The sequence below is a fragment of the Mauremys reevesii genome, linkage group 8, assembly GCF_016161935.1.
Source record: "Mauremys reevesii isolate NIE-2019 linkage group 8, ASM1616193v1, whole genome shotgun sequence".
Taxonomy (NCBI): Eukaryota; Metazoa; Chordata; order Testudines; family Geoemydidae; genus Mauremys; species Mauremys reevesii.
In genome coordinates, this window is record NC_052630.1 from 62,926,684 (window position 1) to 63,070,862 (window position 144,179).

Below are 144,179 nucleotides of genomic sequence, written 5' to 3' on the forward strand. Positions count from 1 at the left end.
TGGTGTGATAGAAGATGAGGCATTGAACAGAGCACTGTGGATGGAGAGGACTCATAAAGCAGACCCCGCTTGATGGGATTAACACAATGGAGAAGAAAATATTATGGTAGCATCTAGAGGCCTCAACAAATATCAGAGTCCTGTTGTGCTGAGCTCTGTACAAACACACAGGGAGAGACATCCACCGCCCCAAAGACAGTACAGAGATGAACTGACTTGTTCAATACCCCAAAGCAGGTGTTATCAGAGCCAATAATAGAAGCCAGATATCCTGAGTCCCAGTCCATTGCTAGACCCACTAGACTGTATTGCTTCTATTCCCATTAGAGGCATTCTTCACAATTTGTCTCTGCTTTTTGACATGTGTGGAGGGTAGTTAGAAAAGGAGGGTGTGAAATCAAAGGGTGACTTTGGCAGGGTATTTTTTCTTGGTTTGGGAAGAGGAAAATCCTTCATAATGGTAACAATCAGAAATGTACCAATGAGACTATTCTAATTGAAGAGGAGTGTGTCTGCAGCCGTGCCACTTTGTGTTGTGATCCTATTACATTTTACAAGCTAACCAGGGGCCAGGATGTCTCAATGTTTGGATGGGGAAACTCCTAGGTGATTACCCTCAGTCATTCACCTAATGTCTCAGCCTGGAGTTAGAGAGCATTGAGCTACTGCCAGAGATGTCTTTTGGATGAGCTGTAATTCCAATAGGGTATAACACATGTAAACTGTAAACGCTTCCATTACACCTTTTGTAAATTAGGGGCACTAACCCCAATATGCCGACCAAATAACAAATTTTGATAACATTTGGCCAAGCCAAGTTCCTCCTGCAGTTTAAATCAGATATGCTGTTCTTCACTGACTGCCCTAAACTGTTGTGTAGTTTTGCTGTTTAATAGCTGAAGCAGCAGGAGGGGAGTATGTGGAAAAAAGGCAACAAATCAAACAGCCTACAATAGGCAGAATATTTAGCCCCAAAAGGGAGCATTACCAGAGTCAATGAAGTCCACTGTGGATTTTGGTGTTGCTATGGATTTTAGGTGGAAGATGTTCAGATACAATGCTGAAGGGCAGTAGTAAAAAGATCTGAAGGCCACATCTAGCCTACAAAGTTAGGTCGATACAAGTTATGTCATCGTACAGCTGCCAAAGTCTGTATAGTGCTTGGGGCACATGCATACTTGTCTGCTTGCCCTGGCACTGAGCTTATTTCCCATGAGTGCTTGTGTTGATATAAAGTGCATTGCACAATGGGTAGGGATTCCAGTGTGTTATGTGCTGTCATAGTCACTGACTCTGTGGGTGCTCCTGGGCTGGAGCACCCACAGAAAAAAAATTAGCAGGTGCTTAGCATCCACTGGCAGCCAGCTCTCGACCTCCCCCCAGCACATCCCATCCACCAGAGGCCCTGCCAATCAACTCCTCTCCCCCTCTCTCCCAGCACCTACCTCCTGCTATGATCAGCTGTTTTGCATCATGCAGGAGGCTCTCGGAGGAAGGAGGAGGAGCAGGGGCGGGGCGTGCTTGGGAAAGAGGGTGGAGGTGGGCGTGAAGACGTGGGGCAGGGTCTTGGTGGTAGGGGATGGGTGGGGGTGGGACCTGGGGTGAAGTGGAGTGGGCCTGGAGGAACACTGCGCCTATCTGTGCTGCTCCTAAAGCAGCTGAAGGTGGTGGTGTGCTGCTTCTGGTGCTGAGAAACTAGCCCTGGCTGGTGGGCTAGGATCATAATGCAGGTTTGGAATGATGAGCAGTCACTGCAGAACTTTTGGATGTCAAAGACCACATTCCTGGATCTGTGAGATAAGCTCGTCCTAGCCCCCAGCACAGGGTCACCAGAATGAGACTTACATTGACAATGGAGAAGCAAACGGTGGAATCACACTCTGGAATCATGCAATGTCAGATTTCTCCTGGTCAGTGGGAAATCATTTGAGTTAAACTCCACAGGAGGTGGCTTTCAAGTGTGTAGGACCATTGTCTCCTTCCATGCAGGACTGTTACTCTCAACAATGTGCAAAAACTAGTGGATGGATTTGCAGCAATGGGATTCCCTACCGGCAGCTGGGCAATAGATGGAACTCATATCCTATTTTGGTGCTAGCCCATCTTGCTACTGAGTACCTCAAAATAAAGGGCTATTTTTCTGTGGTTAAGCCAGTGCTTATGGATCACTGGGAGTGCTTCCAAAAAGGTGCATGACACTCGCATCTTTAAGAACACAGGATTTTTCAGAAAGCTGCATGCAGGGACATTCTTTTCTGAGTAGTGGATTGCCATTGGCAATGTGAAAATGCCAATAGTGATTTTTGGTGACCCAACTTACCCTTTGTTCCCCTGGCTCATGAAGCTGTACACTAACCATCCTGACAGCACCAAGGAAAGATTAATCTGCCAGCTCAGCATGTACAGAATGACTGTGGAATGTACTTTTTGGTAGATTTAAGAGTCGCTGGTGGTATTTACTCACTAGATTAGATCTCAATGAGAAAAATATCCCAATGGTTGTAGCTGCATGTTGTGTACATTATAAAATTTGTGAGGCAAAGGGGGAATACTGTCACCATGGTGGAGGTGCTAAGTGGATCGGCTGTTTGATGAATTTGAATGGCCAGGCACAGGGCTATTACAAGACCTATGCATCTGTGGGAGGCTATAAAGATTCCTTTTTTTCACAGTCAGCCAGAGTAGTGTTCTGTCTGGCTGTCTTGGGACAAAGTCTCTAGTGTAATTTAACCTATGTGACTTTTGTTTATTTCTGCTGGTATCTATTCCGTTGTGCTGGTTACAAATTATAAATACTGCTGGCCCTAGAGCTTTGCTTGCTGCTATGAATTGTGTGGTGCCTGCCATACATTTATAAATATGGCTGGGTGTCTTCCTGAGGCTATGATACCGTGATACGTGATGTGCATAGATAAATATTTGATGTCTTGGCTACTGCTACATATTCTGTAATATTTGTTAATTCTATGATTCTATGATTAATAAATATGGCAACAAATGCTTTCTCAGATCATTTAGATTGTCAAAAGAACTCAACTCCTATTTAGGCACCAAAATTGGAATCTCCTTTGAAAATCTGGCCTTAAATGTAACAAAGTGATCTGCTGAGTGCTAAGCTCTTTGAAAATCTGGCTTTTTATGAAGGTGTCTAAATGGGAACTGAGCGCTGTAGAAAATCAGATCCTAACATGGGTGCAGAGCTCTTGAAATTCTAGTGCCTCATATGCAGAACCTAAATCCTGAATCAACAAGTGTTTTGGCAGGCACTCTAACATGAACAGATTGAGGCTTAATTCATAACAAGTAATTCTAAAAATATTTCAGATTCAGAGTCTCCTTGGCAAGGAAGAGGTCTCAGTTGTATGATACCATTGGGGTGCTTTTTTTTTCTTGGATCTCTCTTCTACATCACCACTCTTTCTTCTTTTAGTATGTTGTAATCTACTTCTGCCACAACCTTCATGTAGCTTTCCAGCATGCTTTGATAAATCAAAATTCAGGAAAGAATTTACACATTTAATCGGAAGTATGCAAGTAGTCCCATTGGCTATTTGTTGTCTTAAAATTAATCACATGCTTAAATCCTTTGTTAGGAAGAGGCCATGGTCTCTGAATTAAATCCACCATATCTCTTCTCTCTCTCTCTCTCTCTCTCTCATTCTAGAACCCCTAAACTTTTTTTTTCTCTGCTGTCGGGAGCCCTGTAACTACGCAAGATCTGGATTTACAGAATCTTTCAAAAGTACAGGGTGCCACCTGAACTCATGATCTCTAACTGGATAGAGAAGCTTTCTGGGTTTGTTGACTGATAAAGTATGTCTTTGCCCTTCCAAAGTAAGCTTTGAGAATTTCTCAATAAATCAGCTAAAGGATCTTTTCCCTTCCAAGAATGCAGTAATGCATTCCTGCCTGAAGGATTAACAGGGATGGAGTGTTCATAATGCACAATTCTGTCCTCTTTTTGGATGATACATTTTTATTTTGTTTGTCTGAATTTTTTCTTCACTAGGAATGTGACTGATGGTATTTTCTCAGACTTGATTTAGCAGCCTCTCTTTTTGGTTCTTGTTATGTTTGTTTAATGCAGACTGTATGAATTATTTAACTATAATGTAAAAATCGTATAATATTTGCTTGTTTGATATTTGTTTATGCCTTATATCTGTACTTTTAGCAAACAAAAGGCAGTTGCATTCCAGTTCATTGTATTACATCAGATTTAATTAGCACTTTTCCCCTTTACATTTGTTCTTCATTATGTATTTTAATCACTAAACTTCACAGTCCTGATTTGTCACGAAAAGCAAAGTGACTTTTAAAATGCTGTCATGTTGTTAGTGCGTGGGGTATTCAATAACTATTCATGAAATACATAAATGTTTGTTAAAGGAAATGCAATGTCCCAGTCTAAACAAATATGAAAGTCTGAAGAATTATAAAAATAGAACAGTAACATTTCCCACTACATTGTGTGGACAATTCAAGGGCCATTCAACAGTTTTCTAGCATACACATACAATTCCATTACTCTATTGTTAAAATCTGATACACAGAGGTATGGTATTTTTTTGTCTTTTAAAATGTGGGAGATAATTCAGAAACTAATTAAAAGAAGGTTCTACCTAAATAAATCTAAAACAGTGAATAATAGTCTATTATCATTAAAACCTATATTAGTTGAACTATAAACTAATGAGAGTATCAGCTAGTAAGCCTGGGACTGGGAATCAGAAATCTTGAGTGCTACTCTCATTTCAGGTCCTGAACTCTGATCTCAGTCAAGTTACTTAAATTCACCTCAGTTTATCCATTTGTAAAAATGGTATAATGATTACATCAGAAGTACTGTAAGGTTTAATTTTGGTAATGCTGTTTCAGGTTGTACAATGAAAGGCACTGTAACATTCCAAAACAAGGTGAAGGACAGAGACCAGGGTTTTGAAATGTGATTATTGATTTCGGGTGCCCAATTTGAGACAAAAGGACATAATTTTTGGAAAGAGTTGAGCAATAGTCCTGTGAAAACCAGTCCCCTTTAACATCTATCACTTAATCAATAGGAGGGGTTTTTTTAAGTGTTTATTTTGGGTCCAATATAATTGTATTGCAAAGCTTATCGACAAGACACATTAAGAATATATGTGCCTCTAACACAACATAAACCAGTAACCAATTTAAGAGAAAGTGGATACAATAACCAATATAAAAGAACAAATTCCAGTAGCAAGAATTACGAGTTGTATTTACATGGAGGTACACTAGGAGTCTCAAACAATCCAAAAACTTAATATATCATTAGATTTAAACTGTCCTGCAGGCTTATTTCAAAGCTTCAAGACCGTATATTATGCAAATAAAAAAATTAATGAAGAATGCATTTCCCCTTTACTCTTCTATTCTTGTTTTGTGCTTTTACTATAGCTTTCAAATCATTTGCATTCCATAATAGAGGCTAAAACAGACAAAAAAATAGATTATTCTCTCTCCTTTAAATAAATAATACAAAAGTTCATATATATGAATATTTGTACATATATTTGTGCTAATTAGAAAACACTTTGGTGGAGATCGTTATTCACAGAGGAGGGGAGTGACTGTTGGGAGCTCAGGTCTCTGTGTTTTGATATAGAAGCCCTTTACATACTCTACCTACTTAATATGAAAATATTGTCCTGTCCCTCTCCACAGCAGTATTTGTCATTTTACACTGGTTAAGTAAAGTATCAGTGATCTCCCAAGCAAGATTCAGCTGTAGCTACTTCAATCAAAACCAGACAAATAAAAGCGGCAATGCTAAAGTTTGGTTTAATTGTACAGATGATCATTTCTTTTCCTGCAGTTACTCTTACTTATTCAGCTGACATTAGCAACTGCAAAAGTGGCTCTTGATGCATTGTATGTATCCTCCAGGGACATGGAAGGGGTAAAATGGCAAAAGGGGTGAATGAAAGAACAGAAGAAAAAGAAATCCAATGGTGATAAATGGGTATCTGATGCACTAAGACACAATTGGCAGTAAGAAAAAGTTATTCATAGATTCAAAGGCCAAAAGGGGCCACTGTGATCATCTAGTCTGACCTCCTGTAATAATATGCCATAGAACTTCTCCAAAAGAATCCTTAGAGCATAGCTTTCAGAAAAAAAAATCCAATCTTGATTTTAAAATGATCAGACACAGAGAATCCACCACAACATTTGGCAAGTTGTTCTCGGGGTTAATTACTCTGACTGTCAAAAATGTGCATCTTATTTCCAGTCTGAATTTGTCTAGCTTCAACTTCTAGCCATTCAGTCATAGTCTACCTTTCTCTGTTAGATTGAAGAGCCCATTATTAAATATTTGTTTGTTATATGTGTATACATAAATCACCCCTTAACCTTCTCTTTAAGCAAAATAGATTGAGCTCCTTGAGTCTAGCAATATGTTTTCTAACCCTTTAATCATTCACATGTTTCTTCTCTGAACCCTCTCCAATTTATCAACATTCTTCTTAAATCGTGGGCATCAGAACTGAATACAGTATTCCAGCAGTGATCTCACCAGTGCCAAACGTAAAAGAAAACAACCTTTCTACTTCCACTCAAGATTCCCCTGTTTATGCATCCAAAGTTCACATTAGCTCTTTTGGCCACAGTATCATACCAGGAGCTCATGTTCCATTGATTATCCACCATGACCACCAAATCTTTTCTTCAGACTCACTGCTTCCCAGGATAGAACCCCTGACCCTGTAAGTGTGTGTTTATTGTTCCTAGATGTCTACATTTGCATTTAATTATATTAAAACACCCACATCGTTTGCTTGCTCCCAGTTTACCAAGTGATCCAGATGGCTCTGATTCAGTCACCTGTCCTCTTCGTTATTTACCACTCCACCAATTTTTGTCTCATCTGCAAACTTTATCATTGAAAAAAAGGTTAATTAGTGCAAGACCAAAAACTGATTCCTGTGGGACCACACTGGAAACACATACATTCAGTGGTTGCCTGTTTAGAATTACATATTGAGGCCTACCAGGTAGCCAATTTTAATTAATTTAATGTGTGGCATTTTAATTTTATATCACTCTAGGTTTTTAATCAAAACATCATGCAATACCAAATCAGATGCTTTACAGTAGTCTAAGTATATTATGTCACCATTACCTTTATCAACTAAACTTGAAATCTCATCAAAAATATCAAGTTAGTTTGACAGGGTCTATTTTCCATAAACCAACATTGATTTGCATTAATTGAGTCCTGTATCAGCTGCTCCATTATATTCCCCAGGATTGATGTCTGGCTGACAGGCCTATAATTTACCTGGGTCATCCCATTTATCCTTTTTAAAATATAGTACAACATTGGTTTTCTCGAACTTTCCCAAGATTTACTGAAAATCAACATTAATGGTCCTGCAAACTTCTCAGCCAGCTCTTATAAAGTTCTTGGATGGAAGTTATATCAACCTGCTGATTTTTAAAAAGGTCTAACTTTAGTGGTGTTTGTTTAACATCATCCAGAGATACTAGTGGAATGAAAAGAGTGTTATAACCACATGATGAGACAATCTCATCTGCTTTGTCAAAAAATACAGAATAGAAATATTTATTGAATACTTACGTTTGTTCTTCATTATTATTGCTAATTCTACCATTTTCATCTTGTAATGGGCTAATACCATTGTCAGGATTTGTTTGTTCCCAATATATTTAAATAGCTCCTGCTTATTGTCCTTAACTCTGCTGGCCAGAGATTTCTCCTTTGCTTCCCGGGGAAGGTGGCTTCTCTTGGATGATGCGAAGGAGTCTCAGAGCACAAATGTATTGAGCCCAGTAGCTCATTGTATCTCTTAGGCCAGATTTACCAATCTCTCTGCTAGATATAGACTACACAACTTTCACCAAGATAATTCTTAATAGACTAAACAAGGTATTTTTTAAAATTAATAATGGATGTGCATGTATGTTTTATATCTGTTAGACAGGCAAGAGATAATTTACATTTTCTGGGAATCTAAAAATACTCTGGGACCAATTGCAGCCATTGCACTGCTTTCATTAAAAAATTGTTTGTTTGGCAGGATAGAATGGGGCTGTTTTCACTTTGGACTCTGTTAAGAAAATGGTCAATGAATGTAGAGGAATCCTGCAATAATAGTCACATATGTGATCAAATTACCTTAACTGGACCAGTGTCCTGATCCAGCATGGTAATTCTTATGTTACATGGTGGAACCAGAAGAGACTGTCCTGTTTCATCGCTATGAATTCTGCTGGCTGTAGAGTTTGGAGTATGCAAGGGATACAAGATCAAGTCCTTTGTTCTCTAATTCATAAGTTAATTTTTCATAGGAGACACTACTAGAAATGCAGGAGCACTCATTTATGCTCATTTTCTACAAGCTTTATGCTTTTAATATTTTGCTATCTTCTGACGGCTGGGGCTCTGAAGTTAAATTTGCCATGAGTAAAACAGGCATTCTTTTCTGGTTCATTGGTATGAGTCTGATCCTACAAGGTGCTGAGCACCCACAGAAGTGATTATCCCCTTCAACACCCACTGAAACCCATGAAAGTGGAGTGTACCGAGCACTTTGCAAAAGAGGTTAAGGGCCTAACACAATTGGGTCTCTTACTCATAGGGGTAATTCTTTCAACAAGAACAATGGGTTATAATTGCAGAAGTACTGTAGAATGCACTGACCATTTTCTCAAATGATTTATAGGATCTCTCTAGCCCTTTGTATTTATATAAGTGTATCTCCCGATATAAATATAGTTCTCTGTGCCAAAACAAGGGGCCAAATTCTCAGAGGATGTAACTCAGTATTGCCCCATTACTAATTTACACAAACTGAGATGCACACATGCGCACACACTCATTTTGTTTCTCCATACAGAATGTACACACATTTTGTCACTGTATATCATTCCCTAATACATAAATATTACTCAGAGTGGATCTCTGTGCTGTATATGCCAGTACAGACATTTGTAGGTTTGGATGTGAAACTATTAGTTTTCTGTACTGCATAGATTTTTGAACTGGCATATTTATGTGTTTCAATCTTTTTCACCGGGTAAAATTAGGTTATACAATTTCAATTTCATTGTAATTTTATTTGTTTTGTAAACAAAAAAGTAGTAAAATCTTACATCAGTCCATGACAATTCTTCTGCAGCTTCAAGAGAAGGACTATCTTATTATGCCATCTGAACATGAGTTATGCAGACTACCTTTGTTTTCATTCCCTAACTTCTACGAGTTGCTTTTGGAAATGATGCTCATATTAAATATCTAATCCATCAGCAGCATAACTTGTGGCATAAACAATTTCCAACAAGAACCTTTTTTTCTTAATAAGGCTGATGTAATATGTATAATATACCTTATAAGAGATCCTTTTACATCAAAATATTTCATACTCTTGCACCTCAGAAAAATAGTGATTTTTTTTCCTGTATGCCGTCTAGTGGCTATCTTGTTTGTTTCATGTTCTCTAACAGTAAACACCAAGTGAAGCACAGAAGAACAGAAAATCTCCAATGAATATCAAACCTGCCATTCTGTGGATCATGTATCATAATACAGTAGCATATACAACTGTTTTTTATTTGACAAGAATGACATGGTATAATAATGATATCTGATCATCTGTAGGTATTACGGCACCTATACAGACAAAAAGGGGTATAACTTGGGATTTTAGTAAAAAGGACATTGTTTTTTGAATTGGGAAATAGAAAACTTGCACTTTCACAATTGTTATATACCATTTATATGCCAAAGGATTTTGATACTTTCATAAATTGCCCAACGATCCTGAACTTTTTCTTGTTTCTATGGCAACCATGCTGCTGCATAGTGCTAGGCCGGTGATCCACTGAAGCTGTCAGTTATTTTATTAAACATTTTATTTTAAACATGCAGAGCCACACTGATTTATACCAACTGGGGCACTGTTTTTTAGCTTCAAATTTAAATACGCTACTTTGTGGTATTCCTTCAATTAAATATCAAAATTTTGAGGGGGAAAATGAAAAATAAACAACCTTAAGCTCATAATCTTTATGCTCATAAATAACATGTATATCAGTCTTATAACAACACTAAAGCTATAGGTGAGACGTTAATAGCAGTGAAGTCTTTCCCACTGGTAAAACTGCTCATCTATTAATTGATGGGATGCATAGCTTATTCAGTGGGGGATGGACAACAGGATAGGAAACGTGGCAATAAGGGCTTTTCCCCTGATATGATGGCCTTATACTGACTTTCTTTTAAACTGAAATCATGGCTCAGTTAAATAGACTTGTGTTACTATGCAACACTGAATCTGCAGTCTGCATGGAGATGTAGCAAAACAAGAAACATTTGGAGGCAGTGCAGCTGCCTAGAAGTTCATGATGGCATGACTTATGTCAGTGTAGTAGCATGATTTTAGAGGACAGGACTGGCAGAAAACAGCAGAGTGCTGTGCCCAGCAACACTGCAGCCAATCATTAGTATTTTATATGGCATGCTGTAGAATGGCAGAGGGGAGATCGGGACGGAGGATTGATAGTGACATATGCTAAGTGCAGGAAATAAGTCTGTTCCAGAAATAGCAAGTAAAGGTCAGTCTTTGCCTTCCTGGAATGTTAAAAAGTCACAAATACATTGGTTAATTTCACTGGATAGTTACTGTCCCTACCACCGATCTTTAAAAAAGGACTCTGACAGTAGCCATCTCTCAAACTTCTCCCCAAATGATGTTTTGTGGGTGTAACAGATTATTGTGGGAGAGTTTCCCTCTCCAATCTTTCCAGCTATTAAAACATCACCAGTGGTGTCACTTACGTTTCTTCCACTTTGTGGCATAATATCAATTCTAGTGGCATATTCCATTATGACTGCAGGGGGGCAGATCATCAGCTGGTTTAAATCAGTATAACTTCATTGAAGTCACCCCTGAGGATCTGACCCCAGGAGAGAGATTCTCTTTTAAAACAGTAAAGTTTTCCAGAACTGAATAAACTTTGTGTAATCACTGTGATTGTTTCCTTAACAGGTAAGAAAGGTTTACTTTTGTTTTGTCTAGATCACCTTGGGTCAATTTACTCTCAGACTAGACCACTACATACTGAACTTCACGTCAATAATCAATCTCTCTTGCAAATCACTGGAGATTTCTGCTGTCAGGTCAACACTTCTGACATTTCTGGTAATCAGAATTTACATTTGAGAAGAGAGTTTAAATGCTTATTCCTAAAGGGATAGCCATACCACTTGTATATATGATAGATAATTAAAATGTAGTAATGTTTGCTGGAGCTTAGGAATATCACATGAAGCAAATAGGTTTATAATTTGTTTTGTAATAGTTCGATGGGCAACTTCAATATTCCCAGTTCATAAACAGCTAATTAGTTCTAAAAATGTGAAGTGTGTTGTAAGAGTAGAATTAAAGTGATCACTTTTACATGAAGCTGTATGATCTGTGTAAATTCCTCTTTTAGCACAGCTGTTGACACCATTTTGCACTGACCTTGTTTAAGCATGAATCAACAACTGCACATCTGGAAGCTCATAGACTTTAAGGTCAGAAGGGACCATTATGATCATCTAGTCTGACCTCCTGCACAACGCAGGCCACAGAATCTCACCCACCCACTCCTGTAACAACCCCCTAACCTATGTCTGAGTTATTGAAGTCCTCAAATCGTGGTTTAAAGACCTCAAGGTACAGAGAATCCTCCAGCAAGTGACCCATACCCCATGCTGCAGAGGACGGCGAAAAACCTCCAGGGTCTCTGCCAATCTGCCCTGGAGGAAAATTCCTTCCTGACCCCAAATATGGAGATCAGTTAAACTCTGAGCATGTGGGCAAGACACCAGCCAGCACCCAGGAAAGAATTCTCTGTAGTAACTCAGATCCCACCCCATCTAACATCCCATCACAGACCACTGGGCATACTTACCTGCTGAAAATCAAAGATCTGTTGCCAAATTAATTGCCAAAATTAGGCTATCCCATCATACCATCCCCTCCATAAACTTATCAAGCTTAATTTTGAAGCCAGATATGTCTTCTGCCCCCCACTACTCCCCTTGGAAGGCTGTTCCAGAATTTCATTCCTGTAATGGTTAGAAACCTTTATCTAATTTCAAGTCTAAACTTCCTAGTGTCCAGTTTATATCCATTTGTTCTTGTGTCCACATTGGTACTAAGCTTAAATAATTCCTCTCCCTCCCTGATATTTATCCCTCTGATATATTTATAAAGAGCAATCATATCTCCCCTCAGCCTTCTTTTGGTTAGGCTAAACAAGCCAAGCTCTTTGAGTCTCCTTTCATAAGACAGGCTTTCCATTCCTCGGATCATCCTAGTAGCTCTTCTCTGTACCTGTTTCAGTTTGAATTCATCCTTCTTAAACATGAGAGACCAGAACTGCATACATTATTCCAGATGAGGTCTCACCAGTGCCTTCTCTACTCGTACTAACACCTCCTTAGCTTTACTGGAAATACCTCGCCTGATGCATCCCAAGACCTCATTAGCTTTTTTAATAGCCATATCACATTGGCAGTTCATAGTCATAGTCATCCTGTGATCAACCAATACTCCGATCAACTTCTGTGATCAACTTCTCTTCCTCTGTTACTTCCAACTGATGTGTCCCTGTTGCAGGGTGGACCCCTGCTCCTGCCCTGAAGGTCTTAAAAACAGCCCTGGGAGGGGGCTGTGGCTGGAGAAAGCAGCTTTAGGCTGGGGCAAGAAGCCTGGGCTGATTGGGGAAAGTAGGCTCAGCTGTGGCCATGCTCCAATCAGGCCCAGCTGGCCCCTATAAAAGGCTGCGAGACAGAAGCCCAACAGTGAGTCTCTCTCTAGCTATAGCGGGATATGGGCCTGGCTGCAGGGAGCTGGACATAAGGTACCTGAGTGAAGCAGGGCTGGGGAAAGGCAGAGGAGCTGGGGAGCTCTAGCCTCGAAAGCCCCAGGCTGCGGCCTAGCATTGGGCTAATAGGTACTGGGGTTGCAGAGGGCAGCCCAGGGGTAGGACAAGGCAGCAGGCCCAAACCCAACCTTGCCAGTGATGAGTAGGCTGATACTGCAGTCTGCCCCAGGGAGTGGGGCTAGACAATAACTGGCAGTAGCCATATACTGAGGTAAGATGGGGATAGAGGGTGGGGGTTCCCTGGGGAGGGGAGACCCAGAGAGAAAGGGGTTACTGCCAGGGGCCAGCACCCCATGTAAAAGCGCACCGAGTCCAGGGAGGGACACGGGGGCCAGAGGACAGGCAGATCACCGGCCTGCAGAGGGCGCTCCTGAGCTGAAACGGAGCTAATTCCCAGGAGTCACCAGCAGGAGGCGCCGCAGGGGTGAGTCCGCTCCTCTACGGTCCCCAATTTATAACTAAAATTCTTGTTATTAATCCCTAAATGCATGACCTTGCGCTTTTCACTATTAAATTTCATCCTATTACTATTACTCCAGTTTACAAGGTCATCCAGATCTTCCTGTATGATATCCTGGTCCTTCTCTGTATTAGCAATACCTCCCAACTTATGTCATTCGCAAACTTTATTAGCACATTCCCACTTTTTGTGCCAAGGTCAGTAATAAAAAGATTAAATAAGATTGGTCCCAAAACAGATCCTTGAGGAACTCCAGTAGTAACCACCTTCCAGCCTGACAGTTCACCTTTCAGTATGACCTGTTGTAGTCTCCCCTTTAACCAGTTCCTTATCCACCTTTCAGTTTTCATACTGATCCCTATCTTTTCCAATTTAGCTAATAATTCCCCATATCAAATGCCTTACTGAAATCGAGTTAAATTAGACCCACTGTGTTTCCTTTGTCTAAAATATCTGTTACCTTCTCAAAGAAGGAAATCAGGTTGCTTTGGCACAATCTACCTTTTGTAAAACCATGTTGTATTTTGTCCCAATTACCATTGACCTCAATGTCCTTAACTACTTTCTCCTTCAAAATTTTTTCCAAGACCTTACATACTACAGATGTCAAACTAACAGGCCTATAGTTACTTGGATCACTTTCCCCCCAATTTTATTAAAATAGGAACTATGTTAGAAATTCTCCAGTCGTACGGTACAACCCCTGAGTTTACTGATTCATTAAAAATTCTTGTTAATGGGCTTGCAATTTCATGTGCCAGTTCCTTTAATATTCTTGGATGAAGATTATCTGGGCCCCCTGATTGTCCCATTAGGCTGTTTGAGTTTGGCTTCTACCTCACATGTGGTAATATCTACCTCCATATCCTCATTCCCATTTGTCATCCTACCATTATTCCTAAGCTTCTCATAATGACTGAGGCAAAGTATTTGTTTAGGTATTGGGCCTGCCTAGATTATCCTTAACCTTCACTCCATCCTCAGTGTTTAACGTTCCCACTTCTTCTTTGTTTTCTTTTTATTTATATAGCTATAGAACCTTCTACTATTGGTTTTAATTCCCTTTGCAAGGTCCAACTCTACATGGCTTTTGGCCTTTCTCACTTTATCCCTACATGTTCTGATCTCAATAAGGTAGCTTTCCTTCCTAATCCTCCCATCTACCACTCCTTGTAGGCTTTCTGCTTTTTCTTAATCACCTCTGTCAAGGTGTCACCCCCACTCTGAGCTTTAGGGTACAGATGTGGGGACGTGCATGAGGTAACCCCTAAGCTTATTTACCAGCTTAGATCTAGTAGTTGCCACCACCAAGTAGATTAAACAACCATTTATGGGAGAGTCATTTGGAAACTCTGACTTCCCTCCAAATATTTCCCTAGTCTTTATCCCCCTTTTCCTGGCAGGATTGAGACTGATTCACCTCTCACCAATTCCTGGTGAGCCCAGATCCAAAAAATCCTTTGAGTTTTCCTTGTTTTAAGATCCATCAGGTTCTTAAAAGAAGACTTCTAATTAAAGAAAAAAGGGTGAAAGGAATACTTCTGTGAGATTAGCATGCAAGCTACTCACAGACAACAGATTCAAAACACAGAGGATGTCTCTCTGGGCAAAAACCTTAGTTACACAAAGAAACCCAATTTGATTCTCCCTATATGCAAAATGAAGTCAAAAAAGAAAAACAATCTAATACATTTCTTCTCTAAACACTTACTACTTTTAAGAAATGTTAGATGGCTGATTCCTGGATCCTTCACTCCAGCACAAACTTTTCTGAACAGACAAAAGACTGATTTCACTCCTCCCTCTTTGAAAACATCTTGTCCCCCCATTGGTTCCTCTGGTCAGGTGTTAGCTAGGCTATGTGAACTTCTTAACCCTTTACAGGTAAAAGAGGAATTAATCCTTAACGGTCTGTTAATGACAACCTCTCTGAGATGCTTGCTCATCCAGCTTGGTCTACAACTACTGGCTATGAATTTTTTCCCCTTTCTTGGGATGCAGGCTTCTGATAGTTTCTGCAACTTTGACTTGAAGTAATTCCAGGCCTCCTCCGCCTTTAGATCCACAAGTTTAAGCACAGACATTCTACTACCAGTATCACCTATTAGACTGGTATCTACACTACCCTTCCTCCTTATGTCCATTCTCCTACCCACGGCTGTATCCTTTCTTACTTTGTTTTCTTCCCTCTCAATGTTAAATTCTGGAGTGAAGATTACCTGGACATCTCCCAACCATCTTCCCGAAATTCCTAGTTTAAAGCTCTCTTAATCAGTTGTGCCAGCCTTCATCCTAGAAGTCTATTTCCCTCCTTACTCAGGTGAAGTCCATCCCGAGAGAACAGTCCTCTGTCCATGAATGCTTCCCAGTGGCCATACATCCCAAAGCCCTCCTTATAGCACCACTGCCTGAGTCATCTGCTGATCGCCATAATCTTGTCACACCTTTGTTGCCCTTCTCTAGGAACAAGCAGAATCCCACTGAAGATCACCTGAGCCTCGATTTCTTAAGCATCTTCCCCAGCCGGGAATAGTCTTCCTTGATATGTTCCAGTGAGAATCTAGCTGTATCATTTTTTTTCCCACATGAAGGACAATCAGCGGATTCTTTCCCACTCCTATTAGGATCCTTTTCAGCCTCAGGTCCACATCCTGTATCTTAGCACCCAGCAGACAACACACCCTTCTGTTCTCCGGATCAGCTCTAGTTAGGAGTCCCCGATCACATAAACCTGCCTTTTTCTGGTGATGGTGCAATTCTCTCGTCTATCCCGTTCCCTCTGGGTGCAAGTCCTCTTCATTTCTATTATCCCTTGCAATCCTCCACAACCCATCCCATATCCTCCTGGGACTCATATTTGGTGGTGTTATCTCCATTGACTCTTCTCCTCTTCCTATAGGGCTAGCTGCTCTTCTCTTCTTCCTTACCCTCTCACCTTCAGCAACCACCTGCTGTGCCCCTTCATTTTCCAACTCTGCAAACCTGTTCCTGAGCTCTATTTCTCCTTCACTAGGTTGTTTTTTCCTCTGCCTGGTTCTCTTAGTCATGTGCTTTCACTGTCCACTTTCCTGACCAGCAGTATCCCCTTAGAATTCTTTGGACCTGCTTCCATCTGTAAGTCTGAGCTTTTCCTTTCAGCCTCCTCATGTCTTTGCTCCACCATCTGCTCAAACCCCCTTCTAAACTCAACCAGAGTTTCCACCTGCATCTCCAGTCCTCGGATCTTTTCTTCCATCAGCTCTATCAGGCAGCACTTCATGCAGATGAAATTCTTTTCAGGTACCCCCTCCAGGATCATGTACGTGCCACAGCTTCCACCTCCAGTCATTCTCATTGTGTCTTCCACTGCTGCCTCTGTATCGGTCATAGCCTTCCCACCTAAAACCTGTTAGTCCAGGAAACACAAACCAAACCACCACCACCCACAGCAAAACAAACCCCCAATGGGTACCAGAACACCATCCACTCCCTTCACTAGCTTGTCTATTCCTCTGCCTAGCTCTTAGTCTCCTCCACAAACTCCCCCTGTAAAATCCCACTGAAACTCCCCTGTTTCCAGGTCTGTTTGCTGGCTCCTGTGCTGCTGCAGCTGTCTATGCCCCTGCCTGACTGGCTGGCTACCTTTATAGGACCCCTAAGCAGAGAAACCCCACCCCCTAAGCAGGGCTCAGCTTCTCTCCCAGCACACTGCCACTACCAGCCTCCACATATATAACTACAAAATACAAGACACAAAATACAAAAACCTTTCTCCTCCAACAGAACTCCCACTGCACATCTGGAAGCTGCTTGCCTTTGTGCCTGTGGAAAGTATGTTTGTATGAGTGAAAATTTGCATGTTCTTGCTCACAGTTCATTGTGAAGGGTCTTGTCTGCGAGTTCGTGGGAGGCTGTCATTGTTAATGTGTTGTGAAAGCTTTACTGAATTCAACCTGTAGACTGCACTTAGATACAGGAATGAAGATGAATTAAATCAAAGTTCAGTGAGGTAATATTTAGACAATGATAGAAGCAGAATGTTTAAAGCCCTGGCTTGGTCCCCAAAACAGAATCCTACTGTTAATATGTTGCTATAGCACTAATGAGTCTCAATGTTACCATCATTAGGAACGGAAATCAAAAGGAAAATGGGATCAACTTCACCTCTTAGCCAAAGAAGATTTTAAAACCTGTACCAAAGAGTAACCTAATATAAATGTTGTTGACAGTGAAATAAACAAAAATAAAATGGTGCGAGAGAGAATCCATGGATTTGTAGATTTAGAACTATTTAAATTAACCAGGTGAGACCACATTGTTTTAAAATCCAATAATCTTTGAATGCAACCAGAACCCTCACCTTACACAAGTGCCAGAGGAAGCTACAAGATGCACCTGTCAAGAACATTACTTTCATTTTCTGTTTTCCCTTTGACTTTTTTATGACTTTCTGCTTTCTGACTCTGACAGTAGGCTAAGACCAAACATTTAAATAGTGTGAGCACCACCTGGGAAAGAACAGTGCATATAGACATCTGCCATATTTGTAAAATGAAAACTTAGAAAAACACTTTGGGTGAAATCCTACTCCACCGAAGTCAATGGCAATACACCCATTGACTTAAACAGAGTGATAACTGTACACTTTGCATTTCTAAATCAAAATTCAACATACTTTTTGTATCCTAAAAAACAAACAGTGAACTTTCACACTTGACTTTGTTTCCTGCAGAGGCAAAGTTGTGGATTCTGCTACATTTGAAAAGTTTTACTTTTATCCAAATAGAAGTGAAAGTTTTCAAGTAGCAAAAATTATCAATGAATGTCTCAGCACACAGCAGATGAAGTAAGAGTCACTTTTCAAGTTCTCTGTTTTTCTTCTTCTGAGGTCATAATCATGCTGAGATCACAGAAAATAAACTAGATTGAATTTTTATAGCCACAGATGATAAACACAACTCCACTAGCCTATGAATTGTAATATAACTGTTGAATTCAGATCTTTTCTGTTTCATGCGATAAATACCAATATAGAGATACAGGACTGGACTACACTGAGAAGGAATTTATGCTGGCATAGCTACTTCGCTCAGAGGTGTGAAAAATCCACACCCCTTGAATAACATAGGTATACCAACCTAATCTGTGGTGTAGACCATGCTAGGTTGATGGAAGAATTCCTCCATCGAGGAGGTGGATTACTTGCACCAGTGGGAGAACCCCTATGGTTGGGGTAGATAGTGTCTACACTGAAGCACTGCAGCAGTGCACCTGTGCCACTTTAGTGGTTTAAGCATAGATATACCTAAATAATAATTTTAAATGGCTGAAAAGATGAAATATGGATAATTGAAGCTAAGAATAGATTTTTCCCCAGCAAAACCTGACTTATTTCTGATTATTCAGCTGCCAATATAATATTTACCTCACAATATTTTACCCAAGTACAACAGTTTCATTGTAAAGGAATTTCAGGAGGAGTTGAAGCTGTCAAATCTGCAATCTTGGAGCCTGAAAAGCCCCTATTCATCAGGTCTGGCCTGCAGTGGGCATCACCAATCTTGCCTGCCAGTATTTCTCAGGCCTATTGTAGGCAGTACATATTGTAGGCAGTACACAATGTATTGTAGGCAGTGCACAGGCACATATTCAGCAAAACTCATGCTTTATTTATTTGGTCACTTCAATGGGACTTAAGAGTGTGCTTAAAGCTAAACACATTTAAGTGCTTTGCTAAATAGAGAGAGGCTTAAGTGTTTTGTTGAAATGGGCCCTAGAGAAACCAAACCCATCTTGAGAAGGTGTTCAGTCTTCATGCTCATTCAACCCAGGCTCTTTATGCTGAAACCACCAGCAGTCCATGCCAAGGTTGATGGTATTTTTTTGTGCAATGTGAACATTTGTACTCTAAGCATTGGAATTGGGACTACAAAGTCATTTCAAACAGGATATCAAGTGACTTTCAGATAGTAATGACTTTCAGTTATTACTTAACTACTGATGTGAACTGGATTTGTATCAGGGTCCTAAAGGTGAAAGATGCCTTAAATATCTTGCACCATTGCCAAAAATAGCAATGTTAATCTGCTTTTGGATGTTTCAGATGATATAAACTTAAAATCAGATACAGGTGTACTTTTGTTTTTCTTTCTTTACTTACTTACTTACTGTTAGAAATAACCCCTAATACAACCGTGGCTGAAAGAGTTCAGAGAAAAATATTAGTTTATGAGATGCATTTTAAAAGCATTTTGTGTATAATCTATCTCTTCCTGTTTGTGGGTCTTTTACACAGTGGTTGAGACACAAAAATATTTTAAAGAAACAAGAAAATGTCACTGTAAAACCACAGAAATTATCTGAGGAAATGATGGGCATTTATACCACCTCAAAATACTTTAAAGTCTTCTTCCCCCCGCCCCCCTAAATTTATGCCATTTTCTTAAGTCACAATTAATAGTATAATCTCCCTATGAAGAATGTAGGCTAGGACAAGAAATGATTGGCTTAGTTTTGCAGCAAAGGAGATTTAGGTAAGATAGTAGGGAAAAAAATTCTAACTATACGGATAGTTAAGCACTGGAACAGGTTACCAAAAGAGGCCGCATAATCCCTGTCCACTGGAGGTTTTTGAGATTAGGTCAAACAAACACTTCTCAGGGATCGTCTATGTATTCTTGGTCTATTCTCAGAACATGTGGCTGGACTAGATGATCTCTTGAGATCCCTTCCAGACCCAGATTTCTATGATTCTATATAAAAAAAGAATACAAGAAATGTGACTGAAATGTAAGAGCTTTTCCATGAATCATTAGCTGCATCTGAGGTAAATTCATCCCTGGTGTAACTCTTGACTTTAATTGACTCTGTTTTGTACCCCTTTAAGAGTACTCCTTAACATGTTTTAGTAGGACAAACTATATAAAAATTAAACATAACACAAGTATGTATGTGCATCTTGGAATGAGTTTATTATTGATAATAGCATAGTACAAATGGCTTGGACTTCCTGATGAGCCTAATGGTGTCCAATTCTCATTGAAATTCATCAGGGAAATCAATGAGAATTGGGCACAACACTTCCTTTTGTCTCCTTTGAAATTCCCAGCATATATGTTTATGTAGGTCACATAAAGCATCACAAAACACAATAGGTGAAATCCTGGTTCCACTGAAGCCCATTCAAAACTGCCATTGACTTCAAGAAGGGCAGGATTTTACCCACTGAAAGAGAGAATGCTTTACAGAGTTAAGCCTCTGCCATGGGGCTGGTCTACGAGGTGGTCAAACAGGCTCTGCTAAGGAGAATGAGCTAACCCAGATTAGTTAATTGTGTCAGTAGCTGGGTGCCAGTTAATTAGGTAAGGAGCACCTGGTGCTAATAAACACTTATGAGGGCTCAGTCAGGAAGCCCCAGAATAAAGGAAGGAGAAAGGGTCCTCAGGGTAGCTGGGTAAGAGGCTACTTCTAGTGGTTTCTTCTTAGAGAATAGAGTCTCACAGAGAGGAACAGGCCTAGACTGAAAGTACTCCTTAGATAAAGGACTGGAGTAGACCAGGAGAAGGAACTGAGTGTAGGCCCTTCTGGAGAGCTACAAGGGTGATACATTGGTATCTGGGTGAATATCCAGCAAAAACCTACGTTTCAGGTAGGGAATTCATCCTGACACTGCTCTGGAGCTAGAGGGGTGAAACTTAAGAATGATTATCCTTGGGGAGGTGAGTTTCTGGTCGATTCGCTGAGTAAAGCTTTTGTTTCTTTTTGGTGTCCTTTTCTGTTAAAGAAATGTGACCCTGTGAGGAGGGTGTTCTTTAGTACTGTAAAGGCTGTTTGGACTTGTCTATATTCTGGATGAGTGGAAACTGAGTTAGGGGCTCACATACAGTACTTTCTGACTGCAGTGCATGTGCCAGCATGATTTTTATTTCGTGCTAGCCTTGTTTCTGTAAGCAGTTTACACAGGTGGATCCCATCTTTGTGCAGAGTCCCACTGAATTCAATGGGGCTCCCATGTTGGTTTTTAGGCAGCATTTTCATGTCTGATGATTTTTAGCATTAAGCCTATGACATTTAGAGTCTCTTTAAAAAGTCTCAATTTTAAAAGTTTCTAGCCCTGATGGCTGTGGAGGAAAAAATTGAAAATGTGACCAAGTTCCCACTAAAGGGTCATAAACAAGAAAGCAAAGAAAGAGACTCCCAACATTATTATGGCTTTAAAGATAGTTAAGCCAATATAATGGGTTTTGGCAGCTTGATTCATGATTTTTGAACAGTTGGAGATGACAGTACTAGGTAGGTCTATCCCAGTGGTACATGTTGCCTGTTTAGGTGCTTAAATCCAGCAGTTTCTATAGGAAAGTGCAAGTGACCAACATGAAGTAAAGTCAAAGAAGAGAGGTGAAATCTACAAAGAGTAAAGATTCCAGGAAGCAATCTTACAGGACAGTTACACAAAGTAATAACTGTCATCATAGCCCCACCAATAACACTTCATTTTTAGTGTACCCCCCACCAGCCCTCGTTTGGTGGTCCCCTGTGGCTTTTAATGCACTTGCAGTATGGGAAGTCAAAGCTTGCTTTGTAGCTTAATTTCCTCATGCAAGCCAATATTAGATTTTGTCCTTATATTTACATAGCTCTTGTGAGCTTTTATAATTGTCTGAGGTTTTAAAATATCCCCTCTTTTCCCACCTTTCCACCCACACATCCATCCACCAAAAAAACCACCCACAACAACAAAAAATTAGGGGAATCTGCAAAATAATTTACTGAGGCTGATGTGAATACATACAAAAAATTATTCCAAATCAACAGGCTCTCTAATGGGCACTCATCGGTTGTGGTTCAAAACCAAACAACTTGTGATTGAGATCACATGCAAAAGCAGTTGAGATAATAAAGTAAGCAGAGATGAGAAGCTGAAAAATACACTGAAAGAAAAACTGGACAGTAAGCAAATGATAATAGATTGTCTGTCTATCCCTCTCATGTACTATCCAAAGTACATGAGTACAAAACAGTCAAGGAATTGAAAATAAACACATTTGGAAGAAAGAATCCAGTTGGGATATTATAATGTAAAAGGGAATTAATGGACTGGCAGAAAGTGTAGGCCCTGATTTTTCAAACACTTACAAACGCACTTAACTTTAAGAAAATGAGTAGTCCCATTGATTTCAATGTCTGTTGAACTTATGTCTGGATCCAAAATTAACTGAGAAGCCTTCCATTAACTTAATTTGGCTTTGCAAAAGGCCACTAGGACCTGATCCAATTCCTAGTGAATTCACTGGGAATCTTTCCTGTGTTAGATCAGGCCTTGAACTTTTCTGAATCTGTTTCTTAACCTATAAAACAGGAATAATAAATATTATGTATTTGCTTACATGCAATAGTCAACCTCTTAAATCCTATTTACAGGTTTGTTTACGTATGGTAGATAGTGGTGTTTCCTTTCACACTGAGAGATTTGTTTTTAGTTACTCTTTTGGGGGCGAGAGGCACTGAGATCTAATGGATTAGTTGCGTTCATAGTCAAATTTAAATGCAACCTCTGTTTATGTATAAACAGAAATAATGTATAAACCATTTCAGTTTTCTATCATCTAGGCATTTATATCAATCTGTATGTGAGCATTTCAATGCAGTGAGATTCTGGCATATGACCTTTGATTCTCCATAGAATTTTTTTATATGCACAGTTGTCACTTTTAGTCTATCTGGTATTTTACACTGGGTCACATAATCTTTTAACATATGCTTTAAAATAAGTTATCGCTTTGGTATATACATTGCAAATAAACAGGTACTGTGTATGTGTTTATATTTTTTATAAACATAAGCCAAATTTAAAAAAACCCACCATTTTGTTCAAACTGCTAATGTGCTGAAATAGATTTAGAGGCACACACATTACTAGCAAGAATACAATCCTTTAAGCAACCAAGACACAAAGTTAATTAAAATCAGTTATCACTAACAAAGAGATAATTGAGTCACACAGGTAAAATCAGAATCAATCAAGTTATCAGTCCAATAAGTCAAGACTCTTATCTAAATATAAACATGCATAGCTCAGTACAGGACATTCCCACTATCCCTTTCTTTCCAATGAAGCTACTGTACTAAAGACAAGGAAAAGAACATGGAACAAATCCAGAAGTCTAGTTGTTTTTCTTGTTTGTTTGTTTGTTTGTTTAGTCTTTTACCCTATGCATAACTTACCTCTGAGACTCATTGCTACAAAACAAAACTGAGCCTGAGAGTTTGCCTGGGGGTCATGGATGAGATCTTCCACAGTTATGTTAGATAGCATAACAAATAAGACCTTCATGCTCTAACATGTACACCAACCATTACTGCCGGAAGTTAGGAATAAACTTTCCTTGTGAATTGGCTGTTCCATAAGTGACCATTATGAAGGTTTTACATTTTATGAAGTGGCTGGTACTGTCTACTTTTAGGCACAGTATGTTAAACTACTAGTCTTTCTGATCTAAATGTGTATGGCCCTTCTTACAGTCACTCATCAAAAACTATTTGAAGTCAGTGGCAATTTTACATGAGTGAGGGCTCACTTGAAGCCCAAACCTCACTCATTAGATCTGGATACAAATGTGGGGTGAAATCTTGACTGGCTCCACTGAAGTCAATGGAAATTCCCTTCCCCCCCCTCACCCACCCCCAACACATACTTCAGTAGCACCAGCATTTCATCGCTGGACTTTCTGGTTTGACTCATAATAAAATGAGGGATCAATCACTTGCAGATCTCAAAGTATTTTACAAGATAAGATACAATATCACCCCTGGTATGGGGATAAGTGGGGAATTGAGACATAAATTAGTGACTTGCCAAAGATCAAACAGCATTCCCATTGCAGAGCTTGTACAAGAACATGGACCTCCTAGCTCCCAGGCTAGTTGATCCAATCACATTGCTGATTTACCCAAGGTGGGAGGAGTCTGTGAGATCCAAGTAATAATTTAAGGATGGATGGGGAGAAAAATGTAGCTGTGGCTGCAAAGGAAGTTTTTGTATTTGAACAATCTTAAGAGGCTGAAACCCTAGACACCTTACTCATGAGGCTTTGGTTTCTGACACAGTAATTATGACACTTCTATAATCTGTCTACTTTTGAATGATAAGAAATAGAAACACTGTTAGGAGAAAGGGGGAACAATATAGATCATCCTTTGAACTGATTCAACACATAGTTTGCCAGTTTGCCAGGAGGGCCATGTTCAGTGTTAATTTTAAGCACAGCATAAGCTCCTGTAAAATGCAGCCTTCTAGAGAAATAGGTATTTATAGTGGCATTATGAGGTGCTACTGAATGAACACATAATTATAAAAGCTGTGAACAAGCCTTACCTATGTAACAAGAAATATAACACTACTCTCAGCATTCTAGCTGCCATAACTAAGCAGGACAAGGTCAACTTCTGCATTGTCAGTTGAAAGGTTATCATCTGCATGGTAGTTTGAGTTGTAGTGGTTTTGCATACTTTGCATTAATTATAGTAATTAATGCAATGTCACTTGGCTAAGCATATCTGTTATGTCATGTAGCCAAAAACAGAGCTAGCTGCAAATCTTTGGAAGTATTAAGCAAGATAGATAATGTAAAAGGAATTACATATGGATTATGTGCCCTTAAGATGATCAGTGATAAATTTTAATGGTGACATAATTAGGGTTGTTATTGCAGCAAAAGTGGTTGTCAAATACATATACATTTGCTTCTGTATTCCACACTGAAAAAAATAATTTTTTCTGACCATTAAATATTCCTCTATCCAAGATCCGCATGAGGGCTGAGCCTAGATGAGTGGAACCAAAACTGGAGAGAGGTTTTTTCTCTTCAAAGAAACTTTCTTATCTTAGATGAGTGGATTATGCTGTTGTCTTGCCAGATATAAATGGGGTGACTCCAACATAGTGTTGCATGGGTATATCAGAATGAAGGAGCTGAGATTCCATTAGCCATGTCTATGCTGCGCTTACATGTACTGAGCCTACTGTGACTCAGAGTAAGTGAACCTGTGGAAGTGGGGTGAGTTCACATGCAGTGAGGTGGATGATGGTTCTTAAATCCTGCTATCATTCTTAATGCAGCCAGATCGCTCCTTGTGCCGCAGCAGAGCCTTCCTTCCTAGAACTGGCTGCTACCAGCAGCATCCCCACTCCCCAAACTACTTTCACTTTCTATTGCCACTAGCTTATTTTAAACTACACTCATCTGCAATCCAGTGGTGAGGAAATAGGGCCCTATTGCAATTTACTGGTGTTGGGGAGGAAGGAGGACTGAAATAGGGTACTGACTGAGGGCAAGAGGATTGCTGGGACTGGGACCACCACTGCTGACCATAGCGAAGAAGCTGGGAATGGAGGGCAGGAGCAGGGAGGTGGAGAAGTGACGAGGGAAGGTGTATATGTGTCGTGAATAGCAGCAGAAGCTGGATCTAATGATGGTGAAGGAGAGAGACATAGGGATGTTTAAGTTGGTTGGAGGAGGATGAGAAGTCTAAGCATGGTTTTCAGGGAGTGGAAAGGAGAGGGGAAGAAATGTGAGTTTACTGAAAGTGATCAAGAGACAGGTACAGTGAATTTGCTTCTCTGCTTCAGTCTCCTCTCCACTGTCTCCTCTGAACTCAGCAACGGGGAGTAGGGAGGGCTGGCCATGGTCACAAAGCTGGTGTAACATGACAGGAGATCAAGTAAGCTATAGTCTGTCTAATAAACAATGATCAAGTATCAGAGGGGTAGCCGTGTTAGTCTGTGTTCACTAAAACAACGAGGAGTGCGGTAGTACCTTAAAGACTAACAGATTTATTTGGGCATAAGCTTCCGTGGGTAAAAAAAAACACATTTCTTCAGATGCATGGAGTGAAATTACAGATACAGGCATAAATATATTGGCACATGAAGAGAAGGGAGTTACCTTACAAGTGGAGAACCAGTGTTGACAAGGCTAATTCAGTCCGAAGTGCCATATACCCACACTCAGTCTCCGGCCTTCTAGTAAGAATGTCCTTAGTCCTTGAAAATAAAGAGCAATGGATGAAATAAAACTTTCTCTCTCCTTACCTCCTATTCTTGATAACTTTGGAGAGCAGAGATTAGTTCTTCAAAAACTGGACCCACTTTCATCTTCCATACTACTTGTTTAAGAAAACAGCCTACAATCTCTTATACCAGCTATCCCAGATGGAAATTTTTCAATTAACATGGAAAAGATGCTTCCAAACTCAAGTGTTCAGAAGTATGCTATTCAGAGTCTGACAGGTGTTCATTCCAGTAGGTTTCCTAGTGATATTTTTAAACTAGATTCTCTAAACCGTATCTTGAAATATCTTACTATTGCGAGCTTGCTTTTTCACAGCATAATTTATCCTAGTTCACATAAGCCAATGCCAAAAGTAGATATAATTTCATAGTCTCTTTTTCTCTTAAAAATAAGGTTTTGTATTTTTATTCATTTTTTTATTTGATTACAGTGCCAGGTTGACTTCAATGGGATTCTGGACAGGCACAGTGGTTCAGCCACATGGAGTCCGTTCCAGGGTCAGGGCTTTAAGAATAAGTTGAAGACAGACCTTTATGGTTAATATACAAAAACTAAAGGGTAAATTTTAAAAAATGTTAAAATAGAATGGCAGGTTACTGTCATAGGAGCAAGTGTGTGTTTGTCTTTTTCCCTATGTCAGTAAGAGTTAAAAATAGCTTGGGCTGTGGACAGGCAATGAATAAGGGCTTATCTATACTGGGGATATTTGTACCCAGTGTCACTACAACATAGAAAACTCCAGTGTTTTGCAGTGGTGTGATGGAGGGCTTGCAGTTGTGCAGGGCATCGTCTCTACCTTAGAACTTGGCACAAGTACATCTACATCACGTATCTGTAATGGTAGAAATTTCCCTGATATAGACAGGCCATATGTGTAATAATCAAAATAAATAAAATATCATAACATGTTGCTACAGACACTTTATCCATACCTAAGAAGGCGCTCACTATATGTCAGTCACACTCTCAGTTCACAGCTCTTTAGTTCAAGTTCCAATAACAAGGTTGCAGCTGGTTCAGGAAGCTTTCCCCAAGAATTATTTCATCTAAGCCATTAGTTAGAGTTCTACTGTGATGGAACTAGAATTGATGCTCCAGAGGTTTCTATAATGCAAATAAAAAAAGCTGTTCATAGCCAAATGTGGCAAGCTCAAGAAAAAAATAAATAGTTTGCCTTCCCCTTAACTTAACTGACAGACGCCCATAAGCATATCATCCTGCACCTGCTGAATTGGCTGCTCAAGAAGTTCAGGATAATATAATGTGAATATAAGCCTTGTACTGCCACTTATCTGGCACCTGCCTCTCCTGCTGGAAGAAAATGAAAAGTAAATTTGAAACCTCAAGAGACTTTGCTGAAGGCACAGTAGCAGCAAGCCTAGCTTTTAAAAGTCTCTGCAGAGTTCAGTGGAATATTTGAAAGGAAAGTACATTGTATGTGTTTGCAATGTCCCTTGATCTATGTTTCAAGGGAAGAACTGCCTAGCATCTGGTGTTTACATTCTGAGCAGATCTTCAGTGTGCTGGTGACATTGTGATAGGCAAAGACACTCTGTTTAGTGCTGAGTGCATGTTACTTCAAAAATAGTCTGGAAAATGGGAGAGGGGTGGACAAGAGAGGATGAGGAGACAACTATACAGATTACATTAATCGGTTTAGCCCCAATATCTTCTTTTGCTAACAAAACCCCCAACTGGCTGGCTAATGCAAGCTGAAATCTTAGCAGGTATGGACAGCTGTCCTCAATACATCCTGCTGTTCAGCCTTCCGTAGAACATACCACATTCCAGTTCAGGTGTTTATTCAGAGTGCTGGAAGTTAGATACAATACAGAAATCAATGCACTGAAACATAAAGACTTTTTTTAGTTCTCCTGGTTTTATGGTCTCAGATCTCATATTTTCATCTCCTTCATTCTATCACAATGGTATTGAAAATTAATACAGCACTTCTTAGTGTTGTTCCAGAGGTGCTGATTTAGGGCTTACTTGCTCAGATTCCAACCACTGAACTAAATATTTGCACATTATTATAAAATATTGTTTAATCTACATAATGGGTGCTCAATCAGATACTTTATGCTGAGATTTTCAAGGGGGCCTATGGGAGCTAAGCATCCACCTCCTGCTGAAAATCAAAGGGAATTGGGTGCCTAAATCTCTTAAGCTTCTTGAAAATTCCACCTTAATGCTTGTCTGATAGCGATAGATGTTTTTCTCTCTCTCTTTACTGGCCTAAAGTTTTATTGATATCTCTAAAATCTTCAAAACTTAAATGACTTCTTTCTGAGTTACTGGCTCAAAACTTGGAAAAGGAAGGATGTCATGTTGCCCACAGTCAGCCTGTGGTATTTACTGTTGTAATATAGGCCGCAATGACTATTGCATCTGGCTTTTTTTTTAATTAATATCAATCATTAGTATCATATTTAATTCTGCAAGTTAAAATAAAGGTAGAGTGATCGAATCCTATGCCCCAGGGTATAATCCAATTGCCAGTGAGAATCAGGTAATTCTGCCCTCCTCCATCTATAATACTTCATAACTGCTTGGGATTATATGGGCTATCCCTTCCCTTCTCTTAAACTTCAGGTATTGGCCATTGTTAGAGGAAACTAAGACAGACTAGATGGACACATGCTCTGATTCTACATGATCACTCCATTGCCGCTAGTCATTACAGGAAGGCAAAATGTAAATGTTGCTTTCTAGCAACTGGGGAATTTTGAGGGCATTCAAGGCCTTCTGTTTCAGAAAATGAGATGCTGAGCTGCCATTTCTAACAGGATTCTCTTGCAAAATAAAGTAGCAAGATAAATTCCTATCATAGCAATAAATAAAATTAGTAATTATAAAATTGAGGAAGCTTTCTATTTTGGGGAAGTATGCTAACTATTTGAATTTTTTAATGAGCCGCGTTAAAAGAAAAAGCCTGTAATTTATGTTCCTTTTTCTCTGATGCTCCTGGGTCACTTTTTCCTATCCATTTAGGCACTAATGGGAAGTTAGTCCTATTCATTCTCTCTGGGAGTTGAAGAACCCATCTGCCATTTGTCTTTGAAAATCTCAAGACCTTGCCTCATATCCTACACTTTCAGAGGCCTTGGGTGGCAGGCCAGTCCTCGCCCACAGACAACCTGCCAACCTGAAGCATATTCTCACCAACAACTGCACACTGCATCATAATAACTCTAGCTCAGGAACCAACCCATGCAACAAACCTCGATGCCAACTCTGCCCACATATCTACACCAGCAACACCATCACAGGACCTAACCAGATCAGCCACACCATCACCGGTTCATTCACCTGCACGTCCACCAATGTAATATATGCCATCATATGCCAGCAATGCCCCTCTGCTATGTACATCGGCCAAACTGGACAGTCTCTAAGGAAAAGGATAAATGGACACAAATCAGACATTAGGAATGGCAATATACAAAAACCTGTAGGAGAACACTTCAACCTCCCTGGCCACACAATAGCAGATTTTAAGGTGGCCATCCTACAACAAAAAAACTTTAGGACCAGACTTCAAAGAGAAACTGCTGAGCTCCAGTTCATCAGCAAATTTAACACCATCAGTTTAGGACTAAACAAAGACTGTGAATGGCTTGCCAATTACAGAACCAGTTTCTCCTCCCTTGGTTTTCACACCTCAGCTGCTGGAACAGGGCCCCATCCTCCCTGATTGATCTAACCTCATTATCTCTAGCTTGCTTCTTGCTTGCTTATATATACACTCCTGCCCCTGGAAATTTCCACTGCTTGCATCCGAAGAAGTGGGTATTCACCCACGAAAGCTCATGCTGCAAAACTTCTGTTAGTCTATAAGGTGCCACAGGATTCTTTGCTGCTTCCTCATATCCTAGTTGCTCTCCTAATCAAACCTCTTTTGGACACAGTTTGAGACCCGTGTAAGCAATCTGTATCCAATCCTTGTCCTAAATCTCAGGAACTCTTATTTCCAAGTCAGAGTTGTCAAAAAGGCTCTAGTATTTTGGACCGAACAAAGAGCCCAATCCTGCCAGCTCTCTGTGTGCTGAACTCACAGCAGGCCAGAAGAACAGCTCACACAAATTTCAAGGGTTGCCTCATGAAGTTCCATGTAAAGCATTGCCACAAGAGGGTGGGAATTAAAAGGGCATTTAGTTTGTAGAGGAGAAGCCCTAAAATTTTAAGGATCCAAGAGGAAGTGCCCCTGCACCCTACTAGATCCATGGAAACCAAAATGGGTTTATATGGAGAGTGCCATCTTAGAATTCCTTGGCCTTGACAGCAATTATTCTGGCGGCAGCAGCAGTGCTGCCATTTGCTGTTTCCCCTTCCAGCTGTCCAAAAGATCATTCATTCCTGGATTTTATGCGGAAAGCTGGGGGTTCTGCATGGGAGATTGCCATAAAGAGTGAGCAGTCCACTTCCCTCTCCCTTTCAACCCCATTCCCAAACCCAGCAGGGCCCTATCCATGCACAGCCTCATTGGAAATTCTTCTACAAGGGGAAAGTTCGCAATGTGGACATCTCAGTCCTTCCTTGTTCTTGGACTGGAGCACCAGAATTTACCTTGTAGGCCATAGAAGTTGTGCATAGAGCAGGCTTGAAAGATAATGCCACAAATGAGCGAACCACAAATGATATGGCCCTAAACAGCTTATTAGAGCCTCTGCCTTAAAGCTGGCTGAAGTAATTCTTCTAAAAGTTTAATGTGGTGCTGGTGATGATTTTTCCTTTAAAGAAATATCTACAGAAAAAAGATGAGAGGAAAAAGAGCTCTATAACAAAACTAGTGGCCAGATTGAATCCTGGGGAATCTTCAGACATGGATCTTCCTCCCGCCACATGGAAAGGAGGATAAGTAATTTCTTCACAACATCCCCTCTTTCCTGGCTCTCTAGAACACATTTTTTTCATAGTCCCAGTGATCTGAATGTGGGAAATGGATGGGTCAGAGGTAGAGCATAAATCATCTTCCCCACTCCTTAGTAAGTGGAACAACCCAGCCTCATCTGTGCTGAGCAAGCCAAGTCCCAGAAGTGGATACTAGCTGTGAGGTCCCTTACAGTATAGCTTCTTGTGTAATTGTGTTGTTTTGGAGGGGGAGGCAAAATTGAAGGGGGGTCCATATTCAATGTTAAACTCTGGGTGTAAGGGCCAAACTCCTTGATTCTTTCACAAGCAAAGGGGAGTGAGAGGCAAAGCCTGCCCACAGAAGAATTCAGGGGAAAATCAGCAAGCGGAATTTAATGGAGTTTCCTAGCTCCTACTCTTTTGTATTTGTGTTTTAGGGGCATGATCTAACTCTAGTAATTGGCTAGGATCTAGCAAGACACTATCTTCTAAGCATGTGTGGTTATTAATTAGTTTTGTACTAAGATTCCTAGAATACAGGAAGTTGCATGAGCAATCAAAAATAAAGTAAAAAGTCAGATTCAGCCCATTAAACTCTCAGTGTATGAGAAGAGAGACAAGATCATGGCAAGTAAGTAGAAGAAGCTTGTTAGGGGTTCACAGCAATTTTTCCCTGCTCCCTGCAGGCTTTCTAATAATTGAAATTCTCATTTTAAAACTTGATTCAGAATTCATTCCCTTTAGTTTAAAACTTAAGCCCATGCTTTCCCTTCATATTACTTGTTAATTATGCATGGTTAAATATACTTAATGAAATAGGAAACTGAATTATAGAGGCATTGGTCATGACTCATAGGTAAGTTTAGAGCTTTCTTTCTAAGCTCAAAGCAATAACAATCCCTCCTGGATGTTTTTGTGATTAATCCTTCCCCCCCAATAAAAGGTATAATTTCAACCACATAGAAGAAATACTTCTCAGGTTATAAGAAGTTAAATGTGAAGCCCTTTAAAATGAATTTGTGCAGCCCCATCTCACTGAGGAATGCAATTCTTTAAATGTTCATTGCCTGAAACAAGAGATCCTAATAGCTAAAACTAGAATCTGGTGCTGGAATGTGAGACCCATATGGGACACTTTAACTACTTCACTCAGTTTCAGAAGTGATTCAGTTAATTATTACTAAATCTTGGAATGAGTGAAATGAGATGGACTGGGTATGGAAGAATCCATTCAGATGGTATCAAGTGCTATATTCAGGAAGGCAAGATGACACTCTGAGTACTCTTTAATAAAAAGGCAATACAATATCTAATGGTGTGGGAACCAGTTAACTCAAGAATTATAAGAGCATGTTTTGTTACAAATCATGGTAAAGTAATTCTCATCCAGTGTTCCACTCCCAGTGACCATAATGAACAAGTAAAAGAGGCATTCTGCAGTGAGTTTCAAGATATATGTAAATATGAAATACATAATTTTTTTTTGTAATATAGTCTGGGAGAAAAAAATTCTGCCTGGAAGAGAGGAAGAAAGGTTTGATCTGCAAACTACCAAAGAAAGGAAACCAAATGGTGAAGAATAATACCATTTTTAGTATCTGGAAAAGTGTTCTGTAGTGTACTATTGAACAGACTCAAACTCGTCATTGATAAAAAACTGCATACTGAGCAATAAGGTTCTAGACTGAAAAGATTGATTTAGAAAGCAGTTTCTCTTCAAGGTCTTGCTTATCAGAAAAGAGTTACTCTTGAACTTTATAGATTTCACCAAAGCATTTTGACTGCATTAATAGTCACTATGGAAGATCTTGCAACAATATGGACTTCCTAGGAAGATCATGTTACTGGTTAAGATGCTATATGAAGTTCCAAAATGCTGTGTAAGGACAAAGTAGGGAGATTGACTGACTGGTTTAATATTATCACTGGAATGAGACAGGGATGCATTTTATCACCTCTTCTCTTCTACATTGTGATTACATCATGTGAAAAGTAACATCAAAGGGAGACTACAGGCATTCAGGACACCTTCAAGATCTCAACTTTTCAGATGTTTTTGTTTTAGACACAGCTGCTGTTTCTATGTGAAGAACTTCTACCAAATATCAATGTGAATTAAGAATCAAAGTAGAATTAAGAATCAGCTAAAAATAGAAGTCATGGTTGTTGAAGTGAGCAGTGATTGTGCATATGTGATGGATAATGAAGAATACAGCATGGGTTAATGAGTTTATATGCCCTGGAAATACAGTTAGTGGTGAGAGCCAGCTCCATAAAGAGATGAAAGCAAGAATCAGGAAGGCAAGTGAAACCTTTTCGAAGCTGGCAAATGTCTGGAAAAATCAGGGGATTCACACAAAAACCCGTATACAATGCCATTTTGAGTCCAATATTGTTGAATGCTTCCCAAAAGGTTTCAAATGCTAGAAATCCACAATAGAAACCTTATTCACTCCATCAAAGATGCTTGTAAAAAATACATAGTGTCCGCTGATGGGATAAAGTAGCCAACATTGATGTATTACACAGGACTGGCCACCAGACTGCAGAGACAATCTTTTGAGAAAGAAGGCTGAAGTGGTTTGGATATGTTGTACAGATATCACAACTATTCCTAGGCATGCACTTGACTGGATACCATGTGGTGAAAGATGGAAAAGAGGACAACAGATGACACATGAACCATTGTGAAGATTTCACTGTCATGGAAACAGACTATAACAGAGCAAGAAATATGACATTGGACAGATGGAGATGGAAAGACTAAGTTGCCTTATGTCAAAAGGCATGAAACCATCTAATAAAGAATAAAATCAGCACTCATGCGTAGCAGTTAAGAAGGAAACCAGGCTTGACAATAAAGTTACTAACAATCTTGTCACTGACTGGATCAAAAAGCTGCTTTTGTCAAGATTCACATATCACACAGCAGCAACAGGCAATGAAAGCAAACAGACCCTTCAGATTACATGGAACTAGAAGTAGTGCCTGACCCTAGTGAACTGACTCAGGTTTTATGTACTGTTGACAGCAGAAGTGAAACTGATCAGATTGATAGAGCCAATAGTAAAAAGTAGTATTCCCTGAATTTCTCATGGTTATTGTCACCTGTGTGAATGTATTTTTAACCCTAGTATATAATTTTAATTTGGCAAGGTCCGTGTTCAATGCAGTAACAGCTACAGATGTCAAATGTATGAGAGGTATTACACAGTTACTTCATGAGTAATAAAGAATGCATATCATATTCTGAACAGCTCTTCTTTCAGCATGAGGTATGATAAATACTAAATACGAATTTGCAATTGTGTAACAAATGATTAAATTTTGAATTTTGGTTCCTATGGCACTTAAGACATGGGCTCAAATTTTTATTGCAATCTGACCTCTCTCCTACACTCCACTGCCCTACAGAAGATCTAAAGCAGAGGTCAGCAACCTTTCAGAAGTGGTGTGCCGAGTCTTCATTTATTCACTCTAATTTTAGGTATCGCATGCCACTGAAAATCAGCTCACGTGCCACCTTCGGCACATGTGCCATATGTTGCCTACCGCTGATCAAAAGCAAATGACTCAACCCCTTGTGTACGAGGATCCCTGGTGGCAGAGAGCCACTCTTTAGAGACCTATATCAATCATCCTCCATCTAGCCAACATAGATGTGGCTAGGAGAATGAAGGCACGACTGGGTTTTTCCTACTCCATACTGCCCATATGAGCCCCTGGGGGTATTGGCAGCTGGCTTACTTTAGATATACTGTCAAACTGCTGTAGCTTATATTGGAATACAGCTGTTCCTGGATCAAGGCAGGGTGTCAAAGGTGGCTTAAAGCCACCTCTATATCTCCCCCTCCTAAGTTGCAGTGCACACTTATCTGCATTCAATGACTGAGGTCCTAATTTTGGGGTCATTATATGGAAAATGGAATTTGGTGGAAATAAGTACAGAATGAGCTTTTTAGCAAATATTAAAGAAAAAGTGCTAGAGCACACGGACCAGATACTAGTATTGGGAACACTTAAGAAAGGATGTTTTAAGATGTTGGCTGCTTCTCCGAAGGAACAGGATGCTAACATGAATCCCAGATGAATAAAAACAAAATTAAAGGATTCTAAAGTATTGGTTAGATCTCAGCAAGAGTCTTTCATGCAGTAATAGCCATGTGAGAAAAGCTATAATTGCTCCTGGCGGGATAAAAAACAGATTCAACCAACATGTTACTTGGACTCAAAGATTTAAATTATGAAGGGAAAGTTTGAGCTTCTTAGATGGAGGGCAGCGGAGGCGAGAGATGGAACTTGGTAACCTAACTGAAGTGTTAAAATCAGCAGGAGTTCAATAATATTGCTCCAGGTAAACATCCTGTTTACAAAGGACAAACAAACAAGATCCAAAAATTGGAAACTGCACACATTTTATCACAGTCCTTTCGCCATATAACAATGCTGCCTCTGGCGGGACAAACTGAGAGTATCAGTTCAGGACAAATTGCTTAGAGCAGGGAAGTCACAGCCCAAGGCTGGGGTTTCTCGCTACTAAGGCACACCAAACCAGCCAAACAGAAGGGACTTTTGTTTTACCCCACTGGCTAACCATAGGTCATGCAAGCAATTCCCTTAGACACTCCAGTTTCCCAGTATCACCACCAGCAGCCACTTCTTATGGGGATGAATGGTTATGAAAACCAACACCCCAGTAAAAGAAAAGAAGGTTCTCACAATCCCAAAGGACCAAGCCCCAGACCCAGGTCAATATACAAGTCAGATCTTACCCACAAATCACACTGTTGCCAATCCTTTAGAAGCTAAAATCTAAAGGTTAATTCATAAAAAGAAAGAAATATAGATGAGTGCTAGAATTGGTTAAATGGAATCAATTACATACAGTAATAGCAAAGTTCTTGGTTCAGGCTTGTAGCAGTGATGGAATAAACTGCAGGCTCAAATCAAGTCTCGGTAGTACATCCACAGCTTGAATGGGTCATTCAGTCCTTTGTTCAGACCTTCAGTTTGTAGCAAAGTTTCTCCAGAGGTAAAAAGCAAGATTGGAGACAAAATGGAGGGGTTTCCAGAGCTTTTTATAGTCTTTCTCTTGTGGGTGGAAACCCATTTGTTCTCCTGTGCAAAATCACAGCAACAAGATGGAGTTTGTAGCCACCTGGGCAAGTCATGTGTCCATGCATGACTCAGTTTGCAGGTGGCAGCCATTGCTCATATGCTATCTTGAATGTCCCAGGAAGACTTCTCATATGTGGATTGGAGTCTCCCAAGGTTCATTTTCAGTTAAGTGTTTCTTGATTGGTCAGTTAATCTGCAAATCTCTTTCTCAAGAAGCTGACCAAATACTTCACTAATGCTACTTAGAATCAAACACATTGAGATACAAGTACATAGCCAATATTCATAATTTCAACTACAAAAATGGTACATGCATACAGATAGCATAATTGTAACCAGCAAATAATAACCTTTTTATAGACGACAACGTTTGTACAATATTTCCTGCAAATATATAACAGTGGTTGCAACAATGATCTATACTGTCACAGTTTGTCAATAACATTACACACCGGTATTGTAAACAAAAGTAGTGTGAGGACAAATCAGTTTTTTACTAACGCAAAAAGTTACACTCTGTGGGTATGTCTACACTGCAACTGGATACCCGTGGCTGGCCCATGCCAGCTGTGTCAAGGTGGGAAGTTCCCAGAGCTTGGGCTGCAGCCCAAGCCCAGAAGTCTGCATTCCAATTAAACAGTGCCACAAGCTTGCGTCAGCTGGCTTGGGCCAAACATGGGTGTCTCATTGCAATGTAGACATATGCTATGTGCTTAAGTTTCAGAAGAGCTTAGTGCCCACAATTGAGGGCAGAGTTTTGAATGATCCGCACTCCCTTTTAGACACTAAAATAAACAGAATTGTGAAAATCTGCACAATATTTTAGAGAAAGGGTTGGGATTTTCAAAAATGTCTAAATGAATTAGGAGCCCAAGTCCCATCAACTTCCAGTGTGACTTGTGTCCCTAAATCATGTAGGTGCTTTTGAAAATCCTACCCAAAATGCCTTAGATGTCTTAATTAGATGGTACAGTATTTCACAGTTTAGGATGTAAAGGGTGAGAGAACATGAGCATCTATTGATGGATTCACATGAGTTTTTTTTATTTCACAGCAAAGGTTCTTATGATTCTCTTTCAGCCAATTGCAGGACTCAGTAGTGATATTGTAGCAGTGTTAATTGCTAATACATGTTTTCCTCAATATTCATAATTTTGGTCCCTCACTGTCACTTAAAAAATCACTTTTAACACAAGCATTCCCATGCTCTGAGGAAAGTAATGAGAAGCTTGATTCTTGTGCCCACAGCTGGTCTGCTGTCAGTTCCTTGTAGCACAGCAGTTCTCAGAACATGTTTGCCAAAAAGCTCTCAGAGGTAATTGGGTTCTCCCAGATTCAACATCTAAGTCTCTTTTTGACATTGCTTCATAAACTGCTTTGATGCAATAGTTGCTCCAAGTGATACTTGCACTTACTGAGAGCAGCTCAAAATCTGGTAGCCCGCATATGGGAGTTAATCAGGCCCAACTGTGTTTGAGTACTCATAGACAGTTTAGGAGGTAATGGCAATTGAAAAGCTCCATAGCAGCTGTCCCGAATAAGCAGCATGTGTTCTGTCATAGAAGTACAGACTGTTTCATGCTGAGCATTTATCAACATCACCTCTTCTGTATTCTTGTTATTTTATATGTATCTCCTTCACCCTGAGGGTTTGATCTTGCAGGCCATACGCAAATATCAACCCTGATGGAACCGACCTCTGCCCATGGAAGCTGTTGGGGTTCATCTGTGGAGGAGGGCTGTGGTTTTGGCAGGGGATGCCCTAGGGAAGAACAGTATAACCTTTAGGGTTCAAAAGAAGCCCCAGCAGCGGACATTGCCTGTGCAATGTGCTGAATCGGGGCATCTGTAATCAATTCCATTCATGTTTCAGGCTACAGTGGATGGCTGCTGATCACCTGGTGAAGAGAGGTTGTGAGTAGGACTTGTCTAGAAATGGCTTTCCCATCTTGAAAAATATTTCAAGATGCCCCTTTTCTTGTTCCACATGGGAATGAAATCAAGCCCTTCCTTTTTTTTTTCCAAACGAGAATGATACTTCTCCATCTCAGAATAGGCAATAGCCTCATTATGAGGGTTTTCATAATGTGAGCGATGTCCAGTCTTATTCACTAGACTAATGGCTATTCTATGGTAACAGTGGTGGTGGGGACAGGTCTAACTCTTCTTGGTCCAGCATGGAATTTCGGGACCCTCAAAACTTACCCTTTCCCATAATAAGCTTCAATCCAAAAGAATTTTTCTGATCAAAATAAACTTAGTCAAATTCCTCCTCAATTCTAGTTGTGCATTTGTTGAAATGTTGCAACTTCTCATTCCTGTCACCTCCTGGAGTATCTGAATCTCCATTTTTTATGGCAGAAGACAGTGTTACTTAGGGCTGAATGTGTTTTACAATGCAGACAAAGCTCATATTGAAGTCAATGGGACGTTTGGCTGTATGGGGACCACAGTAGTAAGCTCTGAGTGTACAACAGCTGTGCAAGTACCAGTTAGCCCCCAATTATATAAAGAGAGACATGACATCTCTAATGCTACTCTAGCTCTTGGTTCTGAAGCTACAATGACTGATCTACATTATGGCATAATTAACATTTTACAGTGGCTGCTACATTTTCATTTACATATACCAATAAAATGTATGAGTATAGCAATTTCTATTTAAAACAATTTGGGAGATGGCACCTCTTGGTGTCTGGGGTAAATGTTTTTATTTACTTTTTGCATGATTTTATTCTGAATCTTATTTCCAAATACATGTCTGACAACTCTAAGAAGCAGTGTGTTGCTTGTTACTAGATTCAAGTCTCCCCTTGATACACTTGTAGGCATCCTTTAATCTAAATGGAAGGTACATACATGCATCAGTGCAAAAACAAGTATTGGGGAATGGTTTTAGTTGACTCATATAGAGCATCTTTTTGTTAACAAATGTTCAACTTTTTCTTCATATATTGAGCCTACTTTTATTATTATTATTATTTATTAAAGAAAACAGTTGCATTTATCTCAACCAATAGTTCAAAATATATTGACCATCTAGGAACAATAATAAGTAATTCTAGACCACATGAGCAAATCTCAGCCAAATAAATTATACTGACCTATCCATGGGTATAACAAATATAAGGTAACTTTAAATATCATTAATGGCTAGAGTTGGCTGAATATTTTATGGCAAGCAATATTCATTATAAATGTAGTCCTCTTTCTATTTGCAAATAATTCCCATAAGTCTTGATCTCCTAATATATTGATAAGAATCTGGTGAATGGTTTTAGACAAATAGCCTTCACTCTAGGGATTGTTTGCAAATTCTTGCTTTGACTAGTCACTAGTCATATTGCATAGTTGGCTACCTGTCACATAATATTGTCATTGCTAGATGACAAACATTTTAAACAGGATAAAAATAACTGGGGAATGATCAACTCCTGATGAGACGTTTGAGATGAATAGTCATTGATGTCAAAAATCATGAAAACGTTGGAATTTCTGCTTTGCTTTTTTTTAATGCCCAATGTTTGGAGAAACACCTGTAAATAATTAAGAGGATCTCATCAACAGTTTCAAAATGGACTCTGCTTGAGTTCACAGACAAGATTTACACTACTTAGCCAATTCTGCTACTGTTTTACAGATCATTTACTTAGTACCTTGCTTAATCAAAGTTAACTTGAAACAAAAAACATAGGAAGATAAAAGCCTTCATTACCGTTGACCTTTTGAATTTCACTTCACTATGACTTGTGTGCAATTAATAGTAAAGGGAGATAAAGGGCAATCTGTTTCCTGCCAATAACCTGGGGTCAACATTTTAAGGCAAATTGGATAACGAACAAAGATAAAAACCTGAAATGCCCATAAGCAGATCCACAGTGGAATGAAACTTAAGAACTAATAAAAGGCATTCATAAAAATATGCACAAGAACTGCAGGTGCTTTGAAAAAATGCCAGTCTTTCAGACAAAGGCACTGATTACCATTTGTGTCTTCTAATGTACAATGTAAGGTCAGTTTCACAGGAACACAGCCTGTAGTCAGAAAGTCCTTGATTGTAACTTTCAGATTCATTCTAACTTAGAATGTTACCCATGTAGAGAGTTAACCTTTTCAGATTAGATTTTAGAAAACCACAATCAGAAACTAAAAAGACTCACTGTGACAAATCAGAGAGAACAGTCTTTTGAGACAAATCACATTTAATGTGGTTGCCTGTAAAATCAATATTTTTAGTGTTGTTCTCATCAGGGTCTATGATGAATTTATTATACGGCAGCTGCAAGCCTGGTGTGTTGAGATTTTTTGCTTAGCCAGAGTGTCTAGGGGGATGTGCTGATTAATCACAACTTCTACCCATGCAGTTCCTATGGAACCATGACCTACATTTAGTGACTGTCTCCTCTGGTGGGAGATCTACAGAGGGCAGTAATGCAAACACCACCTGCTTTCTCTAGGGATGTGCCCCAGGAGTACAACTGCTTTTGCTGTCTCAGATTTCGGAAGTTAGCACACTCCTATGCCAACCAGGATAAATCAAGCCCATGGAATCCATTAACAGATGTGGAAATGAAAGTAGGTCTTACAAATTAATAAACATGGCAAGGGATAAGAGGCAATAAGAGATTCCTGAACCCTTTCCAGGTTAAAAAAAATCATAAACAAAGCTGCAAGAAGAAGCTGTAGATCTTAAGGACCAGATCATGAGCAGGTAGAAATCAGTATAGTTCTACTGACTTACGCCAGCTAAAGATCTGGTCCTATACTTTTACCTCTAGTACACACTAGCAGATCCATATGGGGCAGTTAGTGCACAATATGCTAGAGTGCATACCCCTCTGGTTTGGACTGTGTAGATAAACTCAAAGAGTTTGTTCTGGCACAGGCCTAATTTACACTTTCACAAAGTGAGCGAAAATTGACTAATTCATAGAGTGAGTATGGAAAACAGGGACAATTGAACTCTTTCAGGGATTAATTCTACAGGCAGCTTGCTACTGTTTGTCACCGGATGAAAATGAATGTTTTGTTTACAGAAGTGTCCATTGACAGTGATTAGAGCAGGCTTAATAGAAATTGAATCCAGTTTCTTTGAACAATAATATGATATTTAGAATCATCAAAGAGAGAGGACCAAACCAATGTCTAGTATAAATCTGAATAACTCCATTCCTTGATACCAGCTGAGGATCTAGCTGTAGGAATTGGTTTGTTATAAAATGATATGGCATGAGATCTTAAATAAACGTAACCCTCTGTCACTATGGTGAGTATGATTTAAGTGGAGAGCATGCTACTGGACATAGCAGAGAGGAAGGGGCAGCACAAAGCCTCTCAGAACTGGGAGGATGAAATCTTCATTCAACTACCTGGCATATGGTGGGAGTTTGCCCTCTGTTACTTCCCTTTACTGAGTGCTAAATGTTCCCTGGTATGCCAGTACAGCTCCAGGGCAGTGAAAAATAAAGTCATGGCCCAGGCTGCTGCAACTTGGTGCTGGGTGACTCTAGAAAGAGGAACAGGGATAGTCTCTATGCTGTCCTGAGGTAGAGGCTGCAATTCTGCTTGGCCCTTATGCCATCCTGGCAATGGAGATGGAAGGCAGCATGCACCTACATCCAGCCCTAGCAATTTCATGTACTACTTGAGCTCAGTACTAAGCATCATAGAAATTAGCATAGCCACTGAGTTTAACAAACAAAGAGATATATACAAAAAATGGGCAAAGCAATTACCTTGTAATTTACTTTAGAATGCATTGTAAATAAATTAAAGCCATATTGGCTAATTTAAATCTAAATAATTTAATACCATTGAAAACCCATATTGTACACCTTTTGAAACATGCATTACAACCAGTTGTTTAGGCTAAGTAATAATTGATCATTGCATAGAAATACTAGTTGCCCTGTTCCTCAGAGAAATTAGACAATGATTAGAACTGATGACTTTGGATGTAATATTGAAATGGGATTTTTTTTTAAATTTCATTTGTATTTCTGTAAAATGATATAAATTAGGATCAATGAATTACAAAATATTATATACAAGATAAACAGTTTCTCTAAGTTAATTAAACTCACAAAGTCAAGCACAGTAATCTGCTATAGTATCTGGTTTTCTGGATCAGAAACTGGTAAAAATTCTTCTTCCATTTTTTTTTTCATTCAAACATTGATGCTGAGCAATAGCAAAATAGTGCCCTCCAGGTAACACTAGGGAAAAGTAGGATCTCTTTAAAGGGGAGAATGAGCAAAAATGCTTTTTCTGTTAAGGTCCTAGGCTGGCAGATGTGTGTTCAAATCCTGTGGATTTCCGGTGTGACCACAGCCCTTAATTTCTCTTGCCTCAGTTGCCAGCTGTAAAATAGGCAGAAGAATCATTTTACTCATCTTGTCTATTCAGAATATAAGCTATGTGGGGAAGGGAATGTCTCTTATTCTGTATTTGAGCCACATTGTGCAAGGGGCTCAATCTAACCTGGGCTACCCCATTACAAAAATATACACGTTCTCCAAATTTTATATTCAAATTAGAATGGAAACTGGTTTCTAAAGAGGCTTGGAAGTGAGCACAGAATAAGACATAATCTGTATCTCCTACACTGAAGTGTCCATTGAGTAACATTTTTTCAAAGGTGCTTAAGTTATGTAGAAGGCTAAGTAGGGTAACCATACATCCCATTTTGGCTGGGACAATCCCCTTCGTAAGCCCTGTCAAAGGCATCCTGTCTTTCTTTAACAAAAATAGGCATATGTCCTGTTTACTATTGCAACTGATTATCATCAAAATGCCCAGTTTTGCCAAAGGGACATTTAGGGCAAGTGGCATCATGAGCCGCAGGGCAGTACGGGGCTCTGGCATTGTCCTGTTTTTAATTTGGGAAATATGGCCACCCTACGGTTATGTCTCATTGACTTCCAGTATATTAGGCCTGTAAGTCATTTAGTTTCTTTTAAATGTTACCCATTATGTGTAGTTCTGTATTGATAATGCATACAAAGAAATGTGTGCCGCTTTCTGACATTTGATAGCACAGCTTGAGTTGTCTTTTCACAATAGCCTGCTGAACTCCATTGTGCACAAGTAAATGCTCCAGCTTCCTTTTCTTTGGAGAGTAACCATAACTTATGTTTGATCTAGGTCTTCTCTTTGTACATTATTAACATAGCAAAGTGCATAACATATCCATTGTCCTGAAATCTTAAAAGAAGGTTGGAATCTCTCGACGACACAGCTGTTAGTGACCCCATTGTGCTAGTTACTGTGCCAACACACAAGCAGCATAGGAGAAAAGATGTACTATTGCCCCCATCTTACAGATGGGGAATGAAGTAACAGGAAAACCAAGTGACTTGCCCAAAGTAGCATAGGATGCCTATGAAAGGGACAGGAGTTGATGAATGTAGATTTCCCGAGTTCCATTCCAGTGCCTTCAGTCTCTGTTCCTCATGCCTTTAGAACCTGATTGGACTAAAATATACATTGTGCAAATGGAGATGAAACCTGTGCAATAAAACCTAGAATTTTCTTCCAAAGTGTGAATACAAGTGGCCTATGGCACATTACTTCTAAATGTGAAAATATCTCAGGGAAGGCCAGTCTCAGGCTGACCTGTAGACTGCAATCGAGTCATAGAAAACAATTTTAAAAAAACAAGTATTTCCCAGAGCAGTTTGAATGCTGAAGCTAGAATATAAATAGTTGTCTTTCCAAAAGGACTACTAGCATTTTAATGAGCTCCCAGAACTCTGCCATAATGTAAGATCAAGATAAGAATTGCAGAAATGCAACTGTGTTATGTAAACTGGATGTTACCACTAAGAATCAAAGTGGTTTTGGTTTTTTGGTTTAAAAAAAAAAGGCATTTAGAACTCTTTTTATTTGTCTTCTGGCTCTTGTATCTTTTAAGGGTAACATTTTCAAGCTTACATCTGAATGAATGGAGTACTAGAAACTTACTATTTTTAAAAAAGAGAGAAAAGCTGAGATTCTAGTGCGTTCAGATGACTGCAGGGTCTTTGGATTTTTTTAAATACACTAAATATCATGAGACTTGCAATAAAATCATGAATTGGTAACACTACCTGCAGCCAGTTGCAGCAGCCAGTTGCAGCCCCCTGGACTTTAGGGCTACAACTGTTTTTTGGTCAGACTTAAAGTTCCAGACCACACCACTTTTCAAAGGCAGGCTAGGGGGAAAAAAATCATATAAAAGTGCAATTATATGTTGGGGAGTGTCAGTTGAAAGAAGGCAGTCAATCACTTCTGAAGGTGTGGTTGCTCCTTTTTCTGGCAATATAGTGTTCTGCCCCCCCCCCCCCCCCACACACACACACTCTTTTCCATAACATAACTTACTCCTATCAAGTTGACACAAGTGAGCCATGTTTGTTTGGATACTACATTCTAAAAAAATTCTCTGTTCACACACCTAAGAGCTGACATGAAAGTAAGAGGATATGATGGTTTAGTGGGACTAGAATGCAGGACAGCAGGGGTGCTGGAACAATTTTTACAGTGGCGGTGCTGATGACGGAAGCCATGTATTTGGTGGGTTGTTACTGCTTCAAGCTAGAGGGTGCAGCAGTATCCCTAGTTCCAGTACCACTGCAAGACAATGATCTATCTTTTTCTGTCAGCTATTGTGATGACAAAAAAAAAAACTCATGCTGGAAGGGTTCCACTCCTACTTATTCAATTGCCTCTTAAGCCTTTGGTTGCTGATGCTTATTACCTAACAAAAGATTAACATTGCTTCTGGTATATTCAGCATTATTATGTTAATTGTTGGTAAGTGTTGATGGTAAAGCAGAAAAGTGTGAGTAGATTTTCATAGTCTAAGCTGACTATATGTTATGAGAAACAAAGAATTATTTTAATGGCAAAGTCAGCAGATATGACATTGCAGTCAAGGAGTAAAGGTATTTATGCACTATCAAGCTGTCATTTTGACAAAGTGAATTTTTCTACCAGAGAGACACTTAAATGTCATGGCAAGGAAATATATGAAACGCCCATAATGTACTGTAAGTTGTTTTGCATGATGGCATTTTCAAATGAAGGCACCTAAAAGACCAATCAGAATTTACAGAGACACAGAGTTCTTTGTATGAGTCTGGAGGATGGCAGGAAAAAATGTTATAATTCAGATGAAGGATATTTAAACCTGGAGGACAGCCTTTATTATCCAAGTTAGGGTTTGTAGGTGTGTGTGTGTGTTTTAACTGATGACTCAGATATTTTCAGCCCCCGGTAATAGGACTCATTTATATTTTATGTGTAAGACTCTATTAGTTGCCGTTGAAGAATAATGACAAATAGCTTATTTTACATAAAACCTCTGTAAAAAGCATAGCAATGTTTTGATATTTATGATGGAAATACAATTCATATACAGTAGTAACACATGATTCCATTTCCTTTATTATTTAGCTATTAATTCTTTAAATCCCTCTAAAGAACAAAATTGTTCATGAACACGTGCACACAAATCCAATACTGCTATAGATCATAGTCAAACTTTTTTTTTAATTAAAAGCAAGGATACAGAACACATCTGGTAGGAAACAGTGGCCAAAGGCAAGAAACAAAAGAATAATGGCCTAGACAGTAAAAGCTACCACCTGCTTATGACTTCTGCCTTATTCTAGAAAAATAACCATAGTAGGTGCCAATCTGTCTAAAATGTGCCAGGTGCTTTTGATAACTGGAGGAAATAGAAACAGTTAGTTAAACATAGGAGCCACAGTTTTAATGTAAGTATTTTTTTTATCTGCACATATGAAAACGTTAGGTGCATAATGAGTGCTGGCCTAAGGGCAGGGTGGGAGTGGTGAGAAGGTATAGATATCTCTGAAAGGGCACTTACTGCATATGTTTCTAACTGTGAAGATTCTTCTTAAAAGAAAATATATTAGCCTTCAAATTTGCATAAACTTTCATTTACTTGCATAAATTCAAGGTTTAAACCATTAGAAGCAAGTGCTTTTCATGTTCAAATTCTTCTGTAAAAGTCTATGCGGGAAATGGCATATGTTAATGGGGCACCGACAGAGGGTGTGTGATTTATTATTATTATTTCTATATTTATTATTTGTATTGTAGGAACATCTAGGAGCCCCAGTCATGGGCCATGGCCCAATTGTGCTAGGAAATATACAAAGACCAAAAAGACAATCCCTAACCCAAAGAATTTTCAATCAAGCATTGCACCCAGATCCAACTGGCTGGATTGTTCTGCAGACTGTGCAAACAAATGGCAAGAGATAATCCCAGGCCCTTAGAGTTTACCATCCAAACAGACAATGGGTAGGAGAGGAAACAGAATGGAAGTGACTTGCCCAAGGTCACACAGCAGGTCAGTGGCAGAGCTAGGAATGATCTCCTGATCCAGTACCCTATCCACCAGCTCATGCTATCTTATAGGACAAATATTGCTTATGTTCTTTTCATTATAACACATTGTAAGAAGATGTGGGCACAGGAAAGGAATGCCTGTTAATAACATGCCTGTGAAATTATTTTCATGCTACAGTATGATCATTTTGGCAGAGAAACACTGCCTCGAGCTGTACAATACACAACTACCACTGTTCTTGCCCTGAATTTCATAGTCGGAGACCATTATCTCCTACTCTTTCTTCCTGCATAATACTGGCTATTGAACTTCACCCAGTGATTCCTGCAACTAGCCTAGCAGCATGTAGTTGAAATATAATATGTTTTAGAAATGGGACATTTATCCTAGATGGGGCTAGAACCCACTATTCTTGGTGTAAGATGCTTATGGCTTGGCCATTAGACCTATGGAGCAGTGCGAGAGTTAACCAAACTTCTTACAGCCTAAAGAAATGAATCTCCACGCTGTTGGACGTTGCACAGATATAAATTTGTTTGAGTTGAAGGTGGACTTCATTTGTGTTATGGGACACACACAAAGTGGTGTAAAATAGAACATATGGCACTTGCTTATTCATTAAAGCATCTATGAGTTCCTTCAGTGTCTTGCTTATTTTTGTCCATGAAAGGCAATTTCATCCTGAAAATGAGTTTGGTAAAATAAAATCTCCTCAAGCACAAATAATGTTAAACTAAATCTGAGTGCAATTTGATTAACACTTGTCAGACGGGGAAATGGAAAAGAGAGAAAAAAAAACTGTTCATTTGGGAGAAATACTAAACATATGAACAATGAGACAATTCCAGTAAATTACTGGCCTGGTTAATTCATAGGGAAGAGGTCTCTTGGGTAATTGTTCAAATTGAAAATGTTGACAGCTTATTACTGAAGTCTCTAAAGGATGCTAATGCAGACTTGAGGAATTTTAGCTTGAGCTGAATGACCCTCTAGAGTTGGGGAAGGGAAGAATGCCAACGATCATGCTACAGGATGTTCACTTTTGCAGAGAAACACTGCACCATTGAATTATAAGAATGCAGGGAAGAAGCCCTCTGGTAGGAGCGTTTAATTTAGAAAAAGTTATGTTAGCATTAGCCTGAGATCCAACAAGGCTCTAAGGGTAAGCAGCTGACTGCTAGAAATCTATAAAAGTTATTAAAAATGTTAGCCTGCTGGGGGTGTACTTATCTGACCCACTCCATTAGGTATATTGCTAAGAACAGTGATGTGTGGTTAATTTCCTAATATAGATTTATCTTAGGGTCATTCAGAAAGTGCACCCTCTGAAAGGTAGCAGGTGGTGAGGCCTTACAGGTTGGCTTCCTGGTGGAAAAATCAGAAAGAGTCTGGGTCTATGCCTAGTGCAACTGGTTGATTTTATTACTATTATTATTTATATTGTATCATACAAGCCCTAGTGTTGGGCCAGGATCCCCTTGTATTAAACTCTGTGTATAAAAACAGAAAGACAGTTCCTTCACCAACGAGTTCACAGTCTAATTATAAAAGAAGAAAACAGGTACAGAGAGGGAGCACAAAGAAACAATGAGATAATATTGGTCAGTATGATAAAGCAGCAGCCTAAACTCTGTCAAGTTTGTAGATGTGACGGATCATTTTGCATTAAGAGTATGAAAGGTTTATGTATCACTGTAGGCCAGGAATTGTATGTAATTCAACATAGGGAGGGTTGACAAAACTCCCACCAGGATTAAGGTTGAATTGCTTAGGTTATAAACACCTCCAGAGAAGTTCCATCCCTTGCGATGCTTGCATATGCTGGTTCATACTGGCTCTTCCAGAAACCAACAATCAAAGAAGAGGGCTTTTTGATTTTTTTTTTAAACACTTGATTTAAACGGACTTGGGATGTTCTTTCTGATCCAGCAAATAGACAGGACTGGGGCCTGCACCCCTGAGCCTCCCGCCATGCCCCAAGCTCCTGCCCCAGCCCTGATCCCCCTCCCACCCTCCAAACCCCTCGATCCCAGACCAGAGCAACTAGAGAATATTTAAACTTTTTAAAGTCTATGATTAACATGGCCATTTAGGGAATTATTCTACAATCATTTTACATTCCTATTTATCCGTTTCCTTGCATCTCATTCATATTATTTTTCTTAGCAGTAGTTTTTATTGCTTTTCTTTTTCAAAATACTCACGGGGGGAAGAGGGGGAGAAATTTTTTAAATAAAATTATTCCTAGTGCAGCAGTATTGGCCTTAACAAGAGGTCTTTGCAGTCAAAAGAACCCATTTAAGATTTTAAATCTGTGAATTCAGTAATCCTCAGAACAGAAAGTTACTAAATTAATATTTTTTATATAAATAAATTTCGATATGACAACTAAATCCCTTCCATAATGGGGATGCAGTTGATCGTCAGAGATTTACATCTGTCTCTTGAGCTTTGTCTAGTCAGGAGAAAAAACAATTTAAATAAAAACACTTGCTAATAGCTTCAATTTCCTACTCTTTTTACTCCTGCCAAACAGCTTTATTATCTAGGAAGACAATTAGCGGAAGGAAACAATAGTTAATTGAAATATATCCAGCACTGAAGACCAGCATTTCTTACGTATTTGAGTTACAGATTGACCAGATTTCAGGGACTCTTAGAAATAGATTAAGATTTACTTTATTTTTTTCCCTTCTAAAGTTATTCAGTCCACTGGAAAGTAATCTCCCAAAAAGATCAATATTCTCCTTCATTGCTGATTGAGTTAGCCTTCTAAACACAAACAGGAGGAAATAAAAAACACACACAGATAGCAAATGTAATCAAGCCATAAATGATCCAGCATGTCCATTAAGATGTATTGAATTTCCATCCATTTACATTTATGGGTAAGTACTTGTTGGAAACTGGAAATTCTTATACAATGATGACACTTCTTAATATACTCTACACCGCCATAAGATAATGCAGTCAGTCTTTCTTTCATGCTACTGCATGAGGTCTTAAATCCAGATGGCATTGTTCATTGTGAAAATACAATTGCATGACATATAGTGTTGACCAAGATGATTGTTCGTGGGTTAAGTGTTTAAAGAACAAGTAAGGAAAAGGCATACATGAGATCTGAGTTGTCAGGGGAAAAAGTGTATTGTCTAGCAGTCATGTAATAGTTATGTATGTATGTCTCTCCCCACATACATTTATGTGAGTAGTCATACTAGCAAACAGGCTTTTAAATGAATTCTGAAGAGTTGTAGTGGATGACTTTATGCATCTTTTCAGTTATTCTGTCCTTAATACCAATTTGATATCAAATGAAACTTCTGTCATGGTTATGCATTCTATAGGTAGAGATGACTTCTCTTTTCCACCTCTGTTATCCCATAGCCTTAAAACCCAAATTCATCAAGAAATCTTTATTGTCATATGGTTAAAATTAGGCATGCGTTTAAATTTCTAGCTAAATTGGGGAGAAAAGCATAATCTGTGCTCCTTTTTTTTTTTTTTAAATTGGGTTTTACCATGTGTTCTCATTGTACTCATATAAAGAGTAGCATAGTAAACTGTAACCTTAATGTGCCAACAAACAATCATATATCGGCTGAAATCTGTCGCAACCTGATACGCAGTTATGGCTCTGTATGGCCAATTGTCGGTCCACGGCCATCTTGTCCTGTTAAAAGGACAAGGCAGCCTCCATCTTGGACCAGGTTCTTGTTGCATAGGAAAGGGCAGAGACCTAATCCTGCCCAGCAACACTAAAGTGCTGTGTGTACTTTCCTGCTTTTTTTTTCTGTTGGGCCGTCTAAAGGTCAGGCTAGTGCAGTGTGCAAAGACCTGATGCTGCCCAGCAACTCCGTAGTATGCATTTTCCCTCTCTTTTTGGGCCCGGTCATCTGGAGGTCAGGCTAGTTCTGCCCAGCAACTCCAGAGTACTGTATACAGAGACCTAATTCTGCCCAGATACCCCATTGTGCCGTGTGCAAATCCTGCCGGCGTGGGGGGCAACAGCTCGAAGCCTGGAGGGAGGGGGAACCAGAGACCAATCAGATGTTGACATGAGTGAGTGAGACCCTTTCTATAAAACTAGATTTCCCCCCAAAATCTGTGTGGAGTGTCCGCGTGTCAGCTGAAGGGCCTGATCAACCTTTTGGCCAGGGTCTCCTCCCGGTCTAGCTCGTAGTGTGGAGTATCCGCGTGTCAGCTGAAGGACCTGATCAACCTTTCAGCCAGGGTCTCCTCCCGGTATAGCTAGCTCATGTCGTGTCGTTTGGATCCATTCTATCAGCTTGTCATGCTTCTGGTGTCTGCTCTGCTGGTCAGCTGCGCCTGGAGTGCAGTATTTGTTTTCTAATTTCTGGCAGTTTGCTTATCTAGCCTCCTATTTTTCCCCTCCCTAACCCAGTACTAAGTGTGTACACAGTGTTAAGGATTAAAGTATTGAGCTCATAATTGCACAATTGCCTAGGTGTATAGTTGTTCTAAGGTTTTAATAAATTGTTTATTGTAAACTGTTTTAAGTGTGTGAGTCACTGCTCTGTCTTTGTCTGGAGTGCTTGGTGCTAAGTGCTGTCTCCACCTGGGGATTAGCTGACCAAGGGGTTCCTGTCCCCAAGGTCTGTGTGAGTGGAATCTGCCCAACTGCAGCCACACCACACTCTGGGTTTACCCTTAGTGTGAAAGCAAGGGCGGTTGAGGCAGTGGCCTGTGGGTCTCTTTCCTGTGTTGCACCGGGCACCGCCCTGACGAACCCGATTCCCATCTTGTGTGATTGGTGTGTCTGCCTATCCAGTGTGATGCAGTGAGCAGTATAGGATTGTACTGTTAATGATTTTTGGGTTGTTTATATTGCCTAACAACATCCCAGCTAAAAATTGCCTCTCTCCCTTGGCCCAAGTTGTAACTTTCCCCCAAATAAACGCAGCCACTTGGCTTTGCACCTTATTCTGGTCCTGCCTGATTTTCCTCTCCCAATATAAAGCTGATCGAACCGCAATCTATTTCGGACAAAATCCTGATTCCAATGAAGTCAATATAAGAATTTACATTGTATTCTGCTTTACTTTTATTCTATGAGAGCCAGCTTTTTACCCATTATGTAATAAAGAAATCTTTTAACAAGAATGATGGTACATCATTTTAGCTCGATTGCCTTCAATTTGTTCTTAGATTGTGTATTTTCATTTATCTTGGATTATTTATTACAATAATTTTCAGATAGTATCTCCAATTACATCTTTAGTTTTTAACTAAATACGTTTTCATATCTGCCATCTTGAGGCTGAGTCACTTTTCCACATGAGATAATTCTATTGCTACATAAACTTAACAACTTTGAATTTAATATAGATTGTAGGTAGGTTACTAAGGGCAGGAAGCTAGATCCAGATTTTCAAGTGACTAGTCGTTTTTGGGTGCCCAGCCTGAAATGCCTTTAGGTGCCTTTAGATTGTCAGAAATGGCTATCTTCTGCAAAAACAAGTCCCTTTATAGTGTCTCAGAAATGAAGCATCCCAAATCACTAGTCATTCTTGAAATGTTGGCCTTTTGTCTTTTTTAAATATTTTTGTAATGCACTGTGTACACACATTGTACTGTGTACATAAGTAAAGAAGAACAATCCATAAAATAATGATAGATTATCATGTCCTGTGGAGATCATGCATAGGTTGCTCTTGAAGTTGTAGGTCGAAAGGAAAACAAGAACAGAAACTGGGGCTCCTTATTGGTGTTACTATGCAAGGTGTATTCAAGGTGATAAGCATTTTTTGGAGGCTCTGCTAATGTAAGAGAGCTTGGCTTAGCAAACACTGAACAACTCTGGGAGAACTTTTTGAACTCAATGGGAATTGCAAGGTGTTCTGCGCCTTGCAGGATCAAGCCCTAGTGGATTAATACCTATGAATATTTGTGTTCCGTAAACCTGCTGCAGAAGTGGTTGCAAGTGATGAGATACTTCTTATTTACATCACTTATAATGTTTTTCTACTGAGATTAAATAATGACTTGGCTGTGTCTGTTTGCCTAAACCTGGTTGCTATTCAAGATCCAAAAATTCAGAATAGAGTACTGCCAACTAACAACCCTATTGAGCAAATTACCACAGTATGTGATCAACTTCCCTAAGTCGCATTGTCTTTAAGCTTGTGCTTAGGTACTTTGCTGAATGGGGATCGGCTTACACACACTCATTGCTGTATCAATGCCTACATTAAGGAGAGGGAACATGGGGGTACTTATTTTAATTGACCTACTCACATGACTGAAGTAATGAGGGTTGTATTAGTACAAGTGGTAAGATAGCTTCATTATTAGGGAACATGTCATGTCCTGTGATTGTTGGGTGTTGAATGGAGTCCCTTTATGTTCCACCAGATAGTGGTTTGGTTCAACCCCTATAATGAATTAACCTGGCAATTTACAGGGGTTTCACTTAAATATTTTATACTGGTTTGAGAGATATTACTAGTTCGGGCTGTTGTATTAAATAGGCTACAGATGTTTAATATAACCCACTCACTATACAACATTAAACAGTGTTAAATAAGGTCCTGGAATGGCTTATAGAGAAATCAGCCTGCCTAGTACCATGGCAAACACACCATTAAAAATCTTAAACCTTTCATTAAAGATACAGAGAGGGAGACAATGGCTAAAGCATTTGAAATGTAAACTATTAAATATGGCTTTCATTTTAACAAAATCCTTTGTTTCCTTTCCCTTTAGCTGTAGACAGTATTTAATTATTTGTCCTCTTTTTGACAGTATTACATGGTAACTCTCCTTTTGGGGGAAAAAAAGCAAAGTTAGTCAAGATGGGCCAGAGATGTTGCTGCTGCTGTTAAAGTCTAGTCTTAGGGTATGTCTACACTACAAGACTATTTCGAATCAACTTAAGTCGAATTTGTGGAATCGACCTTATGAAGTCGAATTTGTGTATCCACACTAAATACACTAATTCGACTGTGTGAGTCCACAGTAATGGGGCAAGCGTCGACTTTGAAAGCGGTGCACCGTGGGAAGCTATCGCACAGTTCCCGCACTCCCCGCTGCCCATTGGAATTCTGGGATTTCCCCCCAATGCCTGCTGGGGGAAAAAATGTGTCGAGGGTGGTTTTGGGTAACTGTCATCATTGAACCGTCAATCACGCCCTCCCTTCCTCCCTCCCCGAAAGTGCCTGCAGGCAATCTGTTCGTGCACTTTTCTGCTCAGTGACAGCGCGGGCGCCACAGCACTGCGAGCACGGAGCCCGCTGCAGTTATGGCCGTTGTCAACTCCTCGCACCTTATCGTCCACCTCTTCCACAGTCAGCTGCTGAGAAATCAGGCTACTTTTCAATGGTGCTGCGAGCACTGGTGGACCATGGGGGACGTTTTACCAACATCAACGTCGGGTGGCCAGACAAGGTTCATGACGCACGTGTTTTCAGGAAATCTCGTCTGTTTAGACGCCTGCAGGAAGGTAGTTTCTTCCCAGACCACAAAATAACTCTTGGGAATGTGCAGATGCCTATAGTGATCCTCGGGGACCCAGCCTACCCGCTAATGCCCTGGCTCGTGAAGCTCTGTGCAGGCACCTTGCACAGCGACAAGGAAATCTTCAAGTACCAGCGAGCAGCGTGACCTGTGACTGTTCAGTTTCTTTACAGAGAAGCTGAACCTGCCCCTGTTTCTTTACCAAGTTACTGTTGACTAGCATCTGCAGTTACATACCCCGTCCACCCTGCTTCCCCCACTTCCAACACACGTTTAAAAATAAAACAGATGGTCCACTGTGACTTTACAAAGGTTTCTTTATTAATGACTTTGCGTTAAAGGGTTGAAACTGGGACGCAGACTGTGCTGGGTAGGGTGTGCGGTGATGTAAAGACCGCCTCTAAACTTGAGGACTGACAGGCTCCTGCTCCCAGAGCGGTCCGCAGTGCTGGACTGGTTGTTTCAACGGAGTCCTTTTTGGGACTCTGTGTGCGGGGGCTATGTGGCCTTGTGGCGTGGGAGGACGGATACAGATTCCTCTGCTGCGTGGCTCTGTGGTCCAGGATAGGGACCGCTGCATGAGATCTGTAACCCCCCCCCCCGCTACAAAGTCACGTACCCCCCCCCACCCACACAGAACCTGCAAACCACCTCCCATACCGACCAGGGTGCCTACTGACTGCACTGTGTGTGTGACCTGCTGCTGATCCTGCCCCCGTCTCTGTACCCTGCTAAAGGTGACTGTCCTATGCAATACCCTACCCCCTTCCCCACCCACCCACCCACCCCTTCAAACACAGCATTGTGTAAAAAAGCATGACGGAAACAGTAATTAACAGCAAAGTATTTTTAATAATTAACCAGTCAGGGGATGAAACTGGGATTGGGGCCTGGGTGAGTCAGGAAGGGAAGGAATTCTCAAAAATTAGGGTATGAGAGCTTTTGGGTACTTGAGCACTCTGCTGGGGTGCAGTGACAGTTTTCACGGCCCCTGGCAAAACTCCTTCTGGTTACTTTGGGTGACGGGAGGTATGGGACTTTGTGGCGGGGGAGGGCGGTTGCAGATAGACTGCGGGGGGGCTCTGTCCTCCTGGCTGCGGTCCTGCTGAACATCCACAAGGCGCCGGAGCGTGTCCGTTTGCTCCCTCATTAGTCCAAGCAGTGTTTTTGAGTCGCCTGCTTGTCTTCCTCATGCCACCTCTTCTCCCGTTCGTTGTGTGAGAGCTGGTACAGAGAGAGGGTCTCCCTCCACTGGTTCTGCTGGTCCGCCTCGGCTCGGGAGCACCCCATAACTTCAGCGATCATCTCATCCTGTGTCTTTTTCTTTCGCCGCCTAATCTTTGCCAGCCTCTGTGAGGGGGATGCTGTGGCAGGTCTGGAGACAGTCGAAGCTGTGTGATGGGAGAAAGGGAGTGAATTCCTTGCAAAGATACATTTTTCCGAACAATGAACACAGTCTAGTCTGTGTCTGTGAACAACACCATGCACAGCACCTATCTCGTGCGCACTCCTGCTGCAGGCAATCCTGAAAGCATAAACTCTGCCCCTGTTCTACCCCATCGCAGTGTCCCCCGACCCTTGCACTTCTGGGTTGAGATCCCAGTGCCGGATGGTGCAAATTTCATTGTCGCGGGTGGTTCTGGGTAAATGTAGTCAGTCATTCCTTCCTCCGGGAAAGCAACGCCAGACAATCATTTCGAGCCCGTTTTCCCTGGATTGCCCTGGCAGACGCCATAGCGTGGCAACCATGGAGCCTGTTTTGCCTTTTGTCGCTGTACCAGCAGCATTCAGTACACATAGGGTGACATTTAAAAGAGTCAAGAGACTTTTTTTTTCTTTTCCTTCTGGGGATGGGGGGTGGTTGTACATTGACGAGCTATACCCTTAACCGCTGCGGACAATGTGTTTGACCGTACAGGTATTGGGAGCTCAGCCAAGAATGCAAATGCTTTTCGGAGACTGCAGGAACTGTGGGATACCTTGCGTCCTCAGTCCCCCCTCCCTCAATGAGCGTCCATTTGATTCTTTGGCTTTCCGTTACGCTTGTCACGCAGCAGCGTGCTGAGTCTCTGCTACGCCGTCTGTCCGGAGATTTTTTAAAAATACTTTGGACCAGGCGTAACATTACAGTAATTCCCCTAATTAGATGCAGGAGTCTCCGAGCGAGATCACCCTGAGGACGGTCACTGAAGGAGATAGAGAGCGCATGCTGCGTGAAAGTCAGCACAAACCAGGGCCCTATGCAGCCGTGCTCGGGGAGGCAATGCTCCCTGAGTACCTCATGAAAGCCTGGCGCGGAAAAGTGTGCTACCACGGAGCACCCAATAAGGCAGCTCTCCCCAGGAACCTCCTGCAGAGGCTTTTCGATTACCTCCAGGAGAGCTTCATGGAGATCTCCCAGGAGGATTTCTGTTCTATCCCCATATATAGAGAGAGACCTCCTTTTCACATACTTCAGATTCCTGTTATATTAAGAATAAAAGTTTACATGTTTAAAGCACTTACCGACTGCTCCTTCCCCTGATTCAGGGTCTGGGTTAACGGCCGGGGAGGGTTGGTAGGGGATCTCCGTGACGGTGATGAAGAGATCCTGGCTGTCAGGGAAACCAGCGTTGTAAGCGCTGTCGCCTGCCTCGTCCTCCACAAACTCTTCCTCATCTTCCCCGTCCATGAACATCGCCGAGGAACTGTCCGTTGACACTGTCCCATCGTCAGAGTCCATGGTCACTGGTGGGGCAGTGGTGGCAAGCTCCGTAGTGTCTGTTTGCCGCTTTGATTTTTTGGTAGCCTTGTCTGGGGTCCTTGATTTTCACGCGGCGCTGCATTGCATCCCGCCTGTATCCTCTGTCTCTCATGGCTTTGGAGACCTTCTCGTAGGTCTTTGCATTCCATTTTTTGGAGCGCAGCTCCGAAAGCACAGACTCCTCGCTCCACACACCGATCAGATCCAAGACTTCGCGGTCAGTCTATGCTGGGGCCCTCTTTCTATTCAGAGATTACATGAACTCCTCTGCTGGAGAGCTCTGCATTGCTGCTGGTGCTGTTGAGCTCGCCCCGATGTCCAACCACGAAATGATGTCCAACCACTGTCCAGACAGGAAAAGGAATTCAAATTTTCCCGCAACTTTTCCTGTGTGGCTGGTCAGAGCATCCAAGCTCGGACTGCTGTCCAGAGTGTCAACAGAGTGGTGCAGTGTGGGATAGCTCCCGGAGCTACTAAGTTTGATTTGCATCCACACCTAGCCTAATTCGACATAGCCATGTCGAATTTAGCGCTACTCCCCTCGTCGGGGTGGAGTACCGAATTCGAACTAAAGAGCCCTCTATGTCGAATTGAATGGCTTTCTGGTGTGGACGGGTGCGCGGTTAATTTGAATTAACGCTGCTAAATTCGAATTAAAGTCCTAGTGTAGACCAGGCCTTAGAAGGAAAGCCACCTTGTTTGACAGTCTCTTACACGGTAACTGTCATAGCAAGGTGGTGGTTGGGATTCAACTGGATCTGGTAGAGGTGGCAATGCTATCTGAGTCACTATCCCTCCCTGGCCCCTTTCTGGCCAGGACACCTCTCAGGATCAGGGTGTTGAAAGTCCAGGGTCCTAAGTGGCAGCCATGATGGTGAAGCTTGCTCCAGTAACCTCTGTCTATTCTTTCTGTCTGTTTTCTTCTTTTGAACTCCCCCTCTTCTTTAGGGACCCCAAAAGAGAGTTATTCAGTCTCCCTTTCATACCTTTTCCATAATCATTTGTTATAGGCTATTTTAACATGTTATGAACTTCAACATAATGTTTACAGTTGAGCTCACAATTCAGGTTAATTTGTAGGCTCAATTGTCACAACAGGGTGAAATCATCATTTTAAGACTAGAGAATATTTCTTCAATTTTGGGACTCTTTCTCAAAGCACAATATACTTTTCTAAATTCAATCCTGGGTCTTTAAAATTCTTTCTGCCTTATAGAGTGAATTTCCCCAAGTAACACTGAGTAAAAAAGACACTCCTTTCCTGAAGGACAAATAGGTTATCCAGTCCTTGGCATATAATCTTTAATGATCTGGAGTCCTATATTTCATTAGGTCTGAATAATCTAAATTATCAAATATCCTCATAAATGTTGTGAATTCTGCTAGAAATGGAATTTCTACTGCCTGATTTCAATAAGCTGGCATCCTAATGCCCTCTTGATGTAGATATAGCATTCAAAAAGAGAAAAGCAGCACAGCTTAAATTGGGAGGCAATGTAATGTGCATTCCCTAGAAGAGAGTGATGGGGTGTAAGAATGTCACTCCGTGCTTGAATGGAATCTAACACACACAAACACAAACCCTTATTGCACAATGCTGGTTGTTGTCTCCCTTTCTATTAAAGATAAAGAGAGCTGGTTAAAATTAGAAAAAGTAACCATAGATATTCATGAATAATTTATCCTAAGAAAAATGCTAAAATTTAGTTGATAAATTCATAGTAACTCAAGCAAACCTAAATGTAACTAATTAGGGCCTCATTCGTGTCCCCATTCAAGCATTCTGTGCTCTCCGCTATAGCTGGGGATTTCTCCAATTATATCTCCCAGGGGTACACATTGACCTGCCCAATAAATAAAAAGCATTGCAATATATCCTTCCATCAGCGTTGTATTCTGGAATCTAATTGTTCTGCCTAGGTCCTTAGGACAGAGAAGATGAGAACTGCTTTCATTCATGTATATATGTCTTTTCTGTGCTCTCTGCTATAGCTGGGGATTTCTCCAATTATATCTCCCAGGGGTACACATTGACCTGCCCAATAAATAAAAAGCATTGCAATATATCCACCCTAGGAAAAGGTCATGGTTAGGTGATGTATGTTAGTATACCCCAAACTATCTCTAACCATATTTAGACAGCCCCAAAGCAGTAGAATTAATGACCTCATTTAAAGGTTCAATCCTTATTTTGAGCTGGAGCAGAATTGAGAGATTTAACACATAATACCTATAAGTACTCCACCAGTGCCAGATTTAAAAAGCACTTCTTTCAAACTTCTTTCTCCAATTCAGAATCACAACACATTGAATATTGCATTACACAGGCTTGTGTGGCAATTATTGGTGAATAGTAACGTCTGGTTATGTTCTAACCAAGTAGCTCTGCTTGGCAGAATGCTTAATAGATATATATCACTGAAACAGCGCTAACTGCCTTAGTTAACAGCACACAAAAAGAGGCACTTTAGCAACACAAATGAGGGCTAGATCTTAAGCTGGTGAAAATGAGTATAAATCTACAATCCATATAATTTCTGTTCACCAGAAACCTAGCCAAAGTTCTGCAAATTTCCTTTCCTCTCCATTCCAGTGCAATATATACATTCAAACTTTTGGTACAAAGTAATTTGTTCTGGTGGAAATTTCCTTTCATCTCTGGTGAAATTAGCAAACAGCACAGTGTGAATGGTGCACAACTCTTTAGAAACCTGTCAAAAATGCAGTCTTGCTCTATTCATGATATTTGAACAGTTCTATATCCCTGTTTTGCAGCAAACTTCAAAGAATACTCATAATTAAAAAACACCAACAACCCCCCAACATATTGCCAATGCAAAGCTTTGCTCCACAAAATGGAGATGGGTACAAGGTAGTTTGTTCACCTGATATTGAGTAACATTTCAAACAGCCCCTGGCATTTCATGGCAAACAATGATAAACATTCCAATTAGAAAGAATTGATCTTTTTTAGTAATGTTGGAGTTATTTCAATTCCTCCCTCTCAGCCCTTATTTTTGAAAAAATATTAAGGATGTTATCCTCAACACAGGATTTTTGTTGGTTAGCAACTTATTTTTGCTTATTTCTTTCTTTTACTCAACCTTAGGAATGGGTAAGCCATTTCTTTATATCACAAAGTGGAAGTGAATAGGTTTCTAACTCTATTGCCAATCCCTCTGAGAATCGCTATCAGAAGGTAGTCAGATAAATGAACATTTATTATTGTACTGTTGACCCTAAAGTTGAAGCATGTCACTTCTCAGATACAAGAGTTTGAGAAATGAGAGATTTTGAACACTGGCCTCACAGCCTATCAAGAGTGCAAGCAATTGGAGCAAAAATGGTCTTTTTCTTTGTCAGTAAAGAGCCAAATACAATGGCACCTGGATCCATAACTAGGGCTTTTGGGAACTATGATAATACAACGAACTCGGTGATGATGATGAAAAGTGCTTCTGTCAAGCCACTAGACCAATTAATGCAGAATGGGTTTTGTTATAATTCACCACACATCTTTCACAACAGGCACAATTTCAAAGAGTCCTCAGCCCAGCATCTAATATTGTGCCCATAATTTTGCATGTTTACTTACACAGTTATTTTGAACATACAAGTCTGAATGTACATATTTGCAAAAAGTTGGAAAAGAAAAACTAGCACAAGAGACTAGACTTAGACCCTGATCCAGCTAACTATCTAAGCACATGATAAACTTCTAGCATGTGAATAGTTATTTTAGCCAAAGGGACTATTCATGGGTGTAAAGTTAAGCACATGCTGAAGTGTGTTGATGCATTGGAATTGTATTGTATTTCATGCATTAGTTCTAATCTGAATTCTTAACATATCCTTCACAGTTTCTCTCCAACACCACTTTCACTTTCTTTCCTCCTGAATATGCCAATGTTGCCACATTACTGTGTTCATTCTCCTTTTTACTGCCTATTAATGTATAGTGAAATATCCGAGACTATAGGGCCTAACTCAAAGCTCATTGAAGCCAGTAAGAGTCTTTCCATTGACTGTGATTGGCTTTAGATCAGGCTCATATAAAGTACAAGCCACTTCAGAGAATCACTTGCAAGACCTTAGTTCCTCCTGTGATTCTGACCCATCGGGCAGTGCAGTTGCTCCAGTGATTATGGCTGCTCACTAGTTGTGGTACATCTTCCCAGGTGATGCCAGCACATGCAATATCCTCTGTCACTGTCTTCTGCCAGTTCTTCTTTGGCCTTTCTTGCTTCCTCTTTCCTCTCTCAGATACCCAAAGGCAATTCTTGCCAGCATGTTTCCCAACTTCCATACAGTGTACATGTCCCAGCCACCTGAGCCTTGCATCTTTGATGTTAGAAAATACCATGTCCTGCTCTGTCAGGTCCCTTACTACATGGTTGATAGTCACATTAGTGTTGATCTCCATTCAAGCTTGTGAAACTTCTTGGGTTGGAAAAGAATGCCTTCTATCTTTAGGGTGTTTATGCCAGAAAGATTCAAAAGCTATTCACTATTATCAGTTCAGATGCCTTCTGCCGCTGTGCCCATGACTTTTCCCAAGCCAGCAGGGTTGTTGCCAATTTGTTGCCTATGATCTAGTCGATGTCATGGTTAGGTCATCCAATACTTGCCTACAAGAACAAAAAAATAGTCCCAATGGTATGGCAACCATATACTTTTCTATATAATCTGTTCAATTTTTGAACAGATATATCATCATCTTGATCATGTAAATATTGATAGCTTATGTATATTTATGCAAATAGATGTATTGTCATATATTCATATGTGTTATTCTTTTTACTGTGTCCTTTAAATACTAGTGTGGATGTGTGTAGATAGTGATACATACAAACTTATACTGTAAAGGACTTTGATAGGGAAGATAACAATATAATCTAAATGATAAACAGTGAGTTTCATCTAATCTTGCCATCACATTGTACTTAATATCTGCAATTTAAATCAACATACAATTTCTAGTGCTCCTACAGTAACTTCAGTTTATTGGTATAAAATAATTTTGTTAAATACCTTCCAAGCTAGAACCATGAACAAATTTCTTTCACTCAAGGGGAAAATATGACTGTTTCTATACATCTTTTTTTCTGTGGATGTTTTGACCAGCCCACTCTGAGTACAGCAACTCATGAATAGCATTCTGTCGGTCCAGTAAATATGGGGTTTTCTATTTTCAGCCAGCGAGAAATTAATCCACTAAAACTCCTCTAAGACAAAGTAATTGAGCCAATATACTCATTTTCCTATTCTGCTGTTACTGTGTCTTCCATGTAATTCAATTAGGGAATTAATGTAGTACTTTGCTTACAATTAGGAGACAGGTAGAGTAAAAATCATTGACTATGTGCAAGACCCCAAATATTGCATAGCTACAGAATTTCCCATGGATTCACTGCCTCCTATGGAACTGTGCTCCAAAATCTCAACTTTGTCTTTTAAAATCATGTTTCTAGCTCCTATGGTTATAGAGATGCACTGAATTAACATTTTCAAGTTCTCTGTGTAGCCACTCTAAGTCAATGGGAGAGAGATCTCCCATCTGCTTAATTACTCCACCTCCCGTGAGCAGTAGTAGCTATGTCAGCAGGAGAAGTGAAACGTGTTCACCCCGGGTGATAAGGTGTTTTGTCTCTTAGCACTTTCCTTTGTGAATTCATTCAAGAGCGTAGTGATTGTCTGGTTTCACCCACATAGTTGCTGATGCACTGGATGAGATAAATCACACATTGTGTAGGAATGTGTAAATACATGAATCTTGAAAGGTGTAAATCAGTGGCTCGCCAACTTTTTTACTGGTGACCCCTTTCACATAGCAAGTCTCTGAGTGTGACCCCTTCCCCAAATTAAAAACACTTTTTTTATATCTTTAACACTATTATCAATGCTGGAGGCAAAGCGTGGTTGGGGTCGAGGATGATAGCTCGCAACCCCCCAAGAAATAACCTCGTTACCCCCTGAGGGGTCCCGACCCCCAGTTTGAGAACCCCTGGTGTAGATCATTGTAGCAACGTAGATAAGACTACAGGTTTTGCATCTGTCTGGCAGGATCTGGTGCCACTTTGAATTGGTATGTCCTATGTCCTGGTCTGTGGGGAGCTTGCTACTGATGAGCTTGGAGGGGGTGGGGGGGGTGTTTGAATGCCAGGAATGGGGGCTCAGGAATGATTTCTTTCAGGAGGAGGGTCTCCCTCAAGTTTGGGTTGTAGTCTGATGACAGCTCATATTGTTACCTGGGGTTCTGTCAACGCAAAGCTCTTAGTAACTTTTACTCTGTGCAAGGTGGTGTCAGGAAATAAATTAGGGGGGGCATGGCCATCCAACCGATAGATGGCTGGCACAAACCAGACAACTTTCACTTAAAGCTAAAGCTTTATTTAGTCTCAAACACTTACACACATCCGCAACCGGTTAGTAAAACACCCCCAGCCCTTGATAATTACCAAAGCTGAGTGTGGCTCTCGAGTGACTCAGCGGCAGGCTTCTGGTGGCAAAATCTTCTGTTTGCTGGTGGTGACCGCAAGATGTATCCAAAAGAGTCCAAACGAGTCCAACTACCTGAAACTTTTCCTCCTTATTTATATATCAGTAATAGAATGACATGTCCCTTAAAGAAAGCTTGTTAAGTAAGCAGTTTCAATGGTCAAGCAAGAGGTTCCTTCTGATTATTGATTAACCAGGTGTGGGTTTTTCCAGAGTTTGCAGCTTGAGGCCCCAGTAGATATTCCTGGGGCACATCCTGCTCTTCTAAAATGCATGTATCAGCAACTTCAACGCAATTCTTATCAGGAAGGACACGGGGTCAAGCTGCCCTTTCTGTGGCACCCAACCCCCCCACCCCTCCTGTCTTGTCAAGCTGCATGGCCACTTTACAGCCTGCTGACTAGGCTGCTTTTAGAAGTAAGCAATAGTGGTTTCAAGCACTTTACTGGTTTTCCAAAATCTCCCCGGACAATATAGATTCAGTGTGGGGTGGGAGTTGATAACTAGAAGGGTATACTGTCGGAACTGAGGCCTAGTCTGTGTAACTGCTTTTCCTTTAGGGTTTCCAGCAAGAGCGAGGAGGAAGCAACACCCTTTCATTCTCATTCATCAATGGTAAAAGAACTGAGTCCTCAGAGGACAGAAACAATTGTTTAACACAGAAAGGGCAAAACACTGTGCTAAGCCCCTAACCTGAGGAATGAAAAACTGTGGTTTAGAGAGGCGAAAAAAAACCCCAACCAAACAAAAACAAAAAAACCTTCCAAAAATAAAAAAGAACCCTTGTATTAAACTGCAAATATTCCCTTTCACTTTGATTTTTGTGTTGCCCTTGAAGGGAAAGACTTTTTGATTTGGCTGGAGGAACACATTACTCTACCACCCCGTGGAAGGGAATCTTTAGGAAACTGAGACATGGACCTCACATCAGAGAGGTAAGCTGCATTCTCACACATAAACAAAAGAAATTTTGGATCTGAATCTGGTCTAGGATTCAAAACATAGGATTCAAAACACCAGCTTGGGAGACCTATCTCTAATGTGAATGGATTTGGAAAACCAACCAAAACCCATGTGCATCTTGGGATGTGTCTGTCAGAGGGGATGTTTTGTCTACACCCCAGACTTTGGAAACTGATCGGGTGCTGACATGTGTATGTTAGTCCCAGAAATGTCACCCTTAATGTTGCATTGCCAAAAGTGTGAATTGACTATATGATGGCCTACTCAAGGAAGTGCCAACTTCTGGCATTGGTTCCTCCTGGGAGTTTTGTCCACTAGTGCCCTTTAGGCATAACCACCTGTTGGTATTTTGTTTAGTATACTGGCAGTGACACCTACCTTCAGTTTGGTCCAACTCTAACAAGAATAAACAAAAGTGTATGGCACAAGCCATGAGGTTTTGTCAGAGGAACATTCTGCATCTCTGTGTAAATTCCTTTTAAGCAATGGATATTTTTTCTCCAAGACCTTTCATGGATTTTTGCACAGAAGTTGTCAGATATTACATATGCAAGTAAGTTTGTTGTTTTCACAGCAGTTATTTCAACCACAATTCATTTGGATATCTTCCTAAAATATACTTGTTAATCCTTGGAGATTTAAAAACACAAAAAACCCCACCAAACCTTTGAAGACAGATATCATGTTTCATTGGGTCTCCTAGCAGGAACAACACTTCCAAATTAATTGAAAATGAATTCCTGAAATCACTGTAACAGTTCTACCAATTAAAATATGTCTTGATTGGAAAGTTGGGTGCTATTGAATCATTTTTACAGTACTTTGCAAACTTATTAAATTAACTTTTAATTAAGCCACTTAATATCAAACCACTTTATATCACAGACAAATGCAAATTTACTTCAAAGAGTTCATGCTGAATGTGAAAAGCATTAACATTTAAATAAAGAGATGCCATGTGGTTTGGCAGAAATTGGAATACTCTCAGACATAAGGCCCTCTGCTTGCAGCTTCAGAATTTCAAAGTCTAGTACAGTTTGGAGGGAGAAAAGGACTTATAAATAAGGATTTACACTTTGACTATTCAAGTTTCCCACCGCACATTAAATGTTAAGAATGAGGGGGCAAGACAGCTGGGTACTTTACACTGTATGCCGCTAATTGTGTCTATAAGGAGAATAGGAAACTATGGAAACTTGATTTATTTTTTATTTTCTTAGAGCCTCACTGTGTTTCTTTTCGTGTATGTTTGGAAGGGAAGGGGAAAGGAGTAGTCAGGGTGGCGAAAGACTTGCTCTGAAAGATGTTCTGTCTATTATGGAGAATTTCATGTCTTTTACTGATTACTTTTAAATTCTGGGATGTTCTCATATGGCATGACTATGACTGCAGCCAAATAAAGATGGGTTCACATTGCAAAGGTCAAATTCAGACTTTGAACACCTTCGAAAATTCATGGCAGCCAGGAGGATCCAGGGTTTTGTTTGGGATTAAAAAAATAAACAAGTACTACTTTCAAACAGAGCAATGCAACATCCACTCTAGTGTCTCCTCAAATCCAAGTGATATTTTCTGTGAATGGAAAGTAGTGGTGTGGCTTCAGAGAATAGGAAAGTTCTAAATAAAGAGAGGAAAAATTATTAGTAAAATGCAGTCAAACACCTGCCAAATATGACTTCTGGAAACCCAACATGCAGCAGAATCCACTTAAACCTAACAGATGGATCTGGTGTGAGAGATTGTTGAGAGATACTAAGCAAAGAGGCTTTGCCCCATCTGCTCAGACAAACAGAAATGGTGCTGTAGTACAGTGGATAGTCTGGCTTGGACATCTCTTTAAAAGGTAATGTCCACTTTTCACCCATATGCTTATGTTCCATGTTTGAGGGCTTAAGTGATAAATACCTCTTGTGCTAACACTCTGGACAAGGCTGAATTTCACTAATCCAGCACACAACCCAGACATATTGCTTTATTTCGTCTCTTTCCAGATTTCTTGGGGTGGCATAGGGTAACATAGTTTTTTCAATTTGCATATTCCTCTGTTGGTGTAGGCATCTTCTCCTAGAGGACACAGGCTGGAATAATAGGGCAATTAGGTTAAAAGTGCTCAATAAGGCCCTGATTCTTTCCACTTAAGTCAATGGCAAAGCTCTTATTGACTTAAATAGTTCAGAATCAGACACAGAGGTCTGGGTGAGGGCTAGCCTACCTGAGCTAGCTTGAATCCATGGGTATCAATGGCAGCGAAGATGGTACAGACTTAAGTGTGGATAGCATAAGCCCTGCATTGACCCGGGGTACATATGGGGCTCACTAGCCTGCTTTGAAGCCCATGCTGCCATGCCTTCACTGCTATCAATCTCTGCTCTGGCTGGATTCAAGCTAGTAGGCTAGTCTATGCATTGCTTTTTCTGGGTAGACTTGCACTGGGCGGGATCCACACACATACATTGCTTTTTGGTGCAGATCACTAAGTTTTCATTCCTAGTGAATTGTCTTTCTAAACCCAGTGCATTTATCTGTCAGGGAGATATAAGCATGCACTGCAGATTAATGCTTGTCCTGCCCATAGTCAGGGGTCAACCAAACAGCTGACTTCATTCCTTGCAACACTTCAGCATGCCTTGGTAGAACAAGAAGCCTCATTCTAAACACAAGTGCTTCCTTTTAATTTCAGTGTGTGATAGTGTCTAACAAAGTTAAAATCCTAAATTTGATTAGTAACACAGTCATTCATTCATCATTCATGCCCGTCACCCCAACCGGGGTATGGGCCGCCAACCACAGATCTCCATAGTCTTCTATCCTGGGCCATTCGCTCTAGCTGGTTCCAGGTATAGCCCATTTTTTTGCTATCAACCTGAAGGTCGCGTCGCCAGGTATTTCTTGGGCGGCCTCTTTTCCGCTTGCCTTGGGGGTTCCACTGCAGTGCCTGTCTGGTGATGTTGGTTGGCTGCTTGCGTAGTGTATGTCCTATCCAGCCCCACCTTCTCCTTCTAATGTCTTCCTCTGCTGGGAGTTGATGGGTCCTCTCCAAGAGGTGGATGTTACTGATGGTGTCTGGCCAGCGGATCTGGAGAATCCTTCTGAGGCAGCTATTAATGAAGGTCTGGATCTTCCTGGTGGTTGTTTTGGTTGTCCTCCAGGTTTCAGCTCCATACAGTAAGACTGATTTCACGTTGGAGTTGAACAGTCGTAACTATTAGTAACACAGTAGTACACTAATATTTCCTTTCTAACTACCAATTCTTTGGCTGCCTAGGGGCTGCTCTGATATTTAGACTGTAAGCTCTTTAAATCAGGGACTGTATACTAATGTGTTTGTACAGTGCTTAGGACAATGGTGCCCCATTCTTGGTTTGCCCTTACAAATTTTTGATCATGCTTTATACGTTCCTTTGATTCAGGGCCGGCTCTAGGATTTTTGCTGCCCCAAGCAAATATTTTTTTGGCTGCCCCCCCTTTTTTCATGCCCCCTTGCCCCTCACCAACTCCACCCCTTCTGAACTCCTTCCCCAAATCCCCAGCCCCGCCTCCTGCCCCAGGCATGCAGCATTTCCCTCCCCATTGCTTCCTGGGGGCCCCCACGACCTCCCACCCTAGCTCACCTCCGCTCCGCCTGCTCCCCCCCACGGTGTGCTGCCGCTCCACTTCTCCCCACTCCCTCACAGGCAAGGGTTTGCGGAGAAGCGGAGCAGCAGCGCATTCAGAGGAGCAGGCGGAGCAGAGGTGAGCTAGGGTGGGGGGGCGCAGGAAGTAACGGGGGATAGAGGAACCACTCCCCGCTCCAGCTCACCTCTGCTCCACCACTACTGCCTCCCCCAAGCTCCCGCAGCTCGGCTTCTCCTCCCTCCCTCCCAGCCTTGCTGCACAAAACAGCTGTTCCGGGCTCTGCAAGCCTGGGAGGGAAGGGGGAGAAGCGGTGCAGCGGCACGTTCAGGGGAGCATGCGAAGCAGAGGTGATCTAGGGTGGTGGGGTGCAGGAAGTAAGGAGGGGTAGAGGAACCGTTCCCAACTCCAGCTCACCTCCACTCCGCCGCCGCCGCCGCCTCCCTGAGAGCCCATTCGGCTTCTCCTCCCTCCCAGACTTGCTGCGCAAAACAGCTGTTTCCCGCACAGCAAGCCTGGGAGGGAGGGGAGAGAAGAGAAGTGGCGGCTTGGCACTCAGGGGAACTGGGGCGGCAAGTGGGGGCAGCAGGGGCACTTTTTCCCCATGATCCAGAGTCAGCACCTATGATAGCTGGTGCCAGAATGCTGCCCCTAGAAACGTGCCACCCCAAGCACCTGCTTGTTTTGCTGGTGCCTGGAGCCGGCCCTGCTTTTATTGTTGGGTAACTCAGCTGATGCCTGGAAAATATTTGTATCCACTAATTCAATCTTTTCTATTTTGTCTTATTAATTCCTAGTAACTTGTGAACAGAAAGTTCTTGTTAAGGAAGGCTGGGACAAGTCTAAACATTCCATAGGCTACTAAGCAGGACCACTCAGTTTAGAGAAGTAGTTTAGGAAGTTTAGACCTTCCTTTAACAGGCTGGTTGAGAGGGGAGAGCTGTAGTTTACTTGTCACATTCCAATGGTGTCAGTAGATTTCTCCAAAATGCAGCCAGTCTCCCCAGAGTCAAGCTTACTTTCCCATACAGCAACTACTTCTGTGGAATCAAACCACTCCAGTGACTATGTGCACTTCATATGGGTTTTATTGAATAGTAAGTGACCCACCTGAGAAAATGGGGAGGAGTGCGGAAAAGAGGAGTGTCCATTACAATTTGCATTATGATAGTGATTAGAGGCCCCAATGAAGATGGGGTCCCATTGTGCTATGTACCATATACACACATAGTGAGACACAGTCCCTGCCATGGAGAGATTACAATTAGAGTTGGTTGGAAATCTTCTGACTTTTTTTAAAAATGGAAATTTGTCAAAAATGAAACATTTTTTGTGAAAATGTTTCTATTTGGATTTAATTTTGATCTGGGTGGAGGAACCCCACATAACGGAGCATTCTGATGAAGTCAAAATTGAACACATGGATTTTCCGTTTCAAAATGACTTTACATTATAGAATATAAAATTTAAAAAATTGAAATGAAATGGTCAACATGAATGGAAACCGTTTTCATATTTTTTTCCAGAATTTCATTTCTTGGGAAATTTCCAATATATATATTTTTGTTTTATTCCATTTTGGGATGGAAGAAAGTTTGAAATTGTGGAATTTCCCACAAAAATCTGCTTCCCATACAGCTTTACTAACAATAAAAATGCACAATTCTAACAAAGGTAGGAGGGGAAAACAGTCACACAGGTAAATGACCTGCTGTGTTACCTTGGACAAATCACATGCAGAGCTGGGATTTGAACCTGGGTCTCCTGAATCCCACTTGAGCCTCTTTCATAAACCATGCAGTTTCCAAAGATAGATGAAGAACTTCAATAAAATAAGAATCCCATCCAAATTAAGGCTAGTTTAACACTAAAAATGCTAGAGCGACAGAGCTAGAGATGTGCTGCTGTAATATTGTAGCATAAAGACATTTACTAGAACCACTTCTTTTGTTAAGTATCAGAGGGGTAGCCGTGTTAGTCTGGTTCTGTAGAAGCAGCAAAGAATCCTGTGGCACCTTATAGACTAACAGATGTTTTGCAGCATGAGCTTTCGTGGGTGAATACCCACTTCTTCGGATGCAAGCAGTGGAAATTTCCAGGGGCAGGTGTGTATATATAAGCAAGCAAGAAGCAAGCTAGAGATAACGAGGTTAGATCAATCAGGGAGGATGGGGCCCTGTTCCTGTTTCTCCTCCCTTGGTTTTCACACCTCAGCTGCTGGAACAGGGCCCCATCCTCCCTGATTGATCTAACCTCATTATCTCTAGCTTGCTTCTTGCTTGCTTATACATACACACCTGCCCCTGGAAATTTCCACTGCTTGCATCCGAAGAAGTGGGTATTCACCCACGAAAGCTCATGCTGCAAAACATCTGTTAGTCTATAAGGTGCCACAGGATTCTTTGCTACTTCTTTTGTTGTAATAAATCCACCTCTTTGAGAGGTGGTACCTAGTTGTCTAGACCAGGACCACAGTCCTGAGTAATGTAGTTAAGCCAACCTAATCTTGTAGCGTATGCCAGCCCTAAATAAATGAACCATTTTTTGGAGGACTGATCATGATCTGTCAGTCGCTGTTTTTCTTTCTTTCTTTGCTGCACCATGCTGCATTTAAGACACAGCAGGAATCAGCAGAGGCAGAAGTGCCAGTTTAATGAGATTAAAAGAAGTTCTCATGGTATTTTTGGACTGTCTAAAACAGGATCAACAGTAAACCTTATGAGACACTGTCCTCATGAGACCAGGAGGAATGGACAGTTCAGATAAGCTCTGAATAAGCATCAAACATTCAGCTGATTACTGCTTATCTCTAAACTCAAACATTGAGACTTAAGGTTTACCCATGAAAAAGAAAAAGGAAAGAGGCCAGGAGCCATCACAATCAAACTGTCATCAGTAATGAGGAGATTTCACAGCTCCTCTACACATTTCTTGGTACCTTAATTCTAAAAAGAAAACGAACAAAGAAGGGTGTTTACTTTGGCTTAATTTAATGAAAGCTAGTGAAACATATCAACTCTTGTCCACATAAATGTCAGTCAGTGAAACAGTGAGAGAAGAAAAGGTGAACATCTGGGTAATTTAGAAGGGGAAGCAGAAGTACAGAATTTTTCTGCTCTTCTTGCTGTTCTCTTCCTGTTCTTGGCACATTTTCAGCTACTGAGCACATTTGAATAGTAGTTAAACCAGCATTAAAAACAATTGTTTAAATGTTCTCCTAAATTTTCAAATATCTTGCCAAGAGCTCTGCTACAAGCATTTTACATCAGGTATTAAGCATTTGACATTTTGTAGTCTAGTATTGAGCTGAATTACCTGTCAAAGACAAGTGTTGTATGTTTTAGTTCTCATGGATAAAAGTAGGTTGTATATATAATGTTCTCAGGACATATTTCTTTGTTTTAACCTCTTATGAAACTAAATAATAAATAAAAGTTGTTGTTTCTCAGATTAGGCTAAAGGCAAAAACTAGATTCCAGCCTAAGTAATATCTTTTATTTTTCTGAGGAAAGTAGCCTAAAGAGGGAATTAGTGAATTTTGGATACAGTTGTGCTGTTAACCCATTTTTCCCAGGGAAGGGTCCTTTCTTAAGCAGGGCGCCTAGAGGATTCAGGGGGCCTGGGGTCTTCAGCAGCGGGGGCCCCCCACCACGGGTCTTCAGGGCACTTCAGCGGCGGGTCCCAGAGTGGAAGGACCCTCCGCCGCCGAATTACCGCCGAAGACCCAGAGCGGAAGTAGCTCTGGGGGCCCGGGCCCCGCAAGAGTTTTCCAGGGCCCTCAGAGCAAATGAAGGACCCCGCGCCAGGGCCCCCGAAAAACTCTCGTGAGGGCCCCTGCAGGGCCCAGGGCCTGGGGCAAATTGCCCCACTTGCCTCCTCCTCTGGGCGGCCCTGTTCTTAAGTGGTAAAATGGCATTTGAACCTTCAGTTTTTATTCATACTGCTGCTTTTCAATGCGACTATTACCTGCACAACTTACCATGCTTGGATACTCCACCGCACTGGGACCTGAATAATGCTTATAGAAATGATGGCTTTATTGGGTGCAATGATCTGCCAAAGTATGTACTTTGATTAAAACTGAGGAGTAACTTGATTTTCAGATGTGGCTCTTTCATCGTTCATTCATGTCTAGAGGTATCATGTGCTGATCTCCACTGTAGGTCTCAATGTAGCTTTTCATGTGCACAGTTTAGAATCAAAACTTTTATGTGGATAACATGGTGCATTTTATTAGCTTCTACTTTTAAAAAGAGATTAATTGCATAGAAGCCAACACAAATTTTTTCAAAACAAATCCATTTGCTTTACAGGTTAACTCCTCTTGCCTATTTGTCAACCATCACATTTTATGATTTGGTAAGAGAGACCCTCTTAATGAGTGAATACACAGCATTTATTTCCTCTTTTACTATGAATTATAGCTGATGTGTTTTCATTTGATTTTTTTAAACGAATATAGCGTTGCATCCTAAATGAGCCATAAAAAATGACTAAAAATACCATTTCACACAACACTTGGGGTAGGTATATGACAAGAATTGTATAATATGAGCAGAATGAATTAAGCTGGAAGTGGAAAGAGGAAGATGAGATCTATGTGAGAAGCTGGACTTATCCTAATTAAACTCCTATGATAGAAGTTAAGGATATGATGCAGACAGTGAAAAGCAATAAAGTCCTTAGAGTGGATAACGTACCAGCAGAACTAATTAAAAGTGGTGAAGTGGCTCTCTTCTAAGCATCCCAGAAGCTTACCAATGTGACTTGAGAGTCTGGAAGATGGCCCAGCACTTGAACATAGTTCTTGATGGTGCCTATTTCTAAAAAGGAAGACTCAACTGTTTGTGGAAATTACCACACAATATCACTTTGACACACCTATCAAAATATTGCTGTGCATCATGCTGAAGAAAATTGGAGAACAAGCTCAGTTTAGACCCAAAGGTTATACAAAGGAGCAAATATTCAATCTGCATATGCTATTGAAGAAAGTGCTGGAGAATGATGGGAAGATGATCCATGTTTTTGTGGATTTTGCCAAGGTATTTGGCAGCATCTCACACAAATCTCTCTGGGCATTCCTGTGGCTGGCCAGAGTAGTTGAAAATGTAATAAAGCTGGTATACTTTCACAGAGATTTTGTAATGACTTCAGTGTTTGTGGGACATGAGGAAATTGTCTGTCTGACTTGAGGATAGGTATCAGGGCTGTTTGCTATCACTAGCCCTCTTTAACTGTTACAGTGAAGAAATATTAAGAACCACCACTGATGGAAATGTACAGCAGGGAATTCATCTGTGGATGAAAAATTAGTCATCTGTGCTGCACTTAGGATATTGACCTGACTAGATTATCAGAGAAAGAGGTATAAAAATTGCTAGAAAGAGTAGCAGTGGAAGCAGAAAAGTTAGGTCTAAAGATGTCACACAAAAAGATAATGCTGACCTCTAAGTCTGTTGAAAAGATGAAGATGATTCTACCCAAATCTGAGGAGGCATTGGAAGGAGTTGAGCATTTCAATTGTAACTACCAGGGACATCAAATATCATTTAGAGATCTGACACAGAACTGGACTCTCAACTGAGTCATTCACATTGAGAGAAGCAAAGGTATGACCATGAATTGTAAAGTGAAATTTCTGAAGTCTCTTATCTTTAACATCTTGCTATGAGAGGCATGAGCGTTAAAGAGACAGAACTTTAAGAGGCTTTCTGCCTTTGGACTGAAATGCTACAGACAATTGATACACATTAGCTAATCTTGACACATGACCACCAAGGAAGTAATTGCCCAGATATACCACATAGTAGAAGTGATACCTAATTTAATCTAGAGGATGAGGCAAAGAAAACTTGAGTTTGCAAGACATGTGGATCAGAGAAGCTGAAGAAGATTGCTCAAATACGTTTTTCAGGGGCTGGGGCAGGAGGTGCCGTGTGAGTGTGGTTCAGCTCGGTGTCTGACTGGATAGGCTGTGGTATGGCATGATTATGAAGGCTATGTTAAGACTGTGAAATGCAGGTGAAGATTGCTGGCTAAGGGCTGTGTGTGCATGTGCATTGTGATGTAACTCTCTATGGTGCTTTTCACTATGAGGGAAGGTAAGTATATAGTATATATAACTAACTGATTCCCGCTTCCCCACTCTGCCCCATCTGTCTGCCATATATTGGTCTGGAGACCAGGCCAGCAATAGGACTATGAAGCCATGATTTAAAGCCATGGTTTAAAACCATCTTTTACCAAATGAAATATGTAGACCCAGTTCATCTTCATAAAACAGGCAGAAATTTACTATAAAAGCTATAAAATCTGGTATTACCATTCTAAATCTCAAAATAGAGACAGAAATTGCATATCTATAACTACAGACAAGGTGGCATTGTTTGTTCAATTTTTTGTTAGAACAACCATAAAATTGAAAACATTTATTTTACTCCAGAATTCCAAATCCTTAGCCTTTTTGTCACTGAATATGACCAATCACCTACTATATTTTCGTGTAAATATGTCACGGGTGTGTGTGTGTGTGTAAATTACAATAGATAACCCTCAGAGCATCTATGCTTCCTCTCATTTCTTTACTCTGCTCTCTCACATCAGAGGAAGTCTTTGTATAATATGTGCTTAGACATTATTTTGTGTAGATGTTTATACCATGCTTACTGTAAGTGACATCTGTGTACTATAATTTTAAATGTCAAAATAACTCTGCTCTTTCATGGAGACTTTGCTTTTGTTTATCCTTATTTCCTTAATATGAAATCAAAGTTGTCTTAAACTGAAAATACATGGGTTTTCTTTAGGTATTTATTTATATTTTTCATCTATCATCTAGTCTCAATATCCCTCTGTTTTGATGAGGTGTAGAAACCCCACACTGATTGACAAAGGATTAAAAGGAGCTTGAGGGCCTAGTTAGCTCAATGGTTGCACTTGGAGGGTGTGTCAATTCAATAAATTCAGACCCAGCTAGAGAGGAACTCTGTGGTGGGCCCAGACACACAGAAAAGACTCCAGCAAAGTAGGCAGGGAGGTCGGTGTAATGGAAGAGGAAAAGAGAGCTGAGGTGAACCCAGAGCCCTAAAAGCTCAAGCCCAGGGCAGACACAATGGCTTAAATGGGTTTTTCTTTGTTTGGAGTTCATGAATTGTGCTAGAGAGAACCTTGGGAACCCACTACTCTGAATAAGTGGGATTGAAGAGGAGCCTCGGTGTTACCAGATTTGCCATTACTTTGGAGTATGCTCATTTCTTAGGGTTACTCTTCTGTGCGGGAGGGGGTTCTGTAATTCTATCAATGTACTGCTTGTGTCACTTGTGTTTTCATATGGAGCTCTACTTCTCCCTTCTGCAAGTCCCCTCCCAATGGAGCTATCCTGCAGGACCTACGTTCCCCAGGACTGGATTCCTCCAGCCCCAGAACTGGATGAACACACACACATGCACACACATTAATAGAGCAATCTGAGTGGACCGGGTCAATCGGCACTCTCAAGCTGACCCCTTCTATGTCCCTGGAATGGACTCAGTAGTGTGGGTCGAGCAGCACTTCCAAGCTACCACCCTCGTATGCCACAGGTTCAGCATGTCCCTATCCCCGCTTTCACATCATAATTGTTCTGGTGGTAACCCACTTGATGAGCAAACCCCACAGTATTTTTGGGTGCTACAGGGATCTTTAGCTTAGGTAAGAGAAGCGTTGCTGCAGAGTAAATGGGGAAGCTAAAAACACAAAAGAGTAAAGTTCAGAGAGAGAGGGAAGCAACCAGCTTAACCATAGAAGGTATTTATTGAATAATAGTGATAACCACACAAGAAGAGCCTAAACAAACAACAGTTACATTATTAAAGGTTACGAAAGTCATATATAGAAAGTTATACCTGAAGTAGAAAAGAAAAGAGAGAGAGAGAGAGAGGGTTGGGATCTCACCACTCCATGAAAGCTTAAACTGGTCGGGGTTCCCAGGTGATGGTGGTAGCTCAGGGTCCTGAATGCTGGAGACAGGCAGAACCCCCAGCATGATCAGTCAGGAGAAGATGAAATCCCAGTGGGACTTATGCAGAGTTTGGATCCATGCATCAGAACACACTTGAGCATGGGTAGGGGTTTGTTATAGCAAAACAATAATGGTTCAAGGGTCAATGCTAGATTTGTGTATGTTTATGATGACTCAAGGTTTTCTTTAGGCTAGACTATAGGGGCTGATCACTCCTAGCTATGGGTGGTGTTTCTTCCAGGGAGCTCACAATACAAATAGGCTGCTTCAGTATTTTGGATATCAATCAAAGATTCATTACTAGAATTGGTGTGATAACTGCTGAGCTGGGTGTGTGCAGGTGTAAGTTCATTAACATCTGGAGCAGAGATTCCCCATGATGCAGTGCTTCCCTGCTTTTCAGGTCCCAGAGTTCAGTGTGGTTATGCCTTGGAATCTCTGTTCTCCATTCTGTATGCTAATGGAGATGCCTCTCTGTCCCATCTTTGATGCAGATGAGGCTAGGGGAGTTGCCTTAATCCTATCACCCTTTTCAGGAGGGGGCTAGGTGTGTCTCCCACCATCCTTCACTGCTCTCTGCAAGTCTTTTCTCTGATTGGTTTTGGTTCAAATAGAGGCTGGGGAAAGGGTGTCTTTCATGAGTCAGACAGGCTGGATACTGTGCCCTGGTACCCCAAGAACACAGAGCTGACTGGTATCATAGGAGGTGTGGAAGGTGCCATATGGATAACTAGTATTGTGCTGGGCACCGTTCATTTATTTGGAACATTGAAACCTTGGAAGGCTTAACTCTATATGTAACCTGGCTGGAGGGCTGAAGCATTAGAAAGTCCAGACCTCCACAGGGCCTGAACAGCTGTAAGATGGAGCTGTAAGAAGGGGTATGGGAGAAGGTCATGCAACACTGTATCCAGCCACATGGGGGTATTCCAAGCAATTAGTCCCTCTTCTGTAGAAGCATTTGACTTTTCTCTTTCTAACTTCCATTGGAATGGAGAAAGCAGAATCTAGACACATCTGTCTAACTTCTTTTATTTCCTTTATTTGGGCTCTAGAATTAGTCAATTGAAAAATGGCTGTTACCATTTATGACCCACCTATCCTGCCAACCAAGTGCTGAGAATGGCCCCTCCCCACTTTAAGGTATGTCTACACTGCAGCCTTCTTAGAATCTTGTAGATGTAGTCATATATGGTTTGCACCCTAGCACGAGTATAAATAGTAGCATAGGTGGTGAGGCATGGCGTAGGTGAGTAAAGACAGCCCTGATGCCTGTGGGAACATACCCATGTATATACCCACATGGTTCTACTTGCCCAAGAAGTACCTCTCTTCAACACTGCTATTTTTATTCCACCACAGGGAAAGACTCCAGCAGTGGAAAGACTTTCCACTGACACTTGTAGTTATGCATTGCAGTGTGAATACAGCTTGCTTTTTGCTGTGGTGTGTAGCTCAGCATATCCTACATGCCGCCACCACTGGTGTGCAATGTAGACGTAGCCTTAGAGTTCAGAACTTAGGTGGACCCATCTGATAGGCACCACCCACTGTCCCCAGTTGTTTGCCCATTTATGAGGGTATCCTTTCAGCCTGGTTAGGGTTGCCAATTTTCTAACTGAACACCCTTGCCCCGCCCCTTCTCCAAGGACCCACCCCACTCATTCCATCCCCCCTTCCCTCCATCACTCACTCTCCCACACCCTCACTCACTCATTTTTACCAGGCTGAGGAGGGTCCCTTTTGGACCGGGTTTCCTGGTGTATGTGGGCTCTGCATCTTGACCACCCAACCAACCAAGATTTCTGCTCCTCGTGGATGGTGGAACATGAATAGGTATGTGAGTTATGGCTTGTAATAAACAGATAGTTAAGGGTTAAGGTCTCTTTTACCTGTAAAGGGTTAACAAGCTCAGTAACCTGACGGACACCTGACCAGAGGACCAATCAAAGGACAAGATAATTTCAAATCTCTGTGGAGGGAAGTCTTTGTTTGTGTTCTTTGTTTGGGGGGTGTTCTCTCTTTGGATCTAAGAGGGGCCAGACATATCTTCAAGCTCTCCCAGTTTTCCTGAAGTATTTTCTACTATTCAGTATAGTAAGTATTAGAAAGGCGGATTAGTCTTATAATTAATTTCTGCATTTGCAATGGTGTGTTTGCTGGAGTAATATCTTTATTTCTGTTTGCTGGCTGAAAGATAAAAAAAAAACTGGTTTGTCCTGTTTCTAGCAACTGCTAATGCTCTCTCAGTGGGAATCTCTTTCTAACAAAGCTAGCCTCTGGTCAGGTGTCCCTCAGGTTACTGAGCTTGTTAACCCTTTACAGGTAAAAGAGACCTTAACCCTTAACTATCTGTTTATGACATGGCTATAGGCAAGCTCCATACCAGTTGTGCTTGGCTGAGTGCACCCTCACTTCCTGGGGTGCGGGGGTTGGGGAGGAACGGTGAAGTCCAAGGCCAGCCACCCGGGGAGGAGACCATTCTCTTCTCCTAGAAGCTAGTAGCAGGCAACCTCCTGTGCCTTGTCCACCTGCATCTTTATCACCATGTTAAACTACTTTTTTTTTAAAGATCCTTTTCTGCACTAGTCTCCCATCAGTATTTAAACTGGTAGAAATTGGCTCAAAGTCAGTGGAGTTATTCTTTGCTGGAATAACACTCTAGCTAGTCTAAATCTAGCTTCAGAGAACTATTGTATAGACTCTATCTTCAACAAACAGATTTTTTATATTGACTATAAGTTCTGTCTCCTCCCCACCAAGCAGCTTATGCACTATTTTGCTTGTGCCTACTGTAGTAGAACAATTTAACTCTTCATCACAAAGATCAAATGCAGTGAAACTGTAAAGTATTATTACCTAACTGTGGAGTACAGTGATGGCTCTGAATGTATGAATTTCAGTACTAGATTTAATATACTCTTCCCTTTTGTCCCATTAAAAAGGAAAGTACTAATATGATTAAGTAGTTTAATTTAAAATAAAATGAAATGAACCCTCAAAGAATAAACATGGTATTTTCATTTATGGAGGGTGATTTCCTTCACCTGTGGAGAACAAACTTCTAATTCACTTGCTTTTGCAGTGAGTTGTCTTCTATCCAACACTTACAAAAGAAACACAGTAAAGGTCTTTCATTCGTGAGAGAGAGTTTTAATCACAAAATATGGTAGTCAGGAATCTTATGCTTAGACTAAATGTTTTTTACTAAACATCTTTTTTTCCCTTCCATTTCAGACAAACTTGGTCATAACTTCCTGAATAATGGCTATATTACACAATATGTTTCCTTAGTTTTGTTTTACAAAGTAAAAAAAAAAGTGTTTGAATTTGGTATGGTACATCACAGTAATACAAATGATAAACATTAACACCATGGAAGTGGATAAGCAAATACCGTTTTACGTTTCCAAGGTGTTGCTTTAATTTGTTTTAAAATTTGCATAAGACATTTTCATATCTGTGGTCTGTACATGGTTAATTCCCAAAAACAGTTCCTCAGGTTATGCAGAATATGTTTGATCACCATCTTCTTTGTACAATTCCAGAATGGTATTCCAACTTCATTAAGGGACATTTTCAGAGAGATGGAAGCAAAGATGGCATACAAAAGTGTGTACACAACTGCATACCTTTTTGTGTGTGCAGTAGTAAATCTGCAAAAGCCTATATTGAGTTAACTGCATGCATGAATTCTGTGCACCACTGCAATATTTTTCTGCATTATCACTAGCCTTTTGTCATTTTGAGAATCAGGTTTGAAATGTCTAAAAACAGTTAGAAATTAAGGTAATGTAAATTAATGCACCTTTCTTGAATTCAAGCTGTGTCATTTTATGCTCGCTCAGGATCTGACCCATTAAAGGTCTCTGTGTGAATACACCCATTCTCCTTTCTCAGCTGGTCAGAAAATGGTAAATATTTCACACTTTTTAAAAAGAAATCAATTGTTGAAAAAACACTGCAAAATTTAGGTGTTTGAGCTTCATTTTTGTAGCTAGAATCAGAACTGAATTTTCACTTCCAGAAAAGGAAATCTTTATCAGATTTTTTTAAAAAACAAAAACTTGTGACCAGCTCTGTACCTTTTAAAAAAAGAATATTTTATTAATAAGATGGATATAAAAATGAGTCATCTTTTGTATATAGCAGAAATAGACTTCTAGGGCGTATTCTTCACTTGAAATACTAGGTATTGGAATGCTAGGTACTTACCCTCAGGCCCGCTGACGGGGAGGGGGGCAAAGGTGGCAATTGCCTGGGGGGGCAGGTGATTTAAAAGGGGAGTCCCAGGCCCTTTTAAATCACCCGGGCATGGGTGGCACACGTTTCATCCGCTGCACAGCTCAACCACCCTCCGACTCAGCTGCACCGGAGTTGGCTGAGCAGAGGCCCAGGGGAAGAGACATCTCCCAGCCACTGGCTCGCTGGGCCCCACTGCAGCCTGCCCTAGCTCAAGCCCCGGGCATGCTGGAGAAAGGAGCAGTGCTCCTGCCCATGTGTCCAAGATGGTGTGGCCAGTCCTAGGGCCTTGATGGCATGGCTGATGGGGAACTGTGAGTCTCTGCTCTCTAAGAGCATAACTGCGCCACATGCGCTCAGGGAGCTCTGGAGGCAGAGTCAGTCAGGGGAGGTTGGTGCTGTGAGTGGTGGCGGCAGCAACAGGATATTGGTGGATGCAGGGGGCACGCAGACTGGCATCTCTTAATGTAGAGCAACAGAGCCATCCCAGACACTTGCCACTGGCAGCCCGGGTTTAGAGGGACAGCAGAGAGTGGGGGTGGGGAGAAAAGGAGGAAATACAAGGCAACCGGGTGGGCATGTGGAAGCCCTGGCCATGCCAGAAAAGTGTGCCCAGCAGTGTAGCTGGCAGCTCACTGGGCACCATCAGTGCAAGTGCAACACCACCCTAATGTGCATGTGTGAACCAGCTGCTGCACCTGGCCCATCCCTTTCTAGGGGGCCCATTGACTGTTCTGCCCTGGGGCCTGGAATTGCTGTCAGTGGGCCTGCTTATCCTGTTCTGCTCCCTCAGGAACAAATGTAGGAGTAAATGCCTCACGTTGTACAACACAGTACATCTGCAGATGAGAGGTCAAAATGCTACCTTGGCACATGTGCAAAAACTGAAGATGGAATATTTGACATTCTTTTTGGTAACTAGCCGCTGGGAGGCTGCTGTTTCGTTGACAAAGTGCTATTTGACTTACATGGCAGAAACGTGTCTCCTGTGACGCCTGCTGTAATTGCCTTAGCCTGTGGGATAACACTGACTTGTAAGCACACAAACTATTCCTATCTTAAATTATATTACATCTCAAGCTTTGTTTCATACTACTTATAATTATTTAAATTGTTAGATGATTTAGACAATAGAGTCTTAATTCTTAAGAAGATAGCCAATTCACTGGAGTTCTTTATTAGTTTCTGACTTTATCTACTAAATAAGCAGTTGTTAATAGAATATTAAAAATTCACTGCTCCACAGGAAGCTGTGTGATGGGATTATTCTGATTTTTTTTCCTACTTGTAGTAGTGCCCAAACCACAAAGGGGCTAACTGATAGTGTTTCATGTCATTCCATTAATGCTAGCCTGCCTGATCCATGCTGTGGTGACTTTCACCTCTTAGAAGACTTTCCTCTGCAATGTACTGTGAGACCCCAGAAGTGATCATTTATTATGACAGATCAAAAGCATGGCAGTAGTAGAAGGACTTAAAATCCTTCAGTTCAGTATACTCAAATGACATTTTTTCTAAAGGTTCCTCCCCCTCTCCCCCCACTCTAGTGCAAAAGCCTTTTATTGAGCCTTTTTACTTTCCCTCAGATCTCTCTAGCAACCAAGTATCCATCCAAACATAATTCAAAGCGAAAGATATCCCTCTACCCACGACTGTGCGGTGTAGCCCCTGAACGGGCTGAGACAAACTAGATGTTTAAATGACAGTTTTAATAAGAGGCTTTTGAACTAGCAGGGAGCCCTGTCCAGTTACTCCTAATACTATGCGCTTCATCTTCTCACTCCTGCACTTTGCATACTCTAAATTCCTCAGTGCTCACCATCCATATGCCCAGAACAAACATGGCTGCCTTTGCCTTTTGGTACTTTCCTGCCTGCTTTCTCACCCAGAAAGTGCCAGTCCTCTCACTATCTCTTCCTCACACACATACACCCTGGCTCTCTGGTTGAAGCTTAGCCTTGGTCTACACTATGAGTTTAGGTCGAATTTAGCAGCATTAGATCAATTTTACCCTGCACCCGTCCACACGACACAGCCATTTCTATCGACTTAAAGGGCTCTTAAAATCAATTTCGATACTCTTACCCGATGAGGGGATTAGCACTGAAAACAACCTTGATGGGTCGAATTTGGGGTAGTGAGGATGCAATTCGATGGTATTGGCCTTCAGGAGCTATCCAAGAGTGCTCCATTGTGACCACTCTGGACAGCACTCTCATCTCCAATGCACTGGCCAGGTAGAGAGGAAAAGCCCTGCAAACTTTAGAATTTCATTTCCTGTTTGCACAGCGTGGAGAGCTCATCAGCACAGGTGACCATGGAGTCCCAGAATCGCAAAAGAGCTCCATCATGGACCAAACAGGAAGTATTGGATCTGATCACTGTATGAAGAGACGAATCCATGCTATCGGAACTCCATTCCAAAAGACAAAATGCCAGAATATTTGAAAAAATCTCAAAGGGCATGAAGGACAGAGGCCATAACAGGAACCCACAGCAGTGCCACGTGAAACTTAAGGAGCTGAGGCAAGCCTACCAAAAAAACAGAGGCAAATGGCTGCTCTGGGTCAGAGCCCCAGACATGCCACTTCTATGATGAGCTGCATGCCATTCTAGGAGGTGCCCTTACAACTACCCCACCCCTGTGCTTTGACTCAGTCAATGGACTCTCATGCAACAGGGATGTAGATTTAGGAGGAGGAGGAGGAGGAGGAAGACGTTGAAGTTAGCACACAGCAAGGAAGTGGAGAAAACATTTTCCTCAACAGCCAGGAACTGTTTATCATACTGGACCCAGTACCCTCCCAACACACTCAAGGCGGGCTCACGACCTTGAAGGCAGCGAAGACACCTCTGGTGAGTGTGCCCTTGCAAATATTGTATATGGTTTACAAGCAAGCGTATTTAATGATTAATTTGCCCTGAAGACTTGGGATGCATTCACGGCCAGTACAGCTACTGGAAAAGTCCATTAATGTGTATGGGGATGGAGCAGAAATCCTCCAGGGACATCTCAGTGAAGCTCTCCCGGATGTACTCCCAAAGCCTTTGCAAAAGGTTTCTGGGGAGGGCAGCCTTATTCCGTCGTCCATTACCACACCAGGCCAGTAGTATGTAGTCTGGAATCATTGCATAACAAAGCATGGCAGCATATGATCCCGGTGTTTGCTGGCATTCAAGCAACATCAATTCTTTATCTCTCTGTGCTCTTCTCATGAGAGTGATATCATTCATGGTCACCTGATTGAAATAGGGGAATTTTATTAAGGGGACATTCAGAGGTGGCCGTTCCCACTGGACCGTTTGCCTGTGGCTGAACAGAAATAAACCCCAATGTTAGCCATGCGATGGGGGGAGGGGTGAAGCGATCATCCTAGACAATAGGGTGGGGGTGGAGGGCTTTAGTTGGGTTTGTGCTGCACGTTAACCTGAAAACCGCAGCCTCTCCTTTTAAATGGCCAACCCATTTTAAATGGCCAACCCAACGGGTGCTTGGTATGGGACATGAGGGCGCTGCTGCTTGAAACCATTCCCACACGTTATGAAGGTTAAAGAAGCCAAAAGACTGTAGTTTACCATGGCTGCCTGCAAGCCGAATTCTGTTGCCCGCCGGCACTGCGTGTGTGATCTTTCAATATAAGAGTCAAAATGCAACCTTGTAAAGAAAGCACACGCTATGTAATGTTAACAGCTTGGCTCACCGTGGAAGAGTGTACCCATTGTTCTTTAAAATGTGTCTTTTTAAAATACTACTCTCCCTTTTTTTTCCACCTGCAGCTGCAAATGTTTCAATGCTCCCCCTATCATCTCCATCCCATAAGCTAGAGAAGATTAGAAGGTGAAAAAAACCACACTCAGTGACATGTTCTCTGAGCTCATGCAGTCCTCCCACACTGAAAGAGCCCAGCAGAATGCGTGGAGGCAGACAAAGCACAAAATAAACGTGAGGACAGGAGGGACGTGCGAGAGGACAGGAGGGACCAGCGAGAGGAGATGTGGTGTCAGCGTGATGAAAGGAGGCATGAAGCAATGCTCAGGCTACTCAGGGATCAAACTCATATTCTCTGGCATATTGTTGAGCAGGACAGGCAGCAGGAGGAAAACAGATCGCCGCTGCAGCCCCTGTGTGACCAACTGCCCTCCTCCCCAAGTTCCATTGCCTCCTCACCCAGACGCTCAAGAACACGGTGGGAGGGCCTCCGGCCACCCAACCACTCCACTCCAGAGGACTGCCCAAGCAACAGAAAGCTGGCATTCAATAAGCTTTGAAGTGCAGTGTGGCCTTGTCCTTCCCTCCTCTCCTCCTCCATCACCCCACCTGGTGCTTCCCTCCTCCTGCACCCCTCCCGGGCTACCCTGGCAGTTATCCCCCCATTTGTGTGACAAAGTAATAAAGAATGCATGAATTCTGAACAACAATGACTTTCTTGCCTCTGCAAGCGGTGATCAAAGGGCGGAGGGGAGGGTGGTTTATTTACAGGGAGGTGGAGTGAACCAAGGAGGCAGGTTTTTATCAAGGAGAAACAAACAGAACTTTCACACCGTAGCCCCCTAACCAGTCATGAAACTGGTATTCAAAGCTTCTCTGATGTGCACTGCGCACTGCTATGCTTTTCTAATTGCCCTGGTGTCTGGATGTACGTAATCAATGGCCAGGCAATTTGCCTCAACCTCCCATCCCACCATTAACGTCTCCCCCTTACTCTCACAGATATTGTGGAGCACACAGCAAGCACTAATAACGATGGGAATATTGGTTTCACTGAGGTCTAACTGAGTCAGTAAACTGTGCCAGCACACTTTTAAATGTCCAAAGGCACATTCTACCACCATTCTGCACTTGCTCAGCCTATAGTTGAACAGCTCCTGACTACTGTCCAGGCTGCCTGTGTATGGCTTCATGAGCCATGGCATTAAGGGGTAGGCTGGGTCCCCAAGGATAACTATAGGCATTTCAACATCCTCAGTGGTTATTTTCTGGTCTGGAACGTAAGTCCCTTGCTCCAGCCATTGACACAGACCAGAGTTCCTAAAGACATGAGCGTCATGTTCCTTTCCCGGCCATCCCACGTTGATGTTGGTGAAACGTCCCTTGTGATCCACCAGTGCTTGCAGCACCATTGAAAAGTACCCATTTCAGTTTATGTACTTGCTGCCTTGGTGCTCCAGTGCCAAGATAGGTATATGTGTTCCATCTATCGCCCCACCACAGTTAGGGAATCCCATTGCAGCAAAGCCATCCGCTATGGCCTGCACATTTCCCAGAGTCACTACCGTTGATAGCAGCAGGTCAAAGATCGCTTTGGCTACTTGGATCACAGCAGCCCCCACAGTAGATTTGCCCACTCCAAATTGATTCCCGACTGACCGGTAGCTGTCTGGTGTTGCAAGCTTCCAGAGGGCTATCACCACTTGCTTGTGAACTGTAAGGGCAGCTTTCATCTTGGTATTCTTGTGCTTCAGGGCAGAGGAAAGCAAGTCACAAAGTTCCATGAAAGTTCCCTTACACATGCAAAAGTTTTGCAGCCACTGGGAATCGTCCCACACCTGCAATACGATGCGGTCCCACCAGTCTGTGCTTGTTTCCCAGGCCCAGAATCGTAGTTCCACAGCATGAACCTGACCCATTGTCACTAGGATGGACAAATTGCCAAGGCCCGTGCTTTCAGAGAAGTCTGTGTCAATGTCCTCATCACTCTTGTGACCGCCCTGCTGTCACTGCCGTCGCCTCCTCGCCTGCCTTTGCAGGTTCTGGTGCTGCATTTACTGCAGGATAATGCGCGTGCTGTTTACAGTGCTCATAACTGCTGCAGTGATCTGAGTGGGCTCCATGCTTGCCGTGCTATGGCGTCTGCTCAGAAAAAAGGCATGAAATGATTCTCAGATGTTGCTCTCAGTGAGGGAGGGGTGACTGACAACTGTAGTTATCCCACAGTTCCCGCAGTCTCTGCAAACCATTTGAATTCTGGGTTGAGCTGCCAATGCCTAATGGGGCAAAAACTTTATTGCAGGTGCTTCTGGGTACATGTCGTCAGGCCCCCCTCCTGCCAAGAAAGCAACGGGAAAAAATCGTTTCTCGCCTTTTTTTTTTGCTGTCACCGTATGTCTCCTGGGTGCTATTGGCAGATGCGGTACTGCAGTGCTACACAGCAGCATCTCCTTGCCTTGCCTTGTGGATGGCAGATGGTACAGTATGACATAGCCGTCATTGTCGTCCCGTGGGTGCTCCTGGCTGGCCTCGGTGAGGTCGGTCGGGGGCGCCTGGACATAAATGGGAGTGACTTCAGGTCATTCTCTCTTTAAGTTTTGTCTAATGGAGATTCACTCCTGCCTGGAATATCATGCCAGCTGGAGGCTTCTGCCTCAGGCTGCTCTCCCAGTCGGCAGCACCACGCAGTCACACCTACCCCAGCCTACCCCTTGCTCCCATGGCTCATGAAGCCTGGACAGTATTAAGGAGCAGTCGAACTGCAGGCTGAGCAAGTCAGAATGGTGGTTCACTCTGCTTCCCTGTAAGCCAACTGCCCTCCCCTCCCCGCTTTGATCTCTACTTGCAGAGGCAATAAAGTCAGTGTTGTTTCAAATTCATGCATTCTTTATTACTTCATCACACAAATGGGGGGATAACTGCCATGGTAGCCCGGGAGAGGTGAAGGAGGAGGGAAGCAATGGGTGGCGTAGTTGTAGGGGCACCCCCTAGAATGGTATGCAGCTCATCATTTCTGTGGGATGTCTGGGGCTCTGACCAGGAGCGGCTATTTGTCTCTCTAGTTCTTTAGTAGGCTTGCCTGATATTCTAGGCAGGACTGAATCTCCATTAGACAAAACTTAGAGGAGAATGACCTGGGGAGTCATTCCCATTTTTGTCCAGGTGCACCGGACTGACCTCACCCAGGCCGCCCAGCAGCACCTATGACAGCAGCAGATGGTACAGTATGACTGGTAACCATCTTTGCCAACTTGCAAAGGCAAGGAGCTGCTGCTGTGTAGCATTGCAATAATGTGTCTGTTAGCAGCACCCAGGAGACATAAGGTGACAGTGAGCTGAGTGTGCTCCATGCTTGCTGTGGTATGTCATCTGCACAGGTAACCCAGGACAAAAGGAGAGAAACAATATTTTGCCATTGCTTTCATGGAGGGAGGGAGGAGGAGGGGCCTGACGACATGTACCCAGAACCACCTGCGACAATGTTTTTGCCCTATCATGCACTGGGAGCGCAACCCAGAATTCCAATGGGGGGCGGAGACTATGGGAACTGTGGGATAGCTACCACAGTGCAACACTCTGAAAGTCGACGCTAGCCTCGGTACGGTGGATGCACGCCGCCAACTTAATGCGCTTATTGGGGACACACACAAATGACAGTATCAAATCGATTTCTAAAAAATCAACTTCTATTAAATTGAACTAATTTCATAGTGTAGACATACCCTTATTTCTTCTCTCAGCCCTGCTATTACTCACATTAAGACACATAAAATAAGCACATAGAGTCCCCAGTCAGGATTTGGACCCCATATGAAGACACAGTCCATTCTAAACATCAGTGAGACTGTGCACAATATCTATGCTGTTCCCAGAAATTTAATAGAGGACTCTTCAATCTAAGGCTTTGGCTACACTTACACTTCAAAGCGCTGCCACGGCAGCGCTGCCGCGGCAGCACTTTGAAGTGCTAAGTGTAGTCAAAGCACCAGCGCTGGGAGAAAGCTCTCCCAGCGCTGTCCGTACTCCACCTCCCTGTGGGGAATAACGTACAGCGCTGGGAGCCAAGCCCTAACATACGTTTGAACTTCTAGACAGTGCTGGAGAAATTCAGATTAAAAATAGCTAATTCTCACAGTTTACTAAGGGTAGGTCTATACTTACTGCGCGGGTCGACGCGGAGAGTTCAACTTCTCGGAGTTCGAACTATCGCGTCTAATCAAGATGCGATAGTTCGAACTCCCCACGCGCTCCGGTTGACTCCGGAACTCCACCACCATGAACGGCGGTGGCAGAGTCAACCTTGGAGCCGCGGACTTCGATCCCGCGGCGTCTGGACGGGTGAGTAGTTCGAACAAGGGTACTTCGAGTTCAGCTACGCTATTTGCGTAGCTGAAGTCGCGTACCTTAGTTCGACCCCCCCCCCGCTTAGTGTAGACCAGGCCTTAGAGTTGTGATAGATTCTCTAGAACTGGAATTTTTAAAAATCAAGGGGAAAAATCAACTTAAGAGACACTGTCTAGTTTAGTATCAGAGGGGTAGCCGTTTTAGTCTGGATCTGTAAAAGCAGCAAAGACTCCTGTGGGACCTTATAGACTAACAGACGTTTTGGAGCATGAGCTTTCGTGGGTGAATACCCACTTTGCCGGATGCACGTCTAGTTTAAACAACATTAATTCAGGGAAGTCCTATGACCTGTTATACAGGAAATCAGGCTAGATGATCACAGTGGTTCCTTCTGGTTTATAATCAGTACTCTGGATGGGTTTCCTGTATTAATACTCATATGGATATGCAAATAAATAAAATATATAAATAATAAATAAATAATCCTTGGACTCTGGCTACAGTTCTAAGCAATCTCCCTCTGTAGGACAATCACAAACATGAACATCTTGGTCAGCTCCCCGCCATCTTGTTAACCCACCATACCACAGCAGGTGGAAGCTTTCTTCCAGTCACTGACAAAAAATGACCTAGGGCCAAAAACGAATCCCTGTGGGTCCCCACTTGAAAACACCTACTCAACGATGATTTCCCATTTATAATGACATTTTGAGGTCTATCAATCAGTTTTTAATCCATTTAATGTCTTTTTTATTCTAGCTTCTTAATCAAAATGCTATGCAGTACCAGCTCACATGCCTTGAGAAGTCTATTACATCAATACTAGATCACTACATTTGTAATCTCATCAAAGATATCAAGTTAGTTTGATAGGATCTGTTTCCTATAAACCCATGCTAATTGGTATTAATATTACCCTTCTTTGAGTCCCATATGAGCCATTCCATTATTTTCCCTAAGACTGATGTTAGACTGATAGGCCTGCAATTACCAGTGGTGTTCTGTTTCTAAATATTGCCACATCATTTGCTTTCTTCTAGCCCTCTTAATTTCCCAGTTGGTCCAAGACTTCTTGGAAATGAACATTAGGGTTCAGAGAGCTCATCAACCAGCTCTTTAAAGAGTCTTGGATGCAACTTATCTGGACATGTTCATTTAAAGATGTCTGACTTCAGTAGCTGCTGTTTAACATCCTCCTGGGTTCGAGTTGGAATGGACAGTGTTTTGCAATGTGATTTAACTTCATTATTTGTTTTTTCTGAATATAGAAGAGAAATATTTGAACACTCCTACCTCTTCTGCATTATTATTATTATTATTTATTATTGACAATTCTACCATTTTCCATTCAGTAATGAGCCAATACTGCTGTTAGGATTATTTTTGTTCCAAACATATTGAAACTCCTTTTTATTGTCTTTCACTCTGCAGGCGAGACATTGAGAAATGTAGCTTTATCCTGAGCTGTTACAGTAACAAACAGCACCCTTGCTCTGTGTTTGTCAGATAGTAATCTGTATTACTCTCAATGTTTGTATGGACAATACCTGATGGTATCTGAAATGGAAACTTAGATTTTAGGTTCTGTAAATGTAGTCCTAGACTTTCTTTTGATGCCTTTGCAAGAGGGTGTTCAATCTTCTAGGTCTTTATGCTGATAGGTGTGTAAGAAAAGTGTTGGTTTGTTTTTTGTTCTTTTTTAAATTTTGTCTGAACTGCTCCATCTTGTTTAGCTCAGAGTACTGTGGCAGCAGCGTACCTCATTACGGCTCCAATTCAGCAGTGTAAAAAGTACATTCTTAACTTTTAGCCAGTGGTCTCAAATGTGAGCTTTGCTGGATGAGATTAATCGCAAACATTCCCTTCTGAGAAGTCCAGACAAAAATGGTTTAGGATCTAAATCAGTTTTTGCCAACCCCAAGTTTCTGAAGATCTTAAGTCTGGCTTAAAAATCAGGCAACCTTCATAAAATAACTTTTTGTTTTGTTTTTTGGGGGAGAGGAGGTGATGGAGGGGGGAGGCATGGTTTTTTGCTTCTGATGTCATAGCCTTTAAGAATGAGATTTTTTTTCAACCTTTTGTGAGAGCTGGAAGGGTTATTTGATGTAAATCTCAGATGCTCATGTAATCATTAATCTAGTCTGACAGTAAGCATGGCAAGAGACCCCAGAAGTTAGTGTTGAGGCAGGATTTACTAGATGAAAATCTATGGCCTTTGTCATGCAGGTGGTTGGATGAGATTATTAATTTGTACTATGGTAGTCCCTAGAAGCCCTAGTCGTGGACCAGGTCCCCATTGTGCTAAGCACTTTAGAAACCAAGGTTCCCCGTCCCAAAAAGAGCTTACAACATATGTATATAACAAGAGACCACAGATAAATACAGACAGATGGGAGAGTATAAGGAAACAATAAAACAATATTGTTCAGCATGATAGGCCGTTGTCTCAGTATACTAATAGCCTAACCATTGCCAAGGAAAATCATCATAATGGTCCCTTCTGGTCTTAAAGTATGCATCTAACACTATTTTCCTTCCCATATTATTTGCTGGTGTTTCTATCTTGAGATAGAGCTGAGGATATTTTCAAGTCTAATTGTATTTAAAATATTACAAGGTTTAAATATGCAGTGTTTATTAAGTTAATAAAATTTTCATGAAATGTTGGAAATAGGATGAAATCTGTTCAAGATTTATTAAATAATGGAGAAATGTAATTCAAACAAATAGACCCAGTCTGTTTAATATTTCATTGTTATTTAATGTAGGAATTGTTAATTTTGTTGAACTTGCAAAATGTAACCAGCGTTATATCAATTATTAAGACTTCTGTTTATTAAGTCCGTATGTGATTTGTTAGTCCTTTCCCGAAGGTTGTTAAATTTAAGTGCTCCACTAAATCTGGACAGCTCTTGATTATTTTGTACAGAGGAAATAAATAACTTATGGCACCCTGTGGCTACAAATTCCATGCAACAGCAAGCACGATGTACAAAGAACAGCTGGGTACGAAACCTTCTCTAATGAGGGGATCCAGCTATAGAATGATGCCTCAGAAGTTAGGGAAATGCAGAGCCTGAGTTGTCAGAAAATGCTGCAAAAGTTTTTCTACCATAGCAAGAATGACACCCATGGCAGTGATCTTCCCACCTCCCTTCTCCAAATAAAGAGATATTTTTACCAAAATAAAGAACAATGCCACTTTTTTAACTTAGAAAGGGACAGTGACTCCCTAAAGTCCACTTCACATTTCACTACTGTCTAGGGATTTTTTTGAGGCAAATTGTGGCATTATATTCATTTTTTTTTCTTCCTCTGGAATGAGACAACTTGAATTTGGTATTGTCAAAGGGAGTCTCAAATCCCTCCCCCCCTTTTTAAATGTGTTCTTGCTCAGTGTAGAACACCATAGTAAGATGAATTGCTATAGTCTTCATCTTATTTCCATTTCTAGTAACAGTCAGGGCTTCAGCAATCCAACTCACTTTCCCCCAAAACTTCATCTCATGTGTAAATTAATAAAACACACACAAATCTTGAATACTATTCCTATCCTATTATTTAAATGGAATTATTTTATTAACAAAAGTAAAATGTTTATTGCACTAAATCATATGAAAAAACAAACATATCATTTTACTCATCAGTTATATAGGGGGTGAATACACACAAGCACATACATGAAAAATAATAAACACTGTCTTTGCCACTGTCAGGTTCCTCTCTTTTTCTCTTACAACTCTGCCATCAAAACACCACCAAATGTTTATTCCCAGAGGTCAACTGATCCATGAGGAATGACATGATTATCAACCCCCCCCCCCCCGGTAAAAGAAAGGGGAATCGTGAAGTCGTCTTCTACAAACCCTTTATCTTATCTAACTTCATAAGTGCTCCATGTGCAGATGAATAATTATGTAAAGTGTCAAACATACATTGCTATCTTCTGTGGCCTGCCAACCATATTTCACTGCCTGATTTAAAGTCCTTTAAGCTGTTTATTTAAGCACTTGTTTCCATTCACTGCCACCAATAATAGGTCTACAGAAAAATAGACTGAATGTAGCTTTGCAATCCTTTAAATGAGCGGCAGTGACAAAGTGCATGAGCATATAAGGTCAGTAGCCACTTAATAATAAACTGGTCTTGCTATACTCTTCCTCCACAGCAAGCACAGATGTTGTACATTATTTAACAAAATACTTTGGCCTGATCCATTGCCAAAACAAAACTCTCTTCTTCATCCTCCTTTCAAACACCTTCTGCAAACTATATAGGATACAGCCACTGGGGCTGCATTGTACTAACTGAAACTTAACGCTTTCCCAGTTAATAGCCTGGGACTGTGAGCTCAACTGGAGACAATCTTATTCCAAAAAGCAGTAGTCTTCTAGTTTATAATATTCCCCTTTTTGCTGAAAAATATCAGGGCTTCATAAAAAGATCAGAATATGCCACTGCTCAAGGCATCATTAAAAGCCTGGGGAAAAACCTTAGAGAGGGAAGCTATGAACTCTTGCTAAAATTCAGCTGTTAACTAATATGCACCAAGGGAAGCTCCTTTCTTCATTGATAAAATGTGTTTCAACTTTCTTCTTTTCTACTGGTTCTGTTAGATCTTTCTGTCAAATCTCGGGGAGGGGAACCCTGCACTGCTATTAAACTGATTCTGTGTGCAAGGGAGGATCTGTCTGTGAAAGAGCTCTGTATAATATTCCCTTAACTATTTGGATTATACCCCTGCAGACCATCCCTATACCATTAGTCTTATAACTCTGTCATATCTTCCTGCATTATCTTTTTCTTGTATTCTACAAATATAGCATGAGAGACTGCCCATCACTTGCTGGCTTCAACTGTATTGTCTGGTGTTAAATTGTCCCCTTCTTTACCTCCTCAAAAACTCTGTGTCATAGAGTTTAAACCCAGCAGGGACCACCAGATAATTCATTCTGACCTTCTGAATTTCACAGGCTACCAGTACCAACCACACACTAAACCCAGCATCCAAAGTTAGACTCATCATATGTCCACTCCCTTCCCAGAGGTCAATCTGCTGTGAAGATCCTTCAACTCACTGTTTTGCCTCAAAGGTGTCAGGCGATCACCAGGCTCCATTGGGTCAATTACCACACTTAGAATATGGAATATGCCTGGACTGTTTCCTGTTACCAAACCCCTTGCTTTTTCCTGTTACTAACTCAGTAGGACACAAACAAGCATTCTTCAATTTCCAGTGCCCCTGTCAAAAAACATTGCCCCATTAAGGTAAACTTGAAACAAATGCTGGCCAGAGATCACTGTAGGCTGCATTCCACGAGGTCCAGTCAACACTGTAACATTTCACTATCCTTCAGAATGATAACAGGAGAGGAGGGAGATTATGTAATGAGAAGATGCCCCAAAACATGTAATAGCCTTTCAAATTGTTCATAAATACATTTCATCTCACACTAATCCTTTGGCTATGTCCCCCTGTTGCATCTAAATAACGAAAACTAGCCATTTTAAAATTATCTAACCATAAAAGGAGCTATTTCTGTAAATGTTCTGGTGCGACACAACATCTTGTGACCTAAATCATGAAAATAACCTGCTTCTTGGCCAAAATTCTAATGCACTCAGTTCTAGAGCTAGTCAAAGGGGAAAACATTTTTCACACACATCAAAATGTTCAAGTAATCTTCATTCCATGGGCTTCAAAAAGGAAACATTTTCCATGTACTTGAACATTTTCACAATTTTAAAATTTTTGTTCTTCATTTTATACTTAATTTCCCCTTCGCTCCTTTTTTTTCCTTCATCCATTTTTTTCATGCCAAAATAGGAAGAGAGATGAGATGAGAAGGAAAAATGAACTTTGAAATCAAAAAGGACTTATGTTCCAGTATTTTGTTGGGAGGTGAGGAAGAGAGGAAATAATGAAAAAAAATGGAATATATTTGTTTTCTCTCAATTTCAGCCAATGCTAATCAGTGTTGATACTGTATAACTAGAAAACAATATCCATGCTCCATCTTAAGTATCTGGCTTTATGGATCAGTAAGGTGGATTCCCTCCTCCAATCTCATGAAGCTATCAAAATATGCTGCTTGGAACTTCAACCCACCCCTACTCAGTAGTAAAAATGTCACTGTAACTTTAGTATTCTTTTCTCACCATCTATGGAAAAATATAGTAAATATATACCGTAACTTAATAAATTCAAATAAATTTTAAAATGGAGCCTGCAATGTTATGTATGGAAGTCAAGCTGGGGTGAGAAAATTCAGTGTTAAAAGTTTTCAGCTAAAGGTAGCTTACAATTGAAGTTACTGTCAGGAAAGGATACATATTCTGGCTATTAAACTGTAGAATGTCAAACTTTCAGTGTCAATACTAAATCTTTCTACACTGCAGTAGCAGACAGCAGCAGTAGTAGCCCTGTGGGTGTCTGCCTCAAAAAGCTTAGCAGCCTCACTGCTTGAAAAGTTAAATGGAGATAATAGTAACTGCACAAGTTGAAGCGTGTCTCCATCCCAGAAAATGACAATGAACTGGGCTGTATCCAAGCATGGCTCCCAAAGTATGTGTGTTTGCAGGGAGGGACTGGGAGAAGACTGGGGCTGAGTGGGTAGAGACTGTTAGGGATGCTGTTATGCAGAACATGAGGAAGGAAGGAAATGTTCCCCCAGCTCATGACTCATTGCAATGGATGATATCACATGGTGTGCATGTCTCCTAGAAGGTATGCAGTTTTGCTTTTGCAGATAGTGCTATGTAGATCCCAGTTCTATAACTAATAGCAAACATGCAGACTCCTGCTGCCATCCAGAGCCCCACTGACTTCAGTGGGGCTTGTAGTGATGCAGCAACTTGCCTGCATGCTGTTAGTTGCAGGATTAGTATTAGTTAAAAACAAGATGCAATAGGTGGGTGAAACAAACTGGAAGGAGTGGAATGGGAGTGTTTGTGGAAGCGGTGGGAGCAGGTAACAGTAACAGTAACAAGTTTTATGTACAGTTGCTTGTTTTTCCTACAATATCTGTAACACAACCTCCTGTATGTTTCAGGATCTCTCTGTTGCTTAGATTATCCTTCAGGTGAATGTTTATGAGTAGCAAATATTAATCTTCGATATTGTGGTGCCATAGTTTTAAAAACTATCTCAACTATAAAACTTATAAGGTGTGGCTAATTCTATTAAAAAATTCCATTTCATTAAGAAAATATTTTTGCCCAGTGCTGTTCTACTTTCCACTGCAAGTAATGAACTGGTTGTGAAGATGTCAATTTCCTGCCACATTCTTGGGAAAACTTATTGAATTAAGTTTTAAGTATCTTTGGGGTCCATTGTATTAAATGAACAGTTAATATATTATTGTGTGTCAGGATTATATGTAATCTCTTGAGGGGGAGATATGAACAGTCTGAGCACTGGGAATTCAAAGGACTATATATTGAACACTGGGCCAAGTAAAAATGAACTTTTAGAATGAGAAGTGTTGAGTGACTTTCCTAGGGAATATCTAGGGAGAGGTGAATGCAAATTTCCCACTTTTGGTTATGCAATAACCCAGCCTTTAGAAGCTATGCCCTGAGCAGTGGGCCTTTGTTTGCTGATTACTGGTTATATAAAGCCAGGATCAAAGGCCCAAGCTGTGAAGGAAAGACTGAACTATTCATTGTTGTTCTAGTTCTGAATCTGAGACAGTTAGGGACTTACAACCACATAGAAAGAACAGTTGTGGGTTTTGAAGGACTGACACTTACCAGACCCTGTGCTGGAGTTGAGGTGATCTCCAGTAAGCCTCTTACCATGTGTGTAGATTCTTGTATTGCTTGTAATATTTTTTAATGCTTTCACCTCAAGAGTAAATGTGCTTGCCTAGAAAGAGCTGTGTGGTAAATTATAACTGCAGGAAATAGTGCCCATAACCTCTGGAGAGAAAGCAAAAGAATAGATGCTGACCTTTTTAGGCAGTCTGTCTTGTTGGGGAATAACACAGTATAGGCAGGGAACTGCAGCCTGGAAAATGCTTGGTCAAGAGGGAGAGATGGGGTCTCTGCCCAAGAAAGGTAATGTCTGGGAGTGAGAAGCCTAACCGTGGGTGCCTTTGGTGGACCACAGAAGGGGAATACAGGTGTACAGTTGCCCTGAGTTGTGACACTAGGGTTTATCACTTTAATATAATACAATGAAGATTATACATTTCTAGATTGTTGAATAAGCTACAAAGTCACTAACAAATACTCTATCATCATATTTTGTCCAGTACAAGTTGTGTTATCTAAACAGCATAATCATGTTAGGGCTAGTTAGGCTGTAGAAAATACAAAGCTGTGTGTCTTTTCATCTTCCAGAGTGTAGTAAGCAGTTGACCTTTACTACATCAAAAGACAAACTCTTTTTGTCTATTGTCTGTATTAAATCATGACTCCTAGTGGCTAACATATTCTGGCTTCATACCAAGAACAAGCTACACCATTCTACAGTACTATTCCAAAGCAGTCAGACTTTTCAATAAAGGAATGTCTCTAGACATGTCCTGACAGCAGTAATGAAAAAGTCATACCATATTTAATGCAGTATTTTTCTTGTGTTTTGTAGTGGCTGTGTATTGAAAATTAGAATTAATTATATCTAATTAGAAACACAAAGTTCTGAAATGGAAATCAGGAAGCCATTAAACATTAATATCAAAATTATTACACATTATCTCAAAACTGTTAAATGTCACCCCATCAATATTACTATTTAGATCTAGTCTTTTTGCCCTTTTTTTCTAAAGATCAAGGTCATGGAGCTCAGCAGTTCCTGTTTTATAGGGCCTTGGGGCCATTTTGAACTATTATTACTTTACAAATGTTGATTATGATTGAATGCTGGAACAAAAGCACATCACATGCATTGCAGAGCAAGACTGCACTGGAATACATAGGCAGCCTGGTACAGCATTCAGAGCAGAGTAGCAAAAACCCAGTATCTAATGATTATTTCTTTAATCACTTAGCTTTTTTATTCCTTCACTAAACAGTAAATGATGAGAAACAAACTGTAAAACATTGCCTAAGATTGAGACTAAAGAATATTGCATATTTCTATATTGCTCATATTTGTTTCTCTGAACAGTGTGTTAATTTTAATATATAACTGGCAAAATAGCTGATATTGCAATGGGATTGTCCTAGGCAGAAGCCTATTTTGAATAGAGATTTGCCATAGTCAGTAATAATGATATAGGTATGTTTGAACATTGCAGTACAGAGACACTTTTTACCAAAGCCCAGTGGAGTCAATGGAAGTCTTTCAACTGACAGCAATGGCCTTTGGATCATGCCTGTAGGAGGTAAGTTACCTTGGTAACTGTCATTTACTATCTGTGCTTTTTGAAAGTAAGGTAGGAGTGTATGTGCGTTTTAAATACTCATTAAAAATATCTCACTTATTATTCTGACTGGGTCAGATCTAATAGTTTCATGTGACTCATGAGAAATTCCAATACATATGGGTCACTTTTTACCTATTGGTAACAGATGCATTATTACATACCAGCCAAGCATGTGCTTTAAGAATGTCTAGTCTAGAAAATCTGAACCTTTATTCACACAGGAATTATAAATCATTTACACTTGTTTCTATGGCATTTTCACTTACATGTATAATCTAGGGACTCAACCAAGTGTATTTACGGATAGCTAGGGATCAGTCGGGTGTGCAGTGTTTCAGCTCTAAAGTGTGGTTGAAGTAACTTTTACTCCACCTCTGATAGCAGAGGCGTGATTGTCCGATTCCAGGGCCCTGCAATGTGAGAAACTCCACTCCGTGGGTGCACAACGGTGGCTTATTTATGGCCCTCTAGTTACTGTTTGATAAATATTCCACTTCTTTCTTTCTTTGTAGCTGCAGATGTGTAAATCATTCTGAATGACTCCTATTGGCTTCAGTGGATGCTGGATCAGGCCCAGAGTCCAAAACTGAGAAAGGAAGAAAGTCCAATGGAGGTGGGTCTTTGACAGACCTTTCATTTGATATGGTTCTTATTTCCTCCTTTGTAAATAAGAACAAAATAGTCTTTCAAAGTATTTCTGCTTCTAATTCTAAATTTTCTTGGGAGTTTTGTTACAGATCAGTACTGCTAAGGGCTATGTTAAGCCATTAATAAGTGATGATGTGACACAAGTTCAGCACTGAACAGTTCAACAGTGCTTAGAGGCATAAAGGGTTAGTTTCCTATGTCCATGTTTCTTCCCCCTCCACAATTTTTCCTCTTGCACTGCACATGCACCCCTTGGCTTGATCTGCACAGCCTTTGGAAGCTCTCTTTTCTCAAACCAAGTGCTTCAACAACAATTCATTTACCTTAGTCAATTGGTGCTCCAACATGCAATGAGACTCTCTGACAAATCGAGAGAGAGAGAGAGAGAGAGAGAAACTGCAAGCTCCATCCTATTAAAAAAAACTAATGAAAAGTTTCAAACCGTTTCCCCACTTCTCCCAAACATTAGATTTTTTTAAAAAATGCTTCTCAGGAGGCATCCAATTCTTGTCACTACAATTGCTACAAAATCTACACTCAGAAATCTCTCAAATTACACAAGTATCAGAGGGGTAGCCGTGTTAGTCTGGATCTGTAAAAGCAACAAAGAATCCTGTGGCATCTTATAGACTAACAGACGTTTTGCAGCATGAGCTTTCGTGGGTGAATACCCACTTCTTTGGATGCAAGTGGTGGAAATTTCCAGGGGCAGGTTTATATATGCAAGCAAGAAGCAAGCTAGAGATAACGAGGTTAGTTCAATCAAGGAGGATGAGGCCCTGTTCTAGCAGTTGAGGTGTGAAAACCAAGGGAGGAGAAACTGGTTCTGTAATTGGCAAGCCATTCATAGTCTTTGTTTAATCCTGAGCTGATGGTGTCAAATTTGCAGATGAACTGGAGCTCAGCAGTTTCTCTTTGAAGTCTGGTCCTGAAGTTTTTTTGCTGCAGGATGGCCACCTTAAGATCTGCTATTGTGTAGCCAGGGAGGTTGAAGTGTTCTCCTACAGGTTTTTGTATATTGCCATTCCTAATATCTGATTTGTGTCCATTTATCCTTTTCCTTAGAGACTGTCCAGTTTGGCCGATGTACATAGCAGAGGGGCATTGCTGGCATATGATGGCGTATATTACATTGGTGGACGTGCAGGTGAATGAACCGGTGATGGTGTGGCTGATCTGGTTAGGTCCTGTGATGGTGTTGCTGGTGTAGATATGTGGGCAGAGTTGGCATCCAGGTTTGTTACATGGGTTGGTTCCAGAGCTAGAGTTACTATGGTGCGATGTGCAGTTACTGGTGAGAATATGCTTCAGGTTGGCAGGTTGTCTGTGGGCGAGGACTGGCCTGCCACCCAAGGCCTGTGAAAGTGTGGGATCATTCTCCAGGATGGGTTGTAGATCCCTGATGATGCGCTGGAGGGGTTTTAGCTGGGGACTGTATGTGATGGCCAGTGGAGTCCTGTTGGTTTCTTTCTTGGGTTTGTCTTGCAGTAGGAGGCTTCTGGTACCAGTGCAAATTCTGGACCCAGTTCTCAGCTGGTGTATGTTGATGGGGCTATGCCAGTTTAGGATCAGGCTTTATTTGTTCAAATTCTGGTATTATGACCCTAAAAATTAATTCAGAATATCTTCATCTTATGTACAAGGCTTCAGCTATCCTCCAGTGATGTTCGAACAAATGAACCAGCTTAAACAAAACAAAACATATATGTGGTATATAAGCCTAATATAAGGCAAGATGGATGGCAAGCGACACTATGGGACCAAAATAATGGGTCCTCTTCAATACTTGCTGTTTCAGCACTGACATTATACCATCTCCTAGAGCATAAATAGGTAACATTCAAAGTAAAACACAACAACAGCAAAACATTTCCCCTACAAAGGCAGAGAATATGGAGCCCACACTTTCTGTTGGCAAACAAACAAAGCTCAATTTGGTAGGTTTTCAGAATTGTTGTCTCAGGTTTTCCTATTCCCAATAAAATGGGTGGTATCTTTATACACAGATGAAAAATGAGCATGTTGAGAGTCATAGGTTACTACGTTATTTATGTGCTCTTTCATCTCTTGCAGCTATATTCAAATAGTAAAAAGATATGGAGTGAGAAAAATTGCATCTAAATCTGATAGTTTTATTTGTCTGCACTTGTACAACTTATGGTTAGCCAAAAGGACTACTTTTTAATGTCCTAAGAATTTACTTCTAGAAACATGCCAATCTTCAGACTGGAGCAAATGTTAACAGTAAAGTGAAAAGCCACTGAAACTGTATTTATAATAAGAATGTTGGTAGTAGCTAAGCTATAGTCAGAGGCGGCTCTAGCCATTTCGCCGCCCCAAGCACAGCGGGATGCTGCGGGGGGCGCTCTGCCGGTCACCGGGAGGGCGGCAGGCGGCTCCGGTGGACCTCCTGCAGGCACGTCTGCGGGAGGTCCACCAGAGCCGCCTGCCGCCCTCCCGGTGACCGGCAGAGAGCCTTCCGCGGCATGCCGCCCCAAGCACGCCTTGGCATGCTGGGGCCTGGAGCTGCCCCTGGCTATAGTGGATTCCCATACAACTTATGAAATTGTGGTTGATTTTTAAAATATTGAATTACTGTTTTGTTAGCCAAAAATTGGCTCCGGTAGAGACTGAACAGTTATATTGAAGGAAGCTGTGTTCTAAAGTTCAGTACTCTTAATGTTATGATATCTACATATTGCAGCTGAATATTTGAAAATATACTTTAGGAATATAGGCTATAAAATCTTAAGTAACAAAATTTAATAGGAAGACACTGAAGGGGCCACATTTCTATAGACACCTTAATCCATCCTGTATTTGCGTGTATAAAACTTCACACATGAAGTTACAAAAGCAGTCCCAGTTTTTTGCATGCTACTGTTTTCAAGCCCATAACACAACTGCATGTGGATGGTCAAATGTCTGTATATCTTGCTATTTTCTCACGTGTTGTCCTTTAGATGAAGTGATAGACTTGTGCTTTTACTGTTGATAGTCTTGAGTTTGATTCTTCACTGACAAGGCTGATGTTTTGTATGAACAAGATGCCATGATTTGGGTACATGGTGTCACCATGGATCACAACTGAGAATACCTAATTCAGGACAAGCTGCTGGGGAAAAGAGCAGACAGTGCAAAGGATGTGGTTATGCTTCCATGAGATATACCAATCCAGCAACAAAAGTAAACTTCTGTCTCACCACACTGGCTAACAAGAAGTCAGAAATGCAGCCTCCTTAGGTATTCCATTCCTGGATTCTACACTCAGACAGTAGACTTAATGATGAGTGGTTATTTAAAACCAATTTCACCAAACAAAAGGACCAGCCACATACCCAGGCCAAATATACAATTGAGATCTTACCTGATAATCATGCTGTTGCCAATCCTTTAGTATCTAAAATCTAAAGATATATTTATAAAAAAAAGAAAGAAAGGTGAGAGTGAAAACTGGTTAAGGAATCAAATACATAAAACAGTTGGGAAGTTATTGGATCAAGCTTGTAGCAGTGATGGAATAAACTGCTTGTTAAGTCTCTGGTTGCTTCCAAATCTTTGGAAGGGCCTCAGTCCCTTGGTTAGAATACTCCTATTAGTACAAGTCCAGAGGTTTGAGCAAGAGGCAAAATGGAAATATGTCCAGGGCCTTTTATAGCTTCTACCAAGTGAAGGGGAAACCCATTGTTCGAGTTTGTGGGAAATTACAGGTTACAAGATGGTGTTTGGAGTCACATGAGCAAGTCACATGTCCATGCATGCATGCATTGCTTAGTCACAGTAGAGGCCATTATCCATACTCTAGTTAGAACGTTAACATGTAAGTCCATCAGGTGTGGATGGACTTCTTTCATGGTCCATTATGAGTGAAGTGTACCTTGATGGGCCATTCAGTTTGAACAGTCCCTTCATGATGCACCTTGTGGCTGTTACCACACGAGCAAACACATTTGAAATATAGGTACATAGTTAATATTCATAACTTCAGATACCAAAATGAAAAATGCATACAAATAGGATACTCATATTAAGGAAATCATAACTTTTCCATTGACACCTTACTTGATGCACTTTGTACAAGATTTGTTGGGGTTATATAACAGCAGTAGCAACAGTGATCTACACTGTCATATTTTAATCAGATAACATCACATATGGAAACAAAAATCACATGCCAGTAATTACACCAACAAACAATGGCCATATTTTGAAAAATTGGCACTAAGGTCTTTGCTGTTCCACCTACTGTTGCATAAATAACTCAACAAAATGTATTGAGAATTTTACCAATAGTTAAGTTGATTTTAGAAAAGTAATATTAAGTAAATGTGAGTCTGAGGACTGTTTTTCTTGTTATTCACTGGCAAAGTGATAAATACCAAGTATTAAATACTATTTCAGTGTCATTAAGCATAATCTTTCTAAGATCCAAAACCTATGGAAAGGAAAAATAAAACTTCATTCATTGCTAGCGGCTAAACTAGCAGGAACCACCAATCTGCTAGTGAAACACTGGAGTTAACAAAAGTATTGATGGCTTGTGCTACTTTACTCTGGTGAATGAGAAACGTGTATACATATTCATTACAAAAAATGATTCACTAATTAGAATAAGACCAAGAGAATATGTTCTAGTTGGAAATCCATGTAGTTGTAAGTAGAAAAAGTGGTAAGTGAAGTAATAGTGCTGCTGCAAGGTGCTGAGGATTCATAAAAAATACTAGGCACTCATTGATTCAGTTGCTTACAACTTCATGGGATCTGGCCCTGAGAAAACACTGTAGCTGACTCTAGAGAGCTGAAAATTGCATATACAGAGAACTATAAATCCAGTGTTAGAGACAGTGAATAGAAGGGAAAGGGTCATGGTGATGGAGATGCTATACAGACAGCCCTGATGTATACTGGGTCATAGATTTCTGTGCCCTCAAGCAACACAGAATTACACCTCAGACCTGCTATAAAGCAAGTGTGTGGGCTTGCTTAAATGTATCAACAACCACAGAGGATCAGCATGTCCCAGAGAGAATGTCTATATTTGTCAGAACATTGTGTTATTGCTGTATATTTCACTGTGGCAAACACAAGGTAGGAGAAACTAACATTTCTAAACAAGTTTTAAATTCACTTTGAAACTGTCAGAATCACACTGGCTGTCAGTCACAGAGATTCACTTGGCATCATCCCAGGCTTTGTAACTGGGGTAAAGTAATAAAACCTCAGTGGAAGTAGGTGGTATTATGGAAAAAGTGCTTTTTATTAGCATTTGCACACATCTAAATAAAATACATAAAATAAAAATAAATTGGCCCTTGTGAAATCAAGAGGAATTACAATTTAGCATGCAAGTCTATATTCCAGTGAATATTTCTGCTTTCTAGCGCATCATGATCTTAATAATCATATATAGTATAAGAGAAAAATGGATGAATACACAGAAGCTGGTTTTAAATACTTGCTACTCAGCCATTGTAAATGAGGACTATTTAAACAGGCTTTTAAAATACTACAGAAAATCTATTATGATTATAAGTTAATTGTTTACCATTTGGGGGATATATTCATAGATTCAAAAGACACAAGGTATCATTAGCACATCTAGTATGACCTTCTGTATATCACTGGCCATTACATTTCACCCAGATACTCCACATTGAGCTCATTCATATGGTATGAATGAAAACAAACCTAATCTTGCAATGGAATTGTCAATGGACAATCCAGGTGTTCTGGTGAAATTATATTTTTAATGATACAATATAATACAAGAATTTTGCTCTGGGTTGAATTTTATCAGTGTGCAAAGTTAGGCAGGTATAATATAACTGTTTCAATAGTTTGGTTAGTTTTTTGTTTTGGTTTAATTTTTATTAATTTTTTATTAAATATTATTTTTTATCTTTACATTTGCATATGAAAATGAAGACTCACCTACCATTGCTCGAGGTGATCCTGACAGACGTTACAAACACAGATTAAACAGTCAGCAAAGCAGAAAACACCTTTGCCTCAAGGAAACCATTGTGACCCTGACCACCATGCTAGCAGGGCCACAATCTGTCCCTAGGCTTGTAAGGTTGGAACTTCTTTGGTGGCCTTTGAAGCAGGGTTACCTGTCCCCTGAATAAGTCATCCCACTGGTCAGCCAGCAATTGCAGTTTTTCAAGGCTTGTGTTTAAAGTTGTTGGCTAACATTTCTCTCTTCATATATATATAATGATTGTACATGTACACCCAGGCTCTTATGGGAGCACTTACAGGAACCAGTGGGCTGGATGTAGAGACTACTTCTGGGAATAGGGAAGATTTGGGTGGCCTTGTGATGCCTAAAGCACTATTATATGATAGCAATTTAAGTACCCCTCGAGTACAGTCTTGGGCTTTATGCCTCATGAAGCCTGTGTATCTCTAATGTGCCAAGCACCAGAGAGATGAATTTAAGATAGGATAAGCCCTAATTATCTGTCTAACTCATATGTTGATATGTGTGTAACATACAAATGCCAGTAATATGACCTTAGTACAGTTTTCACTGTAAGTGAGCACTCAAGGAACAACAAAACCAAGGTAGAGATCATATAGTTATGGTAGATCAGAAATATACCCAATATATTTTGAAGATGTTTTGGAGAAGTCTCAAGAGAGGCTGCTTATTAAAGATGGTCTCTTCTACAGGTTTCACGGTATTTAGAATGACTGATTTAACGTTTATATTCCTCCAGCCTGGTCCTCCTCTCACTTGCACTAGTGTAAATCAGAAGTAACTCCTTTGAAGCCAAATCAGTGACATTAGTCTGTGTATGAATCAGAGGGGGAATCTGGCGCACTATTCATAAATATGGCACTATTTAAAACCCTTTTGTGGTTATGCGTACTGTATACTCCTGATTATCTGAATAGTATGAGGCACATCAATTTTGTTCAAATAATCGAGAGGGCAGGAGTCATTCAGCAGTGGGGTGGCCTCTCCTGTGGCCCAGGTTTCGTCCTTCTCTTGCTTCTCGGGGACTTGCCTGAGGTCTCTGCTCTGCCCTGCTGATTCACTCCTATGATAGAGGGGCTGCAGAAAGCTCTGCACTGCTGCAGGGCCAGTGGCACTTGATCCTTGCAGGTGCAAGGGGTGGAGCAAAGCACAACCCCCCGGCCAGGACTGCAAAGAGTTGGATGAGCCCCAGGGGAGGCCACCCCACTGCTGAATGACTTGGTCACACACTCCCATGACAGTGAGGCTCAGAGGGCTCCCTGTGCTGTCATGTTTTGATAGGAGCGTGGCTTTTCTATGGCCTGAGGCTCATCTTCCGATTCTGCCACGCTATCTTGGCTGGGAACCCCTGCTCTAGTATCTGAAGATGAGGGACAAGGATGAGATTCAGATAATACACTGGTTCAGATAATAGGGTTTTAGATAAACAGGAGTATAGTGTGTTTGAAAAAAAGGACTACAAATCAGTCTTCTGTACAAATGTGATAAACCACCAAAATACCTGTAGTATGGTGCCCTTCAATCTTCATCATTATTGGTACTGTCAGTCAGATCCTTGCCCAAATCTTTCTTGGGGTGAAGACTTAGGGAAAAATTCAGCTCATATGTCTGCTTCATACTGGTACCTTCCTGACCAGAATGTTTATTTGTATGGAAACCTAGTCTTCACATCATGCAATGTTCTAACTGCACTGTCTCAAAACAAGGGCATATGGAAGTGTATGCAACTTCCCTACAGTATTATCAGTAATATACTTCAAGTTATTAATCCAACTGGATCTTAAACATGCTGAATTACAATGGAACTCATGTGGAAATACCTATGGCATTCACATGAAAACCACATTAATTCATAATGATCTGCACAGTTACTGTGAATACTAAATGAATTATTAAAATTAATTGTAACTATATTTTATGTGTGGTGAGGGCAGCTATGTGAGCAGAAAAATAAGCATGTCCTTGCTGAAAACTGTAAGAGAATTCATAAACTCACAATGCAATATATATGCCAAAGAGGAAGAAATAAATAAGTGTATTCATCCAGGCACTGAAAAAATGAAAACATGCAGACATACTGATTTTTCTCATGTGATGTGGAATGTGATTAGGTGCCACATCTCACAGAATAAGTGTATCTAACAAAGTGTCAAGAAAAATATATAGTGATAACTTCTTGTACAGCACCAAGCACTCTGTCATAAGTTAACAAAGTGAAAGTTGAGCTACACGAAAACAGAACAAAGAATATGAATGTGCAAGTGCCTCTTACCTTTTGAGTAAGAGCAGTCATTAGAGATTTAGTTCAAGGCAGTCTCAGAGGGGACTGAGGGTAGAAGCCAGACTGAACGGGATCAAGGTGATAGTTGGGATGGGGGAGGGGGAAAGAAAGCTAGGTAGTATAAATAGAGAGCACAGTAACCTTTTGGGTAAAATCCTGGGAGACTTGCCACTGACTTCAGTGGGGCCAGGATTCTACCCTTTGCATTTAGGGCTTACTTCGAAACTCATTGAAGTAAATAGCCTCCCATTGCAATGAGATTTGGATCAGGTACTTAAGGGCTGATCCTGCTCCCATGCTGGTCAATGGAAAAACTCCTATAAAATCCAATGGTGTGGGATCAAGCCCTTAGAGGCCGGTGGGATTGAGGGAAGTTACACAATATTATATTTGCAGTGGCACTATTGTGGTGTTGGTCCCAGGAAATAGGAGGCACAAGGTGTTTGAGACACCTTATCTTTCTGAATATTTTACTGAAAGAAGACAACTTTAGAATTATTTTCTTCGCTATTGGTATATATCCTTTGCCCCTCTTGAAACTTTTTTTTTAAATGCAGGTAACAAAGTCGCCAATCTTTATTCTGTAATAAATAAAAGAAGAAACCACTTTTAAAGATTTTTTTCAAAGATTTTAGTTTCCATATACTGTTTGGTGTCGCTGAATGTTTAGAAATGTCTATTAAGGAAAATACTAAGAGGATGTTTTGCTTTGAAATTTGCTTTTATGAAGGCTCTTGTGTTTTTCCAGTTCATCAAAAGAATTTCTGATTAGCATATACTGTACCTGAACCTTTGAGGATTATTAAATCACAGTTGTGTATACATTTCATTAAAGTCATTCTATCAACTTTGTTATATAAAAAGCTGCTCATCAAAGTGCTGTGGTGTTCTCTGAAATTTGTGGGCTGTTTTTAAGGAAAACTTTAGAACTGTATATTTAACTCTCTTTTTAAAAAAATACCTTTTTAATTTTTGTTTTGTGATCTGGTTCAAAGCTACAGCTGAAACACCTATTACCCAAATATGCCTATAAAATCTTCCTGGATAACCCAGTAACCTGGCTTTCTTTGTATATGAAAATCACATGCTCAGCATCCCTTCCTATAACAAAAGACCATCTAACAATATTCATTGAATAAATCATTTGAAGGTTGCAATGCTCTTTTAAATAAATTATAACAATTAGAAAAATATTGTAATCTTACTAGCAGTAAAGTATTGCTTTACATGTTCATCTAATATATAGATCTGAATGAATAATTACTATATTTTGTGACATTTTTCAAATAACCTATTTTACAATTAATAGTGAACAAGATCCTTGTCTACTATAAATGGGTATAGCTCGGTTGAGTTCACTGATTTACAGCACCATAAGGATCAAGCCATTTTATATTTGCCAAGCCATAGCTAATATATACTGCAAACAATCCTTCATATTAATGTCAATGTAACAGTTTCTGTCACAGAGACCCTCTTGAGACTGTCACTTGATGTGCTGAAGTTACTTCTGAGCCCGTTTTCCCTGCCAGCTTGGGCTTCCAGAACCCTGTCTTGTTGAGCCAGACACACTAGCCTGATGCAACACAGACCCAGGTCTGGTCCATGCCCTCAAAGCTGCAGATTTAACTGAAAACCAGTCAGCAGGTTACTTGCCTCCAGCACCCAGACACTCAGTTCCCAATGGGATCCAATCTCCCAATAAATCAGTTTTATGCTGTATAAAGCTTATCAGGGTAAACTCATAAATTGTCTACCCTCTGTAACACTGATAGAGAGATATGCACAGCTGTTTGCTCCCACAGGTAATAATCCCTTACTCTGGGTTAATTAATAAACAAAAGTGATTTTATTAAGTATAAAAGTAGGATTTAAGTGGTTTCAAGTAATAACAGACAGAACAAAGTAAGTCACTAGACAAAATAAGGCAAAAACATGCAAGTCTAAACTTAATACATTAAGAAACTGATTACAGGTAAAAATTTACCCTCAGAGATATTCCAATAAGCTTCTTTCACAGACTAGACTCCTTCCTAGTCTGGGCCCAATTCTTTCCCCGGGTACAGTCCTTGTTAGTTCCAGCAGACATCTTAGATGGAAAGCAGGGGTGTTCTCGTGATTGGCAGCCTCCTTTGTTCTCTTCTAACTCCTTTTATAATTTTGTCACAAGGTGGGAATTTTTTATCTCTCTGGGTCCCCACCTCTCCTTCTAAATGGAAAAGTACCAGATTTAAGATGGATTTCATTACCAGGTAACATGGTCACATGTCACTGTAAGAACTCATTCTTCATTACCCACGGGTTGGCCCACACGCACTCAGTAAGGCTTGCAGGTAAATAAACCATCCACAACCAATTCTCTAGTCAATGGGAGCCATCAAGATTCTAAACCACCATTAATGGCCCACATTTTGCATAATTACAATAGGAACTCAGAGTTATGCTTCATATTTCTAGCTTCAAATGCAAGAATGATACATGCATACAAATAGGATGAACACATTTAGTAGATTATAAGCTTTGTACTGATACCTTACAAGAGACCTTTTGCATAAAGAGTATTCCAATTACATTATATTCACATTCATAAGCATGTTTCTATAAAACATTATGGAATGCAACACCACCGTGTATGTTCATTTTTAAATATAGTTTGTGTGGGAAAGAGAGTCTTTGAAAGTGTTAACAGGAATTTTAGAAACAGATCCTCATATGGCGCAAATTGCTATAACTCCATAGAAATCAATTGAACTTCAGCAATTTATGCCAGGTGTGGCTGTAGTCCTTAACTTCTGTATGTTCCACCATATGCACTTTTGTGCAGTTTTGTCAATGATTTCAATGAGTTGAGGATTTCACTGCTAGTGTTGAATGTGCAATTTTTAATCCCTAAAGTATATGTTCATCTGTTAACCTACATGGCACAAAATCTTAAACCTCTGAAATTAAATTTTCATGGTAGCTGCAACTCCCCTATTGATGGACTACAAACAATCCCAGGAGGACACATTTTACTTGAAATATTAACTACAAAAAGGGAAATGCAGTTACTTGATACCATTTACACTGATCTGACGTATTTAGTTTTCTGTGTTGTTGTGTAGGGGCAGATCTATTGCACCCATGCTGATTTTACAGCAGCTGAGGATCTGGTCCATAATGTAATAGGCTAAGTTTCCACTTCACCAAAGTTTTTCATCTTTGTTGCTACAAACTAAATTGCTGTAAGTGGAAATTAGTGTAAAAGGAATATTAGAGTTACCTAACCTAATGAGTCGGAATTTTGGGTCCAAGCTAATGTTTCAGCAAATTAATTCCTTCTTGGGACTGAGGCAGAAGATTTTCTGGGCTTGATGAACTAGGTAAAGTTATTTTCCCTCCTTAGAAGTAAAAAAAAAAAAAAAGAGAGAGAGGAAGAAAGCAATACTTAACTGCCTCACAAAGCAGTTGGGGGAAGGGGAGCTTACCTAATTAATATTTAAGAGCACTTTGAGGTTCTCAGCACAGTATGAAGGCAATGCAATACTATTACCACCTTCCAGGCAGAGCATAGGTCTGGAAATTTCTCTCTACTTCTTGAACATCTTTGTTTTGGTCAGCTTGGGGTTGATACTGACTTTTGGGGATGCTGCAGCCAGTCATGCATGTGTGGAATGGAGGTTGACAGAGAACAAAACTCCAACAATGTTCAAAGACTCAACAATGGCACTGTTCATTTCTCCTTCATACTGGGTCTCTGCTTCATTGCACCCTCAGCCTTTATTGCTGATTGTATTCCACCTCTCAATGTATTGCCTGTTTTAACACCTGTCCACTTCTTTCCCCTCAGTTATATTTTATGTTCTGGTAGTGCAAATTGTCAGGTCTAGCATATGAAGAAATATGTTTTTGAAACATGATCAGATTGCTGCCTTCTCTTACATCAGTTGCTGGTTCAAAAAAGTTACACTACCAGAAAATGATCAAGAGGATGCTTGTCTTGCCTTTTAGCTTATCCCCTTCTGGTTCCTTACATGGAATCCTGTCAGCCTATGATGTAGCACAGTGAAAATAAATGTTCTGCTATACAGTGTACGTTCTCATAGACTTTAACGTCAGAAGGGACCATTCTGATCATCTAGTCTGACCTCCTGCACAATGCAGGCCATACAATCTCACCCATTCACTTCTATAACAAACCCCTAACCTATGTCTGAGTTATTGAAGTCCTCCAATTGTGGTTTGAAGACCTCAAGCTGCAGACAATCCTCCAGCAAGTGACCCGTGCCCCATGCTGCAGAGGAAGGCGAAAAACCTCCAGGGCTTCTGCCAATCTGCCCTGGAGGAAAATTCCTTCCCGACCCCAAATATGGCGATCAGTTAAACCCTGAGCATGTGGGCAAGACTCACCAGCCAGCACTCAGGAAAGAATTCTCTGTAGTAACTCAGATCCCATCCTATCTAACATCCCATCCCAGACCACTGGGCATACTTACCTGATGATAATTTGGCAATTGATCTTTGATTAATTGTCAAATTAGGCTATCCCATCATACCATCCCCTCCATAAACTTATCAAGCTTAGTCTTAAAGCCAGATATGTCTTTTGCCTCCACTGTTCCCCTTGGAAGGCTGTTCCAGAACTTCACTCCTCTAATGGTTAGAAAACTTCGTCTAATTTCAAGTCTAAACTTCCTAGTGTCCAGTTTATATCCATTTGTTCTTGTGTCCACATTGGTACTAAGCTTAAATAATTCCTCTCTCTCCCTAATATTAATCCCTCTGATATATTTATAAAGAGCCATCATATCCCCCCTCAACCTTCTTTTGGTTAGGCTAAACAAGCCAAGCTCTTTGAGTCTCCTTTCATAAGACAGGTTTTCCATTCCTCGGATCATCCTAGTAGCCCGTCTCTGAACCTGTTCCAGTTTGAATTCATCCTTCTTAAACATGGGAGACCAGAACTGCAGACAGTATTCCAGATGAGGTCTCACCAGTGCCTTGTACAACGGTACTAACACCTCCTTATCTTTCCTGGAAATACCTCGCCTGATGCATCCTAAAACTGCATTAGCTTTTTTAACGGCCACATCACATTGGCGGCTCATAGTCATCCTGTGATCAACCAATACTCCGAGGGCCTTCTCCTCTGTTAATTCCAACTAATGTGTCCCCAATTTATAACTAAAATTCTTGTTATTAATCCCTAAATGCATGACCTTGCACTTTTCACTATTAAATTTCATCCTATTACTATTACTCCAGTTTACAGGGTCATCCAGATCTGCCTGTATGATATCCCAGTCCTTCTCTGGTTAACAATACCTCCCAGCTTTGTGTCATCCGCAAACTTTATTAGCACATTCCCGCTTTTTGTGCCAAGGTCAGTAATAAAAAGGTTAAATAAGATTGGCCCCAAAACTGATCCCTGAGGGACTCCACTAGTAACCTCCTTCCAGCCTGACAGTTCACCTTTCAGTAAGACCCGTTGTAGTCTCCCCTTTAACCAGTTCCTTATCCACCTTTCAATTTTCATATTGATCCCCATCTTTTCCAATTTAACTAATAATTCCCCATATGGAACCTTGTCAAATGCCTTACTGAAATCAAGGTAAATTAGATCCACTGCATTTCCTTTGTCTAGAAAATCTGTTACCTTCTCAAAGAAGGAGATCAGGTTGGTTTGGCACGATCTACCTTTTGTAAAACCATGTTGTATTTTGTCCCAATTACCATTGACCTCAATGTCCTTAAGTACTTTCACCTTCAAAAATTTTTCCAAGACCTTACATACTACAGATGTCAAACTAACAGGCCTGTAGTTACTCAGATCACTTTTTTCCCCTGTTAGCAATTCTCCAGTCGTACGGTACAACCCCTGAGTTTACTGATTCATTAAAAATTCTTGCTAATCGGCTTGCAATTTCATGTGCCAGTTCCTTTAATATTCTTGGATGAAGATTATCTGGGCTCCCCGATTTTGTCCCATTAAGCTGTTCGAGTTTGGCTTCTACCTCGGCTGTGGTAATATTTACCTCCATATCCTCATTCCCATTTGTCATCCTACAATTATCCCTAAGCTCCTCATTAGCCTCATTAAAGAATGAGGCAAAGTATTTATTTAGATATTGGGCCATACCTAGATTATCCTTAACCTCCATTCCATCCTCAGTGTTTAGTGGTCCCACTTCTTCTTTCTTTGTTTTCTTCTTATTTATATGGCTATAGAACATTTTACTATTGGTTTTAATTCCCTTTGCAAGGTCCAACTCTACATGGCTTTTGGCCTTTCTCACTTTATCCCTACATGTTCTGACCTTAATAAGGTAGCTTTCCTTGCTAATCCCGCCCATCTTCCACTCCTTGTAGGCTTTCTGCTTTTTCTTAATCACCTCTCTGAGATGCTTGCTCATCCAGCTTGGTCTACAACTCCGGCCTATGATTTTTTCCCCTTTCTTGGGATGTAGGCTTCTGAAAGTTTCTGCAGCTTTGACTTGAAGTAATTCCAGGCCTCCTCCGCCTTTAGATCCACGAGTTCTTCAGTCCAATCCACTTCCCTAACTAATTTCCTCATTTCTTTAAAGTTAGCCCTTTTGAAATCAAAAACCCTAGTCCCAGATCTATTTTTGTTTATCCTTCCATCTAGTTTGAACTGAATTAGCTCATGAACACTCGAACCAAGGTTGTCCCCTACAACCATTTCTTCTATGAGGTCCTCACTACTCACCAAAACCAAATCTAAAATGGCATCCCCTCTTGTTGGTTCTTCAGCTACTTGGTGAAGAAATCCATCAGCTATCACATCCAGAAAAATCTGAGCCCTAGTATTGTTACTAGCACTTGTCCTCCAGTCTATATCTGGGAAGTTAAAGTCTCTCATGATCACACAATTCCCATTAGTGTTTACTTCATTAAAAACATTAAAGAGGTCTCTATCCATATCCAAATCAGATCCTGGCAGTCTGTAGCACACCCCAAGCACTATCTCAGGGGAGGCTCTAGTAACTTTCTTTCCCAATGTGATTTTCGCCCAGACAGAATCTGTCTTATCCATTCCATAACTTCATATTTCTTTACAGTTAACCTCATCATTGACATACAATGCTATATACACTACGTGTACAGATAATACTTGAGGGTTGTAATATCCTAAATGAACACTTTTTTTGTGCAGTCCTTCAAAAGGCCTAGTTTAAACCCACACATTTTATAAGCACAGGTAATCCAAAAATGAACCTCAGCTCATCACTACACAGTGACCTGTTATGCCACTCATAATTTAGCAGGTCATGGTATTGGTCATTTCCACTATTGTGAGTCCACACACATACATGGAATACACTCAAATTATGTAAACAGTTTTCTTTTGTTCAGGCTAATATTATGTGCTGATTTTCTAGAACCACTGTAAATGGTGTGTGAAATGAACCATACATTTCTGCATGTTGTTGAGTGAGAATATAGTCAGTGCTGCAAAATCACTAATATGCTGCCTCGTCTTCTCTAATTATCAGATAAGATAGTCACAGAAATACAGTAAGAACAGAAATCGCAAAGGAAATGGGGATCATGAACATAGTTTTCAATGTTATTTTTTGTTTTCCCCCACTCAGCAACTTATCTAGAGCATTTAGAAGAAAGATTTATTCCACCCTCATCCCTTATAATGCATTTGGCACTAATATTCACTCTACAAAGAAAATTATAAGAAGTTATTTAATTTATAACAGTTTTTGAAAAGAGTGTTTTGCCCTCTTTATCCATTTGGAAGAATGGACACACTGTTGCTTTTCTCACATACAGACAAATTGAATTTGCTCCAAGCATGCTGGAGTTTCGTAAGAGATAATATAGAAAACAGCTTGGCTCCAGAAATACGAACCTCTTTACAAGCTGCCTTCCCCATACTTCAACATACTCCCCCTCCAAGTGCAGTTGCAGGATTACTATAGATGCTATATGGGGAAAACCAAGTTCATTACTACAGCATGTTAGAAGAAACCTAAACTTTACTTTTAAACCTAAATTTCAGCATTTAGAATCATTTTTCATTTTTGTTGTTGCGAGACTTATTTGACGCTTTATTGCTTCTGTAGGCAGAGCTGTTTGCACAGCAAGACATACAACAAAGAAATGCCTCAGAAATGCCGAGTAGAGAAGGTAGGGACTCTCTCTACTCAGCTAATTATTGTATGTATGGTTTATGGGGCCATCATTCATAGAAAGCCAGTCAGAAATTATAAACCTTTTTGCAAAGGATATATAATAGTCTGCTGTGTGGCCTTAGGGATATGGCACTAGGCTGGGACTTTGGAGATTTGGGTTTTATTCCTGGCTCTGCCATGGAGTTGACGCCAATGCCCACACCTCCTGCCCTGCCTCCAGCCAGCCTGGCACCCCCTGCCACCAGCCATCCCCTGTCTCCAGCCCCTCTCGCACCCCCTGCCCTGTCTCCAGCCAACCCTTGCTGCACCCCCACCCTTCCTGCAGCCAGCCCCTACCCCGCCTGCAGCCAGCCCCAATCCCCTCCCCGTCTCCAGCCAGTTCCGCACCCCCTGCCCTGCCTGCAGCCAGCCCCGAATCCCCTGCCTCCAGCTAGCCCTGCTCCATGCCCCTGTCTGCAGCCAGCCCCATGTCCACTGGTGCCTTGCAGTTCCCAGGGCAGTAACCCTGCACACCTGCTTCAGTGAGCGGGGCAGGGAGCAGCTGGGACCTACACATGTGAAACGGAGCTCATTTTTAGTTCATGCTCATCTTTTTAAAAAAGAACTTTAGGTAGGGTTACCATACGTCCGTATTTTCCTGGACATGTCAGGTTTTTTGGTTTTTAAATTGCTGTCCGGGAAAATATGGATGTATGGTAACGCTGTTTAAATATCTAAAAACGTCCAGGAGGGCAGCTGCAACAGCGAAGGTTCTCCCTCCTCCCCGCTCCCCCGTGAAGTGTCCTCTTTTTTGAATGTTTAGATATGGTAACCTTATCTCACTAGGATAGTCTGAAGCCTTGTTCTTAGGCTAAGGCCTTTGGCTAAGCAGCAGGGACAGCCATAAGCTGGAAGTGTATGGTCACATCCTTACATTCCAAACCAGTCACACTGAAATAAGGTGGCATTGGGCTATTAGGATCTGTCCTGATAGTGCCCATCACCACCAGATAAAGAAACAGATCTTAAGATGGTTAAAGAAAACTTATTTTGATAATATCCTGTCTGGCAAGAAATCGCTTATTAATGGTTGTGGTTGTGAAACTCTCACTTCTGTATTATTTTATCTCTATGGCCCCCAATTTTCTATTGTTAAATCTGTATGGTTCTCTAATTCAGTGTTCTCCAAACTTGGGACGCCGCTTGTGTAGGGAAAGCCCCTGGTGGGCTGGGCCAGTTTGTGTACCTGCTGCATCCACAGGTCTGGCTGATTGCGGCTCCCACGGGCTGCGATTCGCTGCTCTAGGCCAATGGGACCTGCTGGAAGCAGCGCAGGCCAAGGGACGTACTGGCTGCCGCTTCCTGCAGCTCCAATTGGCCTGGAGCAGCAAACCGCGGCCAGTGGGAGCCGCAATCGGCCGGACCTGCGGATGCGGCAGGTAAACAAACTGGCCCGGCCTGCCAGGGGCTTTCCCTACACAAACGGCATCCCAAGTTTGGGAAACACTGCTCTAATTGTTCGTCTGCTGTATAATTAATTTTGCTAGGTGTAAGTTAATTAGGGTAGTGGTATATAGTTGGTTAGAGAATTATGTTACAATATGTTAGAATTGGTTAGTTAAATTTCAATAAAATGATTGAGCTGAGAATATTACTATATAAACTGGGGTCAAACAGAAAGTGGGTGGGAAAAATTGGAATCATGCTTGCTGGAAATTAACTCCCATAAACATTGCATTGTCTGCACTTAGTCGTCTGGTCTTTTGCTGCTCACTGTCTGCGTGACAAGAACCAGGGAAGTGGGAGGATAGAGGGAAAGCCTTCTAACAATTGTCAGTGGATGAAAAGTGCCTTTATAAAAGCTAGGTATTATTGTTATATGTTTCCCAAAGAAAAATGATGCAAGCATTGTTAGTTACCAATTTAAAAATAATTGTAATTTTTTTGAATATGTCCGATGTATAATGGTCCAAGGTACAATTCCTGATTTCTGCTCATTCCAGTCCTTTGAATTGACATTCCATAAAAACAGCCACTAAGAAACATGCATAGTCCAATAGTAAATTGAGTGATGTGAAGGTTAAAAGAAAATGGCATACTGTAAAGTATTTGAGACTTCAAAAGGAAAGACTAATCAATGAGGGAAATCAATATTCTCCATTAAGTGTGGAATATGATGATGAAATTAGCCAAGGTATCCAGGTTCAAGTCAGGAAATGAAACATTAATTGCACTGTAAGGATATTCTGAATGAGAGCTATGGGGTTTGTGTGTTTCTTTGTTATATGATAGATTTTTAAAGAATGTGTAACACAATGGTCAGGAATAGAGAAGACCCACTAGAACACAGAACAGGAATACAGGATCATTCTTTGTGACAGGAAATAGATCAAGCTTGGTATAGAGACTGCTTTCATAGAGTTCAAAGCATGAATAAAAGCCATGAGCAACAGTTAAGAGAAACAATGAGTGTTATTAATCTGTTACTAGTAAAGTTTGTGACACCCTCCCCCCATCTTATGGATCAGAATTTCTGGCTGGCATAAAAGCCAATGGAGCTGCTTCCTCCACCTAATCCTTTATATATATTCTACTACATCTTCTGGTCCAAGGAAACTATTCAAATTTCTTCAAACCAATGCACAAACCGATCATTTCCATAGTGCTGTGTGTGTGTTTGCACTTCTTTTGGAAGAGTGGGAGGGATCTGAAGTTAGCATAAACAAGCTACTCCTCTCCTCTGAGTTTTGTTTCAATTCAATCTAAGGGTAGGTCTTCACTTACCTGCCCCGTCGACGCGGCGAGTTCGACTTCTCGGAGTTCGAACTATCGCGTCTGATATAGACGCGATAGTTTGAACTCCGGAAGCGCCGCGGTCGACTCCGGTACTCCACCACCGCAAACGGCGGTGGTGGAGTCGACGGGGGAGCCGTGGACTTCGACCCCGCCGCGTCTGGACGGGTAAGTGGTTCGAATTAGGGTACTTTGAATTCAGCTACGTTATTCACGTAGCTGAATTTGCGTACCCTAATTCGAACCCCCTTATAAGTGTGGACCAGGCCTAAAAGTCTCTTTTAATTTAATAAATTATAGGGTGGGTTGCTAGGCACAGCAGAAGTCTCTTATGGGAGGAAGTTAAAGCAGAGATAGTCTAGCTAGAAAAAATATGGTAGAGTGTTATGACTGCATTGTATTAATCTACTGTCAAATCTATTCCACTGCCATCTGTCTTTATTTTGTTAACTCACTCGATCAGACATTGAAGTATCTGCAGATCATTAGTAATTTTTCCAAGAAATTATTCCTTTAAAAATGAATTGTCATAAAAATAAGGTAAAACTTTTTGGTTTGCAACTGTCAATGAACAATGTTTTTAAAGAATGAACTTTTGTGAACTCTATGCAATCAGTATCCAAACCCAACATTAACTATAATCTGGAAATCTCATTATATGCAACTCATGAGTATAATTAAAAAATTAATTTACATGCTGTTAGCCCTCTAAATGCCAAAACCTTTTATTCAATAAATTCCTCTGACTTCCAAATCAGAACAGACATATGGCTCTGAGAAAGTAAATGTATATTGAAACTCCATAAAGCTAAAATGAGACATTTAAATCATCTAGGATAACATTTTAACTATTTTTCTAAGCATACATTCACTCAGCTGTCCATGCTTTCAGCATAAATTCTATATAGAGGAAATTCCTATGACTGGGTCCCTGGGGTGCAACCTGGACAGGGGGAGGCAACATAGTGACAGATGATGTGGGAAAAGTTGAAGTACTCAGTGGTTTTTTTGCCTCGGTCTTCACAGACAAGGTCAGCTCCCAGATTGCTGCACTGGACAACACAGTATGGGGAGGAGGTGAGCAGCCCTCAGTGGTGACAGAACAGACATATGGTTAAGGACTATTTAGAAAAGCTGGACATGCACAAGTACATGGGGCCAGATCTAATGCATCCAAGGCTGCTGAGGGAATTGGCTGATGTGATTGCAGAGCCATTAGCCATTATCTTTGAAAGCTCATCCTGGACGATTGGAAAAAGGCAAATATAGTGCCCGTATTTAAAAAAGGGAAGAAAGAGAACCTGGGGAATTACAGACCAGTCAGCCTCACTTCAATCCCCGGCAAAATCATGGAGCAGGTCCACAAGGAATTGAGGCACTTGGAGGAGAAGAAGGTGATCAGGAACAGTCAACATGGATTCACCAAGGGCAAGTCATGCCTGACCAATCTGATTGCCTTCTATGATGAGATAATTGGCTCTGTGGATATGGGGAAAGCAGTGGGCGTGATACATCTTGACTTTAGCAAAGCTTTTCATACAGTCACCCACAGTATTCTTGTCAGCAAATTAAAGAAGTATGGATTGGATTAATAGACAATAAGGTGGATAGAAAGCTGTCTAGATTGTTGGGCTCAACGGGTAGTGATCAACAACTCGATGTCTAGTTGGCAGCTGGTATCAAGTGGAGTGCCCCAGGAGTCGGTCCTGGGGCTGGTTTTGTTCAACATCTTTGTTCAACATCTCAGGATTAAACAAAGACTGTGAATGGCTTGCCAACTACATAACCAGTTTCTCCTCCCTTGGTTTTCACACCTCTACTGCTAGAACAGGGCCTCATCCTCCCTGATTGAACTAACCTCGTTATCTCTAGCTTGCTTCTTGCTTGTATATATATATCTGCCCCTGGAAATTTCCACTACTTGCATCCGAAGAAGTGGGTATTCACCCACGAAAGCTCATGCTGCAAAACGTCTGTTAGTCTATAAGGTGCCACAGGATTCTTTGCTGCTTTTACAGATCCAGACTAACACGGCTACCCCTCTGATACTTGATATCTTTATTAATGATCTGGATGAATTGCACCCTCAGCAAGTTCACAGATGACGCTAAGCTGGGGGGAGAGGTAGATATCCTGGAGGGTAGGGATAGGATGCATAGTGACCTAGACAAATTGGAGGATTGGGACAAAAGAAATCTGATGAGATTCAACAAGGACAAGTGCAGAGTCCTGCACTTATGAAGGAAGAATCCCATGCACCGCTACAAGCTGGGGACCGACTGGCCGAGCGGCAGTTCTTCAGAAAAAGACCTGGGGATTACAGTGGATGAGAAGCTGGATATGAGTCAGCAGTGTGCCCTTGTTGCCAAGAAGGCCAATGGCATACTGGGCTGTATTAATAGGAGCATTGCCAGGAGATCGAGGGAAGTGATTATTCCCCTCTATTCGGCACTGGTGAGGCCACACCTGGAGTATTGTGTCCAGTTTTGGTCCTCCCACTACAGAAGGGACGTGGACAAATTGGAGAGAGTCTAGTGGAGGGCAACAGAAATGATTAGGGGGCTGGGGCACATGACTTACGAGGAGAGGCTGAGGGAACTGGGGTTATTTAGTCTGGAGAAGAAAACAGTGAGGGGGGATTTGATAGCAGCCTTCAACTACCTGAAGGGTGGTTCCAAAGAGGATGGAGCAAGGCTGTTCTCAGTGGTGGCAGATAACAGAACAAGAAGCAATGGTCTCAAGTTGCAGTTGGGGAGGTCTAGGCTGGATATTAGGAAACACTATTTCACTAGGAGGGTGGTGAAACACTAGAATGGGTTACTTAGGGAGGTGATGGAATCTCCATCCTTAGAGGTTTTTAAGGCCTAGCTTGTCAAAGCCTTGGCTGGGATGATTTAATTGGTGTTGGTCCTGCTTTGAGCAGGGATTGGACTAGATGACCTCCTCAGGTCTCTTCCAACTCTAATATTCTGTGATTCTATGACCACTGAGCTCTCTGTCCCACCAGCCTGTGGTATCCCTTTCACACTGGGATGATGCACTTACGCAGACATCCACAGGCAGGGACACACCCAAATGTGTCACGTGAATGCTTCTCCCAGCCACTCATGAACCAACAATAGGGAGGCTCCAGCCAATTCCCCCCAGCTCCCCAGCCTTGCACTACAGACCTGTACTGTCTTGCACTGTTCACAAGCCTGACCAGTGCAAGTTTATTACCCTGTCCGACTCTCCCTCAATATGGAGAGGACATATGCTAGCCTTCATAATTTGAGCTGAGATTTCCCAAGCACTTCAACCAAAACACACTGTTTTAAATAAAATATAAACCAGGTTTATTAACTTTTGAAAAAGGGAGAGAGAGAGATTTTAAGTTAATATAAGTAGGAAACATAGAGATCAAAGTTGGTTACTTAAGAAATAAAAATAAATTTGCAGTCTGAGTTATATAAACTAAGCAGGATTTGAATCAATGTCTCACCTTGACAGATGGTACAAACAGGTCACGGATCCTCAATACACAGGCTGGGACTTTTTCCTGGCATGGGAACACCCTCCCCCAGTTCAAAGTCTTTGTCCATTAGATGTGTTTACAGGTATGGGGCGGGGTGGGAGGGTGAGGCCAAGTCACTTCCCTTCTTTTCTTCCAGCTTGCTGGAAAGCTCTATGCTGTGACATGTGAGTCCACCCCCACTGGTATAGCAGTCTCCATTGTCTACGTGTTATCTCTGAGAAGTCTTCTGGGGTGGCCATTGGCAGAGTAGATTCCCTTTAATGTACCATCAGCTGGTTGTGTGTTGAAAGTGTGGTTATGTGTGTTCCTAATTTCACAACATATTTCAGTAACATATATAGTAATACCTCATAACCTCACATACAATGATAGAACATACAAACCAACAAGATATTAATGTTCAGCAGATCAGTACTTTTAAAATGATACCTCACAAGGCATATTTTGTACAAAATATATCAAAATTATATGACAGTGGTGAATAAGGGGGTTCCAGGGTGCTGCTTTAGGTACAGAGTGTCACAAATCCACAATACATTCTTTTTTATTTCTCTTTATTTAGAACTTAGGTGATTTGAGTAGTAGTTTAAAACATGAGATACCATCAACATCAGCACAAATATATATGAATTCTGGATTTTGATGTCATTTGCAATAGAGAATAAGCACCAGTAAAAGAGATTTGGCCCAGTTGTCTCACTCATACATCATAAGAGACTCAATCCTGTGCTGAAGCAAAAAGATATTGAACGGGTGTCCCAGAACCAACACAGGAAAGCACATAATTCAGCTAACTTTAAACATGAGTATATGAAGTAAATCAAGAGTGACTGAACTGAAATAAGTGGTGTGAGATGAGAATCAGGCTGTCAAGACTGATTCCCCACTCTGCCACTTTGAGTGCAGAAGGTGGGGGCCTGCCAGGATTCTAACAATTAATACTGGCCACTCCAGGCTTGTAGTAAACTCCCAAGGTTACAGCCTCTCTCTGACCTTGGATGGGTAGATGCTGCCACCACCCAAATGCAAAACCCAGGAAAGCGCACTTGGGAATTTCTTCCGGTAGGGTACCCGTAAGCCCTCTCTCTCTCACACACACGCATGCACGCGTGAGCCCTGGGGAAAGAGCTGAGAAAGGAAAGCAAAGAAATCAGCTGTTGCCACAATCTAACTAAAAAACATGTGCACAAACCTCTTAAGACACAAACATCCATATCCTGTACTTTAAAAAGGTTAATTTTATTAAAAACAACAACAAAAAAAGAAAATACATCTGAAAATTTGGGCTATGGCTATTTTTTTAAAAGAGCAATTCCAAAAATTAAGCACCCAAAATAGTTTTCTGGGAGTTCAGCTAAAAGGTTACAAGCAACAAAAGCATCTGGGGGTTAGCACAGAGGAATCCACAAGCCATAAGAAATAAACAAAATAAACCTAATAGAGTATTTCTACACATTTTCCGATCTACTTACATATCTGGGTTTCCAAATAAGCAATTTCTAGGTATGATTCTGATGATTTTCATACCTGGTCTTCAGCTTCTCACAGCATAACTGCTGCCCTGTTCCCCTCTTCCCCAGAGAACAACAGCCCGACAAAGAGGGAGTCTTGTTTCAATTTTTAAAAGTTCTAGACGTCCCATTGGCTCTTTTGGTCATGTGCCCAATCCCTTTCTTTTACGTTTGCAAGGAGACTATATAGTAAGTCAGCAGTCAAGGGTCTGATTACTTAAAGTAAAGTTGTGTAGATACTAATTGTTGCTTTGTGAGTCCTGACTGTTCTACTCTCCATTTCAATTAAGTTCATCTATAGTGTGAAAATACTTAACTACGCTACAATTATTAGGAAAATTACTGTGTAAAGCCTGATATTTCTGTGTGTGTGTGTGTATATGTGTATATATATATAATTCCTTTTATATATTGCAATTCTGGTAAAGATAGAAATGTCTTTGTATGAAAATGGGTAACCTAGCCTAGCAAATGCTGAGCCCTGAAACTCCTATTACCGTCTTAGCCCCTCAAATATATAAAGGATACTACATTATCTCTCAGTCACTGGTAGATTAATTTGTGTACTTGCAAATGGCTTGGTTGTGTGATGTATTGCTTACCACTCTTCACTTACAGGCTGTTTCCTGATTAATTCCTATTCATTAATTCATATGCAGTAGTGATCACTTAAGTGCCTTTTAAGAAAGTAATGTAACTAAATTTATCTTAACTCTGTCACCACAACATAGAGAGATGGACAACAGGATTTTCTGGGGTGAGAAGAAGGGAAAAACAAAACCACGGGTATATAAACATGCTGTCTTTATTTTAATGTATTAGTGGTGAATGAGACTCTCGCAAAAAAAATGGACTTCCTAGTACTCCTGGTTGTTGTTTTGCCCCCCTGCATGGTGTCCTCTTCCATTGACATGACTGAGGGTATGTTTACACTGCAATTAGACATCCGTGGCTGGCCTGTACCAACTGACTCAAGCTCTCAGAGCTCAGGCTAAGGGGCTGTTTAACCACAGTACAGACATTTGGGCTCAGGCTCAGGCAAGGCTCTGGGACCCTGCGAGGTGGAAGGACCCCAGAGCTCAGGCTGCAGTTGAAACCCAAACATGTTGTGACGGGGCAGAGCGGCCGCACACTGGTACTGCAGGAGTTAACCCTTCCTTCCTAGCAGAGGAAGCCATGCCCCTGGGACTCTACTGGGCATGCTCCAACTAGAGAACAGATATAAAAGCCTGCAGAGCTGCTCAGTCTGGGCGGACTGCTGGAGGGGAAGGAGGCATGCCACCAGCACTCCAGATCTCGAGACCAGCCAAGCTGGGATGCTCTCTGATGCTCAGGCAGAGTATGTCACAGAAGGTGAACAGACCAGAGGATGCCCCAAAATGGAGGACCCGGAGGTTATGGTAGGAAGTGACCTAGGAGAATTTTAGAAGAAAACGGCGTTAAAGCTGCACAAAGGCTCGGCATGTTTTGGGCGGATCCCTGCTGAGCCGGTGGCAAGGGGAACTTGCCACTACCAGGGCCCTGGGTCAGCACCCGGTGGAGAGGGCGGGCCCGGGTCCCCCTATTCCCGGCTCAGGAGCCATGTGGACCCTGGCCATTGGGCCACACTGCCCAGATCTTTGAGGTGAGTTACCTGGACTCTGGCCGCTAGGCTGCACTACCCCGCTTGCAAGGGGGATTGTATGGACTCTGGCCATTGGGCCACACTGCTCTGATGCTGGGAGTGATTTATATGATCTCTGGCCATTAGGGCACACTATCCAGACCAAGAGGTGATTGCATGGAAGGAGGCTATTAGGCCGCATCGGGCTGCCCACAGATAGGTGAGCATATGAACTTGGGAGTGGCGAGGTTCCGACATACCATCCCCTCCTGCCCCAAAGGGGAGGTGTAGTGTCAGGCCCGCCACACATGTGCACTGCAATTCAAGAGCCCTTCAAGCTGAAGTCAGCTGCCGTGGGCCAGGTATGGATGTCTAATTGCCATGTAGACATAGCCTGAGAGTTCTTAGCACCTGGGCTGTAACTGTGGCTCTGCCCTTGATTTGTTGCGTGACCTTGAGCAAGACACTTCAATATCTACACTGTGAAGTTGTCAACAAAACTTTTGTTTTTCACGGGTACTTTAAAAAGCTCCCCCATGAAAGGCAAATTTTTTGCCGATGCAGGTGGCAGTCTGAATGCGGCTTTGTCAGCAGGAGCGCTCTCCTGCTGACAAAGCAATCACTGCTCGTGGGGCTGGAAGTATTTTGTCGGCAAAAGTGCCGACAAAGTACTGACAACGAGCGTTTACACATGCTGACTTTGAGCGACAAGGCCGTGTCACAGCCTTGTCGCTAAAAGCTGCGCGGTGTAGAAAAATTGGTTTCTTCTCCTGCCCTTTGTTTGTTTTAACTGTTTGCCCTTCTATTCCAAGTTTAAATTACTTGGCGATCAGAAATCTTTCATTGTAAATCATGAGATTTGAGAAGGAATGATGGGAAAGGTGGAAGTCCTTTTCTGTATGATATCCAATCCTGCTGTGAGACCTCAAATAAAATTCCTATGAGCTCCTACCTTTAACTGTGGTGTTTCTGAAAAAAATAAGTTTTGGATGATATGAGCTCCTTATATAATTTTTAAAGAAAAAAAGGCAATACTTTATAATGCAATATCCCCATTGGCACCTCCTGGCTTGCCCTCTGGCTCACACTCTGATTATACGCATATATATTCTCATCTCTCAAAATGAGTATAACAGCATTTTACCAATTTCAGAGCTTTTCCTTCATTTCCACAATCATCCAGAATCCTTCAAATAAATAAATCCCCTGTATCCTACCCTTCAAATTAGCCAAATCACAATATTCCTGGTCTACTGTTTTCATCTCAACAAAATATCAGTCATTGCCAGGTTGCTGGCTTGCTTAGAATTAACATATGCAAATAAATATGTTAGCTAGTATTGTAATCTTCTAGTGGAGCTGTAAAAGCAGCAAAGGGGCAGTACAAACAATATAACTACAGATAAAATTACCATCTAATATGAATTTGGAATATAAGCAAGTACATAGTTTTAACTTGCATTGAAATAAACAAACTTGTGCTTAGAATGTTAAACAAAGAATAATGGCGCCAAGGCTATGATTACACTAGAGAACTTACAGTGGCGCAGCTGCACCGAAGCTGTAAGCTCTCTAGTGTAGCTGCCATAAGCTGATGGAGAGCTCTCCCGTTGCTTTAATTAATCCACCCCTGACAAGTGGCAGTAGCTATGTCAGCAGAAGCTCTCCCGCTGACATAGCACTGTTCACACCGGACAACGTAAATTATACTGACATTGGCTATGTCTACACTACCACTTATGTGCGGTACTTTTTCTTTCAATTTTAAACTTTCCCCCTTGTTTTGTTTCCTGCCTAATCATGAGTGATTTATGGTAAGAGAAAGGGAATACTTCACTGTCTTAATGTTGTGATGTAATGCTATTTAGTTATTTATCTAAATTATCCACTGTTGTCCTAATTGTTAAGTGTTTTATGATGGGGATTAGCATATGTATAGCTTTGATCAGCAACTTTTAAATCCTTTTCTCTTGCAAGAAGTTATTTTGATATCCATCTGGACTTGTTTGCATATCAGGTTTCTATTATTTGTCAGCCTATACTCTTCCTGTGTGCAGTGTAGTTGTTGTTCACTTATGCTAAACAATCTGCTCCACCTTGAATTTTGCTGTGATGCTGGAGGTACCTGAAGAAGAGTTTTTTGTAGCTGGAAAAGTTTGTCTCTCTCATCCCTGAAGCTAGTCCAATAAAAGGTATTACCTCACTCACCTATGCTCTTCACGGAATTTCTTCTTTTTGGATTAGCTTTTGGTGAGTCTAGCAACTGGTAAACAATAAGCCTAGCCACCAGAGTAGACAACATGGTAGAGAATAGACCACGGTTTGACTGTAATAGTAATACGTAGCCTTATAGAGTGCTTTCATCAGTAGCTCTCAAAGCACTTCACAATCTTTAATGTATAAGTAGAGGCCTCCAGAAGAGAATGTGCAATATAGGGATGTGTAGGCTGCTATGCCACCCAAATATAGAGTTTGTTAAAACTTTCCTTGCACTGGGGCTCCCTGACCTGCTGTAAGGATTGGTCGATGGGCTTGCATCCTCCTGATCATCTCCTGGCACTTGGTCCCAGAAGCCCATAGGTTCCCCTGGATAACTGCCTTCTGCTGCTGCTTCCCAGTGTAGTTAGTCCATTATCTCAACTGCTAGAAGTCATCTGTGCTACAATGCTGAAGGTTCAGGGTTTAAACTTTGCCAGGCCACTGGAAAATTGCATACAAAAAGCCTGCATTTAAAGAACATGATTTAGTTTGCAGAGTCAAGCACTCTAAAGTCAGAAAATCATAGATTAGCGGTTGTCCATGCAACATTAATTCTGCCCCCTTTTGTGTTATCATGTAATTAAGGTGTGTATCATAACTCCCCCCACCCCTGAGAATCCCTGATTCATTCCGTATACAGAATGGATGCACAAAGGGGCAGAATTAAATCTGCACTGGCTACTTTAAATCTGGCGCTTGCTAACTTTCAGCTTTGGAACTGAAAATGTTCTTTTTAACAGTTTTTTTTTTAATTGTACTATATCTAAGTAGACCCCTGAATATACAGGGTCTGTAGCATCTTACGCGCATTTAACATGCGCAATTTCAGCTTTACGCGGTCGGCAAAACCAAAAAAATCCCAAAAAAGAGAAAAATAACCATTTTAATACTCAAGTATCAGAGGGGTAGCCGTGTTAGTCTGGTTCTGTGAAAGCAGCAAAGAATCCTGTGGCACCTTATAGACTAACAGACGTTTTGCAGCATGAGCTTTCGTGGGTGAATACCCACTTCTTCGGATGCATTTTAATACTGTACCTGTAGTGCAGGCGATTCCACCCGCCATTCAGCTCAATGTAATTTTGACTATATGCGGTTTTCGCTTTACGCGCTAACCGTGGAACGGAACACCCGCGTAAGATGAGACTCTCCTGAACACTCTCTTTTACTCTAGAGATCTTCCAGAACTAAACTGAAGCATATTGAGCAGGGATAGAGTAAAGTTTTCAGTATTGCCACCCATGCTAAACCTTTAATCTAGATAAATAGAACACCACTGACTGTACTTGAGCCAGAATGTAACACTTCTCATGAGTACTAAAAACTTGTTTTTAAAAAATCCTATAATTTGAAATCAAGAAGTGATTTTCAAATTATGTAACTGACCTACTTAAGGGATCTAGATTCCTAGATTTTCAGAACTCAAAAGTAACAATGTGAAATAAGTTAGGGCCAGATCTTACAAATCATTACTTGTATGAGTAAGTTTTTAGGACTGGGCCCCTAGTTTTCAGCAACTCTGTTCTATTAAGTGTAGTCAAACTACATGGACCCACATCAGAACACTAGATCTGAGTCCCCTTGAATTTGACAAAGTTTGGATCTGGATCTAGAATGGAATTTCTCAGTTTGTGGCCTTATCTCTAAATATATAAGTATTAGTTTTGCCCTGAGCAGCTAGTCAAATTTGGGGCCTTGTGGGTTTTCCTATTGAGGGTAGATATTGGCAATATTTCTTTGATGCAGTTTTGTTTATTTTATTTTCTTCTGAATGCAGAAGGAATCAAATAGTAGGAAACAGCTTCTTTTGTTCACAGCACTAGGAGTACTCATTTCAGCCTTCATCCCAACCCCAAAACCTCTCCCCAGGTTTCTTCCATGGTCAGCCACTGTGCTTTCAGCTGCTCCTTTGGGCTCACTCATGCTCTCTCTGTCTGTCTTGTCCTCAGTTTCTATGTTTTGCATATCTCCCTTCCCTCCCCCCAAAAAATACACAGCCAAAGCTTCTGGGCAGATTCACACAAACCTTTTTGTCTTAGGTGTGAACTCACCCTACAATTAACATAATTGTAAGCATAAACCCCAACATCAATCCCATAACAAGGTTTTACCCAGCTCATAACAATGTTTTACACAGTGTACCAATTTCAGATTTATCTGTTAACAAGTGACTGATAAATTTCTACAGAAATTTACATTTTGAAAGCCATTTCTTTACCATTGTCTATTATAGACGATACATAAAAATAAAATTAGAGACAGTATGCTGCTGGATTGAGAATCTGAATCTCCCAGCTACCACCGCTTTGCCATTCAGCCAATGGGGCAGCATCATATTGTAATCCTATGATATGTGGAGGCTCAGGCCTTCAAAAACTTGCTAATAGACAGAGACCACAGTTCAGCAAAGCGCATGTTCAAGTCTGTTCCCGTTCAGCAAAACACTTACCATAGTCTTAAATCCTGTTGAAGATAAAAAAAAAAAAAATCCAATTTCCAGTCTTCCTGTCTGACAATTACATCTGTCTTTTTGCAACTGTCTGCTATTCTGTATAATTTCAGCATATTTTACTCTGCTTAATCACCAGAATAAGTATTCAGTCATTTCAATAACTGATTTTTTTTTAAACTCATTTTTACCTGTTAAATGGTTTTGTAATACATGGCAGATGCTGACTATAAAAATCCCCTTCCATAACAATGTCATTCATGGTAAAATTGCAAACATAGAAATACCTGGCAGCTGCTGATTTAATGCCACTTCCAACAGATTTCTAAAGTGCCATGTAAGCTAAAAGCTAGAACCTGAAAATTACACTTATTTAAGCATTGTGAGAATTCAGCTATTAATAAATTTTCTCTAGCCATGCCTGTACCTAATTCAAATACCATATCTAATTTCTGCTTCAGTTCTCCACTGTGTCTTCAGGCCTGACACAGGGTCTCTGGATATAATCCATTAGGTTTTGTTTTAAATAGACCCCGAGAGAGATTTATTCCCTGATTTCTTAGGTCAAAACTAGTTTTAGGTAAATTTGCATTGCTTCTGTAAACAACCCCCATCACTTTCATTAAATCAGTTAAAGAATACTGATACAAAACAATACATATATGAATATAAATAAATACTTATGACAATCTTTAGCTTTTGGGGTATTCTATAAGACTAAAAACACCTTGTGTAAATCTGTATTTTAAACATTAAAAAAAGTTTCCTGTTTTGAATAAATAGCATGTAAAGAGCTGGTTTTACTAGCAATTTCATGTGGCATTGGAGTTACAGTATGTGATTTAAAATCCAAAGTCTGTTTTGTTTCCCTGATCTACTGCTTAATAGAAAATAACAGCACATATAGATTTTTTTTACAAGGTGTTAGGGAAGAGATGAATACGTGAGAGCTAGATTTGTACTATGATCCATCTGCAATACTTCTGCATATCAATTAGTTTAACGCATGGTAGGCACCATTATTTTCAAGTCAAGCATGCACAGCAAACCTTTTTTTTCCTGGCCTGCTCATCTGCCTATTTCTTTATCTTGTCCAGCAATAGTCATATAGATTTTAAATGGGGGAATGCATCTAGAGTTCTTGAAATAATCATACACTGTAAGCTGCTGCTATTAATGTTTTCTATCATACTGCCTGTGTCTCTTCTTACTGCTTTGCCAAAATAATATGCTCTAGCAGAAAACGTGGAAAGCAAACGTTCACTCCAATATTTTCTTCAGATAATTAGTAGCTCAAATAACTCTACAAGGACTCGATGAATATAGCTGGATAGTTCTTGGGGAAGGGGGTTGGAGAATTATTGATTGTGAATAAAACACGTTAATTCATTTTGCTTGTATTTACAACCCTTTTTATTTGCTGACTTGCAAACATTGGGGAAAGTGAGGTTTTGTTACTTGCAAAAATGTTCTCAGAAAGCAAAACCATTATTGTATTAGAGTAGTAAGCTCTTTGGGACGGGGTTTGTACTATGTCTAGCACAGTGGGTCAGTGATCCCTCTGGGGGATTTAGAAGCTAGTGCACTACAAAGGAGCTCTCAGGGCCATTTTTAAGCATGTTTTCTTTTAATTTACACACAAGATTTATGAAACAAATCTGCTTACAAATCTGTTTTATAATATAAAATATGTAGTTGGCTTTCCTAGCTTGGCTTTACTGTGAAGCTGTTACAGTGAGGTTTAGGATAATTTTAGGAAACAGCACTCCTCAAGGGTTAATTTAAAAGTATCAACAAAGATGAACATTTAGCATTAGAAAAGTGCATTTCCCAATACATTACTAATATTCATGGAGCACAATGATTAAAAGAACCTTAGGCCATGTCTATACATAGAGCACAGCTGTACCGGTACAGCTGCGCTGCTGCAGCACATCTGCTGAAGATGTTCTTTGCCAAGAGAGAGCTCTCCCATCGGCATTAAAAAAAATAAAAAATAAAAAGTAAAATAAAAAACCCTCTGCGAGCAGCAGAAGCTCTCCCGCCAACATAGCACTGTGTGTGTACATGAACACTTATGTTGATGTAACTGATATCACTGGGGGGGTGGAATAATTACACCTCTGAGTGACATAAGTTTTGTCAACATAGGCTGTAGACATAGCCTTAGTCTTGCGTTACAATGTTTAAACTTGCCCATCATATTTTACAAGATCAAATAAATCTAATTTTTTCCTGGTTCAATGCATGTTGTGGTCATTTTGCATATGACAGCCATTTAAGCAGATAATTGACTGTTACTGTTGATCATTTCTAAGAATCAAATATAAACTAACTATTCTTCCAGAAAATGTGTGTATACTGCATAATTTAGGGCTTGATAGAGCTTATTAGCAAGACCTGGGAATGCATGGATGGCCTTCTGGGGACCTTCATGTGACGTTTTGGTGCAAGAATCTAACAGGGTATTTTTTTACACAAAATTCATGGGTGAATACATCCCAGTGCAGAGGTCCTGCATGAGGCCCTGAACATTCAATTTAAGATTTTAGGAGCAAATCCTAGCCCTCTTCTGTTGGTGAAGACGGATACCATTAGCGGAATGGTGTGCAAGGAGAAGGAATGGAAGTTGTCATAAAGAAGATGCACCAACTTTGCACCGCTTCCGATGGAGGGTCTCTGCCTTCTGTTCTGTAGTGCTGGGAATTGTGTGGCAGGAATAGAGCTAGTTTAAAAATGTGAACACTTGTGAAAATTTTGTCAATTTTTTTTCTTTTTTTTGCAGTTGAGACAGATTGTCAATGACAGCTGAGAGTGTGGCCCAGTGGGGGGTATACTATCTGAGGTAATTTAGAAGAGAAAGCAGTGAGGGTATGAGAATTAGCATCTTCTCCTGTTTTACAAAGTCTAAGCTAGGGCTGGTGGAGCCATGCAAAATAGCTTACACTAGTAGAGAACCTAAGAAAAAATCCAAGTTATATTTGGTTATATCAGGTGAAGAAAGCACATTAACCCTTAAGGTCTGTCTAAGTTTCAGCAGTTTCCCCAGGCTGCCCTATGGATGGCAGGATTATGCCGAATCTCTACCATGCTGTGGGCTACCACAATGTCCCTAACATGACTCTCTCATGTCAGCATACCCTATCCACCAAGCCTTGAAAGATAGCTTTATGACTGTCTTTTGCAGTACCTGAGAGGTGGGAATTCTCCTAAAGCATGAACCAGGTGTTTAGAGCCTCTGTATGCTGCTCTGGTTCTTTCACCTGCATAAACTGGCCAGAATGGGGGTAAGGATCATACCCTAGGTCTTTAACTGAGAGTGTATTGTGGTTTAGTGCAGTGGTTCCAAAAGTGGGGGTCCCTGGACTCCTGGGGGTCTGTGGTGGGTTACGCAGGTGTCCATCCCTTGAGGAGTACTGCATTGGGACCAGAATGTGTTAGAATGGCTAGAATTACATCACTTTTGCCACATGCAGGACACTATTTTGTTCTGAAAATGTCTATAATGATCTTGGGGTTCATTAAATAAGCCAGTGAATGAGAAAGGAATAAAACTTTAACAAAACAAACTGAAAAGTGTCTCTGGTGTACCGCAGCACACTGCCATGTGGTGTTCCCAATCTCTACCTCCAAGGCACATCTCCAATTTGCCACACTCATACAACACTGCCCCTTATGAGGGAGCGTCTGTAAATGATAATCTTCTGCAAACTGCAGTGTTTTCCGCACAGTGTGTCCTCTCATGCACCGTGTATGAGAGGTCACTGGTGGTGGGAGTTCTGGACTGGTAGTACTGGCAATTGCCCATTCAGAACTACATATGATAACTTGTTGTAACTGCAGACTGTTTACTTTCGGTTCCTTTGTGAGACTTCTTTGAATTACAAAAATATATTTTTAAATAATAAACTAACCTAACTACTAGAATAATAACAACATGAAATTTGTGTATAAAACACAAAAGCAGTCAGATGCCAAAGGGGTCCTTGATGGGGGAGGGAGGGAAAGTTTGGGAACCACTGGTTTAGTGGCTAAGACTTTGAGTTGGGAATCAGGAGACGTGGGTTTTAATGTTAGCTCTACCACAAACCTGCTGTGTGACCTTGGGCAAAACATTTCACTCTCTGTGCCTCTGTTCTCCTTCTCTCCCCTTTCTATCCAGTTTTGACTACTTAGATCAGAAGCCTCTTCATTTCAAGAGCTGTTTCTCACTAACTGTATGAATAATGACTGGTACATTAAGGCCCCAGTCATGGCTGGGCCTCTGGGCACTATTGTAATGCAAATGGTGGTAATTTTCACTGAAAACCCATGGGCTTTACTATGTTTTTCCCATCCTTACTGAGAAATAAAATATCATTTCCTGATGTTTTGATGTACTTTCTGCCTAAGCAATTAGTCTCTGTCAACAAGATACAAATATTAAAAAGAAAGATCATCCTTGAATATGTAAACTGCATTAGACTTCATGAGTCTCCCCTAGCCAAAGGGACAACTATAACTGTGTTTATGTAAACCTGGTAGTCAGGTGTTAGTTTATTCTTGGACTTGATGTTTCTGTCAAAAGAAAATACTGCAGCCAAGATGTAACCTCATTATCCTAATTTTTGCTAGCATGGGGTTTACATCTGAGCCTTCAATAACAGAAGCAAACAGACATGCTTGTGTATTAGACCAACAGTGTACCATTTCAATTAGGGCTAAGGTGGCTTTGCCATTAAAATAGTCCTTCAGATATAGGGCTTTAATAGCCTGAACATTTGAAATTAAATTACATGGAAGCCTATCTTCCACTCAATTAATCCCATTGCAAATATCCTGAAAATGTAATAATAAGTAACAAGAATTTTACTGAATTACTTAATACAATTAACTTGATTTGCTTGTGCAAAGAAAACATGACTCAAGGTCGGATTATTATATTTTTTAGGGTGTGCTTCCGAAAGGTGATAGGTATATAATATGATAATTGAAAGGATAAAATGGCATGGAATTTGGTTAATGTCCACCAGATTCTATACCAATGTCTTGATATTAGTTGAAAATCATCACTTTATTACTGAGAAATAAAGCATGATCTAATTTGCTAGAGTGAAATGGAAAGCATAATCTCTATCCACATGCTCTGCAGAGACAGCTTCAGTAAATAACCATCACTGGAGCAAATTCATCCCTGCTGTAAACCTATGAGTTCATGAAAATTGTAACAAGGATAAATTTGGTCCACTATTTCCAGAAGTAGACACTCTCCCTCTAACATCACTGATTAGCATTGAGAGACAGAACAATAAGCACAGGAGAGCTATTTTTGCTGGAAATGTTTTAGGGTCAGAAAAGTAACACTTGTCTCTTGAAGAGAGAGAGAGCATCAATAGGAAAGTTTTCATCTCTCAACATCTAAGACAATAGAGTTTGAGCTAGATTCACTAGTTTATTCTAGCTGCAATGTGTTGCTCTGGTGAGGCAAAGCAGCTATATACCTAACTTAGCTGGACACTTAAGCCATCAACCTTTTATGTTGTGGCACAAAGTAGCCAGAAGATCATAGTAAATTGGCTCTATTTTTCTGAGTTTTCCTTAAATTATAAAATTAAGGTTTGTACTTAAATTTTGGACATCCACTTTGAGGTTGTAATTACTTTATAGAGTGAGTTGGACTAGAAAACTAAAATTATTCTTACGATAGAATTCTAGAGCACATTTTCCAAAGAGATATCTAAATGTAGGTGTACAAATTTGTTCCATTCTTTGGTGGAAAGTGTTATATACATGCAAAAGACAGAAAGCCAAGTTCTCTTCTGTCTTACTGGCTTCTGTTTACTAAGTGTTAAAATGAAAAGTGAAAACTGCTATAAAGACCTGCAGCATTCATGCGGAAAATGTTTCCTCCCGTTCTTTTATTATTTTTTATTTAATCACTAAATTCACTGTGCCAACTAACTGTTGATATAATCCATGGTAATTGCAACGTCTGTATACGGCATAATGTTACTGAAAATCATCAGTAATTTTCTGCATGTTAAGCAGAATGCCAATGATGTATTAGGGGCAGTGCTTTACATCATCTCCAGTAAGAGAAATCATGTACTAATAAACAAAGATCTCCATGCTTTGTAATTATGCTATGGTTCTTCTATGTACTGGATATACAAACAAAAAACATTTCTCTTCCCCTACCCATTTTAACCCCCTCTCTTCATGTCTCTTCGTCTTTCTCCATAAGGCCATAGTGCTGAATACTGATTTGAGAATTACAAATGAGGAACTCAGTCAAAGGAAAAAACAAAAGGGCTGACCTGAATTTCATCCAACATTGAGGAAAATTAAATCAAAGCTTTTTGGAGAATGTGTATAGATGAGTGAGCTCCATCCTCATCCCAAAGTCTCATTTTTATCCTTCAGCGGGCTACTTTATTGGCATCTGCCAAGTTTAACTGCAATAACTCATCAGATTTTGTAAGCTGGTGTGCTAGATTCTGTTTTCAAAGTTCTCAGGTATCTCAGAGATAGTAAGCACGCAATACATTTAGAACAAAGATCTTAATACCATAGTGATGGGTAAATGTAAAAATATAAATTCCTATCACATGGGAGGATTCAACCCATACACTACCAAAGAGTGCATGGTGGTTCCCTATGCAATTTCATTTGCACCTAATGAGTTAGACATGCCCATAGCACACATAACTTTCATATTCCTGATGCTTTCCAGGCCTATCCTTCCTTATTTTGAAATTTCCCTTTGGCAACCTAAACTTTTCCATGCCCAGAATGCCAAAATACAGGCACAACTAGCTATGACATCCTAAAGATCTGACTTATATGTATCCCTATGAAAATTACTGCAGTGCCTACGTAAATACTAGTTTAAATACCTAAAGTGCAGTTTATATGGCTCAATAATTCAGATAATCCTATCCTGTAAGGTTCTTACTATGCTATTTGCCTCAATATTCTGTGGCAGGGAGTTCCACATTCATTTACATTGGAGAAAAAACTGTTATGTTTAACTTAATTGCGTGTTTTACAAGGATAACTAGGATCACCCTATAATGATCTTCACTGTCATTATAAATGTCTGTTAAATTTCCTCTTATTAACCTCTTTTTCAGACTGATGAGTCTCTTAAGCTTTCTTAGTAAGACAGTCTAATCTCCCCTCATGTCTGTTAATTTTGCTTGTCCTTTTTAGACTAATTGTGTATTTCACTTTCTTTAGTCTGTTTATTACATTTCTGTCCTCTTGACATGAGGTGACCATATCTGAGTATAACATGCAAAGTAAGAATGCACTGTCAAATTTCAGGGGCCTTAATGTAGGTGCAAACTTATTTTACTTCCACTTTAAGGCCCCTTTATCCTGCAAGAGTGGTATAAATGAAGATATAGAGCATTTAGTGACTTGAAGGCAAGCTTAAGTGTTTTGCTGGATCTGGGTTGGAGTGCTCAGCACCTTGCAGGATCATGCCCTATTTTGCTAAGACATCAAAGAGTTATTTGTTATCCCATTACCTAAGGAGAGCCACACTGCATAATTTGAAAGCCCCAGCTGTAAAACATAGCATACTCTAAACTGTTTCCATATGAAATCTGTGTAGAATATCAAACATAGAAGTCTGTATCTTTCCACTGCCCTCTAGCCGGGGATAGACAGGCACATTATTACCAAATGAATTCATTCTGAGCAGCAGTTATTAGAGCGAGTACCGAAGATATTAATGGTGGGAGCTTTAAATAAAGTGCTGGAGAAGTTATGACAGCCTTATTGTATTTGCATTTATACATTACTGTAATATATCTTATTAGTATTCATTTTCAGTAGTATGACAAATTATATTGTTGCTAATAGGATGATACTTGTGCCCTATTAGCATCAGTGAGATCTGGAGCAGTGTAACAGTGCTGGTTCTGGCAGGACCCAACTGAGAGTGCCAATTCAGGACAAATTGCTTAAAGCAGGGCAGTTACAGCCCTAGGCTGGGGTTTTTCCACCTCTAAGGCAAACCAAACCAGCCAGAGACAAAGAGGACTTTGGCCTCACCCTACTGGCTAACCACAAGTCACACAAGCAATTCGCTTAGACATTCCAGTTTCCCAGTATCACCACCAGTGCCACTCATTATGGGGACGAATGGTTATGAAAACCAATGCCTCAGTAAAAGAAAAAAGGTTCTCCCGATCCCAAAGGACCAAGTCCCAGACCCAGGTCAATATACAAATCAGATCTTACCCACAAATTACACTCTTGCCAATCCTTTAGAATCTAAAATCGAAAGGTTTATTCATAAAAGGAAAAAGATATAGATGAGAAAAAGAATTGGTTAAATGGAATCAATTACATACTGTAATGGCAAAGTTCTTGGTTCAGGCTTGTAGCAATAATAGAATAAACTTCAGGTTCAAATCAAGTCTCTGGAGTACATCCACAACTGGGATGGGTGAGTCCTTTGTGTAAAACTTCCATTTGTAGCAAAGTCCCTCCAGAGGTAAAAAACAGGATTGAAGACCAGATGGAGATGAGGCATTAGCCTTTTACAGTATTTTCCAGGTGTAAGAACACCTCTTTGTCCTTACTGTGGAAAATTACAGCAAAATGGAGTCTGGAGTCACATGGGCAAGTTCCTGCATACTTTGCTGAGTTACAGGGTGTATCTGCCTTCTCTCAATGGGTCAGCTGAAACTGATAAGAACATAAGAACATAAGAAAGGCCGTACCGGGTCAGACCAAAGGTCCATCTAGCCCAGTATCTGTCTACCGACAGTGGCCAATGCCAGGTGCCCCTGAGGGAGTGAACCTAACAGGCAATGATCAAGTGATCTCTCTCCTGCCATCCATCTCCATCCTCTGTCGAACAGAGGCTAGGGACACCATTCTTACCCATCCTGGCTAATAGCCATTTATGGACTTAGCCACCATGAATTTATCCAGTCCCCTTTTAAACATTGTTATAGTCCTAGCCTTCACAACCTCCTCAGGTAAGGAGTTCCACAAGTTGACTGTGCACTGCGTGAAGAAGAACTTCCTTTTATTTGTTTTAAACCTGCTGCCTCTTAATTTCATTTGGTGACCCCTAGTTCTGGTATTATGGGAATAAGTAAATAACTTTTCCTTATCCACTTTCTCAACATCACTCATGATTTTATATACCTCTATCATGTCCCCCCTTAGTCTCCTCTTTTCCAAACTGAAGAGTCCTAGCCTCTTTAATCTTTCCTCATATGGGACCCTCTCTAAACCCCTAATCATTTTAGTTGCTCTTTTCTGAAACTTTTCTAGTGCTAGAATATCTTTTTTGAGGTGAGGAGACCACATCTGTACACAGTATTCGAGATGTGGGCGTACCATGGATTTATATAAGGGCAATAATATATTCTCAGTCTTATTCTCTATCCCCTTTTTAATGATTCCTAACATCCTGTTTGCTTTTTTGACCGCCTCTGCACACTGCGTGGACATCTTCAGAGAACTATCCACGATAACTCCAAGATCTCTCTTTCCTGACTCGTTGTAGCTAAATTAGCCCCCATCATGTTGTATGTATAGTTGGGGTTATTTTTTCCAATGTGCATTACTTTACATTTATCCACATTAAATTTCATTTGCCATTTTGTTGCCCAATCACTTAGTTTTGTGAGATCTTTTTGAAGTTCTTCACAATCTGCTTTGGTCTTAACAATCTTGAGTAGTTTAGTATCATCTGCAAACTTTGCCACCTCACTGTTTACCCCTTTCTCCAGATCATTTATGAATAAATTGAATAGGATTGGTCCTAGGACTGACCCTTGGGGAACACCACTAGTTACCCCTCTCCATTCTGAGAATTTACCATTAATTCCTACCCTTTGTTCCCTGTCCTTTAACCAGTTCTCAATCCATGAAAGGACCTTTCCTTTTATCCCATGACAGCTTAATTTACGTAAGAGCCTTTGGTGAGGGACCTTGTCAAAGGCTTTCTGGAAATCTAAGTACACTATGTCCACCGGATCCCCCTTGTCCACATGTTTGTTGACCCCTTCAAAGAACTCTAATAGATTAGTAAGACACGATTTCCCTTTACAGAAACCATGTTGATCCATGATGGTCCTTAATAGGCAGAGCTGACACCAACTTGTCTGGGGTGTCACCCAGAAGCACAGCATAATTTTGAAATACAGACAGTATAGAGCCAATACTTACAACTTTAAATACAAAAACGATATATGCATACAGATAGCGTCATCATAACAAGCAAACCATAACCTTGTCTTAGACACCCTATTTCACCCCCTTTATACAAGATTTGGTGCCTCTACAGGACTTTGGTTGAAACAATGATCTATATGGTCCCAGTTCATGTCAATAACATCACAAGCAGTAAAGTCATTAACATGATCTTAGTGACCTCTTCCTCCTCTTTCTATCAAACTTTGTTTTGTTCCTGGAGGAGGGCTGTGTGTTTTTGCGGTTGTTCCTCCTTCAAAAAATATGTGCGTGTGTGTGTGTATATATAAATAAGCAAACAGAAGCCAGTAAGACATAAGAGAACTTGGCTTTCTGTCTTTTGCATGTATATATTTTAGTTAATTAAAAGTGTAAGAAGTATGCAAATGGAGGGGCAGTGTGCTCTAATGGCTCTCTAGAATGGAGTCAGGAGACCTGTGTTCTATTCCCCACTCTGCCATGGGAACACTATTCCCAACTCTCCCCATTTGCCTCTGTGCCTCTTTTCCCTCCCTATCTTCTGTGTGTCTCGTTTATTCAGACTGCAAGCTCTTTAAGGCAGGGGCTGTCTTGAAATATGTATTTGTACAGCATCTCACCAGGAGACACTAGTAGAATACAAATAATTATTAATTTTAATGCAAATGGTCCTAAAAAATAATCCAGTGTCTTCCCCTGTAGAGCAAGGAAAATCAGATAAGTCATTGTAGCAGCTATTCCTTCCAACTATTCACAGGAGAAAGGGCTCCTTAAGAGGCACAGTGTGTTGTGGGTGGGGTGAGAGCAAAAATGGAAAATGTGAGGGTGCCTAATATGCCTTTTAAAGTATTTTACCCTTTAAGAATGTCTTGGCCTTCTTCAGGTAATGGAGGAATATTTCTAATACTTTAATGGTGAAGGGACATCAGCAACACCCTAACCAGTTATCCTATATGGTTCTGGTGAATTGCTGATTAGCAAACAGTATAATTGACTTTGCCAACACCGGTATAGTCTGATTGTCTGTCAATTCAAGCCTTATTGAGATGCTGGTCTCTGAAAGGTATGATTGGATTTAAGCTATACAATATTTCTCTACCACCACCACCATCATCCCCTCTAGCCCTTCAGGGTATTGCAGGAAAGCTAGTTTGGAGAAAAGATGTCCAAAAATGGGAAATACATTAAGCAATTTCATTATTCATAATGATTTACATAGTATAGATAGCAGCTTGCAGAACAAGAAGAAATGACCCCTGTCCTAAACATCTTATCAAACTCAGTCAAACACACACACAAAATATCCACAGGACAATAGTTCAGGCATGGAAAGCTGAAGAAAAAATATTGGCGAGGAAATCCATTTAGGAATACTTAATAGAAGGAGTGGCTTTTAAGGACAAAGGTTCTTTTTTTTTTCTTCTTGTCATTGGGACAGTATGAAAAAGCAGCAGGACCATGAAACAAAGAGGAGGGAGGGAATATAATGGGATACTAAGGAGAGGCAGATAAAGGAATAGAACGTGGACTACAGAAAAGGAGGAGGAAACACAGAGTCGTAAGTAGTATTGTCTAGTAGACTGAAAATGGAATGGAATCCAGGGCCTCTTGAACTGTAGTTCCAACTTTGCCAGTAGCTCACTGTTTAACCTACAGCAAGTCACTTTAACTTTTGCATCTTTTTCCCTCTTTGTAAAATAAGGATAATACAACTTCTTGTCCCCAAAAGGAGCTGAGAATTAATCACTCTTCTTACATGGATTTAAATGTATCAAATGCTATATACATTTAAAACAATAGTCACATTACAAAGATGCCGTTACTTGACAGTATCGGCAATATAAGACGTTCCTTTACCTAGAATAGGAAATAACAGTGGTGCTTCACATACAATTGAATAACTACTGATAAATATTGACTGTTTAATGGTGAGCAGAGTGAGTTCTTATGAGTTACTATTAATATTAGTATACAAAGATTGTGTAAGGCCTAGAAGACTTTCACTTGTTTTGATAAAACACAAACCTACCGAGAGGATTGAAAGGAGATAAAATGAGTTCAGAATGATGAGAGCGAAAGATAACTTAAGCAACAGGAAGTTTCTGTTTGATTGATTTCTTTTTTCGGACAGACCAAGCTACAGAGATGTTCTATGTAAAGAGACCAGATTGAAAGTATTAATCTAGCCAAGAAATGAGCAAGGTGTGAGCAAGCATTTAAGGCTGGGGATTGAAGCTGCAAGAATGGATTTTGGTGATAAAGGGGGAATAAACAGGGCTCAAATATTAATTTGGACGAGAGAGGGGTGAAAGATTATACTGAAGTTAAAGCACAATATATTTTATGCAAAATGACATGTTTCTTGCTTTTTTCTAAGTAAATAATTCAAGATTTTATCTTAAATTTAAATTGACAGATTAATATTTAATGAGTGGAAGACTCAATCATAGGAGCTTAAAAAAAGAGTTGACCCAGAAAAGAAAATTCTGTGTTTGTATCTTTGTAAAGGTGATATGAAACATTTACTTTTTTCAAATATATTTCATAACATTTCCAACACCAACTCAAGTAAACAATCAATTAAAAAACAAAACAAAGATGCAGCTCACAATATTTTAGAATAAAAGTACCAGAGTAATCGCAATTGAAACCTTTCAGAATATTGAGAAGTTATTTATTTTATGGCTAAGTTGTCTAGAGAAACCTTTACATTTTGATGAAATATTTACATTTAAAGTGCCATGTCCTGACATTGTTTTCAAAAGGGAATTGTGCACAGAGGCTAACAGCAGGATTTTGCTCTACAATATAAAGTTAATTTTATTCATAACAATGTATTTTCATGCATGTTTACAATACATCCAAAACCAACAAAGCCCAAGATACATATCACTTCAACTCCTAATATTTGAAAGACACACTCTGATCTAACACTTAGAATTGAGGAAACCTTCTGCTTTCTTTATTATGCTGGCAAGATCTAAACATCAAAGGAAAGATGAAATAAATGTTCTGATAATCCATAGAATAAAAAGCTTTTCTTTCAAATATGCTTAAGGATACAATATTTCTTAAAGAACACGCTTACTAGAGAGGCTTGTCACACAAATATGGTCTAGTCAGGACATCCATATCTGTAGTAAAGAAAATAGAAGCAATCATTGTGGCGTGGTCTTGGTAAATTGAAGAACCATGTGATAAGTGTGTTTACCATGCACTTTGGCTGTGGGAATAGAATGATTCATATAAATTGTTTGGCACAGTGTATCTATTTTGCACTGCTGTGTTTACTTACAGCACTCATAATTGTAACAGTATTAATAAAAAGATAATTAAGGGAGGGAAAACATTTCTAAGGTGTTTTAAGGTATCAAAAATAGAATGCAACATGAAAACAAGAGGCTTCTAGAAAAAGTAATCTGAAAATCTGCAGAATTTAATAGAGATAAATAATCTTGTGGGTTAGTATAATCATTCAATAGATAAGGTTATTCCCTAAATTCTATAGGGGTGTGTTTGTGTTATTTTTTCCATTAAGGATGCAAACAACTGTTGTCTAGTCCTAGAGATTTTAGCCGTTTTCTTTTACCCTAATTAGACTTTCATTGTACAAAAACAGTTGTTCTCTAACTGAACAAAAATAACATCTATGATTCATTATGATAATGTGAGTTCACACAATCCACAGTCGTAACTAGTGCTCACATGGTTGAGAGCTTTCCCCCTTTAAAAATAAATATTTATGCAAAGAAAGTTGTGGGTTTTTTTTGTTAGCCTAAGATATATTCTGAAAAATAAATTTAAAACACCATCTTCAGTAGACAGCCTTAGTAACTAGGACTCTACTGGTTGCATCTTGCTTTCTCATCTCCCCTACATTAAGCAACATAACAATTAACTTATTACCCATCCTCCCATTCTGTGATCCATTCCCATTCACTATCTCCTCAATTGTCAGAGGCATTAAATGTGTTCTTATATTTAAGCTATGTCTACACTACAAAGTTAAGTCAACTTTAATTATGTCGATGATCATACCAAAGGCACATTCAACGGTCATTCTACACATGGTGCCTCTTGTTGAAGTGTTCCTTGCTGCAGTCAAGGTTTCTGGAGTAAGGATTAATGAGCCACAGGAGTAAAGGGTAGTCTCCAAGGATCACTATTGGCATTTCCACATCCCCAATTGGAATCTTCTGGTCTGGAAAAAAGTCCTCGCTTCAGCTTCCTATACAGGCCAGCATTCTTGAAGATGTGTGCATCATGCACCTTCTCTGACCACCCTATATTGATGTCAGTGAAATGAACCTAGTGATCCACCAGAGCTTGCAATACCATAGAATAGTAGTATGTACTCTGTTGCAAAGTGGTCTGGGGCCAAAATGGGGATATGCATGCCATCTATCGCCCCGCTGCTGTTAGGGAACCCTATTGCTGCAAAGCCATCCACTTAATCTTTGCATGACACTGGTGCTTGTACCTAGCATGCCCTTTCTTCTCCTTGCCACAAGCAATCTGCCCATAGGTATCAAAGTTCCTGAGGCTGAAGAGGAATTGTGATTGCACAACCTCCTCTCCGCACAGACCCAGGAAATCAACAACTCAAGTGTACTCAAGGCAGGAGTGCATTAGCTGCAGGGAGCTGGCATAGTGCTCTGGGCAGATGCTATGTGAGCTCTCCATGATGAGCAAACAGGAAGAGGAATTTCAATTCTGGGGCTTTAAAGGGGTAGGGGGCATACCTATGTACCTGGCAGCAAAGTTCAAACTGATGACCAAAGCGGTTACCATGGGCATTGTGGGATACCTCCTGGAGGCCACATAGGATAACATAAGCAATGCAGTGTCTCTAAGCACACTTAATTGCTCTAACTATAACCCTATGCCTCTTGTCAAGATGGTTTTATTATGTCAGCATAGCAGGAGAATTAAATCTATGGGAGGAGCATTCCAGGATGCACACCTCCACAGTTAGGTTGATATAAGCTGACTTATGTCGACTTAACTGTGCAGTGTAGACATGACCTTAGATGTGACCTTTCCCCCCTAAGATTCCAGTAAAAATGTTTCAGGCCATTTATCTTTCTCTCATTATCATTCCAGTCATCTTTATAGAG

At 40.7% G+C, this 144,179-nt stretch overlaps 1 long non-coding RNA gene across 2 annotated transcripts; it reads left to right on the forward strand.

Annotated features, from left to right (window-relative positions):
• The first annotated feature begins 20,829 nt into the window (after positions 1-20,829).
• On the forward strand, positions 20,830-98,338 carry LOC120371049. 2 transcript variants are annotated; one of them, XR_005584120.1, is made up of 4 exons: positions 20,830-21,011; positions 64,318-64,414; positions 97,594-97,680; positions 98,235-98,338. It is a non-coding gene; the product is annotated as an uncharacterized LOC120371049 (long non-coding RNA). The 2 variants fall into 2 exon arrangements; XR_005584121.1 differs by lacking the exon at positions 64,318-64,414.
• The last annotated feature ends 45,841 nt before the right edge of the window (positions 98,339-144,179 follow it).